Source organism: Bubalus bubalis, chromosome 5, assembly GCF_019923935.1.
Source record: "Bubalus bubalis isolate 160015118507 breed Murrah chromosome 5, NDDB_SH_1, whole genome shotgun sequence".
Lineage (NCBI taxonomy): Eukaryota > Metazoa > Chordata > Mammalia > Artiodactyla > Bovidae > Bubalus > Bubalus bubalis.
The window spans coordinates 121,511,366-121,648,434 of NC_059161.1; the positions used below are offsets into that span (position 1 = coordinate 121,511,366).

The 137,069-nt window shown below is 57.7% G+C and overlaps 5 protein-coding genes and 1 long non-coding RNA gene across 22 annotated transcripts in view; 3 read left to right on the plus strand and 3 right to left on the minus strand.

The window, feature by feature from the left end:
* Positions 1 to 16,041: 16,041 nt before the first annotated feature.
* On the plus strand, positions 16,042 to 82,689 carry DAGLA (diacylglycerol lipase alpha). Of its 3 annotated transcripts, none has more exons than XM_006040874.4 (20): positions 16,042 to 16,193; positions 53,758 to 53,896; positions 54,249 to 54,460; positions 55,981 to 56,082; positions 56,858 to 56,996; positions 60,131 to 60,218; positions 62,186 to 62,320; positions 62,866 to 62,943; positions 64,752 to 64,876; positions 70,658 to 70,811; positions 71,347 to 71,430; positions 71,544 to 71,621; positions 72,119 to 72,199; positions 73,532 to 73,674; positions 74,233 to 74,301; positions 74,643 to 74,715; positions 75,897 to 76,093; positions 76,779 to 76,908; positions 77,436 to 77,623; positions 79,226 to 82,689. In XM_006040874.4, exons 2-20 carry the CDS (start codon positions 53,802 to 53,804, stop codon positions 80,178 to 80,180), a joined length of 3,126 nt encoding a protein of 1,041 aa, XP_006040936.1. In that variant the 5' UTR covers positions 16,042 to 16,193; positions 53,758 to 53,801; the 3' UTR covers positions 80,181 to 82,689. The 3 variants fall into 3 exon arrangements, with proteins under 3 accessions (XP_006040936.1, XP_044799531.1, XP_006040937.1); XM_044943596.2 differs by lacking the exon at positions 16,042 to 16,193 and adding an exon at positions 47,660 to 51,319; XM_006040875.4 differs by lacking the exon at positions 16,042 to 16,193 and adding an exon at positions 51,343 to 52,655.
* Positions 21,912 to 29,444, minus strand: LOC123333809. Of its 3 annotated transcripts, none has more exons than XR_006551393.1 (4): positions 29,333 to 29,444; positions 27,221 to 27,410; positions 25,466 to 25,716; positions 21,912 to 22,048 (listed from the first exon to the last, which is right to left on the minus strand). It is a non-coding gene; the product is annotated as an uncharacterized LOC123333809 (long non-coding RNA). The 3 variants fall into 3 exon arrangements; XR_006551394.1 differs by lacking the exon at positions 29,333 to 29,444 and adding an exon at positions 28,304 to 28,436; XR_006551392.1 differs by lacking the exon at positions 29,333 to 29,444 and adding an exon at positions 28,006 to 28,199.
* Positions 82,690 to 88,566: 5,877 nt separating the features above from the next.
* Positions 88,567 to 121,165, plus strand: MYRF (myelin regulatory factor). Of its 12 annotated transcripts, none has more exons than XM_044943600.1 (27): positions 88,567 to 88,758; positions 101,702 to 101,789; positions 101,977 to 102,240; positions 104,643 to 104,704; positions 105,630 to 105,909; positions 106,949 to 107,199; positions 107,282 to 107,405; positions 109,346 to 109,541; positions 111,090 to 111,166; positions 111,349 to 111,459; positions 112,104 to 112,194; positions 112,553 to 112,753; positions 112,993 to 113,104; positions 113,582 to 113,691; positions 114,529 to 114,689; positions 114,762 to 114,834; positions 115,114 to 115,202; positions 115,500 to 115,568; positions 115,977 to 116,057; positions 116,196 to 116,284; positions 116,400 to 116,591; positions 116,830 to 117,081; positions 118,423 to 118,510; positions 118,741 to 118,815; positions 119,168 to 119,273; positions 120,768 to 120,842; positions 121,023 to 121,165. In XM_044943600.1, the coding sequence occupies exons 1-27, from the start codon at positions 88,713 to 88,715 to the stop codon at positions 121,101 to 121,103; spliced, it is 3,444 nt and encodes a 1,147-aa protein (XP_044799535.1). In that variant the 5' UTR covers positions 88,567 to 88,712; the 3' UTR covers positions 121,104 to 121,165. The 12 variants fall into 12 exon arrangements, with proteins under 12 accessions (XP_044799535.1, XP_044799536.1, XP_044799537.1 ...); XM_044943601.1 differs by having other exon boundaries at positions 116,199 to 116,284; XM_044943597.1 differs by having other exon boundaries at positions 88,568 to 88,758; positions 118,408 to 118,510.
* Positions 121,166 to 124,358: 3,193 nt separating this feature from the next.
* Positions 124,359 to 127,836, minus strand: TMEM258 (transmembrane protein 258). The gene is made up of 4 exons (XM_044943609.1): positions 127,813 to 127,836; positions 126,121 to 126,230; positions 124,978 to 125,114; positions 124,359 to 124,480 (listed from the first exon to the last, which is right to left on the minus strand). Exons 1-3 carry the CDS (start codon positions 127,819 to 127,821, stop codon positions 124,988 to 124,990), a joined length of 246 nt encoding a protein of 81 aa, XP_044799544.1. The 5' UTR covers positions 127,822 to 127,836; the 3' UTR covers positions 124,359 to 124,480; positions 124,978 to 124,987.
* A 497-nt stretch (positions 127,837 to 128,333) lies between these two features.
* Positions 128,334 to 133,204, plus strand: FEN1 (flap structure-specific endonuclease 1). The gene is made up of 2 exons (XM_006040878.3): positions 128,334 to 128,487; positions 131,325 to 133,204. Exon 2 carries the CDS (start codon positions 131,344 to 131,346, stop codon positions 132,484 to 132,486), a length of 1,143 nt encoding a protein of 380 aa, XP_006040940.1. The 5' UTR covers positions 128,334 to 128,487; positions 131,325 to 131,343; the 3' UTR covers positions 132,487 to 133,204.
* A 2,417-nt stretch (positions 133,205 to 135,621) lies between these two features.
* The window catches only part of FADS1 (fatty acid desaturase 1), a 14,123-nt gene continuing 12,675 nt past the window's right edge, over positions 135,622 to 137,069 (minus strand). For both annotated transcript variants that reach the window (XM_025286505.3, XM_025286506.3), the window contains exon 12: positions 135,622 to 137,069. This exon is cut by the window's right edge and continues 863 nt beyond it. The gene's annotated coding sequence lies outside the window, so the exon portion shown is untranslated.

Below are 137,069 nucleotides of genomic sequence, written 5' to 3' on the forward strand. Positions count from 1 at the left end.
CCCCAGTACAAAGAAGAAGGTCTCAAGCCACTTCATCTGGATCTTTCAAGGCAGGGCGACTGGAGGGAGGTAGAAGATTTGAAGCATCCCATGACACCCCCCATGCTTTGGTAACCTCCAAGTGGCCACACTGACTGACATCCAAGGGCTTCTGATCTCTTGGTTTCTGAATGCTTACATTTCAGTTTGACCTATTCCCACCCCATTTATTAATAGTTGTATTTTTGTGAAGTCACGAACTGAGAAAACATAACACAAAAGATGACTGTGAATACTGAAAAGCTTTCAGTCAATTCAAATGTTATTAACCACAATGGGATCCACATACATTTGAAAAACATTACCTATGCAGAAGCCAAATGCCTTCCAGCTACAAGGCTTGTGGAACCTACAGGCAATGCTGGGTTGATGGCACAGGTGGGAAATGAAAGCCATAATGTGTGTGTGCGTTAGTCACTCAGTCGTGTCCAAGTCTTTGCAATCCCATGGACTGTAGCTGGCTAGGCATCTCTGTCTGTGGAATTCTCCAGGCAAGAATAATGGAGTGGGTGGCCATTCCCTTCTTTGGGGGATTTTCCTGACCCAGGGATCGACCTGGGCCTCCTGCACTGCAGGCAGATTCTTTATGGTCTGAGCCACCAGGGAAGCCCAGAAGCCATAGTAGAGGCAGGCATTAGTCACATGATCCCCCAGGTCCCAGATCACCCCATAGGGCAGGGGCGCTTAGGGTCACCACAAGAGTCCTGACCCACGTCATCTGCTCCCTGCTGATACTATATGTCCCGAGGAAAGCCTTTGACTGGGTGGTCCTAATGCCATACTTTCTGGGATTCCTGGCCCCGGTTTCAATGTGTGTAGAAGGCTTCCTCACAACAACAAGGAATTCCCCCACACCAGCAGGGTGTCTGAGAATTCAGTTCAGTCCTGACACCATCTGCCTGGAGATGGCATCAGATTCCATAGGTTAAAGGTTCAGTTCATCCAGACTGCCCTCCCACTGCAGGTGCCAGGCGTAAACCCAGGTTGTTACCTGTGTTTATGACTGACCGACTGTAAATCAAAGTTTCCTCCTCGGGTGCAGTAAATTTGCTAGAGCAGCTCACAAAACTCAAGAAGCCACTTCAATCACCAGATTACGGGTTTATTACAGAGGATATTAAAGAACCCAACTCAACCACCAGATGAAGAGGGTGTGGTCTCGAACAAAGGACCCTCTGTCCTCAGGGAGTTTAGGGCTGGCCAGGAAGCACAATTGATGCTTTTGAACTGTGGTGTTGGAGAATACTCTTGAGAGTCCCTTGGACTGCAAGGAGATCAAACCAGTCAATCCTAAAGGAAATCAGTCCTGAATATTCATTGGAAGGACTGATGTTGAAGCTGACTCTCCAATACTTTGGCCACCTGCTGCAAAGAACTGACTCCTTGGAAAAGACCCTGATGCTGGGAAAGATTGAAGGCAGGAGGAGAAGGGGATGACAGAGGATGAGATGGTTGGATGGCATCACCGACTCGATGGACATGAGTTTGAGCAAGCTCCAGGAGTTGGTGATGGACAGGGAGGCCTGGTGTGCTGCGGTCAATGGGGTTGCAAAGAGTCGGACACAACTGAGCAACTGAACTGAACTGAGGTAGCACACGGAAGCATTCTGGTTCCCCTACATGTCAGTTCTCGGAACCCTCACGCCTTTTGTTTTTTAATGGAGGCTTTATTACTTAGGCATGATTGATTAATGCACTGGCCATTGGCGATTGATTCAACCTCCTTCTTCCCAACCTGGAAATCAGTCCCACTCCTGTATTCATGGTGGTTCCCCTGACAACAAGCCTCCATCCTTAGGTGCTATACAGAAGTCACATCATTAACATAAACCTAGTTGCTGTGGAAAGGGGTTTGTTGTGAATAAAAAAGGGCTCCCCAGGCAGCGCTGGTGGTAAAGAACCTGCCTGCCAATGCAGGAGAGGTAAGAGGCTCAGGTTTTATCCCTGGGTCAGGAAGATCCCTTGGAAGAGGGCTCAGCAACCCACACCAGTACTCTTGCCTGGAGAATCCCATGAACAAAGGAGCCGGGAGGGCTACAGTCCATAGGGTTGCAAAGAGTCAGACACAGCTGAAGAGACTTAAACACACGCACACACACACACACACATAACCAACCACTCATTTCATCTCTATGTCTCTGGAGAGATTTCACAAACCGAGTACAAGAGACCACATATCACTAAAAAAGATGCTCCCATTGATCATATTGCAAAGGAAATTCCAAGGGCTTGGGGAGCCGTGAGCCAAAAACCATGGACGGGAACCAAATACAGGAAAAATATATTTTAGTCATATGAATGACCAAGGGTATATTTCTTTTGAATTCACAGCACTGAATACTTATTATAGAATGATTCCATGGGGTGAAGCTTAGATGAACCCCCACCAGGGAGTTAACTGACCTTCTGTCCGGTCCACATAGAGGTGCCTTCAGACTAGGGGCCAGCCCAGGGCTATCAGCTCTGGCCAATGGAGTCATTACAGGAGGTGGGAAAGGAAACAAATTGGGTCACATTCCTAAATTTTAAAAAAGTGACTGGAAAGTCGATTAAAAGAGAAAGGAGAGACCATACCAAGTGTTAGCAAGGATGTGGAGCAACGGAAGCTCTCATACATGGTTGGCAGGACTGTAAATTGGTAGAGCCACTTTGTGAAACTGGAAGAACTGACCAAACCTAACATACATATATCCTATGACTCAGCAAATCTATCCCTAGGAAAGTATTCAACAGAAATGGGTGCACGCGTGTGCTCACCAAGACGTAGAGACAAATGTTCACAGCAGGACTCTATGCTCTGACTGCCAAGGGTCCAGGCTGAATCCCTGGTCAGGGAACTTGGACCGTACAAGCCATGTGGTATGGCCAAAACAAAACACCCCCACACACAAACAAAAAATAGAAGAAATAAAAACAAAGCAAGTAAGTGTTTCGGCAAAGCAAAATATAAAACAAGCAGAAACAAATGAGCAAATAAGTTTCCCACCAGAAAACAAGTGTTCGCATGGATGTGGAGAAACTGGAACCCCGGGGCATTACTGATGGGAGTATCAAACGTGCAGCTGCTATGGAGAACAGCATGACAGTTCCTCAAAAAGTCTAACGTAAAATTAGCATATGATCCAGCAAGCCTGTTTCTGGGTGTTAAAAACAAGGTAACAGGACCAAAATAAAGCTGTTCATGCTAAAGCCCATGTCACCAAGCTGAGGCTGAATGACAGTTTTGGCTCTCCCGGAAATGGAATCTTAAACCAGTCAATCAGGAATTGTCTGATCAGCGTTAGTTAGGTCATCTGCCTGACTGACCCCTGCCAAGCCCGGAAGGAAAGTAGTTTTGCAATAACCAACCCACTTTCTTTGCCTCGTGTAACTTGCTTGTTCCCATTCCCTTCTGCCCACAAGTCTTTCCTTCTGTTCAGCTCCTCGGAGCTCCTTTCCGTCTGCTAGATTGACTGCTGCCTGATTTGAATCCATTTTTTTCAATTCTTAAAAAATTTAACATGCCTCAGTTTATATCTTGACGTGAATACATACCCAAAATAATTGAAAGTGGGACTTGACCAATATTTTTGTACATCCACGTTCATAGCATTATTACTGCCAAAAGGTAGAAACAACTCAAATGCCCATTGATGGATGAAATGTGGTCTATATATATGACAATATATTATTTAGCCTTAAAAAGGAAGAAAATTCTGACATATGCTACAACATAGATGAACCTTGAAAATATTATGCTGAGCAAAATAAGCCAGACACAGAAGGAAAAATATTGCACGATGCCATTTATAGGAAGTACCTAGTACAGTCAAATTCATCCAGACAGAAAGTAGGAGAGAGGTTGGGAGGGGCTGGGGAGAGAGGGGAATGAGGAGTCCCTGTTGAATGGATATAGAGTTTCAGGATGTGAAAGTCGCTCAGTTGTGTCCGACTCTTCATGACCTCATAGGTTATACAGTCCATGGAATTCTCCAGGCCAGAATACTGCAGTGGGTAGACCCTCCCTTCTCCAGGGGATCTTCCCAACCCAAGGATTGAACCCAGGTCTCCCGCATTGCAGGCAGATTCTTTACCAGTTGAGCCACAAGGGAAGCCCAAGAATACTGGAGTCGGTAGCCTATCCCTTCTTCCCAACCTAGGAATCAAACCAGGGTCTCCTGTATTGCAGGCCAATTCTTTATCAACTGAACTATGAGGGAACAGAAAAATTCTGGAGACGGTTGCACAACAATGTGAATGTATTTACCACCACTGAACCATACACTTAGAAATGGCTTAAAGGGTTGTTGGAAAGGACCCTGATGCTGGGAAAGATTGAAGGCAAAAGGAGAAGGGGCGGCAGAGGATAAGATGGTTAGACAGCATCACTGACTCAATGGACATGAATCTGAACAAACTCCAGGAGATTATGAAGGACAGGGAAGCCTGGCATGCTGCAGTCCATAACGTCACAAAGTGTCCGACTCGACTTAGCGACTGAAGAACAGCAACAACAAATATTTCACCACCACACACACACACGTTTTTTTTAAACTACTAAGAAACAGATGTCTGAGAGCAAATGCCATCCCTGAGGTTTCTGGGGTTCATCCTGCCCACTGAAGTCTGTCAGGTTCTGTCTCCTCTGACATCTACCCTCTCAGGAAGACCCATTGCAAACCTGCCTCCAGTGCCCTGCAGTGCAAATGCTTGCTTACCTGCTTGACACGACTTCAAAAGTCAGGGAAAGCATCAAGGTCCTCCTGTATAGCACAGGGAACTATATTCAGCTTTTTTTGTTGTTGTTTTTCAGCCACTAAGTCGTGTCCGACTCCTTGCGACCCTACAGACTGCAGCACGCCAGGCTTCCCTGTCCTTCACTCTCTTCCGGAGTTTGCTCAGATTCATGTTCACTGAGTTGGTGATGCTATCTAGCCATCTCATCCTCCGCTGCCCCCTTTTCCTTTTGCCTTCAATCTGTCCCAGCATCACGGTATTTTCCCATGAGTTGGCCCTTTGCATCAGATATCCCATGATTAAACCATAATGGAAAAGACTATGAAAAAGAACATTATATGTATAAATCACTTTGCTGTGCAGTAGAAATTAACACAACGTTGTAAATCAACTATATTCCAATAAAATAAAATTTTTAAAAGGCAGGGAAGTCTCTGAAAGGAGCTCCGTCTCTTTGGAGCCCGTTGGGAAGCCATCATCATTCATGAAATTACCAAAAAGGCCACCTTCTGATTCACAGCTCAGGAAGGGACTGATGATGTCGATTTGTCCAATTAGGGGGTCAGCATTGAATTCCTGCTAACTGTGCTCATGTGCAGCTTAGAATGTCCCTGGGACCCCAGGGCAGAGGCTCTGGGAAAGCGCCTTGGCCGAGCACCTAACAGGAACTCAGCACCCTGCGAATCATCTTCACCACTGCCTGTCCAGGGCAATATTATTATTTTCTTAATCAGGAACCTGAGCCTCAATGAGGGTCTCGCATCCAGGAAAGGGGTGTGTGGGTTGGCTCTACTCGGCTCCAAATCCTGCTTGTGGATCTTCAAGCTGGGGGCTGCTCTAGGGAGAAGGAGGCTCTTTGAGCTTGGGGGCGGCTCAGTCTTTCTTCCAAGGTGAGAGGAGGTGGGGGGAGGGCAAGGTCCACCCTGCAAAACCTGTCTACACAGAAGTCTTTGCACACCTGGCCTCTTCACTGGAGTTTGTTTGGTAGAGGAGGCTTCAGCTAGAAGGACTTCCGGTGTTTTCTACAGAATACATGTCTGCTCCCACCTTTGCCTGCGTCTTCACCCACTGTCAGGGGCCCCATGACCCTTTCCAGAAGGGAAGCCTCCAGACAGGATATAGTGTGTGGGTGTATGCATATGTGTCTGTCTGTCTGTCCATAGAAGAGCTTGAAAGGAGAAGCTGATGACTCAGAACAGGGCTGAGAGGGGTGACTTGGGCAGGAGTAGATGTGGGGGCCCTCCTGAGTGGAAAGAGCCCCAGAATGGGAATAAGAGCCTTGAGTTTTAGTCCTCACTCAGCTTGCATCACGTTGTACAACCTGGGGGAGGTCCCTGCCCCTCTCTGTGCCTCTGTTTCCTTATCTGTACAAGGGCAGGGTAAGAATTCATAAATGCTAAGGGTTCATCCACCAGTGAACATAAATATTCATGGAGCCCCTCCTCCAGCCACCAACCAAGATCTGGGGACTGAGATGACAGACCTGTCCCCTGCCCTCCTGGAGCTGGTCTAGTGGGGAAGATAGACACAGAGAGACAAGTAAGCACATGCGCACTGTTTGCTCTGGGGGAGAAGAATGGAGGGGCGACAGATACCCACAGCGGACAGAGCCAACCCAGCCGCAAGGATGGGGTTCAAAGAATCAGCTCAGAGAATAACCTGCTTTCTGCCTGGCCTTGACCCTGGATCCCCAAGAGGCTCTCTGGTTGCTCCAGATCCCAGTAGGGGCACATGGATCCCAGAATAGGGGTGGGGTGGGGGTGGGGGTGGGGTGGGGGTGGGGGTCCCCACTCCTGCCTTCCTGTTGCCCCATGGGGTAACGGGAACTGTCATCATCTGAAAGGAGAACTCCTCAGAATCAACCGGAAAGGGCTGAGAGAAGCCCAGGGCAGAAGAGCCTGCCGCACGCTGCTTTGTAAAGGGCAGCGGCTGAGACTGCGGTGGTTCCCAAGGCTCTTCCAGGAGGCAAAAGCAGAACTAACACGCCCTCAGCATCTGAGGAGCAAGTGGGTCCTTAGTTACACAGTGGTTCTCAACCTCGGCTACCCGCTGGGGTCGCCTGGGGAGCTTTGAGAGCTCCCGATGCCTGAGTGCAATCCCCAGAGAGCCGCTGTCATTGGCCTGGGGTGCAGCCTGGGCAGATAATTCTAAGGTTCTGAGTTGAGAACCAGTGTCTGGCAGAAGGCCGGGGTCTGCTCCGAGGCTGAAGCCGGTGAGTTAAGGAAGCCAAAGAGGTCAGGTGGCCAGCTCTGCCCAGGGGACAAACAGGTTGTGTTTTCTAGAGAGCATGGGGACTCAGGTCCCTAGATAGGCCTGTTTGGTAGTGAAGCAGGGATTAAATGCTCCCCTGCCTCCGCCCTGCAGTCCTACTCCCCACCCATTGCCAGATAAAATACAGGATGCCCAGTTAAAATTGAATTTCAGATGAACAACAATAATTATTTAGTATAAGTATGTCTCGTATAACACTTGGGACGCACTTACACTAAAAAAAATTCTGTTGTTCATCTGAAATTCAAATTGAATCGGGCATCCTGTTTTTTAATTTGCTAAATCTGGCAACCCTACGCCACCCCACCAGCGAGCTGGGAGTCAAGAGCTCCAGTTTCAGATCCCAGCTCTGATTCTAACACGTTTTTTGGAGGGGGGGGGACTTGAGAAACTCACCACCCACCTTGGGGTCGCGGTCAGCTCCAGACTTATGTATAATACCCCTCCTTCCTCAGGGGCCAGGCCGACTGTTTCCAAGGCAGTAGGTATGAGTCACAGGTCCCTGGAAAGTCATCGAGCTGTCTTTAAAGGAATACAGGACCTTTCTCACTAAGAGATCAGCATTTCCCTCCTGTGGGTTTGATTCACATGAATGGTTTTCAAGAGTCTTCTTGCCCTGGGGATGCCGGTGAAATGAGACTGAAATTGAGGGTAGAATCTGGGGCTCTATGGTCTCTGGGGGGTGTGTTTCTGTCTCTCCTCCTGTCTCCTTTCTTCCTCTTCCATCCCCCTCTCCACACTTGCTCTGACATTCTCACTGTACTCAGACATCTCCCCATCCCTATCAAACAGAAGTTCATTCATTCAACAGGGAGCCATTAGCTGCTGTGGGCCTACTATGTGCCAGGCAGTGGAGCTGTGTGCTAAAGACATGAGAGTGACCCAATCCCTACCCAGAAGGAGCTTCTAGTCTGTGGATAGGGTGCTGCGTAAGGATGGGGGGCAAACTCAGCTACTTAAATAAATTGTTGTTCAGTCACCAAGTTGTGTAGGACTCTGTGAGTCCATGGAGTGCAGCACGCCAGGCTCCCCTGTCCTCCACTTAAATGAACATATCATAGTAAATCTTGACTTCTTGAGAAGTCTCTTAAGAGTTCCTTGGACAGCAAGGAGATCAAACCAGTCAATCCTAAAGGAAATCAACCCTGAATATTCATTGGAAGGACTGATGCTGAAGCAGAAACTCCAGTACTTTGACTACCTGATGCGAAGAGCCAAGTAATTGGAAAAGACCCCTGATGCTGGGAAAGATTGAGGGCAGGAGGAGAAGGGGATGACAGAGAATAAGATGGTTAGATGGCATCACTGACTCAGTGGACATGAGTTTGAGCAAACTCTGGTAAATAGTGAAGGACAGGAAAGCCTGGTGCACTGCAGTATGGGTTTGCAAAGAGTTGCCATGACTTAGAAGCTAAACAAGAAACCTTGAGAAGTGGCCTGAAGGAAAAAACCAGAGTGCTTGGAGAGCCCATCAGTAATTGGGAACTTGACCTCCTTCCCTTGAGGAAGCATCTTGAGCACTGATAGCTCAAGAGAGAGGGAGGGCCACCCTGGCAGAGGGAAGAGCACATGCAAGGGACACCTCTGAGGAACATCATGATAGGCTTGCCTGGCTGGAAGATGGACAGAAGAGCAGAGAGTGGCCCAAGATGTGGGCAGACATGTTGGCAGGGCCAGTCATGTTGGATGGTGGCATGAAGAAGAATCTGAGGGTCCATCCTATGATCGAGCAGTTCCACCAGTTCCACTCCTAAGTATCTACCTGTATTTTTTTTTTGGCAGGGGGACTTCATTGGCTCTTCATTGTGGTGCACAGGCTCTCTGTTGCAATGCTCAAGCTTTCTCCAGTTGTGGCTTGAAGGCTTCTCTTGTGGAGCACAGGCTCTAGAGCGTGGGCTCAGTAGTTGTGGGGAGTGGGCTTAGTTGCCCCAAGGTACATGGGATCTTAGTTCCCCCACCAGGGATCAAACCTGTGTTCCTTGCATTGGAAGGAGGGGTCTCAACCACTGGACCACCAGGGAAATCTCACATCTATCTGTATTAGCTTTCTATTGCTATAATAAACTGACACAAACTTGGTGGCTTAAAACAAATATTTATCTTATAGTTCTGAAGGTCAGAAGTCCAAAATGGGTCTCACTGGGCTAAAATCAAGGTATCAGCAAGCCTGTGTTCCTTCTAGAGGCTCTAGAAGGATAACCTGTTTCCTTGCCTTTCCCAGTTCCTTGGCTCATCTTCAAAGCCAGTAACGGCTGATCAAGTTTTTCTCTCACTGTCATCTCTCTGTTTCTCTCACCTAGCTTCCCTCTCCTACTTATAAGGAAGCTTTTGATTACATAGAGCCCACCCGGATAATCTAGGATAATCTCTCTATCTCAAGATCAGCTGATTAGAGACCTTAATTCCACCTACAACCTGAATTCCCTTTTGTATTATACTTGAGGGCTTCTCAGGTGGCACTAGCGGTAAGGATCCTGCCTGCCAATGCAGGAAACGTAAGAGATGCAGGCTCAATCCCTGGGCAAGGAAAGTTCTCTGGAGGAGGGCATGGCAACCCACTCCAGTGTTCTTGCCTGGAGAATCCAATGGACAGAGGAGCCTGGCAGGCTATGGTCTCAAAGAGTCGGACACAACTGAAGCGACTTAGCATGCAAACACACATTATACTTAAACATACAAGTTCTGCGGATTAGGACATGGACATCACTAGGGGTCATTATCCTGTCCACCCCCAACCCAAGAGAAAGAAGTGCAATATCCACTAAAGACTTTTACAAGAATGTAGCAGCCTTATCCACTAGAGTCCCTAACTGGAAAAAGCCACAAGGCAGAATAAACAAACAAATCATAGTATACTTATCTAATGAAATATTGTTGCATTGTGGTTGTTTAGTTGCTAAGTTGTATCCTACTCTTTTGCGACCCCATGGACTGTAGCCCACAGGGCTCCTCTGTTCAGAATACTCCCGTGGGTGGCCATTTTCTTTTCCAGGGCATCTTCCTGACCTAGGGATCACACTCGCATCTCCTGCATTGGCAAGTGGAGTCTTTACTGCTGAGCCACCAGGAAAACCCTAATGAAATATCACACAGCCATAAAAAACGGTGAACTACTGGTACACATAATAACATGGATGAATCTCACAGACATAATGTTTCTCAAAAGAAGCCAGACACAAAAGAGTCCCTGCTCTATGATTCCATCTGTAGGAAGTTCAGAAACAGACAAACCTAAGGTGTAGAGTCCCTTGGACTGCAAGGAGATCCAACCAGTCCATTCTAAAGGAAATCAGTCCTGGGTGTTCTTTGGAAGGAATGATGCTAAAGCTGAAACTCCAATACTTTGGCCACCTTCAAATCTTCATGCAAAGAGTTGACTCAATGGAAAAGACTCTGATGCTGGGAGGGATTGGGGGCAGGAGGAGAAGGGGATTACAGAGGATGAGATGGCTGGATGGCATCACCAACTCAATGGATGTGAGTTTGAGTGAGCTCTGGGAGTTGGTGATAGACAGGGAGGCCTGGCGTGCTGCAATTCATGGGGTTGCAAAGAGTCGGACACGACTGAGCGACTGAACTGAACTGAATTGTATGTAGACATACAATTAGTGTCTACATCGGGGGGTGGGGTAACTGACTTTTATGAGCACAAAGAACTGGAAATACTCTGTGTCTTAATCTGGGTGTGATCACAGGTATACACATACGGGGAAACTCATCATCTGTACACTTTACTGTATACCCAACAAAAATTGGGGTCTGTATTCTAAGAGCGATAAGAAACCACAGCAAGGCTTTAAGCAGTGACATGATGTAATCTGGTGTTCATTTATAGGAGGTTGCTTTATCTGTTGGGTGGAAAACTGGATGAGAAGTGGGAGCAGTTAGGAGCCTGTGGCAGTGGCCCTGAAGAGACATAAGTGTGGCCCGTACCTGGATGGTACTGGTAGAAATGGACAGAAGTGAGTAGTTGCAAAGATATTTAAGAGGGACAATAAACTGGATAAGATTTAGGACATAGTTGGATAGGTGGAGAGGTTGAAGAGTTGATGGACAGATAGGTGAATGGATAGATGGATGGATGGACTGATGAATTTGTGGATGAGTGGATGGATGGGTGGGTGAATGGAAGAGTGAGTGGGTGGGTAGGTAGGTAGGTGGGCAACGGACAGACTGGGTGGAAGAAGGTGAGTGGGTGAATGGGTGGGTGGGTGGATATGTGGGTGAAGAGGAGGTGAGAGAATAAGTGGGTGGTTGAGTGGGTAGATGGATGGATGAACACCCTCAAGAGGACTCTCTATGCTTGTTATTATTGTCCAGAAAGTGCAGATGAATCACACTAGTCAATAAGCATGCAGTCTTTCTCCTGAGACATCTGTGTTTATAATCCCATAGCTCCCTAGTGCCCCAAGGAGAAAAACTAGTTACTACAATGCCCGTTAGGGAGCAGACACTTACAAATAGGCTGGTTTAATGAGATGCAAGGATCCCCCAATCCTTTGGGCATTACAGTAAAAGTACTAGTGATACCCAAGTGAATGGAGGATGAGGTGGGAAGCGAAAACCTTTCCAGAACGACCCCCTTGGAAGCCATAGGTGCTTTCTCCCCATCAACACCACCACTAGACCACCAACACTCTCACCTCCTCCAGTATCTCCACCATTATCACTCCATCACCATACAGATGTGTCGAGACTCTGATTACAAATGCTGCTCACTCAGGTAAAAGGCATGGGTGGCAGGCTCCCTTTGGTGGGAGGGGACGACTTGCTTCTTGCACAAGACCTCAGCACATCCCAGTGGTAGCTGATTTTAATCTTTGTGGGTCCAGCCCCCCCTTCCAGGCTATCTGCCCCCATGACCCATTCCTATATCTCATAGTAGGAGGATCAAGAAGGCAGGACAGCAGCAATTTTTAATGGGGAAAAAGGCTGAAAATCCTGCCATGAGAAACTCTGGGTGATCCTGAGCTGGCTTAGGTGTCCCAAACCACAGTTCACATGCATTCATTCCCTAGACCTCAAAACTGGCTAATTTCTCTCCCTGTGGGAGTCTGACAGCTCAGCCTCCAGAGCTTTTCTCTCCCCTCCGCAGGTAGAGTTTGTGCTATTTGGGTAAACAACATTGCCCATGGTTGTCAGCTGTTTCCCTGGTGGTGGGACTAAGCCATTCCTTCCCATCCGCCCCACCATGGGTGCCAGGATTCTGGGTGGGAGCCAGCATCCTACAACACTCAGAGATGGGGGACCCAGCACAGGTGAGTGGGCAAGGATTTCACACTGACTCCTGGGAAAGTCACATTCACTATTTCACTCAGGACTTGGGCATCTGGGAACAAACTAAAGTCCCATGCCCAGAGCTGATTTCATGCCTTATCCTATACCCTGCATCCAAGCTAAAATGTAATCATTGGATCTCCAGCAGCCATGAGCAGATATTTTATACTTTAAAACGCTGCATGCTCTGAATTCCCACTTAAGCCTTAAGCCAGTAGGCCACATTGACTTTCCCTCCCTCGGGCTGTGAGGAAAGGCAATCACTCAGTCACTGGGACCATGGGGCAGTGCAGTCAGGGGGTTGGTGCCCAGCTCAGGAATGCTGCAGTTGTCTTTCTGCAGGCAGCTCTAACCCGACGCAATCACTGGCCGAGCCATCCCACCCTGCAGCTGCTGGGAGCCGAGAGTCTGAGGCAGGGCACAGCTGTGCCAGCTGTCGGAGACAGATTACTCTACGGAGCTGGGCCGTGACTCACATTCCAGTACAGGGGAAACACGCAAAACTTAGACACCGTCTTTGGGGTGCCAAAAATCATCTTGGTTTTGTCTTGCAAGATGTTCAGCTTGCAGAGTGTAGGGCAGACAGAGGAACGGGGCGGGGAGGAGGCGAGCGAGGGGAGTAGATCTGTCTGCAGTTGACTCTGCCTGTCACACACCCTCATCGCTCTAATAACAACACTCAGCATTTAATCAGCCCCTTTGCAGAAGCAGACGATGTCACGCTCATTAATTAGTTAATCCACATACCCCCCCCCCCCGGAAGGAGGAGCCATGTTATTATCCCCACTGGGACCCAGAGGGAAACTGAGGCCAGAGGGGGAATTTGGCACCGAGCTGAGGGAACACAGCCCAGCAGCTGGACCGGGACCAATCTATGGCTCGTCGCCCATCCTGAAGCCCTCAGTCTTGGCCTCCTCCCTGACTCCAGTCTGCTCACAGCTCTGGTGGCCATCTACAAGAACACCTGGCCAGACTCTGTCAGAACCGGGGCTGATGGCTTTCAGCAGGAAGGGCAGATGGGATGTTGGAGTGGAGAGGGAGCAGCCTGGTGGCTGGACCAGGTAAGGCCCCCAGGAAACATGTGCTCTGAACCAGACGTCTGGTAGGGTACGTTCCTTCCAAAGGGTCTCAGAACTAGGGATGGACGCGGTGATGAGAGTTTCACCAGCGTCAAAATGTCTGCTGCCTGCCTCCCATTAAGGCAATTCTTGAGTTTCAACTGTCTGGTGGTTTCAGAACTAAAGGGAGGGACATTTCCACCAGGGGCACATTAACAGTTTGCTGAATTGGAGACTGGGACTACCACTGGGCCACTTGGGGATCCTCATCTCACACACACACACAGACATACACACACACATAGGAGTGATATGGGTGGAACGCAGGGTCCCCATGGAGTACCTCCTACGCCCTCATGCCCTACGGTAAAGGCGGACATGCTTTACAGTCAGGATCACCAATAGCTCAGGGCCTCAAGGATGGACCCTGGAGCAGGAAATGGCAACCCATTCCAGTGTTCTTGCCTGGAGAATCCCATGGACAGAGGAGCCTGGTGGGCTACAGTCCATGGGGTCACAAAGAGCCGGACACGACTGAGCAACTCACACACACCTTCAAGGATGGAGGCTCGGTCAGTCCACCAGAAAAATGAGATGCTGGCAGGAGTTAGAGGAAAGAAGTCATAAACACCTTTTAGGAGTTTGCAAACAGTTGCAAAAATAAAGACTGCAGCCACTATCTTGTTGGTTATTGGAGTTGCTGAAGATCAAATAAATAACCCCTCCTGTTTTTCTTTTTAAACAGCAACGATCACCATTAAAACACATTTTTCATGTATTTCCTTTTCCTTTCCATCCGTATTTGGAACAGCAGTGCTTCTCAAATGGCAATGTGCATACATAACACTGAGGGATCATGCCAACCTGCTGAGATGTGGGGGCCTGAGATTCTGCATTTCTCACAAGCAACCCCCCAACGGTGCTGTTGCCACTCTGTGAGCATCAAGAATTCAGAGAACATGTTGGTGGTAGTTAAAAGTACCCATTAACTCAGTTGTTAGGTGCTCAGATGGGATCACCATAACCTTGAGGAGAAATGGACATGGACATCACCTTGAAGATCTTGAACTTGGATCTTGATTATGACATCAAGTCTGGAGGTAGCTGACCAGGGAATACTGGAACACAATATTGTTTGGTGAAGATGACTCTGAACGAATGGGAGGAGGTGTGTGTGTGTGTGTGTGTGTGTGTGTGTGTGCGTGCGCATACATGTGTGAATTTGTATACACTGTGCAGCTAAGGGGGTGGAATGCAGCTGCTACGATTGACCATGGCCCAAGCTGGACCAACAAAACTCTTTCTTTTGGGAATCTAGAACTTTGAACCAAGGGAACATTAAATTTGGCAGTTTTGATTCTGATTCATTGCAGTGATCTAGACAGAAGGTCCCTGAATTGCTATGCTACAATCAGTCCTTAAATCCTCCCTGATACCCTGCTCTTCTTGAGGCTGGGAAGGTCCATCTCTTTCTTGAGTCCCCTAAGGTATCCAATCCAGTATTTGTCCTCCCTGCCTCCATTTTTCTTTTTTTAAAGCAAACTGGAGTTTGCCTTCAAAATAACCATGGATAATACAGAACTCCTTCCAGAAGTAGCTCCCACATGCTTCAAGAGAGGAAGGCTGCCCTGGACTCAGTCTCACTTTAAAGCAAAAGTCCAGAAAATTTTCAGGAGGGTGGTCCACTTCAGTTCCCCTTCACATAGCTCCCACTTACACTGCTGTGGGTCACCCTGTTTCCTTGGGATGACAACAGGGCCCCCTACAACACTTTAGAGGCACTCCCCTCGCTGAAATATGCGGCTCCCCTCTTTGCTCTGAATTCTACTCCAGCTTTGAGACCCAGCTGGGTCCTCTTGGCCTCCAGACCCAACTCCCTCCCCCAGGGCTTGCTTAAAGGTCCGTCTAAGAGCTCCACCGCCCCGCAGTCTCCGCTGAGCTCTACACCGCAAGCACCCTGTACTCTGATGGTCTAGTACCCCTGAGATCCAACTCCTGGAGGGCTGGGCCTGGGATCTGCTCATCTTTGTGCCCACTCACTCCCCCAGCTTAGCACAAGGCACTCGGACAGTGGCGCTCCCTGCTCAAGGCTGGCTCTCAGGGAAGGTGTGTTGAGGGAATGAATGGATGCGTGTGAAGCAGAAGAGGAAGGGCAATTTTCTTCATTTGCCAGGAATTCAAAATTGACCAAGCGCCCTTTTGGAAGCCAGGAGCTATGCTGGGCCCCAGCAGGGTGGAGGGCGAGAGGACACAGATGGCGAAGATGTGCTCTGACCGCCCCCCATCCCCCTTACTCCAAGGAGCGCTCTGCACCCGGAGGAGGTGGAATCCAGCTCCCTCTTTCCTCCCCCCAAATGAACCAGTTCTCCAGTGATCCTACACGCTTTTTTTTCCCCCCTCTCCCACGCTAAACCCGGTCACGCGGGGCCTGCAGGAGGGGGACCCAGGCAGCTCCCTTCCCCGCATGCCGCGCGGCGGGTCGTGCCCCTCCCGGCCGCCCACGGAGCCCCAGCGGCGGCAGAAGCCCGGAGCCCACCGCCCCCACGCGCCGGGCCCCAGCCCGCGAAAGACTCCGCTCCCTCTGGCCTCGGCGCCACTCCCCTCCCTGGCACCAGAGGGCGCTGCCACCCCACGGCCGTCGCCATGGTCACCGCTGGCGGCGGAGTGGGGTTTACGTAAAGGACGCAGCGTCCCCCGGGGGGCGGAGGCGGCCTTCGCGCCGGCGCCGGCGCCCTGCGGAAGCGGCGTTAGTGAATCGGGGCCTTGGGGAGCCCAGGATGGAGGTGGCGGTCGCGGTGGTGGCGGCGGGCCGAGCCCTGAGGCGGGCTGGAGGTAAAGGGGGAAGCGGGCGCGGCGGGCCGGGCCCCGGGCTCCGGTGCGGTGAGAGCGGCGCGGCAGCTGGGCAGTGTCCAGGGCGCGCGATGGCCCGCCCGACGGGTCCGCAGGCGGAGGTGCGGCTGCCGCGCGCGCCCGTGACAGGTGTGGGATCCGTGGAGCCCGTGGCACCGATGTGGGAAGGGTGACACCCGTGGCGCGGGCGTGGGCAGCGTGGGTCTGGCCCGAGCAGCGTGGTTTTCCTGGCACGGGTGTCAGAAAGAGACTCACCCCCACCTTGGTGTGGTGGTGGCCGCCCAGGTGTGAGGCGGGTGCAGCCCTCTGTGCGGGCAGGTGATGGGCAGGGCAATTGGACTCGTGCTGGGGTGGCGGTGGCCAGCTGGTGGGCGCATGGTGGTGCCCCCGGCAGGGGTGTGAGGAAGTGCTCTCATTAGTAAGGTGTCCAATGGTTCTGGCCTTGAGATGGTCTGGAGTGATGGCACCCGGGGCTTGAAGAATTTGTGTCCTCAGCATGGCAGGAGTTGCTGGCCGTGACTGTGAGAAATGGCCCTGGCACAGCATAGTGCTGGGGCAGCCCGGCCCTACGAGGGGAGAATCCGTGGCCCTCAGACCCTGGTGGACGGGCAGGGTGAATGCCTGTCCTCCCACTCTGGGTATGATGAGCGGTATTGCTTCCGGCACAGAGATCCACCTTTAACGTCTGCTGGGCACACTGGGGGACTGAGAAATGCAGAAGTCTGGGAGAAGGTTGGTGTCCTTTATAATGGACATGGAAAAGAGATACCAGGAGATGCTTCTACTTTGAAGACCCTGATGGTGACCCAGACAGAGACCTCTCTAGGCGCTACCATCATCCTGGGCTCATGAATTCATCCAGCTTTGGGGAAGAGGGGAGGGGTGGGTGGTTCTCAGCTCTGCTCACTATCTCTGAACATGTGTCCTGAGACATTTGCAGGGCTGAGAGGTGGGCCATGTCGGTGGGCAGGGGGAGGCGTAGGGCTCCAGCCATCTGTGGTTCCGGGCCTTGCCTTTTCCTTGGGGTGATGGTGTCTGTGATGCTCCAAAGCCTTTGGGTCCAGAGGATCGTTTGGAGCATGTTTGAAAGATGAGTCTGCAGCCACCAGGAGTGTTGTTGGGGTTGCTTCTGCCCTCACCGATCCTTCAGGAAGCCCTGGGTGAGGGTCTCACTCAGCATCACATATGCCCTACTTCACAGAGGGGCAATTTAGAGACCCACCCCCACCCCACCCGCAGAGGAGTCTTAGGATGTGGGAAGAAATTGTTAGGTCTTTATGGATCTCTTGAGGAAGTGGAATCGCAGGAGAAGAATAAATGAGGCTGGGCCTTTAGGAGTCCAGAAAGACCAGGCTGAGGGTATAGGAGACTAGGGTGGGGCTGGCAACTCATTATCCCAAGTGGGTGCTTGGAGATGCTGCTGAGGTTCCTCAAAGCTGGAGTGTTGTCCGGTGCATTTGGAGCCAGAAGACTTGAATTCCAGTCTCGCTGGTGTGACCTTGAACAGGTGACTTTACCTCTCACAGCCACATCGGAAGGTGGTCATGGAGGATGAAAGATGGTGCCCACAGAAACCCTTTGTGAAGACCTGTCCAAGGGTCAGGGATTATCCTCAGGTGAAGAGACCGGGGCCGGAGGCCGAGGAGATGGAAGCGTGGAATGTGAATGGGGAGGAAGGGCCTGTCGTAGGGAATTAGAGGCCCTGAGCGTAAAGGCTCCTTGTGGGGAAAGTGGGATCTGTTGACATTGTGAGTCAGCTGCTGAGCTGGAACCGGGCCCCAGGTCTCCTGAGGACGGTCCGAGCGTGGCCGCAGCCACTGGAGAGCCCTGCAGGAGTGGGCTGAACAAAAGGAAGCCCTTCACCGGGGCTGCAGACACACCTGTGGCTGCGCAGGACTGGGAGGTGTCTGTGGCTGGCAGATCTGGGGTACCCGGGTGGGAGCAGGACGTGTGTGTTTTCTCTTGAGAATTTACTTTGGCTCCTGGTTCAGAGGATGCGAGTGGGCAGCAGCCACATCTGCGTTTTGGGGGGCCGTGGCCTTAAGAAAGCCAAGTGGGTCAGAGTCACCAGAGAGGAGACGGGGCAGGGTGGTCCTGTGACGGAGGTGGAGGCTGGATGGCAGGAGGCTGGGGCCCATGAGGGGTGCCGGGGGCAAGGAGAAGGGATGATGGACACCCTCAGAGCGGGCTTCTTGAGAGCAGACAGGTGTAGCAAGAATCCCCCAGGACCCGCTTCTGCCTGAAGGGCCGACCCAGGTGGAGAAGATGAGTGAGGGTGGCTGCCAGGGTCTTTACTTTCTGCCACTGGGGCCCAGTTACTAATAATGGGCTGCAGAGCCTGAATTACATCCCCCACGGCTCAAAAGCTTCACACTGGCAGGCCAGATTCCATGAACCCAGGCCCGTTTCTCCAGCGTTCCACAGGAGTATCTGCTGTAGCCAGCAACCCGTTTCACAAGCTTGGTCCCCGAGGCAGAAAGTTGTTGCCCAGTGTCCATGCTGCAGTGTCACGGCACGAGGGGCGGAGGAGGACACATCCTACCAGGCCCCGGATGGTGAGCTGACTTGTCCAGGCCAAGGACCGCGCCTTCCCAAGGGTCGCCACCAGGACACCGCCTGGTGCTTCCTCAGCCACTTGTTTCCAGGTCATCCTCGGGGTGCCCCCAACGGCCCCTTTCGCTGCCTCCCCAGGAGTTGCCAGCGCTTCATCTCCTGCTTGGAATGCTCTCCTAGTGAGAGTCCATTAAGAGGAAGCCTCAGGCCTCCCCGATGTGAATATTGAACGATCATGTCCTCTAAGCACACCCGCCACACCTCTGCCTATTCTGATTGGTGGCTCAGCCTTGTGGTTTGGGGATCCAGAAGCCCTTTGTAGCCACCCCTTGCCATCTGCCTGGGAGGCTGGGACTCTGCACAGAGGAGCTGGGTGGCAGGTGGGGGAGATAGGAGAAGCCAACGGGTGGACCCAGCCTCTGTTGGCCTGAGGCAGAGCAGGGCTGTCTTGCAAGTCCTCAGGTTTTGAGGCCACCAGGAGCCCCACCATTCACCACCACCCTTTGTCATAGTTTTGAGCAGAAGTCAGCTGCGGGGAGAGAACTGGTAACATAGGAGTGGCCATCGAGGGCTCTCTGGAGCCGAGGTTTTCTCCAACTCTGGTCCTTAGTCCTATTCCCATTTCTTTGTCCATGTTTCTCCAAAAGTTGCTTAACTCAGCTCCTGGCAACCTTTCCACCTCAGCTGTCTCATAAATCATTGTGCCCAGCTGCTCAGCTGCAGGGGTGCCAGGGGATCCGGCATCTCTGGACAGAGGCTTCTAGGCTACAGCTGAAGGCACAGACCCTCCCCACAGCCCCTCTCTTCAGGACCAGAGAGGGATCCCACTCAGGGTTTAATCACCTGTTGGCCAGTGCTCCATCTGAGTTCAGTTTCTCCCTGGAATTGCTTTGTCTTACACTCCAGTAGGGGCTTCTCGGGTGGCTCAGTTGGTCAAAAACCTGCCTGCATTGTGGGAGACTGGGGTTTGATCCCTGGGTCAGGAAGATCCCCTGGAGAAGGGAAGTGCAATCCACTCTAGTGTTCTTGCCTGGAGAATTCCATGGACAGAGGAGCCTGGAGAGCTACAGTCCATGGGGTCGCAAAGAGTCAGACATGACTGAGCAACTAACACACACACCCACACACTCAAGTGGACCAGGCATGTGGCACTGGGGAATTATCAATGAACATGCGGTCAGAGGACAATAAATCTTCTAGCGCCGTGGAGCCTTGGATGTTGTGGGATGTGGTTACATCCCAGCGGGCATGGCTGAAGGCTGTTTATCTTGTCCTTTTTCCTTTCTGATTCCGACTTTGGCTGCACGGGATCTCTCTGGTGGATGGGGCACTGGATGTGTTGGCGGGGAGGACTCAGGAAACTGTCTTCCCCGTGGGGTCCTCTGGGCTGCTGGGAGAGGGTTCCGCGGAGGTGATGTGGAGGGTAGTGGTGTGGCCACCGTCAAGGGCCAGGGGCAGGAGTACCCCGCTCCTCGGCAGGATCGTGGTGGAGACGGGCAGGGTTGGGGCTGTTCCCGCCAGGCAAGTGCACGTGTGCCAAGCCGCGTGTGCCCGTAAGCAAGTGTTTCTGTGGGAAGTGAGGGCTGAGCCGGAGGAGCGCCTGGTGGCGGGGGAGCCTGTGGGCTCCTGTGTCTGGCTGGCCTGGTGTCAGTGGGTGTGCGCGCTGGGGTGTTGCTGAGCCCCAAGAAGCAGGAGAGAACAGTGGGAGGCGGGGGGAGGGGTCGCCTTCCAGCTCGGGGAGGGGGAGCTTAACGTCTCGGTGTGATTCTTACAGGAGCAGCCTTTCTGCTTTCTCAGTATTCCTTAGAAGGAAGCCCAGGCTGGGGGGAGTGGTTCCAATGCCCATATGTGTTCGCATAATGCCTGCTTCCGCCTCCTCCCCAAGCCCCTGGGGAAGTCATCCAGGGACAGTCCACCCAGGTGACAGAAGAGAGCAGCACAGCCCATGGGCCTTAGGACTTGGGACTCTGGGGTCAAACAGACCCAAGTTCAAATCCTGGTGCCTCTCTACACCTCAGTTTCCCCATCTCTAAGATGGGGACAGTAGAACCTCCCACAGGGAGCAGGCATTGTAAGGACCGCATGCCTGGTGAGTGGAGAGATCCCAGTGGTGAGAAGCACACTCGGTAAGTGCTTCTGCTCCTGCATTCGGGATCTTTCCCACAAAACAAGCAGCTTCATCCTGATCTGCATATATTAGCACCAGGGGAGACACAATAGGTTATGTTCCTTTTCTTGATGAGGAGAAATTAGCTCCACCCTACCCTCGGCATGGATGGAATCTGGCTTATCTGTCAATAGAATCATACTCAAGATAACGTTGTGGGCCCTGGCGTATCTTCCCACTCCGATGGAGCTGATAGTTATTTCTTGAGCACCTTCTGAGGGCTGGAGGTCAGTGAGAGCTATGAAGATGAAGTGGACACGCATGCATGCATGCTCAGTCGTGTCTGACTCTTTGCGACCCCATGGACTGTAGCCCACCAGGCTCCTCTGTCCATGGGATCTCCTAGGCATGAATACTGGAGTGGGTTGCCATTTCCTACTCCAGGGGACCTTCCCCACCCAGGGACCAAACCCGCATCTCCTGCATCTCCTGCAATGGCAGACGGATTCTTTACCACTGAGCCACTGGAGAAGCCAAAGTGGCCATACCAGCACCTATAAGGTATGGAATCTGGTGTTTACAACCTATTGAGAAGCTATGAGATGGACCTAGAGGTCTCCACTGTAACATCAAGAGGTGGGTGCTACCGGAGGTCAAAGGAGAGAGAGCGACTCAAACCACGGAGATCAGGAGAGATTTAAGTGGCCGTGGCCTTTAACCTGGGCCAGCCAGGTGACTGTAGAGGAAACGGCAGCAACAGGGGATATGGCTGAGAAAGCGAGGGGCTGACCTTTTGTGGTCTGGCTTGACCGTGGGAGCAGGAAATGGAAGTGATAAAAGGTAGAGAAGTGAGTTGGGGCTGGATCCCCAAGAGCCACAGCCGTGAGGCAGAAGGTCCGGTCCTTGAACATGGCAGTCACCACAGTGTTCTGAGCGAGAGTGTGCCGGGAAGAGGTGTCGCTGCAGGTGCCAGGGACCCAGGGGCCGGGGAGCGAGAACCGGGAGGCTGGCACCCAGGCAGTGGCCGCCCTCGGGAGGCCGGGAAGGTGGAGGTCACGAGGTTTGTCACTTTGGTCAGTAAGAGGCAGGGCCTGGGGCAGAGCCTCTTCTGGGACTCAGATGCGGCTCCCACACTTGCCTTCCAGCTGCTTTGACTTGGTGGGGGGGAGGTTCCAGGCTGGGGGTGCAAACAGGAGGCTGTCAGGGATGCCCTGAAGGAGGCTGTGCTCCTTCATCCCCGAGCACCCACCAAGGGGGCTCTGGTTCCTCACACTTCTTGCCAGGTGTCTGATCATTTTCTCACCACATTACCCCTTGAAGTTTTGCCTGCCCCAGTTCAGCCCAGGAGGTTACTATTCTGGGAAGTTTCATCAGAAACCCTCTTGGCGTCTGAGAGCTCTCTGAGTTGGAGGCTGGGTGGGAGGAGAGCTGGGCTTAGCTTCACCTGCGTTTGGGGAGCTGCTCCTGAGGACCAGCTCCTCCACCTGGAGATGGCCGTGTTGCAGAGCCTGCAGGCCGGGATGGGAGGGTGGGCCGTGCCGTGTAAGGTAAGGCAGTTTGCTGCCCCAAAGAGGCCCCTTGTCCTTGCCTTTCCCGGAGCCATTTAATTAATTTATGATTGATGTTCCTGGACTTCCTTGAGGTTAATTTATTATTGATGTCTCTTCATTATATACAATCCGCCCTGCGCCTCCCAGCACGCGGCGGCTCCCTCTGGGCAGGCCTCACGTGGGGTGAGGTCGGTGAGGCCGCCCTCTGGCTCCCTGCCCCCACCCACCTTAGGGCCAGAGCCCCGCCCTCAGCTCTTGCCAGACCCTTTCAGGTTTGAGGGGTCGGGAGGCCTCAGGGCATCTGTCTCCAGGAGCCTTTGCTCAGCCACCAAATAACGGTAATAATAACAATAGTTTCCATTTTGTGAATGCTGGGAACTCAACCTGGGACAGCATATAGCACAGAGAGAACCCCACTTACTCCTTGTGATAAGTATCCCTCTACTTCCCCATCCCTCTCCACTTGTGCCTTATAGGAGGCTCAGAGAGGGTGAGTTACCTGCCCAAGGACACACAGCAAGTAGGTGGGAAGCCAGGGCTTGAGCCCAGGACCCTCCCCTCTCTTCCCTGAGCCCTGCCTCTCCTTCAGGTCCGCACAGTGCCCCCATCTACTGTGATGCCTTTCTTCCCCACCCCCCGGCCATTGCACACCAGGACTGTACTACGTGACGCGGTCAGGTGGCGGAGTACAGGCGCCCTTCTGAGTGTGTGTTGTTAAATGTTCATGGCTTGTTCCCCTCACTAATGCATGTTCTCACTGAAGACTAACAATGATGGCAAATAGCACTTACCGAACACGCCAGGCACCATGCTAAGCACTTTTCACGCATTAGCTCATTTAATCCCCATGACCACCCGAGAGGCAGGTGGTATTAACCCGTTTTATAGGTGAGATGTGGAAATGTGCTCTACGTGGGCGGCTGACAGAGGGCAGAGCCTCCTGGACTCCAGCAGTCTTGAGATACAGGGTGCTGGCCTCATGCTCCCGTAATTATCTCCTCTCTCCATCTCCCCTGGCCTGTTTATCTGATATCTGTGTATTTATCCAGCGGCCTCAAACCTTTTGCTTGTCTGGTTTGATATGTTGGCCTGTGTTGGGCGGGACCAGGAGCACCCATTCCAAGGGTCCCAAGATGGGTGATTTTAGGGAGATGGCAAAGCAGGTGGTGGGTGCCAGGCTTGGATCCTGCCTCTGGCTCTGCTGGGCAACTTCAGATGAGTCATTCAGCCTTTCCAAGCCTCAGTTGCCCCATTTGTATAACAGCAACAATGATATTTACTCTGTCTCCTTCTCTGGCTGTGCCCATGCTCAGAGGCAATGCTGGGTGGGAAAGACACTCTGCTGGTCAGGGGTTAGAATTGCTTGTGTGTGAGATTCAAAGCTTCAGGAGCTGGCATGAAGGCCAGGAATGCTTATGACTGGGCATGCATCCGGGCCAGGGATCTACACCCACACTCTGAGCTGCCCGCACAGACTAGTGAATTCTGTGGTTTACCAGCTGGAAGGCCTTGCTTGAGGACCCTCCTGGGCCAAGAGCTGGTCAGGAGGTCCCTCAAGGGGGCCAGGCCCCAGTCTGGTGTCCCAGATGGCTGACCAGTGTGCCTGGGTCCTTTGGAGGCCACCCCACCTGCCCTGGGGCCTTGGGTCATGTGGAAGTGCACGGGACCTGCCTGGAATTCGGACCTCACCACACATCTTGTCTGCCACTTGCCCGGGCAGCCTGACCAGGTCACTTCAGGCAGGTTCAGTGCAGACAGAGGATGGCTCACCATGCCACCCTGGGGTACCACCCCTCACCCCTCCAAGTATGCGGAAAGCCTGGTGGAGATGTGAGCCCCGCGTCTGCTCCAGAAGGTGGTGAGACCTTGAGCCTCCCGATGGCAGGCTTCCCAGGGTGTTGGCTAGAAACCCTCTGCTTTCTCATCAGCTTTACTCCGAGCATGTCTCGGAGTTGGAGTCTCAGCGCTGGACTGGGTCTGGGGGCAAGGTTGGGGGTGCTCCCCAGGGCCCCAGGAAGGAGGGCAGAGGCCTTAGACTGTGGCAGGGGCGAGGCCCACCTGGCATGGCCATTGGAAATCTGTGGCCGGGTTGCAGCGAGGTGACGGCTGGTTTCATTTCCCAAGTTTCCGCCCTCTGCAGGCGGGGATTACATCAGACTCTGCTTCAGAGGAGCTCTGCACTGCCCTGGGCCAGCTGCCCCGCTGCAGCTTCGGGCTGGCCCGGGTCCTCCCGGCAGCCCTGGGCCCAGCGGACCGTCCTGGCCTCTGCAGTCTCATCAGACATGCTGCCTCCTGGTTGGCACTGCCCACCTAGCCCGCTCGGCCCGGCCGAGCCTCCCAAGACCACACTGCCCCTCTCATTCTTCCAATCACCCAGCTCCGATTCATTCTCTCTTTAAAGTCAGTGTAACATAGGCCTGTGAACATGGACTTTAGCATAAAGCTCCATTCAAGTCCACTGCTATGTGGGCAAGCCCCTCAACTCTCAGAGCCTCAGTTTCCTCGTCTCTAAAGTGGGGTGGTGGTCTAGTGGAACACAGCACACCGGGCAGCTGTTGGGATCAAATGAGATGCCACCTCTTTGGACATTCCGCTCAATGCCAGGAGCACTGTAAATGTTACCTGCCGTCCACTCATCTGTCCCCCCAGGGGACCCCCCCAACTTTCGTGAGGCTGCATCTTGCAGCCAGGCAACCCTGGCGCTTCTCAGGGCTGGCAGTGGCTCGCCGGCCCTCTGGCATCCAACCCTGTTCCCACCCCAGCACTCTCCGAGGCGGCCCATCCCTCTTGGTTCCTCTCCTAGTTTGGTTTCCTTCCCTTTGGCGCCTCTTCCATCCGGCTGCCTTTTTTTCTTTTTTCTTTTTTTTCATCCACCTTTTCCTCCCCTGAGGTTTCTGGGAGAGGCCAGTCTTTCCTTAGAGAGTCTCTGACCCCTTTGTGCCAAGGGGCCATCCCCCTGCCCCTCCCCCTCCCCACGACTGTGGGAAGATGGACTGTGGGTGAGACTGTGCACCCCGAGCATGGGGGTCATGACTTGGACTCACAGCCAAGAACGCTGGCGACCTTGACAAGTCCAGAGTCCCATCCGGTCCTGTCCAGCCCTGGGAGCCTGTCGGTTGGGGCAGCCTCTCCCTGCGACTGGAGGAGGCCAGCCTGCGCGGCCACAGCAGTGCTTCCTGAGCCAGCAGACCCTGCTTCATCCTCCTGGGTTCCGGGCACTTGTGGAAGGAGAAGGGGAGTCAAGCCCGGTGTCCTGGAGCCAGAAAACCCAGCCACATCTGGAGTCTCTTTCCTCCTAGGAAGTCAAGGAATGTTTCTCAAGAGGTGGCTTCAGCCTCATACCTTTGAGAGAACTTGGTCTTCCGCCCGACACCGTCCCCGGGACCCAGGCCAGTCTGCAGAGCCAGGAACAGCTCTGCACTTGTAAAACTCCCACCCACCCGCTCTCAGGGACCCTGGTCAAGCAGCTACTGCAGGCCAAAGTTCCATGCCTGGAGCTGGGAGTAAGCAAAGTTACCACCGCTTCCTCAGAGAGTTCCCAGGTTAGGGCCGGATACATAAACAGACAATGTAACAACGGCAACAAAGAGCCAAGAGTCCTCTCCCTGCTGGGTACACCTTCCTCAGTGCTCTGTCTGCTGTTAACTCATTTAATGCGAAGAACAGACACAGCTCTGGTGCAGTGGGCGCTCACCCAGTTCTGTGCTGGGGCCATGCCCTGGGAGGGAGGCATGTGCGTTTGACAGCTGAGGGGCGGGTTGAGGATCTCAGCTTCCTTAGAGAATTAAAGAAACCTGCTCAAGGCCGTGTGTTTGTAGCTGGCCGGCTGGGGGACCCCCATTCATCTGACCCCTGCTCTCGGCGGGGTGGGAAGGGAGGTGTTCATTCTTGCTCCTCGACCTGGTATCGGGTTGGGGGACCCCTTGAGCCCCAGGAAGGACAGGTTCCTACAAAAGGAAGACCCCCAGAGCCACCCTATTGCTGAGAGAGCCTCCCGTCTCCTTTGTCACTGCCCACGTGTGGGCCCGTCCGCGGCTCAGACCCTGTGCCTTGGCAGGCCGCACGGGGGCTTCCACTCACTCCCACGCCCCCTGCCAGCCTTGCTGAGCTGCTGCAGATTGTTCTCCTTGTCGCCTGCCTGCTCCACCATGCGGTATAATAAATGGCTAACAGAGGGCCCCCATTCTCTGGGACCGCCTTCTCCATTTCTTGGCCCCTTCAGAGAACCTGATCCCCCCCTCCACCCCAGGTGAACCCTATTCAGCAGGCTTCCGGCGGTGGTAACTAAGCCGGGCGCCCAGCCCACCACCTGCTCAGTACTTTATAAAAGTTTAACCTTAATGGTGTAATGAACTCCCATCATAAAGCGGCTGGAGCAGTGCATCCTGAGATGTATAAATTACAGGTGCCTCTGAAGTTGTAATTGGAAATGGCAGCAAGGGGAAGGTTGAAAAGGGCCAGCCTTGTTGGGCTGAGCACAGATATTCTCTGCTGCCTTTCAAAAGGCACACAGAGCTGAGTCTGGCTGTGAAGAAAGAATGTCCTCAGACCAAACTGAGCTCCTGGTAGCTCCGCCCCAGTTCCCGCTTCCTGCCCCACCAACCCCCGACCGAGTCCACAGAGCCTGTAGGTTTCAGGAGGCGCAACCCCCACCCAGACCGGGGCCACCAACACAGTGGGCCCAGAGGGAAGGACGTGGGCGTGGACACAGCAGACAGCCCGCCCCCCAGCCCCGCCTGCATTTCCCGGGGAGCACTTCTGAGCAGTTGGGTTGACTCCCCTGGTCTCTGAGGTCTCACCTGTTGCCATGACTGTGGGGCTTGAACAGAAAACTGCAGGGGGTGTTGAGAGTTGGAGTGAGGAACCCAGGCTCTGGGGCTGGACCGTCCGGCTTCCTGTTGCAGCCCCTGCTGGTGGCACTTGGGAGACCTTAACAATGTCACGTAACCTCACAGCTGCAGAATCTTGGCAGTAAAATCAGGAATTGACCTGCATCAGAGGAATATCAGAAGGATGACACGGGATGACGGGGTTCAGGTCTCAGCAAAGTGCCGCTTTAGGGACTTCCCTGGTGGTCCGGTGGTTGGGACCCCACGCTTCCACTGCAGGGGTCACGGGTTCCATCCCCGGCTGGAGAACTAAGATCCCGCAGATTCCCTCTGAGGCCGGGTGGGGCCCAGACCTGCCCCCTGGGACGAGGCTCTCGGACCACACCTTGAGCGGCCGGGGCAATGTTCAGGCCCTCAGAAGTGCTCGCTCAGTGCCTGCTGTGATTGCCCTTCCAGGCATGGTGCCCAGTGCCTGCACTTGCCCACTACACTTGCTCACAGTGCCCACACCAGTTTAATTTGAGTGCTTCTGAATGTGGCCCATGAACCAGTGGCAACACCTGAAAACAGGTTAGAAAGGTCAGACTCTCAGGGCACCCTTCCCCACCCCCCACTAAATCAGAATCTCTGGAGGGGGGCCCAGGACTCTGCAGTTCGAGCAGTTCTGAGGTGCCTCCTCGGCTCACTCAGGGAAGAGAAGCATGGCTGGGCCTCATCCTCTCCAGGAGGGCATCTCTCAATGCCAGGAAGCTCACCCAGCCTCAGAATCGCCTGGGGTTGACCTTGATGGGCTCAGCTGTAGGCTCCTGGGCCCTACCTTGGACCACCAGCTTTCATAGTGCCTGGTGGGGCCTGGGAACCTGCATTTACCCACCTCATCTCTGCCTATTCAAGTTTGAGAGTCACTGGAAATCATTCCTTGTCTGAGAGTGGTGTAGAAGGACAAGACCCTTGTACCTACCTCCCCACACTTCACACAAGGCTCTGCCTCTGCTGGGGGAGAAAGGACGCTAGACAGGGGTCAGGAGCCCCCAGTAGCCAGCACCATCTCACCTGGGGCCTGGAGCAGCCCATCCTTGGGTCCAGCTGTGGGGCTTTTCTCACAGTGAGAAGGGGAAACAGCCTAATGGCCACCAGTAGGAAACTGGTTGAATAGACTCACATACTGCATGCACGTGGACTGCTGTACAATAATGAGGGAAGATTGGGCTAGAAAAATGTTTAATGAGGAGAAATATTCACCTTCTCTGGCTCAGTAAAAAAAAAAAAAATGTGGCAGGTACGGAATGATCCTGTATTTGAACAGGCAAGAACGACTACACAGATCTTAATAGTTAATAATTGTCCTGGAGGGATCCTGGATGATTTCTGTTTTTTGTTTGTTTCTGTTTTCTATGGAGAACATGTACTTTGTGATAAGAAGGAAAAAGAAGGATAGGTAATCATGTCTGGTCCAGGGTCCTTAGGCCACAGGCGCCAGTAGCAGCCCGGGACCCCCAGAACAGTGTCTCTCTTGCTCAGCCTGCCCCACTGGAGTGTCCTTCACCATGGTCTCTTCCCTTCCCCTTCAGGCTGTGCCCAGTGTTCCCCAGTCCTTCCCACTGTTTCTCCCACTTTTTCACTTCCTCCTGTCTTTAAGTCTTCCTCTGATGATGGGAGGGCACCTCCTCCTCTTTACACAGGAAGAATGAGTGGGGAGGAGACAGCCAAGCAATGGGAGGCCCCCGCCCCCTGGCTTGCGAGCCTCGGGGGACAGACTTCAGTTTTCATCAGGGCATAATCTAGGAAAAGCCTGAGCCTAAATTCCAGAGTCTAGTCACCTAGGATGTGCTCAAGAAGTAACGGTTGAATGAGTCTTGGAATGAAGCCAGGGACGGCACAAGGGCCCACAGCTGTGTCACCTCAGGTAGATCAGCGTACCTCTCTGGGCCTATTAGAATCTTCACCACTAAGATTCAGGGACTCTTGAACTCTGATTTCCCTGGGCCCTTCCAGCTCTCATCTCTGGTGAGTCACATACCTTCCCACTCTCGCTCCTTTCCCTGGTTTGCAAGCAGTTTGTGCTGTCCAGGAAAATCTCACCTGTCCGTTCTGGCTGCCCAGTGAGACTTGTGCAGAAGCAGCTGCTCGGGGCAGGGCCCTCAAGGCGAGGGTGAAGGGAGGAACAGGAAAGAGGGAGACCTGTGGTGCTGGGAAAGCCACCAGTAGTCGAGGGCTTGAGAGTATCCGAGCGTTCCTGGATCTGATACTGGCCTCCCACGAGCCCTCCTCCATCACCTTTGCCCTGCCCGTGGTTCGATGTCATTTTTCATCTCCTGCCCAGAGCTGCCTTTATCCCAGTGCCTCTTGCCTGGCTTTGCAGCTGAGACTCTGTTTCCATCAGGCCCGAGCAGCCCCAAGTCTCTACCTTGTGAGCTGCTGTTTTCCAGTGAGCGCCTCAGTGGGGAGAGAGGGTGGGAGAAATCCATTCAAGCCGTTTGCTTTAAAGACATTTCAGCAAACTCATGGGATTTGTGGTCACATCTCTTCAGTGCTCTTTGAAAGAAATGGATGGGTTTCTGGGTCTCTCCCTTCACCAGCTTCCCTGCCTGGCAGCAACCCAGAGGCCCGAGTTGGGAGCTAGCCCTGATGCTCAGCCCAGAGCACCTCCAGGGCAGAGGTGAGGGTGGCAGGCTGAATGCTGAGGCTGTGTTTGCCCCCCAGGGGTTCTGGGAGGCTAGTGTGTATGGGCACAGGAGGAGGGGGAGGACAAGAGTGACAAGTGCCTACCCCCTCTTTCGGCCTGGTGGTGAACTCCTACTCAGCTATCAGCACCCGACTCGAAGCCTTCTCTGTCTTGCCTTGGGCTAAGCAGCTGTCCTCGCTGTGGGGTCCCTGGCATTAGAGCCCTGTATTCACTGATCCACGTGTGGGTGTCCTCATCATTCTGCACCATGAGCTCCTCAGGGTTGGGGCTTGTCACCTTCGCGTTCACAGCCCCTAGGCTCCTTCTTAAGATCCCATTGAGTGCATCGGCTGGGGCGGGGCAGGGGCAGTGTCTGCTTTCCCACCCCTGGTCTGAGAGCCCACCTGAGGCAGAGGGTTGAGCATGCTCAGAACATCTCCCTGCCCTCACCTGTGTCCAGAAGGTGGTCCTCCCTGGGCAGGTGTCAGGCTGGGAGGGAATGGAATAACGGAGTGGGCGGGGTCGACAGTGAGGCACCCGCTAGGCAGGATCTTGCTCAATGGGGCCCCCCCACCTGGCACCCTCAGGCGGCCGGCAGCAGTGAGGTGGCCGCTAACCGGTCTGGCGGGTTTGTGGGGACCTGGCTGGGTTTCTTGAGGGACAGGACGTCCTGCTGGGAGCAGGCTTTGTGCCTGTCCTCTCTGGCCTCCCTGCTCAGGCTGCTGGCCTTGCTGTTCGCTTTGCTTTGCCTCATTTTTCCTGGACAGAGCCTTGACCCTGCCCTTCCTGGAGACCAGGACAGCTTGTGATGGGGGTGCCCAGGCAGGAGACCGGCCAGGGCCCCCCAGGGACGAGGGAGAGATACTGAGGATACCAGGAACGCGCTCTGGAGATACCGAGACCCCTGGAAGCAGAATACCCAGAGGCTGGGGTGATGGGCTCTGGGCTGGAACTGGCAGTGGCTGTGGCGACCCTGCTCCCGCCTCCTTCCTGACTGAGGCACCAAGGATGAGCGACCAGAGCCCTGAAGAGGCTGCAGAGCACGGCCCAGGCCCAGAGCTCCCACAAAGCTTTTCTGAGCAGTCACTCCTCCCTGCCCCGCAGCCAGGCTCCCATCTCAGGGAACAGGGCTTGGGGGTGGGGAGCCCTTGGGGTGTTCCTCTCGCCCTGCGCTGGGAGGGGCTGGGCGCCCTGCTCCGGAGGTGTCAGCGGAACTGTCACCCAGCGGTGAGTGCGGGTGCTGGGATTCCCCTGGCTGACTCACTCACCCCGGCCTGCCTGTGCCTCAGCCCAGGCGGGAGCCATTCGTGAAGGTGTTGCTCACTCGGAGGGTGTCCCGGGAACCAGGGGAGCTGGGGCCGAGGGGCCCCGGGCTGCTGGGGCAGATTTGCCCACGGAGTCCTCAGGCCTCCCCAGACCCCAGCACCCAGCTGCCTCTCCCCACCCAACCCCGACATCTCGGTCAAGCACAGGGCTCCCACTTTCCAACACAAGAGGAACCTTGAGGCCTCGGGGGTCCTGAGCTGGGGCCTGGCTGCTCCCTGCCTCCCTGAAAGATTCCCCCCAAGGGTGATGAAATGCCTTCCCTCTGGAGAACAGAGAAGCCATTGATTCCCTTGATCCGCCCAGGCACTTCAGAGCCAGGGCGACCCAGTGGGGACTGAGAGGCAGGAAGTGGGGCCAGGGCGGTGACCCAGCCCGGGGGCCAAGAGCCCCTGGAGAAGGAGAGAAAACTGCAGGCTGCCCCCCAGAAGAGTTCACACAAGCCGGTGCGCGATCTCTGGGCCCACAGATGCCCCGCGGAGCCCATCTTCAGACCCTCTGGCCACCGACTGCCCGTGCTGCCCTCCAGAGAGCAGGCAGCGGGATGGAGGTGTTGCAATCATGGCATGGGGGTGGGGGGTTGCTGGGGGAGGACCAAGCAGGCAGAAATGTGGAGCGCGCGGCTGGAGATCAGGCCTGTGGGGGCGGCTGCAGCAGGCTGCGTGGGGTGAGCCCGGCTGGGGATGGGATGGGAGGCACAGTTCTGGGTGATTGCCCCAGAAATCCTGCCTTCCGGGTGCCGAAGGGAGGCGAGGGGGCTGTCCCCTGACCTCTCCAGGCTAGAATGGCAGGGGCCGGCAGCCCCCCAACCCCCCCACCACCCCTCCAGGGGCCGGGCTGCCCAGGGCTGAGTGAGGTCCACGGAGGGGCATTCAGAGCCCTGGCACAGTTCAGTCTAGGCGGGCAGGCTTCTCCGCAGCCCACCTGCAGAAACCACCCTCCTGGTCTGGTGAGAGAGGTCGCGGGTGTGGTTGGCCGGGTGCCACGGGGCAGCTCCAGTGTCTCTGGTGAGCGGGCCACCCAGCACCCCTGCAAACATGCCCAGCCTTTTTGGCCACATGAATCCCTCTGTGAGCAGGCTCTGGGCAGGGCGACCCAGGGGGAGGCCTAGAGCAGGCCTGGGGGCACAGCCAGGAAGACAGGCCTCTCTTCCCTGGATCTCAGCTCAGCGCCCTTCCCCCCCACTCCCCTGCCCCCCTGCTGCAGCCTGGGGCACAGAGGATAAGGGAGGCCTGGTCCAAACCGGGATGGGCCCTCGAGGCAGGGCCAGCCCCTTAGCCCTCCGAGGGCTGCTTTCTTTAAAGGCCAGAGGACAGCCCTGCCCAGCAGCCTGCTGAGGCCCCAGGAGCCAGGTCCCAGGCCAGGGTTCATGTCCCCAACCTCCCACTGACCTCAGGTGGCCTGGGGCAGGTCTCTGCATCCTTAACACTTGCTTCCCTTGCTGAAATGCGGGTGTGTGACTCTGTGGCCCAGAAGGTTCCTTCTCACCCAGATGTTCTCCTGTTGCTCACTGTGCCCTCCAGCTTAGAGAATAAAGGAGGACCCGAGGACCGTCTCCTAATGGGCATCGGTGGCCAGGTGCCCCACACCCTGGGGCAGAGCACAGGTGCTCTCCTGGACTCTCCATGTCTCCTCCCTCCTCCCTGGGGTGACAGCTGAAATGAGACTGTGGCCGCGAGCTCCCAGTACAAGGCCTTCCAGCAGGTCATCCGGCTCTCACTGAACAGTAGTTGGTGTTGTTACCTTTGTAATCATGATGTCTGCGATGTTATTATCACCGTGATGGAGTTGTCCTCTCAGAGCCTGTGGGGGGCTCCCTGGAAGAGATGGCTCACGTCCTGGGCTGGCATCGTCTCTCCCCCACCCCCTGGCCCAGCCTGCTTGAGAAGCAAGAGGTCAGACGGGGCCAGCTGGAAGGTCTGTGTGGTGGGAGGGGGCCTGGCCCCTCTCGGGCTTGGCTGAGCCCGTCGGCGCCCATCTGCGGAGGGGCGGCCGCCCTCCGAGAGTTGGCTGGGAGACCTCCGAGCCGAGGAGTGCATGTTCTCCAAACATCTTGTTCACAGCAGATGGCAGCCACGACTCCCTTTCTCCCTACAGTTCCGGCTGCACTTCCCTTCCCTGTGCTCGCCCTCCTGTTAACTTTGCTTTCTGCTTTGGGAGACAGGGAGGCAGCCTGCAGCCCCCAAAGCCGCCTCTGACTGTGGGGAAGCTTGGTGCACAGGGAGCAGATGGTGTCCAAGCAGAAGAATCCTCAAGCCCCCATCAGCTTTGTGAGGGAAGTGTCTTGCCTAGGTTCCCCACGCTGCCTGAGTCTCTTTGGCCAAAAAGGCCACCGGCGAGATCTTGGAAGAACAAGGGCCTGGGCCCGGATTGATGTTTCTTGAGCAGCTGCAAGGCACCAGGCACAGTCTGGGTGCTGAGGACACAGGCAGAAGATGCAGTCCTGCCCTCTATGAGCTCCCAGCTTGGTGGGGAACCAGGGTACCTGGGACAGGAATGGAGGGGCACCAGTCGGATCTGCCTCAGAGTTGGCAGGCTTTTGCAGGCTTCACAGAGGAGGGTGTGTTTAGGCTTAGCCCTGGTAGGTTGAGGAGTTCACGGGAGCATAGGATAGAAAAGGCATCCTATGCCATGAGAATGGCCTGTGCAAAGGCACAGAGGCATGACAAACTCTGATGCTGCAGAGCACTCAACCATGGTGAGTAATAGAGCAGATGAAAGCCAGCTTGTTTCGCCAGCGTGTGCTCTTCAACCCCAGAGTAGGGTCTGTGAGGAGGAGCAGACAGTGACCCTCTGGCTGCTTGTGGGGTGGGGCCAACCTGAAGCAGAAGCACTGCATGGGGGCAGTGGGGCCCTCGGCAGCTGGAAGGAATTCTGGGATCTGACTCATGGTTGCCCTGAGTTTGGGGCCAGCAGGAGCATCTCCTGCTGTGGAGCATCCCCTGCTGGTAGAGCACCTTCTTCGGGTGGAGGACCTCATTCTGGTGGAGCACCTCCTACTGCTGGAGCACCTTCTGCTAGTGGAGCAGCCCCTGCTGGTAGAGCACCTCCTTCTGGCGAAGCACTCCTGCTGGTGGAGCATCCCCCTACTGGTAGAGTGCATCCTGCCTCAGCTGGTGGAGCATCTCTTGCTGGTGGAGCAACCCCTGCTGGTAGAGCTGTTGTCAGAAGTCTCTCCCAGAGGCTGAGACAAGGGGGCCATGAACTAGCATGCCCCCAGAGGGTGTGGTGCCCAGACTTCCATAGGTGCTGCCCCTCATTCTGTGACCTGCCCCGGCTTTCCCCCACATCCATGTAGCACTGGACATAGCCTCCATGAATCAAGACCCTAGTCTATGCCAAACCGTGCTAAGTGCTCCCACATAGGCCTCCTCCCATTTAACCTTCACAAGAGCGGTGCATATGAGCATTGCCCCATTCTCCACTGGGACGCCAGATCCACTGAGACTTGTTCAGAGTCACCCAGTCAGGAACTGGCCAAGGTCCAGGCCCAGGTCAGCCTGACTCCCTGGCAGCCTCCTGCTTGGGGACGTACCCTGTCCCCTGGAGAAGGCTTGGTGTGCAGGGTGGGGTTGGGGTGGCCCTCAGTGTTTGCTTTCCCAGCCCTGCTTTTGCCGTGCCGGCAGCACCTGGCTGACTGTTTGCCCAAGGATCTGCCCTCCAGGAAAGTGGGTGGGACTTGGGGGGGGGCGGTGGCGGATGAGTGGGCCACTGCTTCTGGCATCTAGCTTTTCCGTGTAACCAAGAAGGGCTGCACAGCCCGTAAGCACCACACCCTGCAGTCCGACGCTGCCCCAGCAGTGCCTGGCCTCGCCCGCCCACAGCATGTGACTTCGCACTGCTGGGCCCGGCATGCCTGGCGTGCCAGGGCAGCGGCGGCGGCGGCAGCTGGATGGTCAGCAAGGAGCAGGAGAGGTCCCCAGAGCCCTTGAGTCAGGGCAGCAGCGTGGAGGCGAGGCCTGGCATCAATGGGGCTTTTGTGCGGCCAGGGGCAGAGGAGCATATGGCCTAAGCTGGGAGCATCCCACCGGACACCTCTGTCCCTTCTTTTCCTGGGGCAGCTGCGCCTGTCCACGGCCTTGCTTTCCCTCCCAGCGAGGAGACTCTGCCTTGATTCAGGCCTGCCCTGCTCTGGCCTCACCTCCTTTCAGATAAATCAGAACCAGAAACTTCCCTGGTCCTGGGCCTGGGCCCGGCCCACCACCCCCCGCCCCACCTCTCCTCCTGAGAGTGGCATTCACCGACGGGAATGTGTTGGTGGCTCCCTGAAGTCACAGGTTGGATCTTTGGGACCAAGGGGAACAGATTAGGTAAACAGAAGCTGGGAGGGTCTGGCGTCCCAGTGGAGAAGTAGCCGTTTCTCCCCTGAAGCTGGGACCCTAGGGAGAGGCCTAAATGAGCTGGACAGGGAGCCGGCACCCCGCTCCCTGAAGTCCTGCCTGTGGCTCGGGTCCTGGGAGAATGAGGGATCTTGCCCCACCACGGGGTGCCCACCTTGCTTTGCACTGTGGCCTTTAGCAAGCCCACTGCTGTGGCCCGTGGTCACTCCACCCCTTGGTGCCTGCCAGACAAGCCGTGAGGACCAGCAGGCTGTCACCAAGTGGCTGGACTGCACCCACTGTGGGCAAAGAACTCTCTACACAATGGGCAGCCAGGAGCGCGTCCTAGCTCAAGTTGGGGATGGTCTTCCCAGGTGGGCGCGGCTGTGTGCTGGGTCCGGTCACTCCCATACTGGCCCTGGGCGAGCTGGCTGTGTGTGCTGGGGCCAGGGAGGCAGCCTGGTGTCTCCACCACCACCTCTTATCTGGGGATCAGGACCGACGTGGAAGAGGGGAGTGCTAGTCCTCTGAGGTTGTGATTTAAGTCACAGAGGCTGCCAGGCCCTGCTCAGCCTTCTCTCCTGCTGCTGGTCCATGTTGGTTTCTGCCTGGGGATGGACACAGGGTCTGCAAGCTCGAGTGGCGTTGCAGACAGCCCCATCCTCAGGCCTTTCATCTATGACTCAACTTCCCCAGCAGAAGGATGCTCCCTAACGTACATCATTTTCACACGGTCTCTTGCCAAGCCCTCGACTGTCACCTCCATGGGAACACTGTGAGGCTGGTACCCTGGCAGTCCCTGTTTGCAGGCTGTACTTTAACCAGCATCACTCAGATCTTATGTCCCCCTCTCCCTTTTATAGGAATCAGAGCCCCGAGAGGATGCAACTTGCCCACAGGTAGTAGAAGCCTGGGTTCTCTGACAGTGAACCCCATGCGTCTGCCCCTTCTGCCCCTGACCTAAACCAAAGTGCTAATAAATGAGCCCACTGATACATAATCCATCCCACTTTGGATCCCTCTGGCTTTTTTTCTCTGAGGAGCTCCAAACACTTCCCAGATGTGATCTCATGTGTCCTCCCAAGGCCCAGAAGAGTGGAGAGGACACCAGATGCCAAGGGTGGGAGGGCTGCACAGAGCCAGCCACAGGGCCAAGACCCAGCCTGCGCGCCGTCCAGACCCGGTTTGGCTCTCTGCGTCTAGCAGGGGGACACTGGGGCGTGTCTCCCGCTGGGCCTGCCCTCGGCCTCCGGTCTCAGTCTCCCAATTGTGCAGGATGAGGGGGGATGCTGGGAGAATCCCGATGCGGCCCCACGGGGGCGGGGGTGTCAAAGCCCAGGGTTCTGTCTTAAAGGGAAGTAATCATATTGTGAGGCTTTTTATAGTGCTTTCCTTCTAAGAAGCCTCCGCTCTGTCTTGTTTGTTCTCGCATTCCTAGGAAGTTGGCAGAGAGCAGATGAGGGTCACAGGGAGGAGGCGGAATGAGGATCTGCAGGGCAGGCCCTTTCCCTGGTCATCTCTGGTCTCCCCTGCTCCCAGGCCCCCGCCCAGGAGGCAGCCACTGTTCCTGTGGCCATTGTCTGGAGAGGCAAGAGGCTTCGAGGCTCCGCAGTCATGGGCAAGTCACCGATGGCCTGGGTTTTGGCATTGGTTCTGATTGATCTAAAACACTGGGCCTAGAATGGTCATTCCCGGCCCATCTCCCGCCCAGGGCAGCCATGCAGTGGTATCAATATTTCAGCATCTTTCCTCAGCAAAGCAGAGGCTGAAGGCCCTTGGCAGGTGAACATTCAGGGGGAATAAAAAAGTGAGTCCTGGGAAAACGGGAGATCCTATGCATTGTGTGCTGAGTCGTGTCTGACTGTCTGTGACCATGTGGACTGTAGCCTGCTGGGCTCTGTCCATGAAATTCTCCAGGCAATAATACTGGAGTGGGTTGCCATTTCCTTCTCCAGGGGATCTTCCCAACCCTGGGATCAAACCTGTGTCTCTTGTGTCTCCTGCATTGGGAAGGGGTTCTTTATCAGCTGTACTACCTGCTGCTGCTGCTGCTAAGTCGCTTCAGTCGTGTCCAACTCTGTGCAACCCCATAGACAGCCTCCTACCAGGCTCCTCTGTCCCTGGGATTCTCCAGGCAAGAACACTGGAGTGGGTTGCCATTTCCTTCTGCAATGCATAAAAGTGAAAAGTGAAAGTGAAGTCGCTTGCTCAGTCGTGTCCAACTCTCAGCGACTTCATGGACTACAGCCTACCAGGCCCCTCCGTCCATGGGATTTTCCAGGCAAGAGGACTGGAGTGGGGTGCCATTGCTGTACCACCTGGGAAGCCCCAAATGGGAGATCACTGAGGCTCTGAGAGGGGAGTCATTCTCCAGGCATTCCCTTTCCTCCAGGCCCGAGCTGGGACTCAAGGCACATGGCCAGTGGGTAGAATGGGAAGAGCCCGTGGTGGAAATCAGGAGCCTGGGTTCTGGGCTCCACTCTGCACTGGATTCCCCAAGGCTGTGCTTAGATGTGCCACCTGCCAGGCCCTTTGCTGAGGGCTGGGGACACACCAGGGAAGGAGACAGACAAGGCCCCTGCCCAGGAGCCACATCCTGGTGGGGAGACTTAGACCGTAATGTGCGTGCTAAGTCACTTCAGTCATGTTCCGACTGTGTGACCCTAAGGACTGCAGCCCGCCAGGCTCCTCTGTCCATGGTATTCTCCAGGCAAGAATATCGGAGTGGGTTGCCGCTTAGATAGTAAACACGTCAACACAGGAATAAACCAGAGAGGGTTAGATGGTGGAAAGTGCTGAGAGGGAAATAAAATGGTAATGTGATGGAGAGGGCCTTCGGGCTGCCCTGAGGCTGGGCAGAAAGGCGGGAGGAGGGATGCGTGAGCTGGGATCGGAATGATGGGGTGGGCGGGGGTGGGGGGTGGGGGGGGTGGTGGCGCGTCCAGGAGACAGGACACGCCTGGCTGTCTGAGGGACAGAGAGAAAGCCCACGTGCCTGGGGCATGGTGAGCAAGGGCAGCGTGGAGGTGAGGGCAGGGCGGCCGGCAGAGGAAGGAGAGTGTTTTCCACGTGTGATGAGCTCTGCACAGAGACTGGAAATGGGGTGTGGGGGCGGGGGGAGGCTGGTTGACTGGCAGAGACATCCTCTCTCCAAGCCTGTTTCCCTGCTTTAGTGAAGCACACACCCCGTCCCCCGTGCGGTGGCATTTGTGGTCGGAGCCAGTGGCCGGAAGAGTTAGGAGATGAGCACGGAAGGAGGAATGCCTCTAGCCTCAGGCTCATTATGGGGGTCTCTCGGCTGTGGGAGTGGAGCCCAGGGACCACCCCTGAGTGGGTGCCTGCTGGACAAACACCCTGGCCTGCCGCACCCCCTGAGGGCAGGACTGGACAGAAGAGCTGAGACTGGGGAGTGGGTTCCCCCAGGAGTGGGTGGAGCCAGGCGTGGTCCATCCTCCCCTGCCTGCAGGAAGAGACTGGGCAGGAAGTGCTCCAGGCAGGCAGCCCCGGGTGGTGGCTCAAGGCTCTGAGGGCTGATGCAGTGTCGGCCCCTCGGCCTGTCCAGGGGCACCATCATCGGGCCGGGGCATCCTTGGCAGCACCCAGCCTGTCGGTCACCGCCATCTGCTGCATCTATGGTCCCCCACCCCTCTCCCCCATCACCAGCCTTGGCCTGGAGCTTCCCACCCAGCTCCAGGATGAAGCTGGCTCACAAGACCCCAGGAGCCTCTCCAGCGTGTCCCTCCCCTCTGCTCCCATCTGGCTGGTTCTGGTCTTCGCTCCATGTTCCAGGCTCCATCCCCTCCACCGCCCGCCTGCACATGGACCTGCTGCCCTCTCCATGTGGCCACGTTACTCTGCCTTATCCTTCAGATCTCAGCTCTTGCTCCCAATTCTTAAGGCAGCTGCCCCTCAGATCTTTGCTGGGGCTCCGATGAGGACCCCTCTTCTGAGCACAAGTCGTAGAATTTTTCACAATCGTATGTGAAGATTAGCTTCCAGCCTGTCTTTCCTTTCTGGCCTGTCGGATCCTTGAGGGCTGGCTCCACCTGGGCCTTTACTTACTGCCGTGGCCCCTTGGCACGTAGTGGGCTCTCTGATTGTGTGTTGGAGGGTGGAGGATGGCTGTGTGCGGGAAATTAATATTTAGGTTCCTGTGTTCACACCCTGGGGCCCCACCCCTGGGGCTGATCCTGGCTTCCTCTCCTCTTAGGTCCCAGCGCTGCCCTGAGCCAGGGAGTCTGGAATCAAACTGGCCACATCTGGAGGTTGGGGGGGACCTCGAAACAGCCAGGTCTGGGGCCACGCTGTGTCCTCTGCTCCCAGCCCTGGGGTTTGGGGCCTGGGCCTGCCTGGGGTCCCTTGAGGGGGACGGGCTCATTCAGATGCCTGCCACCGACTGGACGGAGGACAGTCACAGTCGAGTCTGTCCAGGGTGGTTTCCGGGCCACAGCAGGTTTGTAGGCTAGGTGGCGTTGCCGAGGAACCGTGGATTGAGGGAGGGGCGGGGGGCCTGGAACAAATGGCCTTGGGGCTTTTGCCCTTGGGCTTTAGGGTGGAGGCTGCAGTGGGTGGTCTCGGGCCTCCCACCTGTCTCCTCTGCAGACTGGGCAGGTCTTCAGTCTCGGGGGACCTGGCATCCCTGGCGCTTGCTGTCAAGTGGTAGAAAGAATGGTGGTGGGAGACTGGGGGTGGGAAGCCGCAGCCCTCGTCCCCCTCACTGCTGGGGTCTCCCCAGCCCCGGTCGGGGCTGTGCTCACTGTGGGGGTGGGCTCTCAGGCTGCAAGGACATTCTGGTCAGGCTGCCGCATCTGATGCTGGCGGGGAGGGGCGCCCAGGAGGCCCCAGAGCCCACAATTCTAGGTCACCTCCTGCACCATCGGAGGCAGGAGCCATATTTATAGCAGCCAGCGGCCACCGAGGGTGGGGCAGTCAGCAGGCGCCGTGACGCAGGCCACCTCCTCCGGTCCCCTAGCTCTCACCGACTCCCCCACCACCACCCCCGACTCCAGAGGCTTCCTGGGCGAGCAGCGAAGGGCTGGGCCTGCTGAGGAAACAGGCCTGGTCACCCTCCTCCCCGAGCCCCGGCGGGACACAGTGCCACTCTCCGCCTAGCAGGAGCCTCGGCCCCAGTCGGTCTGGCCCAGGTCTGTCTCCTGGGCCCCAGGTGGGCATCCCATTATAGCACTCAGTGCCCGGCCCTGCCAGCCTGTCTCCGTGGTGCCATCAGCTCTGGTTGAAAGGTCTGGGCCCTGGAGTCACCGGCAGCTTTGCCAACCTCCCTGGGGCTGCCAGGTGCGTCCCTGCTGGTGGCGGGCAGTTAATGGGGCCACGGGTGCCTGCCCCAGGTTGACGGGGCGGAGACCCCGCCAAATGCCTGTCACCTCCCTGCCGCGACCTTGCAAAATGGCCATGGAGTGCCACTGGGGGCAGGAACGGTGGGCAGCGGTGCTGTGTGCAGTCACCAGGGCTGTTCCTCCTTCCACACCCAGGCTCCACCTCCTTCCACCCCAGGGAGCAGGCCTGGAAGCCGAAGCCCCAGGAGTGACAGTGTGATGAGCCTGGGGCCCCAGGCCCTGAGGGTGAGTCCTCTGGGGAGAAAAGTGACACCCTACTCTGGAGCCCAGGTTGGGCCCTGCTCTCTCCCAGGCCTCACATGCCCAGATACAGAGCTGGCCCTTGGGTCCCGCCCAGGCCTGAGGAGGCAGAAGGCTGACCTCTATTTGGGGCCTGATGGAGTCACTCCCATTGTGGAGGCCAGTGCCCCCCGCTACCATTTCCAGTCTATGTTGCCCTGAGCCACTGGGCCCATCCCCTAGCCCGGGGGGAGAAGAAGGGGGAGGCCAGGATTACCTTTTGGGGGGCCTCCAGTGTAACAGACAAGGTGAGGCAGGAGGGCCCGGAGCCTACAGGATGGTGGGCTGCAACTTCACTGATCAGCTGTGGGCTGACCAACCAGGACTGAGGCTTAAGGCCGACTATATGGGCCCCAGGTTTCGCCAGGGAGGACCCTGAGAAGTGAGCGGGTGTCCGGAGAGAAGGAAGCACCAGGCAGGGGGCACTCCACTGATGAGCAGGAGAGGGACATGGGTGCAGGGAACGGGCTTGCCCAACAGCAGGGCTGGAGGGTCTGGTTGGTGCAGAGCTCGATAGCTAATGATTGGGCGTTGTCATCTTATTTGAGAGGAATTTAGGGGCTTCCTTGGTGGCTCAGTGGTAAAGAATCTGCCTGCAATGCAGGAGATGTGGCCTTGCTCCCTGGGTGGGAAAGATCCAGGAGAAGGAAATGGCAACCCACTCCAGTATTCTTGCCTGGAAAGTCCCATCTACAGAGGAGCCTGGCAGGTTATAGTCCACTGGGTCCAAAGAGTCAGACACAACTTAGCAACTAAACAGTAACAACAAGGGGGAATTTAGGAGTCTTAATGCACTTGTGAGGAGGGGGTTGATTTAGTTAAAACTGTAAACAGATGTGTGTGTGTGTAGCCAATGCTACCCAGCATCCCCCGTATGCAGGACCCAGCTCTCAGCACTTCACAACTTGGAACCCGCTTTGTCATCTCCCACGGGGGAGCCACTGTCATTGCCAGCCCCGCTTTACCGAGGAGGAGAAAGCAGTGGTTGATTCGTCCTGATGTTGAAGGTCATGGCTCGGTGCACACCTGAGTGGACAGAGACACTGGAACACAAGGCAGGTCTACGCTATTCTCCACCCAGTGGCCTTCGGAGCCCCCAGCCCTCCCTGGAGACCTGGGGTCACGTGCTTGGGCCTGGCTTTGCTGTGCCCAAGGAGGTGTGACGGGGCCGGGGGGAGTCTCCAAGCACCTGGGTGGGCCACCGTTTCTTTCGGCTCCTTGTGGTGCAGGCCAGGCAGACACGAGTGATGGTTGAATTAGCCTAGACCCCTGGGTGGAGGCCCCAGGCTCTCTCCTGAACCCAAACAGCAAGTAGAACTCTAAAAGCCAAGGCCAGAGTGGACCTACCTGAGAGGTCAGGCTGTTTCGAGGGGGTTCTCAAATGTTTTTAAGCCCTGAGACCATTTAGCTCAAACACAATGTCACAAGGAGCCCCAGTGGGTAAAAAAGCTAGGAGCCACTCTGACCAGCATAGCCTGCAAGCCCCAGCCTGCCGTGACCCCCTCCCCTCATCTGGGGGTGCCTGAGAAACCCACTTCAGAGAGCGCTGCCATCCACTCGCTGGGCACAGGCGAGGAGGGCAGAGGGGCTGGGCCTGGGCCGAGGCCCCGGGGCCCATGAAAGCAGCACCTGCCACCTCCAGCGATGCTCCTGTGGTACAGGGGGACTCTGCAGACCTCGTCCCCTGGGAGAGAGCTTGTGTTACGCAGTCACTCGATCCCTGCCCACTTCTGCGATGCCCAGGGAATGGTTGACGTGAAACTTGATAGCCGAGCACAGGGCTGTGCCCTAGATGGCCGTGCTGCCCGGGGAGGTGGCCCCCCTCTGCGGATCCTCCATAGCCCATGCAGCCCCCACCCCCGGAGTCGGGAGCCCCCCAGTACAGGCTGCAGAGGCAGGCGCAATAGGACCGTGGTGGCACAGGGTATGCGGGGTGTGAGGGCGGGGTTCCTGGCAGGAAGGTGTCAGGCGAGGTGTGCCCACTTAGCAGACTCATTAACGACCTTGCTAGGGGGCTCCTCATGAAGAGGAGGGTGCGAAATCCTCTCGGAGGTGTCGCCAGCACCTAAAACAGGGAGTCTCTTCTCAGAAGCTCTGGGAAGCCCGGCCAGAGTGCTGCAGATGAACTGCCTGGTGGGGTTCCCAGCGACTGGTGCTCGCCAGAGAGCAGAGGCCCTGGGGGAGGGGAGGGGCCGGGGGGTCCACAGGGGGCACTGCTAGCAGGACGCTGGAGTGGGCACATTGGCATGAGCGGTGGGCCTCTGCCCCTCGGGGCATCCAGAGTCTGGGCTGGGAAGGGGCCTACAGGGGACGCACTGAACCTCTGAGACAGACAGATGACAGGGCATCTGCAGGAGCACGGAGTGGCCTTGGGCCAGAGCTCCCCCGTCCGAGCTGAGCCGTGGGATGGTGATTCTCATCTCCGTGGCTCATCCGGGGTTAAGGAGGCAGGGCCGGTGAGGCCTCAGCCAGGGCAGGTGGGACTCCTGCCATCCCTGCCCAAGAAGGTGGGTCAGGGCATCCTGTAGGCTGGCACGGGTGAGGGCAGGCATGGGTCAGCCTGGTGCCCAGGGGTGGGGAGCAGGGCCTTTCTGTGCCGGAAGCCTGACTTGCTCGCAGAGATCAGTGGCCCTGCCACAGCTTGGGCGGTGAGGGACTTGGGCCATGAGGATGAGGTCTAAGCACTCTCAGGAGAAGATGATGGATAAATAATGATGGTGGCAACGAACACTTGCCAGGCGCTGAGTGCTTTCGATGCGTTATTTCATGTACTCCTCACGACTCCCGGTGAAGCGGGGAGTCCTTCGTTGTCCTCTCCTGCAGATGAAAAAACAGGGGCTCAGAGAAATGGAGGTCACAGACGCCTAGCAGTAACAGAACCAAGATGCAAACTCAGGGCTGTCCCACCTCAGGGCTGGAGGGAAGCCAGCGGTGGGCTCCTTGGAGGAGCCCTTACCCTCCAGGTGTTCGCATTTGAGACTGCGGGTCCCAGGGGAAGGGGGACGTGGCACTACCACAGGGGCAGCGCAGGAAAGACTCTGCCTAAATAGAAGCAAACCTGGGATGGGCGCCTGCCTGCATGCACAGACAGGCGGGAGGAACTGGCCAGGGGCTGGCAGACCAGAGCCCAGCCTCTCTGGGCCGCCCCAGGGAACCTCAGCCCTGGGGCCCAGAATGAGTGTGGGACAAAGGCCATTCCTAGTTTCAAGAACAGAAACCGTCTCCAGGGAAGAATGGAGAAACAAAACCTGGACTGGCCAGAGGGGACTCTCTTCTGCTCTCCAAAACAAGTCCATTCTGGCTCGGGACAAAGCTGGAAGAGAGGACCAGGGAAGACTGCAGGGTGGAAGGAGGGCCCGGCCTGACTGCCATGCCCCGGGTAAGGAGGGGTGGAGGGGTGAGGGGGAGCACATCCTGCTACCTCTCGGGGCAGCGGCCCCCCCAACTCATCCCCCAGCAGCCAGCTTCCCTCCCAGAACAACTAGCAGGAAACGAAAGGCCTCAGTTGATTCCCAGGGAGTTGGCTGGTGTCAGTGACAGGGCCTGTGGCAGATGGCAAATTCTGCTTGTTGTAGACGAGTGGAAAATAATTAGCGTGAGAATGAGAAGCTGGAACCTCTGTACTAAACAGAGCCCTGATGAGGACTCATCGGGAGGGGCCAAGGGCACAGACTGGAAGCTCACGGCCCGGCTCTCACTAGCTGAGTGACCTTGGGCAAGGGACCTAACTTCTCTGGGCCCGTTTCTTCATCTGTAAAATGGGGTTGACAATAACACATAGCTCATAGGGTTGCTGCTGCTGCTGCTGCTGCTAAGTCACTTCAGTCATGTCCGACTCTGTGCATCCCCATGGACAGCAGCCCACCAAGCTCCCCTGTCCCTGGGATTCTCCAGGCAAGAACCCTGGAGTGGGTTGCCATTTCCTTCTCCAATGCATGAAAGTGAAAAGTGAAAGGGAAGTCGCTCAGTCCTGTCCGACTCTTCGCGACCCCATGGACTGCAGCCTACCAGGCTCCTCCGTCCATGGGATTTTCCAGGCAAGAGTACTGGAGTGGGGTGCCATCGCTTTCTCCGCACAGGGTTGCTAGAAAGATGAAATTAAAGTAGGCGATACCTATGAACTGCTCACTACTGTACCTGGCATGTAGGAAACGCTATGTAAGAATTTTTTTTTTTTAATAACTGGTGGTAGAATAATGGCTGGCGCCATCTCCAGGCCCAGCCCAGCAACTGTAGGTGTGGCCCCCAGTAAGTGGGGCTGCTTCTTTTCATCCTCTTCCCTGAACTCTGTGCCCAAGCCCCAGAGTGCTGGTTTGTGAGGCACCACGGATGCTCGTGGGCTTCCCTGGTGGCTCAGATGGTAAAGAATCTGCCTGCAATGCAGAAGACCCAGGTTCGATCCCTAGGCCAGGAAGATCCCCTAGAGAAGGAAATGGCAACCCACTCCCGTATTCTTGCCTGGAAAATTCCACGAACAGAGGAGCCTGGTAGGCTACAGTCCATGGGGTTGCAAAGTCGGACACGACTGAGTGAGTAACACATGGATGCTCGTGGGTGTGGAGAGGACACCGCAGGGAGGTCGGGCTTCAAAGCCTGACTTGGCCCCTCGCTCAGTAGGCCCCTCGGAACCTCAGTTTCCCCATCTGTGACATGAAAACAGTCCTGCCTACCCACAGGCTCCTAGTGAGGGGAGTAGGAGGCACCTCCCCGGGTCCTTCAAGGCTGCCCTGGTTGTGGGGGGTGGCGGTGCAGGAAAGGTGCTCATGAGCCTGAGACCCTGGTTGGGGGGCGGTGCGGCGTGGGGTGGGAGTAGAGACAGCAGCGTCCCCGCCACTGCCCCGCCGCAGGCCTCACCAGGCACCAGTTTCGTCCAAGGGCCTGGGCGTGTGAGGACCCATTTCTTGCCGAAATCCGTCCCCAGCCCTGGGCAGGCTCGCCTCTGCCTTCTGCTCCGGCACAGCTGACGTGTGAAAAGCAACAGCTTTCGGGCCCCGGACTCCGGTTGCGCACACCCGGGCCCAGTCGGGCGGCCCGCTCAGGCGTGTTCACTCTCTGTTGCCTCCCTCGCTGCCCTCCCCCGCCCCTCGCCTCTTGGAGCCAGCTTCTGCGGGACCCTCACACCTGGGAGGCAGAGGGACTCCAAGGGCAAGCAGGAATCAGACCGAGGGGCAGAGACATTGTTTCCTTTGAAGTAACTCCAGGAGGCTGCTTTGAAATCCCAGCCCTGCAGCCTGATGAGGCTGGAGTAAGGGGACACACAAAGTTTCTAGCTCTGGGCCCACCCACCTGCAGGCAGCCCGTGGAGCAGCCTCTCCTCGGCCTCAGTTCTCGTCTGGGAATGGGGTGGATGCTCACAGTCTCTCCCTAGTGGTGGGACCAGGAGTCTGGAGCCAGAGGAAGACCCAGAGAGTGGGTTGTGGTCCCCAAGGCCCTGGCGCCTCCCTCCACCAGGTGGGGGAACATGAGTAGCCCGCTCCCAGGGTTCAGAAACGCATTTAATTGGATCCTGCTCCTCTGAAGTGGCGGTTAAGACACGGGCTGTGGAACTAGGCTATGTGACCCGGGGCAAATCACTTCATCTGTAAAATACGGTAATAGCAGTGCCTCCAATGAGGACTGAGTGAGTTATGTGCACAGAGGGCTTAGAGGAGGCCCAAGACTCGATAGGCAACTGACAAATGCTGGAGGGCGCAGAAGGGCTGAGTCCCCAACTCGCGCTGGGCGGAGCTCTCCTCCATCACCCGGAACCGCCCCGCAACCTCGGGAGATGATTGGTTACTGCGTGCCGCGCCCCTCCCTCTGCGGGTGCTCCCTGTTTAAGTCTCACAAGCCAGAGGGAGGTTAACGAGCTCCCCAACAAGCCACACAGCTGAGCAGTAGTGGCCGTGCCAGGATTCCACCACCCCTGGAGCCCGTGCCCTGGACAGAGATAAAGAGGGCAGGAGGCGTCTGCCAGCACACATAGGCCAGAGGGCGGCCCCTGGTGAGCCTGCCCCAGCTGGGACTGAGCCTCTGGGGGCCAGCACTCGCCCTGCAGGCTGCCCGGGGGCCCAACCTCCCTTAGGTCAGTCCTCCAAGTCAGATGACCACCCTTCAAGACTAGTCAAGCTCCAGCAGCCAACACAGACAGACCCAGAGGGCCTAGGAGGCAGCAGGTCCCTTTCACCGTTCTGGGAGCATCTTCTCTAAGCCCTGTCGCGTGGGGGCATCCCATTCATTATGGGAATGGGAGTCCTGGGCCCTCCCCTCAGAGCCCCGAGGAATACAACACCTCACAGAGTGCTGAAAGAGAACTTGCATGCATGTGCGTGCTCAGTCGTGTCCAACTCTTTGTGACCCCATGGACTGTAGCCCACCAGGCTCCTCTGTCCGTGAAATTTTCCAGGCAAGAATACTGGAGCCGGTTGCCATGCCCTTCTCCAGGGGATCTTCCTGACCCAGGGATCAAACCCACGTCTTCTGCATCACCTGCATTGGCAGGTGGATTCTTTACCACTATGCCACCTGGGAAGCCCTAAAGAGTGCATACAGACTCCCCAATTTCCCTTTTCACTTTGGCCACCAGGTAGCATGGAGGCTAATACTAGTTTTACATGCAGCTCCTATGATGGGCTTTATGTCTTGTACATGTACGATGATTTCCCCAGTCTTCTATTTTAATTTACTTAGTTTTTGTTCTCAAGTTTGTTTTTAAATTTATATTCCACCTTTTCATTGTTTGGGGATTCCTATATAGGCACATGCAGCCTTGGATGCAAATAAATGTTAACAAATACAAAATCATCAGCCTCCTCTTAGTCCAGGCTCCTCATTCTTCAGGAGAGGTAACTGAGGTCTGGAGGGGCGGTGACTTTCTGTCCTGGGGATGTTGCCCTTGGTCTGGGACTGGCAGCTCCGTAATGTGGCTGGACCTGGCCCGGTCACCAGCCTCAACCAGCAGGCTGTTCAGGACCCAGGGAAGGTGGGCTCGGGGCTAAGTTCTCCTCCTCTCCTTTGCCAGCTGAGCTGCAGAGCCGCGGGGACCCCACCCGCCGGGCAGTGGAGAGCTAGCCACCGATGTGTCTGCTTGAAACTGCTCAAGTGACTGATGCCTTCTTGCGGGTTGATCTCCAGCAAGGGAGCTCATGTGGATTTTGCCGCTTCTGAGAGGGTTCTGTATCCAGAATGTGAGAGAGGATCTCAGCCCAGGCTCCCTGGGGCAACACTCTACTAATGGAAGCGGCTCTCAGGAGTTGGAGAATGCGTGTGCTGTGTGGCAGGGAAGGGCCGGGCTGGCTCGGAGACTCTGGCTGCATGTCCAGCTCCTGCTGGGAGGGACATAATGGGAAAGCTGGGAGCCTCTGGTGCCTTCCTGAACTTGCTTCCTCACCCATAAATGGGGGCCCCAGGACTGTTTCCAGGATCTCTTCTAAGCCTGACATTCCTGCAGTGGGTGTGGGCTTTGGATGGCAGGAGGAAGGACCCAAGTCTCTTGCCTGCCCAGCCTCCTGCTCCTCAGAAGGTGTGGGGCAGGGTCTCTGAGCCTCAGCCTCCTCATTTTCAATGAAAATATTAGCAGAAGAGCCACATTCGCTGAGCATCTGTGACAGGTGCTGGCTTAAGTGTATGTGACTCATTTAACCGGTAGTTGCTGTTCTTAGCCCCATTTTAGAAATAAGGAATCATGGCACAGAGAGGTTAAGTAACTTGTCCACCATCGCACAGCCATGACGTGCAGAGCCAGGACCCAGACCCATGTGCAGTGAGAGCGAGGCTGTCACCCTGCATCGCTGCTGTGAGGATGGCAGGCTATTCGTCTGGGACTCAAAACGTGGAAGGTGCTCAGTTGATACCAGATGTATCCTAGTGGCCTGGACCTGGCTGTCATCCCTTCCTTCAGGCTCAACTTCCAGCCCATCCTTGGGCCCAGATGCCCAAGGCCACCTCTGCCAGGCAGGAAATCTCATGGGCTGACCTAGAGGCTGCTGGACGGGCCTCCCACAGCACATCATCCTGTCCCCTGTGGTTGAGCCTGACTCTGGTGCCCTGGCCCCACTGCAGGCTAGCGAGGTGATGTCTCACCTCCCACCAGCTCGAGCTGGAATTCTCCTTGCCTTCATCCTTCCCCTGGGAGCTCTCAGCACCCCATCAGCTGGGACCCACTGCTGAGGGGCACTTCTCCCTGAAGCCTGCTCCCAGGGCCCAGCCCAAGGGGACCTTTGGATCAGGGGATGTGCTCTAAATAGCAGCCCCCCAAAGCCCATGGCAGGGCAGGGGACCCTGTTAGGTCTCATGTCAGCTCAGTCCAGCCCTTTCTGATCAGCTGGAGCCAATCAGGGGCATCCAGCAACACCTGCCCAGACCCTGGCACCTGTCACAGGTCACCCTGCCAGGAAGCCCCCGTAAGCCCTGTTGATACGATCCCCCACCCACCCGTGAGTGGAGCCTGGGCTCTGCCAGGACCCGTGCAGACCTCTGAGACCTTGTCCCAGCCCGCTCTCACCGCAGCCCTCTGGGGGACCGGGGTTGTCCCCCTTTTGCAGCTGGAGAAACTGAAGCCCTAGAATAGTTAAGACAGCCAGAGGAGAGGGTGGTTCTCTGAGAGCGATCGGGGTGGGGGTGCTGGGGAGGGACCTTTCCTCCAAAGTGAAGGATTTGAGCCAAGAGGGGCAGGAGTCATGTCTCCTACCCTTATGGCAGCTGCTTCAGGAGGATGGAGCAGTGGTTTGGAGGGGCCGGGGCTGCCCAGGGGGAGAGGAGCTGTGTTCATACTCCAGGGGCAAGAGAAGCGGGGGTGTGATGTGAAGGAGAGCAGTGCTGCCTGGCCCACCCCCACCCCCACCCCCCGGGACTCTCCATTGAGCAGGACTGGGATGGGCAACAAGGAATCAGCAAGTGTAAGCCAGTGTACCCAGGGTATTGAGATGAGGGGTTCCCATAAGGGAGCGCAGCCTGTTCTGCATGAGAAGGGGTGGGGGGTGCTGTCAGGGAGGGTTTCAAAGAGGGCTGCTTTCCGTTGGCTTACAAAGATGAGTAGGATTTTGCCTGCCAGAGGAACTAGGATAAACAAAGCACAGATTCCAATGAGGTGTTTTTAAGGGAGCAGCAAGTTTGGGGGTTGGGAAAGGAGGGTGAGGGAGTGTGAGGGGGCACTGGAGTGCCTCCCCAGCCAGAAGGCGGCCCTGTGCCTGTCTGTGCCTCGGATCCCTAGGGGTTGGGGAGTGACTTCCTGCTCCAGGACTCAGAGAGGGCAAGGCCCCTGCCCAAGGCTGCACAGCCTGCCTGCCAGCTGCTGCGGCCCTTAGGTGCTGCCTGATAGGCTTGGACTTTATCCTGCAGACCCCTGGAGCCATGGACGGTATTTAAAGTAGGGATCAGCCTGTGCATTTTAGAAAAACAGTTTTGCATTTTTAGAAAGAGGAACTCTGAGGATGGTTCATACTTAAATCAAAGGCCTGAATCCCCATCAAGGAAACTGGGCTTTGTGAGTGGAGGAAGAAGGGGCCTCGGAGCGCCACTCAGGTCATTCCACCCACGTGTGGGGAGCGTCCTGGGCATTCACACCTGCCTGGGTGGTAGGGGAGGGGGGGTTGTCCAGCCAGGGGCATGGGAGGCACCCAGCAATGCTTCTGTTCTGCCGCCACTGAAGGGGGCACCTCCCCTCCCCTGAAAGTGCCGCTGGTCTGGATGCCCCCTGCCCCATTGAGGCCCCTGTGCCCTGGGGGAGGAGAGCCAGAGGAGATGCTTTGCGGCCTCCTCAGACCAGGAAGTAGCCTCTGCCCTCCCCCATCCTGAGACATTTCCTCCAGATGAAATCACATCCCCAGCAGGGGAACAGGCCCCCATTGTGAAGGGCTGGGGTCTCGAGAGAAAGGGCGTCTTTCAGGCCCTTAAAAATAGCAGTCCTGAGATTTATGAATCCGCATGGAGTAGTGGGGCCCATCCTTACCACCACCCCCCCAGCAGCAGCACAGGCCCTGTCATCAACACACCCCCACCATGACCTGGTGGTGACCAGCTGGAGAATCCGCTAGCCTGGGCAGGGGAGGCACAGCTCGTCCACCCGGTTCACACGCTCTCTGGCTAAGACCGCCGCTGGCTTCATTCAGCGCTGCCAAGGCCTCTTGTATGGTCCGCAGGTCCTTAGCAGGTGGGGACCATCAACATTTTACAGATGGGGAAACTGAGGCACAACTAGTAAGTCATACCGTGAGTGGGTGATGGAGCCGGGGTTGGGAGCCAGGCAGTGCTGGACCTGGGATTCTGCAGTGGCGAGCTGGCCCGGGAGGTTGCGGGGTGTGGCCCCCAGACCTGTTACCGGGCACCCCAGCGCGGTCAGCCCGCAGCCGCCCTGCCATGTGACCTAGGTGGGACTGGCACTGACCATGGCCGTCAGCTGGACGCCCCCCTCCTCGTCAAGCTCGGGGGCAGAGGCTGCCACTGGTCGTATCACTACAGGGGTCTTGACAGATCTTCAGCCCCCTCTGCAGGGGTGCCAGGCTCCCCGCCCCGCCCCCTTCTACCTGAGAGCCAGGAAGGTGGGGCCGCGTGTGAGGTTATTAGGTGATAACGTGTGAGTTGAAGGAGTTTTAGCCATTCTAGACTCTAAGAGGTGAAGGGCTGGGAGAGGAGGCGGTTGGGAAGGGTTCACTGGGTGTACCCCTGAAAGCGAGATGTCCTGGGCTCCTGGCAGGGCAGCTGGTGCCCGCCAGCCTCTCTGGGACAGCCCTCCCCTTCCTCTGCTGGGGTCTGGCCTGCTGAGAGCAGCTGCTGCACCTGCTGGGACCTCGCAGTGGTTCCACGTGTGTGAGGGACCCACCAAGCCCAGCCCCACGCGGCTCCTCACCCTCCAGGGGCCACCTGGCGTCGGGGAGGGGCTGGCGGCTGCCATCCCAGCTGTTGGCAGCTCGGTCCTCCCCAGCCCGCTGCTGCCGACAGCGTCCTTGCCCCTCCCACCCGGCCCGTCCGGCCCTTCCAACCGAAGCCGGTGGCGGTCAGCCCCTCGTCACCGACAGGCGACTGGAAGCCCCGGCCTCCTGCGGTCCCAGACCCCCGCCCCCGGACGCCCCGCCACGCAGCTCCGGGTTCTCCATCCTTCTCCCGCTTCCCAGAATCCGCGCTCCGACTCCTCCTTGGAGAGAGTGGGATGATGTCACTTCCTGAGGGTGGGGGGAGGAGTAGGCACGACCCCGGCAGGCTAGCACGCCCGCCCGCCCGCCCGCCGGGCCGCCACCTCGCTGGGAGCAGCCTGGCAGCGGCCGGATGAAGCGGCTGCACCCGGGAGAGGGCGACGGAGACTGGCCGGGCCGGATGTGCTGGGCCGGCCACCTGGCCCCACACCCCCCGGCCCACCCTGAGAGCCGTGCCCACCGGCCAGGGAGACTTGGCCACTTGCCGAGTGATGCTGGTCTCCACGGACGCTCTTCTTCCCTGGAGCCTTCACCGGGGAGAGGAGGACTTGCCGCCCACCAGGGACCAGGTGCCATGTAAGCCTCTGCCAGCCTGGGGGCAGCAGCCCACCAGCGCCCAGCCTCCAGTTGCTGGGGTTTCTCTGTTGAGTTGAGTGCGGGGCTACCCTGAGCCCCTCCCTGGTGTCTACCCACTGGCCCCCTGTGGGGATCCAGTGGCCCGAGCCACTGCCCTGGTTCCTGGGGCTCTTGGGGGGGGGCGGACTCCTGGTCCCTTCTCCCCAAGCTTCCCTGCGGCTAATTTGAATTCAGCTACTTCAGAGAGTTGGGATCCGGGCAGTAGAGACTGCATGGCTCAGGGGGAGCGTGGAGGGTGGAAGGCGGCTGCCAGGAGGATGAGATACCCCCAGGGCTTGCCCACTGCCCTTCTAGCAGAGATGCTGGGCACCCCAGCCACATTCCTGACACCTCTCCCCCACCCTGCCCCGTCTCAACCAGGTCCTTCCCTACCAAGGGGCGTCGCTGTGGTTGGGGATTCTGTCTGATGGGTACAAAATCAGGTCATAGAGTGTCCTCCCAGCATTCCAGCAAAGCACAAAACGGAAGACCTCATCCAACAGATATTTACTGAGCACCTACTATGTGCTGGGTGCTCCCATCCTCCGTGTGTGCCAGCCCCACGCGTGTGCTCACCCCCCACCTTCCCCAGCGCCTTCAGCCTTCCACCTCCCTGGCTCAGCTCATGCCGGGAGACAGGCTCAGGCTTGGGCTGGGAAATCCCAACCCCATGCCAAGGACTGCAGGCACTGGATATGTGGGTGGGGGGTCCCCTGATCCCATGGAGGAGGGTAGGAATAAGCCCAGGTCTTTAGTGGAGCTAAGCAGTTCCTGTTAGGGCAACCCCAGGCTGAACCAATCTCAAGGGGTCTGTGCCACACTTGGGGACAGGCAAGTCCTCGGGGGTTAGACTGAAGCCAGTGTCTGGCTACTGCAGTTTTTGATACTGGCGCCAGGGGGATGGATATGGTGGGAGGTGGGTCCTGCCCAGGGATGGGACTGAAGCTCTGGGGATGTTGGACTGGGAGGATGTCCCTGTTGCTGGGCCTGCCTGGCAAGAACCATGGTGGCCCTGGATGCGGCCGCAGCCCGGGCAGCCTGGGGGTCCTCTGCTCTGTTTCAGGAGGTGAGCGTCAGGCCCGCTGAGCCTCCGCAGAGCTGCCAGCCATGCCCGGGATCGTGGTGTTCCGGCGGCGCTGGTCTGTGGGCAGCGATGACCTCGTCCTGCCAGCCATCTTCCTCTTCCTGCTGCATACCACCTGGTGAGTCTTGGGGCCATGCACAGGCCGGCAGGGTGGTGGGGGGTGGTGCGTCCTAGGCCTGGGGGAGGCCTTCTGACCCACTGTCCTGACCCTGTCCCAGGAGTCAGTGCTGAAACATCCACCCCCTTTAGGGCAATACCTGCACGGAGCCCAGAGACCCTGCCTGGCCACTCTAGGAGCTGACCTAGCTTTGGGCTCCCTGCTCCCACTGCCTTGTCCCTGGGTGCCTGTATCCTCAGACGGCCCCGCTGCCTGGTGGACGGTGGTCCCCTGCCCAGATCAGTGAAGCCCTCCACCCTGGAGTCCAGGCTGGGTGGGGCCACCTAGCCCTCTCCTGTGCGCATTCCCCCAGGTTTGTGATCCTGTCCGTGGTGCTCTTCGGCCTGGTCTACAACCCGGACGAGGCCTGCTCCCTGAACCTGGTGGACCACGGCCGCGGCTACCTGGGCATTTTGCTGAGCTGCATGATCGCCGAGATGGCCATCATCTGGCTGAGCATGCGTGGCGGCATCCTCTACACAGAGCCCCGCGAATCCATGCAGTACGTGCTCTACGTGCGCCTGGGTAAGGGCCACCCACCGTGGGCGGGGGGCTACTCCGGCTCTCCCCCCCAACCCCCCTCCTGTGTCCAACATTCATTCAGCCAGCAGCGAACAGGCAGACTCCCTGCCCCCACTTGTGGACCAGGGGTGGGCAGACTGCAGCCTGAGGGCCAAATCCTGCCCACTGTCTGTTTTTTTTAAAATAAAGTTTTATTGGAACCCAGCCACACTCACTCATTTAGTACTTACCGCCTCTGGCTGCTTCTGCACAACCATGGCAGAGCTGAATCGTTGTGATGGAGAGTATGACCCACAAAGTCTAAAATATTTATTCTCTGGCCCTTTACGGAAAAAGCTTGCCAACCCCTGTTCTGTCTAGGCTGGGTGTGTCTCTTCAGCTGCTTTGTGATCCTTCCCCAAACAGCCCCTCCTCCCCATCCTGGGGAGGCCCCTCAGGAGCCTGGACCAGCTCCCTGAGGACCCACCTGTCTCCTCCTCCTGGACTCGGGTTCAGCTGCCTACCCTGGTCACTCTTGCTGGACACTCTTGTGCTCCTGTGGCCTCAGCTTAGCCTTCTTCCTGTGTTAACTCAGGGAGGAGCCCTTTGTTGGTCTCATTTTGCAGATGAAGAATCTGGGAACCAGGGAGGTTAATTAGCTCCCTTAAGGTCACACAGCTAACAAATATGCAAGTGTCAGAGATTTGAACTCAGGTTGTCAGACTCCAAAGCCTGGACTCTTGGCTGCCACATGGGGCTGCCTGTGAAGCTGGGGCTTCCAGTGCTGTCCCCGGGGTGGGTGGGGGGTGGCATCTGTTCTCCTCCCTGCTCCCCACACCCAACCCCATGTCAGCCCTGGGCTCAGCCCTGGACAGGGTGCCTTGGGCAGCTGGTTCGCCCCTTTCCTCTTTTTGCCTCAAGTGCTAGAGGCCGCCTCCCCGGGAACAGCCATTTCCATGAAATGAACACCCTGTCCCCCAGTTCCCACAGCCCTGAACCATGGACCTCATCACTCTCATTTTACAGTGGAGGAAATGGAGGCTCAGAGATTAGGTAACTTGCCTAAGATACAGTATTAGTCGCTTAGTTGTGTCCGACTCTTTGCAACCCCCTGGAATGTAGTCTGTCAGGCTCCTCTGTCCATGGGATTCTCCAGGCAAGAATACTGGAGTGGGTTGCCATTTCCTCCTTCAGGAGATCTTCCCAACCCAGGGATCAAACCTAGGTCTCCTGCATTGCAGGCGGATTCTTTACCATTGAGCCACCAGGGAAGCCCCACATCTGATTCCAAAGGTCACAGATACACTTCTAATTCCTGAAAGAGCAGGGAAATGCCTCTTCATCATCTGCCTTTGCAGTCACCTTCTCAAAGAGGTGTCAGGGCCTGAGGGCACGCAAACCAGAGCAGGGGATAGGACGGCCACACTCCCTGGGCCTCTGCATCTCAAGGCCTGAGGGGGGTGGTGGGTGGTTTGCTGCTGAGGAGCCGGGCCCAGGTTCCAGGGCCTCCCCGTCCTTCAGCCGGGACCCTGCTCTGCTTGCAGCCATCCTGGTGATCGAGTTCATCTATGCCATCGTGGGCATCGTCTGGCTCACCCAGTACTACACCTCCTGCAACGACCTCACTGCCAAGAACGTCACGCTCGGTATGTCGGTCGGGCCTGGGGTGGCGGGGCCAGGCCAGGTTAGAGAGGGCAGTCCCAGGGTGGAGGGGACACAGCATCCTTAACCCTGGGTTGGGGGCTTCCCCGATGGCTCAGTGGTAAAAGAATCCACCTGCCACTGCAGAAGACAAGGGTTCAATCCCTGGGTCAGGAGGATCTCTTGGAGAAGGAAATGGCAACCCACTCCATTATTTTTGCCTGGGAAATCCCATGGACAGAGGAGCCTGGCTATAGTCCATGGGGTCTCAAAGAGTCAGACGTGACTGAGTGACTGAGCACTCATACAACCCTAAGGTGGAGGGGACACGGCCAGCCTAACTCTAACCCTGAGATCGGGGGTCAGGGGCCAGGTTAAAGGGTAGTAAGCTAGATACCTTGAGGAGGAAACAGTTTCTGTGAGCTTGGCTGATGGATTGGCTGGGCGAGGCTGTAGCCTTCATCCTGAGGTCCACTGTCCCCGCCTTGGGGGGCCCTGGTCTGGGGGTACACAGCAGCAGGCACAGAGCTGACCAGGGCTCTGGAAACCCACATAGCCGTCTGCAATGTGCCAAGGATGGGCCTGGCGGGGGGGGGAGGGGGTGGTCACAGCTCAGCCAAGGGATGGCCATGTAGCTGGAGGCTGGAGCTGGGGCCTTTGGAGTCTGACTGTAGGGCCCCAGAAGCATTTTGAGGTAGGGAGGCCCCAGCGCCCCTTTCTTCAGAGTCAGAGAGGTGTCCCCAGTGCCATGCCCCTTGGTTTCCCACCGCTCCTCCACAGGGATGGTCGTCTGCAACTGGGTGGTCATCCTGAGCGTGTGCATCACGGTCCTCTGCGTCTTCGACCCCACGGGCCGCACCTTCGTCAAGCTGAGGGCCACCAAGAGGCGGCAGCGCAACCTGCGGACCTACAACCTGCGGTCAGTGGCCAGGCGGGGGTGGGACTCGCTGACCCCGGGCAGGCAGAGGCCGGCCCCGGGCCTCCCTCACTGCATCTCCACCTGCGTGAGCCCCAGGTGCTGGCCCAAGGCTTCCTGGTCTGTAAAGTGGGAACGCGATCATTCCTGCCTCGTGCAGCTGCTGGGATGTTTATCAGAGTGATGAACACTGGCGCTCACGGGAGCTTCGTGCTCGGATCATCCTCAGGACTAAAAACACGAGAGTAATAATAGGAAGCACTTGGACAAGTGAGCCCAGAAGTGCACGTATTAACGTATAGTAACTCCCTGAGGTCGATGTTGGTGTCATCCCCATAATACAGAGGAGGAAACGGGGGCACAGAGAGGTTATGTGACTTGCCTGAGGTAGCGCAGCTGGCCAACAGTGGAGCTGGGTCAAGCTCAGTCAGTCTGGCCTTAGAGCCCTGGCTCTTAACCACTAGGCGAGGCTGCCCTAGGATTAAGGGGGCTGCAGGAGGTTAACCAAGGCAGGCTTCTTGCCGGGGGGAATGTTTTGCAGTGTTTTGGAGAAGGAGGGAGGCAGAGAAAATGAGGCAGGGCGTCCAGGACGGTCACAGAGTTCCTGTTTATTGAAAGAAAAAGAGCAGAAGGGCTCTCAGGGTAGGCCCCAGTGGCTCCTGCTCATTGAGCTTCTGTCCGGGGTTAGGCCCTGCACTTCCACCAGCAGTCCTTTTCATCCTTTGGCCAACTCTGATGTGGCTGTGAGACCCATTCTACAGATGAGCGGTCCGAGTCCCAGGGAGGGCAGGCCACGTGCCCTGGGTCAGGTTGGTGGGAGAGTGGAGCTGCCACTCCACCCCCAGCCCAGGGCAGCAGGGGTGGGAGCCCTCACCCAGGGGAGCGGGCTGCCTGGGCCCCCACCCCACCTTCCCACGCCCCTCCGTCCAGCCCCCCTGGGCCCTCCACGTCAGCTGGGCCCTGCAACCAGAGCCACACCCACGCCTGGACTGGCCACCTCCCAGCCCCAAATGCCAGGTTTGGGAGCCAAGGCCCCAGAGCCCGTTGTTCCTCCCGGTGGCGCAGCTGGCCACCACCGCCTGTCCCATTTTGCTCATTCCGAGCACGTGCCCCCACCTGACCTGGTTTCTGGGCTCCTGGGGCCCTAGGAGGGGGGCAGGGAAATTCCCCTCCCCTACTCTGGATAATTGCCTTTGGGGCCCAGGGCAGCCAATGCCTTTAAGGTGGAGGTGGTTGGTGGTAGCTGTCATCTGAATTAGTAAGTCTTCTAGCAGTTCTGGGCCCTGTGCGGGTTGTAAAAGGCCTCAAGCTCCTAGACCCCCACCTGTTGCGGATTCTCCAGTTCTTGGATGGGCTGGAGAGGGCAGCCCAGTCCATGGCTGGGTTACTGTGACCACCTCTCCGGCTCTTCCCCCTGGCCCCCTCGCTCTGCTCTTAGACCAACAGAAAGTTTTTCTTAACAAGGACGTTTTTCAAGCCTGCTGACCCTTCATCTGCTTCCAGGTTTGGCTTTGTGCACAAGCCGTGCTGATCCACACCGGTGGGTTATTTTAGTTTCTGGGAGTTAGGGAGCTGCTCAAGTCCTGGGCCCTTTCTCCTTCCAGCGAAATCTGGTAGGGTTTGGGATGGGTTCTTCTCACCACTGCTCCTTGGGAGCCTGACCTTGGATCTCTGCTGGAGTGTCTGCCTTCCTTTCGCTTTAGTGAGCCCCAGGGCAGAGGTGTGCCGGGTCCATGAACTTTCGGTCCAGACAGAGTGTCCCTCCTGGTATCTTGGTCTCTGTAGCCCAACAGATGTATTAGGCCAAACATGTCATTGGCTCCATCTGTCCCCTGGTGGGCATAAAGTGTACTGCAGTAGAGTATACAGGACTTAATCTGCCAGAGGGAAGGGAGGAAATTGTCTTTGAATGTTTGACAGCCAGTTTGGTTAGAAAGAGTTAAAGAACGCGATGCTCTGGGTACTCAGCTTAGCCGACATGCTGTCCCTTCATCCAGCCCCCAGTAGAGGGGGGACGTTGGCTTAGGATATGAGGCTGCCCAAGTCCCTTAGAGCTGACAGGTTCCAGAAACAGCAAGTCCCTTGCCCTGTTTCCTAACCCCCTCCTGTCGCCCTGATGGCCCTGTGGCTTCCCCTGTCCTTGTGGCCCGTAGCGCCATGGCACCAGGATTGGGAGCAGGAAGCGGCTGTTAGCTGCAGAGAGGAGGCGGAGGCAGCGACCGCCTGGCCTGTCACTGCTGATGGATGCTAAGTGCCTTGCAGGCATCCAGGGTCATTCAGAGCCTGCCCCTCCTGACCACCCAGCACCAGGCTCTGAAAGGGCTGGCGGGCAGGGCGCATGTCACGAAAGCCAGCCAGCCCCTCTTGCTCAGTCTGGAAATGTACATTTTTAATGTTGGATCTGTGATCTTTATGCTCAAAACACACACCGACCTCTGGACACTCAGCGTTGGAAGGGTCTCTGTGGATAACTGGCCAATTAATCACTCTTGCTTTGAGTGCAGACTCCTGGGTGTCCTGCCTCCCCATCAGAGCAGCCATACCCACTGGGGCCGGGGGTGGAGGTCGGGGAATGGAGAGGAGCCAGCCATGCAGATGAAGGGCAGGGCCCTCTCCCCTGTAATATAATGGATCTAAGGCGCTGCAGCATGCTGAACCTCATTCAGCCCCTTAAGCTTCCCCAAGTACAGAGATGAGAGAAATTCTTTCTGAGAGGGGAACAGGTCTGGCCAGCAGGTCTGCTCCCAACGTGGAATAAATCGGCAGGGAGGCCCAGCACCCTGCCGCCATCTCCCAGGGCCCTTGGTTGGAGCCTTTGGCGTGGGCTTCCGGGTGGCCCCCAGTTCGGGCTCCCAGCTCCGAAGCCCCCGGGTGTGCTGGTGTCCCTGTGTCAGAAGCTGGAAGCACAGGCCCCGGCCTCGGCCAGCAGGAGCCCCTCAGGGAGAGCCCTGCAGGCTGACAGCTCGCTGGCCCCGTGGCTTTGACCCGGCCCAGGCCTGTTGTCCCCCCAGACCCTCCTGCCGGGGAGCCCTTTGCCGGGGCCCTGAGAACAGGCTGCCCTGTTTCTGTAATGTCTGGGCCCAGCTCTTCTGGTCCAGCCCTCTGACCTCACACATACCAACTCTCCCCCACTGCAGGCACCGCTTAGAAGAAGGTCAGGCCACCAGCTGGTCACGCCGGCTCAAAGTGTTCCTCTGCTGCACTCGGACGAAGGACTCCCAGTCAGTAAGTACTGGGAAGTTGCCGCCCTGGGGCTCGGGTCCTTGGCTCTGCCGGGTGGGGCGCAGGACAGGAGGTGACAGCCTGCTCCTCAGAGGACCTGTTGTCATTCACCGCCCGACTCCCTCCTGCATGTGAAACAGCCCTTCCCTTCCTTTGTCAGGGGACAGAAAAATGGGAAGACCTTTTATTAACCCCCTTGGAACTTAGAGATGAGTCTAGGAGAAGAGGTACTCAAGTATCAGGGCGACCTGAAGACAAAGAAAAGCCAGCAGCATCTCACCAGCTGCGAGGGCTTCCCTGGTGGCTCAGCAGTAAAGAATCTGCCTGCCAATGCAGGGGACATGGGTTCGATCCCTGGGTTGGGAAGATCCCCTGAGGAGGGTATGGCAACCCACTCCAGTATTCTTGCCTGGAGAATCCCATGGACAGGGGAGCCTGGTGGGGTACAGTCCATGGGGTCGCCAAACAGACTAAACCACAACCAGCTGCAAGTCCTTCTGTAAGATCAGCTGCCATGCGGTCAGTGCGGCCCTGGCCGTGCACTGTCAGCCCTCTGCACCCACTAGGGCGCTGCAGAAGGAAGGTGGGTCAGCAGTGGGTGGCCCCCGGGTGGGGGAGGGGAGGCAGGGCCCTGGGGAGCCCTCCGTGGAGCCCCGCCCCCTCCAATGCTGGCAGGGTCCTTAGGGATCATCTAGCCCCACCCCTCATTTTGCAGATCAGGCAACTGAGGCCCAGAGAGGTGGAGTGACTTGCTCAGCGTCCCACAGCTAGGTAGTGGCAGAGCCAGTGAGGTCAGGAGACCACTCCTGCCTGAGCCAGACAGCCAGTGCCCTCCATGGAAGCCACCGGAAAAGCCTCCAGTGGCTCCTACCCACCCGCAGCCCCTGCTGAGCCATAGAGTGAGTAATCAAGTGTAAGAAAGCCCCTCCCACCCCCGGAGGTTCCCTGGTGGGTGGGAAGCACCCCCACGGGGCTCTCTGGGGGGTCTCATCGAGGGCACATCCACCCCTCCTGGCAGGCAGATTGGGGGCTGGTGTTGGACCCTGGGGAAAAGGCAGGGGGTTCCCCAGAAGCTGGGTCCCACCAGATACTGATGGTGATCAGGTCAGGTCAGGTCAGGTCCCGCCCAGAGTTTTGATCGGCTCACGCTATGTTGCTCAAACATTTGCACTGGATGCCAGGATTTAAAAATCGGGGGCGTTTGTGTCGAGTTCAGTATTTCTAGATTCGGCCCTTGCATTAGGCTCTTGAGTTTGCAGCCCTTGATTTTTCTTCTCTCACAAGTGCCAGACACTCAGGGGCGAAACCCAGCAGGAGAAAGCCGGTTGCCATGAATCTGTTCCCACCACAGCCTCTCTTGACAGGTTAGGGAAGAGGTTCCAGGGTCCCACTTGTCGGGAGGCAGAGAGGACTCTGCACAGGGCTAGCAGGGTTGCCTCTGTCTGCACGACCTCCTCCCAACCCCCGGCCCCAAGCACGGGTGTCCTGAGGACAGAGCTTGCAGGGCAGCTGGGGGCCAGGCGCCCTGCATCACACACCCCTTCTCCAGGCACATGGTGGGGGTCCCTGCGCCTCCAGATGTGGGCAGGAAGGGGAGGGGGCCTGAGACCCTGGGCTCCAAAGGGCCCTTGGCGGGGCCATTCAGGGTCACAGCTGAGGGAGGTGGGAAGAAACAGCATGGGAGAAAAGCAGCCAGGAGCTCAGTTTTGGCTCCTCTGCTGGAGAGAAGGGCGGAAGGAGAAACAGGCCGGGCCTGCAGGCCTTGGTTCCTAGTCCTGGAGCAGGAAATGGCTCGGGGGTGTCAGGCCAGTGCCTGAGTGCCAAAGGAGTGCCAAGGACAGGAGGGGGGGTGGGGGAGCGGGGCCAGAGAAGGGTCCCTGTGGACGCCCATCCCCGGACATTCATGCCCGGCCTCTGTCCTCTCTCCTGCTCCCTGCCACCGCCCCCCGCCGCCTCCCTGGACCATGTAGGACGCCTACTCAGAAATCGCCTACCTCTTTGCCGAGTTTTTCCGAGACCTGGACATTGTGCCGTCGGACATCATCGCCGGCCTGGTGCTGCTCCGGCAGCGGCAGCGGGCTAAGCGCAATGCCGTGCTGGACGAGGTGAGCCCACGCGCGGGTCACGTCCCCACACTGCCCTCCACCGAGGCCGTCCCTGCCGCCCCCAGGTTCCACGCTCCCCTCCCTTCCCCAGCTCACCCTCAGCAAGCCGCCCAGGGCCCCTGCTCGAGCTGCTTCCCTCTGCAGGGCCCAGAGGCTGTCTCCACCCATCTATCATCTAATCACAGGGGCCCCATGACCCACCCAGCTCTGTGCTTGGGCATCCGCGCTTGCCTCATCACCCGCCCCCCTGCAACTCGCCAGTCCTAGCTGGGGTCTCTGCACATCTCATATAAATTATGTTTTCTCCTGGCCTGGGCCGGCTCCCTTGCCCGGCATGGATGGTTTGGGTGGAAGGGTAACAACTGGAAATATGAGGAGACCTCGGATTTGGAAAGCGGGCCAGGTCGTGGAAGAGCTAGGAACCACACACCTCTTTGGGCTCTCAGGGCCTTGGGAGGCAGACAGAGCGCAGAGCCGGGGCCTGGACCCCTTTCTCGGCCGTGCGGCTGGGCCCGGGCAGCCACCCTCACGTGCCTGTCTTCCAGGCCAACAACGACATCCTGGCCTTCCTGTCTGGCATGCCGGTGACCAGAAACACCAAGTACCTCGACCTCAAGAACTCGGTGAGTCAGGACCACCCCCAGCGCGCGCTGGTCCCTCTCTCCTTCTGCTGGGCTTACCCGAGCAGACCACCTGCCCGCGGCCCTTGAGGCGCTGGCTGCACCTGCTCCGCTGTGGGTCCCGCCTCAGTTCTCCAAGCAGCCCCCTTCCTCCCAAACACACTCTGACCTGCCACCTCCACATTGCTCTGGTTCTACAGGCAAACCCCTTGAATCTGCTCCACTGAGCTCAGAATGTTTGGCCCTGGCCTCCTGAGATTGTCAAGTACTTCCAGGGGCTGAGCTGCTGTTATTCTTGCCACGGTTGTTATTGTTATAAAAGGCAGCAAGACATAGCACTTGGTTTCCAAGGGTTTTTTTTTTGAGTAGCAGGAGCTCTTCTTAAGCGCCTTTAGTAGAAAATCTGGCGTTGTGTCCCAGTGAAGGAGGGGCTGGTCCTAGGCTAGGGGAGACCCTCACCCAGGGCTGGAACTGCAGCCAGAGAGCAGACCCTGCTCTGGGAGCAAACAGATTTAATGTGTGGCTCCCCACCGGGGGCTGTGACCTTGAGCGAGTCCCTGACCCCACTGAGACTATTCCTGCAGCGGAAGCGGTGCTGGGCCTGCCTTCCACCCAGAGCCCTGGTGGGGAGGAGATGAGTGAACACTGGTGCCCATCAGGACAGCATTAGAAAGGATTCGGCCTTCACATCTGACTCCCCTGGAAACGCCGGTTCTCCATCGCGCCACAACCGCCTTCCCCCGCCGGCCCCACCCCGCTCTGCAAAGCGGGCAGGCGTTTGCATCCCTTCTCCAAACAGCCCATCCATAGCAGGCCCCCCGGGTGCCCGTCCCTGCCTCCCTCGGGGATGCCCGCCCGGCTCGCTCTCCCCTGCGGAGGAGCGGGGCGGGGGTGGAGCCTCCGAGCCCCCAGGTGCTAGCGCCCCGCCCTCCGGCGTGAGCCAGAGGTTAATTTCCTCCTCCGGCGCCTTCCTGAAGAGCAGACCGAGCGGCCCGGGACGGTTTCACCCCTCTGGGCCCTGATTAAGGTGCTGCTTATTTCACTTCACGAGATGACTAATCACCGTCTTTAACTTTTACAAGGTGACTAATTCCCTCTTAGTGCAGGAGTCCCCCAGCGCCTGGGGCGCCCGGGACTGGGGAGAAGCGGCTTCCTTGAGACACGTGTGCCTCCGGCCTGCCTCCCTGAGCAGTCTGGCTGATAACAGCAGCCACCGGCCTCAGACACCGGCTTTCAAACCGGCGCCTTTCTCAGAACGGTCCCAACTGCCCCAGACGCCCTTGAGTCAAGCCAGGGTCTCCCTTAGTGCGGAGCAGGGCCGGGATGATTGGTCTGGCCCCCAGCGTGTCTGCATCTCCAGGGCCAGCCCTGCTGCTCCTGGCCTGGGCATCCTGCTCCAGAGGGGAGGGTCCAGGCCTCTCGGGGTTCAATTGCCCTTCCCGGGGACTGATGGCCAAGGTGGGTGATTGTGGCGCTCACCTCCCCCTCTCTTCCCTTCTTGGGAAACCGGCAAGGAAATCGATCCAGTGCTCTGAGTGTTTTTCTGTCCCCAAATCATTAATTCTGAGATTGGAGCAACAGGACAGGTCTCGGGAGGTTTCGTGCCCTGGTTGCATGCAGATAATTAGGGAAATGGAATTATCATCTGGAGGCGCATTCCCTCCTCCATGCAGGGTGGGGGTGGCCGTGGTCTGCAGCCTGTGGGGAGGGCAGCTCCCACCTCCATCGCTTCCATGGAGGGGAGCCCGTGGGCGCCGAGGCTACAGGCAGGAAGGGCAGGAAGTGACCCTCCTCTGCCTCTTCTCTTCCAGCACGAGATGCTCCGCTATAAGGAGGTCTGTTATTACATGCTCTTCGCCCTGGCTGCCTATGGCTGGCCCATGTACCTGATGCGGAAACCCGCCTGTGGCCTCTGCCAGCTGGCCCGGTCCTGCTCGTGAGTACCCCGGCCCCTCCTGGATCCCGCCTGTGGCGAGTGCAGAAGGGCTGAGGTCACAATGCCGGGCCAGCCCATGGTGGGGCGGGGCCTGCCACCGTGCCCCCTGCGGCCCACGCTGCTGCTCCTCTGCACCATCTCTGGGCCAGGACCTTTCTGATTCTGCGTTATCCTGGCTGGGGTTTTGGAATCACACTTTGTGGGTTGAACCCATACTTTGTCACTTTCAGAGTCAGGCAAGTCAGCACACCTCTGCAAGCCTCAGTTTTCTTATCTGTGAAATGGGGATGATAACACATACCTCCCGGAGCTGTTCTGAGAGACTGAAATGAACCCAGCATCTGGCTGGCATGCCACTTCCTTCCCCCTACCCCCCATCTCCCTCCCCACCCCTCTTGACCACTCCCCTCTACCCATACCCTCCCTTCCCCCAACTCCCCTCCTATGCTCTGCCTTTCTGGAAGAAAGGCCTTTCTGGGTAGAGGCCCAATCCAAAGAAGCCTCTGGAAAGGCAGCAAGAAGGCCCTTTGTGAACGGCTCCAATCCTCTTCACAAGGAATTGGCAAGACCTCAGCTGGGTGCCGCCCTCGGCCAACTGCGGGGGGCAGCCGGAGTGGACTCTGCCTTCCTAAGTGGGCCAGAGGAGAGCTCAGCTCCGTGAGGGCCCCTCCCCTTCTCTGGCATCTCCACCTTCTGCCCAAGCCTGGCAGAAGGAGGATGGTTGCCCGGGTTCCCTGTTTCAGACAGGCTGGCATATTGGGCGGGCAGCTTCTGTCCACCACACCCCTTCCCTCGGGACCCATGGCAGCCACCCCCTCCTTCAGTGTCCTTTCCCCAGAAAGCCGGGGGGCTCTCTGGGTTGTCGTCACCATCCCCCAGTGACTGATAGAGCCGACCAGGGCACCCCACGCCTCTCCCTGTCTCTGCCAGCCCACAGACAGCATCCTTGGAGCTCCTGCGGCCACTGAGAGGTCCTTGGAATGAGCCCGGCTCCAGGGGTCCTGAGACCTGGGCTCCCACAGCCCTGCTCCATTACTCACTGGCAGGGCAGGGATGTCATTTGCACAGGCAGGCCTCTCCTGCCGGCAGGATCTTTCAGAAGCCGGGACGGGGGGGCGGTGTCCCTGGCGGTCTGGGCATCTGAGGAGCTCTGCCAACAGGGGCAAGGCTGCATTCATATCAGCTTGTCAGAGCTGCGAGAAGAGGCAGCAGAAAGACCTCAGACCTGGGAGGGCCCAGCTGGGTCCCTGCTGAGAAGAGCCAGGTGCTGGAAGGTGGAGAAGAGGTGGGCCTGAACTCCCAGCCTATAGCCCAGAGGGTCAGACTCCCTTCTCCGAGCCCAGCCTGTCCGCAGCAACCCAGGTTCCCAGCACGGGCTAGATGAAGGACTGCCCACCTGCCTCAGGCCGAGGCCTGTCATCTGGAGTGGTTTTCCCATCCCATACAGAGCATGGCAAGCCAGGCCTGCCTATGCCCTCCCCCAACCCTGGGGACACCCCCATTCAGCCCCAGCCCTGCCCTGGACGTGTGGTGGTTGGTCTCCTGTGGGCAGGAGAGGCCCTGACAAAGGCCAAGCAACTGCTCAGGGCTCCCACGGCCTCTGAGCCCCTCAGCACCCAGCCTCCTCTAGGCGGGAGTGCTGGCCTCAAAGGTGCCATAGGCCCTTCCCTCCCAGGCTGCTGGCCGTGCCACTCTCGTGGTTCCCCAGGCCCCCAGATCACTGACTCGGGGCTGCCCTCTCCCTGGTGCGTACTGTGTGCGTACTTTCTGCATCTTGGGCCTCTGATCTCACCCCAACCTTGTGAAGTAGCTTTTGGCACCTGTCCCCCCAGGGCATCGCAGTCAGAAAAGGCTACCAGAGCAAGGATTCCAGCCAGGGTCTCTGTCTCCCCAGGCCATGCTGTGGCAGTCACGTGCTCAGTGCTGGAGGGCCAGGCTGAGGTTGGAGAGGGGTGATAGCTGCCTGAAAATGAGAGCCTGGCCCACAGACCCAGAGCTGTGTCCACTTGGACCAGCAGTGGCAGGGGAGACGGGAGGGGTCTCCCGGACTAAATGGAGGTGGTTGCCCACCCCAGGCCCAGTCTCTTCCATGACGTGGCTTGACCCTGGGTTTTCCCATGGAAGCCTCTTTCCGTTGGGAGGTCTGCATTAGTCCCTCAGGGGCTGCTGCAGAAAAGACAGACCTCTCCGTATCACCTAAATCTAGGATTCTTAGTAAAATCTTAGCCAAAAATCAGGAAAGCAGACGGTGGCTGCAGCCATGAAATCAAAAACACTTGCTTCTTGGAAGAAAAGCTATAACAAACCTAGACAGCATATTAAAAAGTAGAGACATTACTTTGCCAACAAAGTTCCATCTAGTCAAAGCTATGGTTTTTCCAGTAGTCATGTATGGATGTGAGCGTTGGACCATAAAAAAGGCTGAGCGCTGAAGAATTGATGCTTTTGAACTGTGGTGTTGGAGAAGACTCTGGAGAGTCCCTTGGGCTGCAAGGAGATCAAACCAGTCAATCCTAAAGGAAATCAACCCTGACTATTCAGTGGAAGGACTGATGCTAAAGCTCCAATACTTTGGCCACCTGATACAAAGAGCCAATTCATTAGAGAAGACCTTGATGCTGGGCAAGATTGAAGGCAGGAGAAGTGGACGACAGAGGATGAGATGGTTGGATGGCATCACCAACTTGATGGACATGAGTTTGAGCAAGTTCCAGGAGATGGTGAAGGACAGGGAAGCCTGGCATGCTGCAGTCCATGGGGTCGCAACGAGTCAGACGCAACTGAGCGACTGAACAGCAACAGGAAAGCAGGCAGATTTGGGTCACATGCTTTCTGGGTCCCTGAGCCCCATATGTTGGGCGCTAGCTCCCTCTGGTGGCGCAAGGAGTAACTGCACCCAGACTGGGTGCCCTGCTCAGCAGCTCACCCATTCATTTTTGGGGAGCCTACTGTGTTGTGGGCAATGCCAAAGAATGTTCAAACTACCCCACTATTGCATTTATTTCACATGCTACCAAGGTAATGCTCAAAATCATTCAAACTAGGTTTCAACAGTGTGTAAACTGAGAAATTCCAGATGTACAAGCTGGATTTGGAAAGGGCAGAGGAACCAGAGATCAAATTGCCAACATCTTATGGATCATAGAAAAAGCAAGAGAATCCCCCCCAACATTTACTTCTGCTTCATTGACTACACTAAAGCCTTTGATTATGTGGATCACAACAAACTGTGGAAAATTCTTCAAGAGATGGGAATACCAAACCACCCTACCTGCCTCCTAAGAAACCTGTATGCAGGTCAAGAAGCAACAGTTAGAACCAGACATGGAACAATGGACTGGTTCCAGATTGGGAAAGGAGTATGTCAAGGCTGTATATTGTCACCCTGTTTATTTAACTTATATGCTGAGTACATCATGCAAAATGCCGGGCTGGATGAAGTGCAAGCTGGAATCAAGATTGCCAGGAGAAATATCAGTAACCTCAGATATGCAAATGATACCACCCTTATGGCAGAAAGCAAAGAGGAACTAAAGAGCCTATTGATGAAGGTTAAAGAGGAGGGTGGAAAAGCTGGCTTAAAACTCAACATTCAAAAAACTAAGATCATGGCATCTGGTTCCATCACTTCATGGCAAATAGATGGGGGAAAAATGGAAATAGTAACAAACTTTATTTTCTTCGGCTCCAAAATCACTACGGACTGTGACTGCAGCCATGAAATTAAAAGGCACTTGCTCCTTAGAAAAAAAGCTATACAAACCTAGGAAGAGTAGTACAAAGCAGAGATATCACTTTGCCGACAAAGGTCCATAGCTTTGACTATGGTTTTTCCGGTGGTCATGTATGGATGTGAGAGTTTGACCGTAAAGAAGGCTGAGTGCCGAAGAACTGATGCTTTTCAACTGTGGTGTTGGAGAAGACTCCTGAGAGTCCCATGGACTGCAAGGAGATCAAACTAGTCACTCCTAAAGGAAATCAGCTCTGTATATTCATTGGAAGGCCTGCTGCTGAAGCTGAAGCTCCGATACTTTGGCTACCTGGTGCGAAGAGCTGACTCATTGGAAAACACTCTGATGCTGGGAAAGACTGAGGAGGGTAGGAGGAGAAAGGGGCAACAGAGGGTGAGATGGTTGGATGGGATCATCGACTCAATGGACATGAGTTTGAGCAAACTCCGAGAGATTGTGAAAGACAGGGAAGCCTGGTGTGCTGTAGTTCATGGGCTCGAAAAGAGTCAGACACGACTGAATGACTGAGCAACAACTGTGTTTTTGGTGCTGGGGAAGCACAGACATGAAATGCAGAGCTTTGGAGTACAGGAGTATTTTGGAGAAAATTGAGCTGACTGTGTGGTCAAACTGGGGAACACCGGGCAGGAGCTAGCTGTCATATGAGGTGGCCCCAAGAAGATCTCACAGCAGTATAAACTGCGCAGAGGCCTCAAGAAGTGAGGGATCCGGCCACATAGTATCCAGGAGGAGAATGTTCCAGGCAGAGGGAACAGCAGTGCAGAGATGCTGAGGCAGGAATGTATCCCCAGTGCCTCCAAGAGGAATGGGAGGCAACAGGCCAGAGAACGGATCCAGATGGAGCTGGGCCCTTGGTGCTTGCTTGGACTCTGGTGTTTACACTGGGCAGGAAGGGCAGCATTGGAAGGTGTCGAGTGCAGTGATGTGGCTCATCTTATATCTTTTTAAAAAAATAATTTTATTTATTTATTTTTGGCTGTGCTGGATTTTAGTTGCTGCACGGGCTTTTCTGTAGCTGTAAAGAGTGGGGGCTACTCTTCCTTGCCGTATGCAGCTTCTCCCTGCAGTGGCTTCTCTTGTTGCAGAGCATGGGCTCCAGAGTTGCAATTCCCGGGCTCTAGAGCACAGGCTCAATAGTTGCGGCTCATGGGCTTAGTTGGTCCAACGCATGTGGAATCTTCCCAGACCAGGGATCGAACCCATGTCTCCTGCATTGGCAGGCAGATTCTTTACCACTGAGCCACCAGGGATGCCGCCTCATCTTTTATCATAAAAGGTCACTGGCTGAGAACATAAGGAGCGGCTATGAGTGAGGAGGACCAGTCAGGAGCCCCTGTGACACTCTGAGGCAGGGAGGCAGGGATAAGGTGGCTTGGAGCGGGGCAGGGGGGTGGGAGGCAAGAAACGGAAAGCATTTGGCATCTGGATGTGAACTTGAAGGCACAGCTGATGGATGTGCTGACTGATGATATGGGATATGAGGTGGGTTGAGGACCCGCTGGCTCTAAGCGTGGGCTGAACGCTCAGGGGTGGGTGTGGGGGACTGTTGAAGCACAGGGGGCTAGGCCCTTGGGATCTGGGGCTGAGGGGACTGCAATCCTGGGGGACATCTGGGAGGAGGGTTTTCATAGGCGGTTGAATGCGAGCAGTTCTGGGGGGCTTTTTGGCACTCAGGTGGTATTTAAAGCCCAAGAGTGGGTGAGGCCTCAGGAGCTCATGTCATTAGAAAGAAGAGGAGGTCTGGGGCTGACCTCTGGTCTCAGTGAGAAGACACGGGTGAGGAGAAGCCGTCCAGGAGAGTGGGTGCCTCCCGCCGAATTGAGAGAGTAAAAGGGGATGGGAGAGACCCCCGGGTCACGTGTTGTCAAGAGGCCGAATAAGGCGAGGACGGGGGAATGGGCTGGAGAGCTTTGCAAGGGAGGCTTTCAGAGAGGGCGTGGGGCTGGCTGCAAGAACAGGTTCCTGAGAGGATGGGGAGACCGCGGCTCCATCGGGGGCCCGGGCTCTGAGCCCTCTGCCACCCGCCCAGGTGCTGCTTGTGCCCCGCCCGGCCCCGGTTCGCCCCCGGAGTCACCATCGAGGAAGACAACTGCTGTGGCTGCAACGCCATCGCCATTCGCCGCCACTTCCTGGACGAGAACATGACCGCGGTGGACATCGTCTACACCTCCTGCCATGACGCGGTGAGGGTCCGGGCGGGCTGGTGCGCAGACTCCCCGCAGCCTGGGTCCTGCACAGGCTGCAGGGGGCAGGCGGGGCGGGGGCCCCCTCGGTGGCAGGAGCCCTTGGCCTGGCTGGCATGGCTCGCCTAGGTGGGCAAACCAGAGCTGGGCCGCCTCCTTCTCCCCACATCCTGGCCTGTGCCCACTCTGGAGCTAGGACGTGGATCCCAGCCCTGCACCTGCTGTTGGGGCTTCCTGGCTCCAGCCTTTGGGGGAAGGAATTGAGGGACATGGAGAGGCACTGGAGAGGGGAGAGGGCAGCCTCTGGGACTAGGCAGGCAGGACGTGGTACTCAGGGCGCCTGAGTCAGCGGAGTTGGGAGGGCAGGGCAGGCTGGTGCTGGGCTGGGAGGGACCTACTGTGACCCCAGGCCTCAGGGGCTCAGGGACCAGTGGAGCCAGAGTCTCGGGCCCCGAAGGGGACCTGCTCCCGTCACTTCCCCGCGTCCAGCCCCAGCACAGGGGCCACTGAGGCTCACAAGCTGCCCTTCTGCCAGGTCTATGAAACCCCCTTCTACGTGGCAGTGGACCACGACAAGAAGAAGGTGGTGATCAGTATCCGGGGAACCCTGTCCCCCAAGGTACGCCACCCAGTGGCCCCGCCCAACCCCGGCCCCCTCACAGCCCCAGGGGGGCGCCCACCTTCTTCTCCCTGTTCTCAGTCCCACGCCTCACCGTCCTCCCTGCCCCCCAGGACGCCCTGACAGACTTGACCGGTGACGCCGAGCGCCTCCCCGTGGAGGGCCACCATGGCACCTGGCTGGGACACAAGGTACCCCCCACTGCCGCTCTTGTGGGCCCCCAGTGGCCCCCAGGTTTCTCCTCTCTGCTGCAAGCAGGCACGTCTGGCCCGTGGTTGGGGCAGGGGCTCCTCTGGAGTCGCTCCTCTCACCAAGAGAAAGATGGTCAGAGTGTGTGGATCAGTCTGGAAGGTCCACTGCCCCCCACCTGCCAGGACCCCCACAGCCCTGCACAGCCCAGACCCTGTCCCACAAGAGAGAGCTCAAGGAGGCAACAGAGAAGGGATCTCACTGGTTCCTCTTAGACCCACAATCCCTCTGAGCCTCAGTTTTCTCATCTGTGAAATGGAAATGATGTGACCAAGTATCCACCAGCACCCCCAGCCCCCCGCCAGGTTGTCCTGAGGAACCAAGGGGGACGCAGGCGGGACAGGGTTGCTGAGCTTCCCATCACTGGTCTCACTGGTCCCTCACGGGTCCCCGTGCCTCCCCATGATAGTGACACCCACCTCTGTTCCTCCTCACCCAGGGGATGGTCCTCTCGGCCGAGTACATCAAGAAGAAGCTGGAGCAGGAGATGGTCCTGTCCCAGGCCTTTGGGCGAGACCTGGTGAGGGGTTTTTCATGCCACAAGCCCTCCCGCAAGGCGACAGGCTGGGGACAGAATGGGTGAATGATGGCGCCCTCCCCACCCCACCCCCACAAGCCGGACTTGGACACTCTCCTTCCATCCCAGGCCCCCAGCCCTCTCCTCGCTGCTCAGTCCCTCCCACCCGCTCTGGCCCTTTCCTCTGTGGTACCAGCTCCTCTTGGACACCTCTGCTCAGCCCCATCCGCATTATGGTGCCGGACACCCGAGGCACAAAGGTGGCTCAGGTCCTGGGCTTCTGAGATGCTGAGCAGCAAGAACACAGAATGTGATTGCAGAGCAGATAGAAGGGGCACTGCTGTGGTTGGGTTGATCTGAGCCCAGCCCACTGCCCACCCTTCCCTGTGCAGGCAGGCGGCTCCCGAGGGGCTCCTAATTGTCCTTCCCAAAGCCAAGCTGTCCCTGGGCTCAGGAGACCCGGTGCAGCTGTTGGGGCCCGGGGATGGGAGCAGGTGACCACATGGCCATCAGATCAGATCAGTCGCTCAGTCGTGTCCGACTCTTTGCAACCCCATGAATCACAGCACGCCAGGCCTCCCTGTCCATCACCAACTCCTGGAGTTCACTGAGACTCACATCCATCGAGTCAGTGATGCCATCCAGCCATCTCATCCTCCGTCGTCCCCTCCTCCTCTTGCCCCCAATCCCTCCCAGCATCAGAGTCTTTTCCAATGAGTCAGCTCTTCGCATGAGGTGGCCAAAGTACTGGAGTTTCAGCTTTAGTATCATTCCTTCCAAAGAAATCCCATGGCCATAATAGAGCATAATCACTCATACAAAGGTCTGTCCCGGGTGCAGGCTTCCCTGGTGGCTCAGCGGTAAAGGATCCACCTGCCAATGAACCCAGGTTCAATCCCTGGGTCAGGAAAATCCCCTGGAGAAGGAAATGGCTACCCACTCCAGTATTCTTGCCTAAGAAACCCCATGGACAGAGGAGCCTGGTGGGCTACAGTCCATGGGGTTGCAAAGAGTCAGACACAGCTTAACTGACTGAACGACAGCAACAATCCCATGTATAGACGCAATGTCTTGGAGGGAGTTAGCCTCTCCTGGAAAATCAGGAAGGGCTTCTCCAAGGAGAAGGCTTCTCCTCTGTGCAAGGTTTTGAAGGATGAGTAGGAGTTTGTTAAATAGTCTCTCTAAGAAGTTGCTCCATGGGTGTCTAGCTTGGCTCTTCCTCTGCCCAACACAGCACAGAGGTGATCCCAGCACTCTGGGAAGTGCCCTCTGCCTCCCTGGGGTCAGCTTGGCAGGCAGCAGGGCAGGGCTCTCAGGGCTGCTCTCCGTCCCCAGGGCCGCGGAACCAAACACTACGGCCTGATTGTGGTCGGCCACTCCCTGGGCGCGGGCACCGCCGCCATCCTCTCCTTCCTCCTGAGACCCCAGTACCCAACCCTCAAGTGCTTTGCCTACTCGCCCCCAGGGGGCCTGCTGAGGTAAGCGGTCCAGGGGGCGCTTGGCTGGGGCTGGTGGGGCCAAGGGTGGGCGGTGGGGGGTGCAGGTTTGGGCTGGGGGCTACACTGGGCAGGCTGGTATCTGGTCATCAGGGAACCTGGGGATGGCCTGCAGCATGGAAGCGGGCGCTCTGTCAAATGCCAGGCCCACCCTGGGATCCAGCCCCAGCAAAGCCTTGCTGACAGGGTAGGCGGGGCAGGGACCCCAGCCCTACTCCCCACGGGGGTCTTTTTTCTTAATTTCTTTATTTGGCTGTGCCAGGTCTTAGCTGTGGCACTGGAGGTCTTTGCTCTTCCTTGCGGCCTGCGAGATCTTTTAGTTGCCGCATGTCGGATCTAGTTCCCTGACCAGGGATCGAACCCAGGCCCCCCTGCCTTGGGAGCGTGGAGCCCTAGCCACTGGACCACCAGGGAAGTCTCCCCCCAGAGGGTCTCGAGTCAAGAAACTGGCTCCAGGAATGCTGGAGCAGACCCCCCCCCACCCCGGGGAACACACCGCACCCCTCCGCTGCCTTAGCGCCCCCTTGGCTTCCGTTGCAGCGAGGACGCCATGGAGTACTCCAAGGACTTTGTGACCGCTGTGGTTCTGGGCAAAGACCTTGTTCCCAGGCAAGTTGCTCCCTCTCTCCATGGCCTGGGCTGCGCTGTCCTCCCCTCGGGCCCTTACCCAGGTGGCCCGTCTTTCTCGTTGAGATTCCCACCTCCTCGAGGGACCCCAGAACCCCCGCCACTCGTGTCCAGGGTGAGAGGACAAGGTGGGCCCAGCCTGCTCCGCCCCCTTCCTGGCCCCGCTTCCTGGATGGGCCCTGCTGAGCTGCAGGCCCTCCTCCGCCCGCCCCGTGACCCTGATGGACCGGTCTCCTTGATCCTGGGGCTGCAGCTGCCCCTCACCCCCACCCCCCCATCCCTGGCCGGCCCTGGCTGATGTTCTGTCTTGCTCCCTCCCCCAGGATCGGCCTCTCCCAGCTGGAAGGCTTCCGCAGACAGCTCCTGGATGTCCTGCAGCGAAGCACCAAGCCCAAAGTGAGCTCGCTCCCCTCTCTCCCGCCTGGGCACCCAGGGCTCTAGTCTCCCCGACCTCCTCCTGGCCACCCCCCCTCAGCACAAAGCACAGGAGGCCCCCGCTGCGGCAGGCCAGACTGGGGTGTGATTGGTGTCTTGGGGACCTCAGGCTCATAGACTCTCAGCATCTCCGCGCTGCCCCCAGCTGCCCCCTGCCTGTCCTTGTGCAGATGCGGAAACTGAGCCCCACAGTGGGCAAGGGGCTCGCTTTTGCTCACACAGCCAGTTGTAACATAGTCAGGACTGGAGCTGAGGACTCCTGAGTCCTAGCCCCTGGGCCCAGAGCCACCTATACAGTCAGGCCAAAGCAGTCCCGAGGTTTAGTGGTCCCGTGTGACCGGAAGTCCTCCTCCAAAGCCCACCGCGATCCCCCAGGCTCAGGGAGGCTGGAGTTCACCCGCAGAGAGGACCTGGAGGCGGTGGGTTCTGCTTTTGCCTGCAGCTGAGAGGAGAGGGCCAGCCCTTCCTAACCCCCACTCAGGCCCATGTAGGGCAGGACACTGGGGGCTTCTCCTGTAGCAAGCTGGCATTCAATGTGCTAAACCAAAGGTGGGCAGGCTGTGGCCAGGCACCCCAAGGCAGGCAGGCAGGCCCTCACTCCACTCACCTTCTCAGCCCAGGTGGTACCATTCCCAGCCTTGGTGCCCAGGACCCTCTGGCAGGCAGGGCGCTGGGCCAGGTCCCAGGTGCTAGGGTGGGCAGGCAGCAGAGCCTTAGGAGGAGCCTGCTTCCAGGATGTGGAGCTGCCCCTCCCAGGCACTCGTCTGGCCCAGGAGGCAGTGTGGGGGACCCGACGCTGACCTGGCCGAGTGGGTGCAGCTGGCCTGAGATTCAGGGTCTGTTCTGCCTCTGACTTGCAGCTTAGAGCAAGTCCCCTTCCTTCGCTGGGCCTGTTTCCCGTCGCTCCACAAGGGGTTGACTGGTCTTGCAGCCCCAAAATTCAGCCATCCCATGCCAGCTGTCCCTGGCACCTTTTGGCCATCGTGGCCACCAAGCAATCTAGCCTCTGCCTCTTCAGTGGGTGCTGCCCTTCCCCTGCCCCCTCCCAGCTCCCCCGTCACCTGTAAACCCTCCTTCTGAGCACTTCCCCAGCTGGCCGGCGCTGCTCAGCCCTGACCCCGCCTCTCCCCTTGTCCCCACAGTGGCGAATCATTGTGGGGGCCACCAAATGCATCCCCAAGTCAGAGCTGCCCGAGGAGGTGGAGGTGACCACCCTGGCCAGCACACGGCTCTGGACTCATCCCAGCGACCTGACCATCGCCCTGTCAGCCAGCACTCCCCTCTACCCACCTGGCCGCATCATCCACGTGGTCCACAATCACCCAGCGGAGCAGTGCTGGTAGGTGCTGCCTGTGACCCAGGCCACTGGGAGGCGGCAGCGGCCGGGGCAGGGGGGCAAGGGATGGGCAGTGATGGGCCAGGGCCCCCACCATGGGGCTGCCCCAGCCTTGGGCCCTGGACATGGAATGACCGGCCAGCCCATGCCCCCAGCATCAGCTCTTCCCTGGTGTTCCCCCAGGACAGCTGTCCCCACTTGCATCCATTTAAAAGCAGATGCCCTGGAGGGTAACCCTAAGGTCCTGGCTGGCCCACACCTCAGCTGTCAGTTGGCATCACTGCTGGGATCAGCTGGCAGTCAGCTGGTGGGGGCAGGAGAGAGAAGAGGAAGGGGGGCATCAGAGAGACTTCTCCCACCTCGCTCCCCCCACTCCACTCTCTCAGAGGGCTGGGCTGTGAGCTGGGACCCTGCCCCAGGGGTGGAGCAGGAATGGCTGAGACCACAACTGATCAAAGACTCTGTGAGGGTCAGGACTGAGGCCCCAGGTCAGCCTCTCTGGCTCCGTTTGGCAAAGACGTTCCTGGCGCGGGTGGGGAGCGAGGAGCCCAGGGACACAGCCCGGCTGGCCCAGCCAGGCAAGGGGTCTCCAAATCCACCCAGGGCTGAGAGCAGGGCCAGGGTCTGGGGGCCAAGGCCAGGCTGCCTCCTGTGCCCCCTGCTTCCCTCTGGCCCCTGTACCCCTCAGCTGCTGTGAGCAGGAGGAGCCCACGTACTTCGCCATCTGGGGCGACAACAAGGCCTTCAACGAGGTGATCATCTCACCGGCCATGCTGCACGAGCACCTCCCCTACGTGGTCATGGAGGGGCTCAACAAGGTGAGCTGCGGCCCACCCCCACCCCCCGCTGGCCGGGTCCGTCCCCACATCACAAACAAGGGGGTGACAACACTCAGAAGCGCGCACCCCCTGGACACCCAGTGGGCCAGGGAGCCCCTTCGTGTCCTGGCCCCCACACCCGGCTCTGTCTACACCACCGTGTGGTCCTGGGGTGGGAGGGTCTAGAAGATTCGTGAGGACCCGTCCCTGAAGCAGGCTGGGCTCAGAAACCCCAAAGCCACCTGGCGCTGGGTGGACACACAGCCAAGCAGAGGCCGCCTTGGCCATCTCCCGGCCATGGAACGGCCGACCACAGGGATGCTCCAATCTGGCCCATTTGTGGGGCGAAGCTACATCATAGGGCCCATCCCTGGCCTTCCTGGAGGAGCGGGGAACTGGTAGGAAGGAGAGTGGGCCCAGCTGACCCCATGAAGGTCTGCTGGGCCTGAGAGGCCTGGCCTGCCACCCTGCATCCACACATGATTGTCACCCCTCGGTCACTGCCCGCTTCCCCGTCCCATCCCCAGGTGCTGGAGAACTACAACAAGGGGAAGACTGCCCTGCTGTCCGCTGCAAAGGTCATGGTGAGCCCCACAGAGGTGGACCTGACCCCTGAGCTCATCTTCCAGCAGCAGCCGCTGCCCACGGGGCCACCCGTGCCTGCCGGCCTGGCCCTGGAGCTGCCCGCTGCAGACCACCGAAACAGCAGCGTCAGGTCAGTGCTGTCCCCCACCCCAGAGAGTGTGTGCAGGGGCCCCAAGTGTGCCTTCAGAGCGTGAATGCTTGTGGACCTTCGTATACACACCCTGGGCCCTCGTATGTTCACACAGCTCTGTCCGTGTGCATAGGAAGGATTGCCCCCTGTTTGGGGTCGCTCCTGCTCTGCCCCCCTACTGCCCCTCAGCCTGCCACCACGGAAGCCCACATGGGCCAGTGGGTGTCTAGGGATGCATACACTCCCGGTCACAAACACAGATTCACTCATTAGCCATTTAGACCCAAACAGGTGGATACCCGTGCGCTTACACAGAAACACACACATTTGTCGTTGTTCAGTCACTCAGTCGTGTCCAACTCTTTGTGACTCCCTGGGCTGCAGCACGCCAGGCTTCCCTGTCCTTTACCACCTCCTGGAGTTTGCTCAAACTCGTGTCCATTGAGTCAGTGATGCCATCCGACCATCTCATCTTCTGTCGTCCCCTTCTCCTGCCTTGAATCTTTCCCAGCATCAGGGTCTTTTTCAGTGAGTCTGCTCTTTGTATCATGTATTAAAACTTACATGTGTATATACTTGTGTTCACAGATAGTAGCTCTGCGTGTACAAAGCTGCATACAGACGGACTCACATATAGGACACATCAAGACAGCTGACACACTTCTATGTACACAGGGCTACACTTGCACAGGCAGCCATGCGTGTAAATGAGGGATGCACTATGCCCAGACCCAGCCACTCAGATACCTGGACTGGCTAATACGCAACTGCCTGGTATGCACGCTGCTGCACATACACGGGGTGTATGCACACACACCCCGCTTTCATGCACACTCTTTGGGGGCTCTGAGGCAGTAGCTCTTGAGGCGGGTGGGGCTCCTCCTTCCTCTCTGGGACCCTTCCTTCCCAGGTCCTGGGTCCAGGTGACAAATCTGGCTCCAAGGCTGTTGAGAAGGGTGCTGGCAGCTCCCCGGCCCTTGATGGGCACACCTGGACCTCTCTCCCTGCCGCTGACCGGATGGGGGAGCCAGTGTCTGTGCAGCCACAGAAACCGCTGCCTCCCCATCCCTGGTCCTTCAGTCACTCCCTGCAGGCCTGTGTGTGGAGCCCGGGGCTCCAGGGCCCCATCCAGCAAAGGGCTACACCCCCTGGGAGAGGTAGGAGGGACCCCAGGGTGAGGAAGGAAGTGACAGCAGCTCGGAAGGGACCCCCTCTGGGTGCTGGCTTGGAGGGTGCTGGAGCCGGTGGATGCGGCTCTCAGCTGTGCAGCCTCCCTCCCTGCCTTCCCTCCTTCCTTCTCTCTCCTTCATCTCTGCCTCCAGGGACCTGGGGCAGCCAGTCTCTCTGGGCCTCAGTCTCCTGGTCGGTACAATGAGACTGGCACCAGTGCCCCTCCACCACCACCGCTGCCCTGCTCGGCCCTGCATCCACCCTCCTGTCTTCTATCTTGGGGTCTCCCGAGCTGGTTTTAAAAACGAGAGTTCCCTGTCCCCAGACCGTTCAACTACCTTCCCCTCCTCCCCTCCCCAAGTTCCCTCCAGAGGAGCTGGGGGTGGGTCTCCCCGCCCCTCTGAGTCTCACCCTTCCCTGCCCCCACTGCAGGAGCAAGTCCCAATCTGAGATGAGCCTGGAGGGCTTCTCCGAGGGGCGGCTGCTCTCCCCCGTGGCCGCGGCCTCAGCTGCCCGCCAGGACCCGGTAGAGCTGCTGCTGCTGTCTACCCAGGAGCGGCTGGCGGCTGAGCTGCAGGCGCGGCGGGCGCCGCTGGCCACCATGGAGAGTCTGTCGGACACGGAGTCTCTGTACAGCTTCGACTCGCGCCGCTCCTCTGGCTTCCGCAGCATCCGCGGCTCGCCTAGCCTCCACGCCGTGCTGGAGCGCGACGAGGGCCACCTCTTCTACATCGACCCGGCCATCCCCGAGGAGAACCCATCCCTGAGTTCGCGCACCGAGCTGCTGGCAGCTGACAGCCTGTCCAAGCACTCGCAGGACACGCAGCCCCTGGAGGCCGCCCTGGGCAGTGGGGGCGTCACCCCCGAGCGGCCCCCCAGCGCGGCGGCCAATGAGGAGCCGGAGGAAGGGGGCGGAGGGGCAGCCCCCCGCAGCGGAGAGCTGGCGCTGCAGGAGGGGCGCCTGGGGGACTCGCCCAGCCCTCAGGTGCTGGAGTTCGCCGAGTTCATCGACAGCCTCTTCAACTTGGACAGCAAGAGCAGTTCCTTCCAGGACCTCTACTGCATGGTGGTGCCCGAGAGCCCCACCAGCGACTACGCGGAGGGCCCCAAGTCCCCCAGCCAGCAGGAGATCCTGCTCCGAGCCCAGTTCGAGCCCAATCTGGTGCCCAAGCCCCCACGGCTCTTCGCTGGCTCAGCCGACCCCTCCTCGGGCATCTCGCTGTCACCCTCCTTCCCACTCAGCTCCTCCGGTGAGCTCATGGACCTGACTCCCACGGGCCTCAGCAGCCAGGAGTGCCTGGCAGTGGACAAGGTCCGGACTTCTACCCCGGCTGGCCGCGGGGCCAGCCCCACCAAGCAGGACGACCTGGTCATCTCGGCACGCTAGCAGCACCCAGGAGTGGCTACCGACCGTGGCCCGGGCAGAGCAGGTGGCTCCTTCAGGCTCCTGGTGGCTGCCCCTCGGGCCGGGCAGCTTTGGGGAGAGGCCCCTCCCAGGCCAGTGTCGCCTCAGGCGTTGAGCACTGCTGCTGAGCTGAGGGGTCCGCCTCCCTACCTCAGCTTAGGACCCCCCTGGAGCCAAGGCAGCTGGGATCTGGGCCCTCCAGATAGGGAATGACAGGGAGGGCCGTGGAGCAGGGAGGAGGCTGCAGGGACAGCCTGCCAAAGCGGGGGGCAGGGCCGCACTCTGCCCTCCCAGCCTGACTACCCTCCAACAGGGGCATCCTGGCACCCCCTATTCCAGGACAGGCTATGAGTATGCTGACTCCCCATCACTGCCCTCTGGCTGCTCTCCCAGGGCCGAGATGGAGAGCGGCCCCCTCCCCACATATTCTCATCTGTGGTCCAGGCTGGCATCTGCCCTGGCCACCCCGAGATCTGGTGCCTGCTGGCCAGCCCCATGGGGGTAAACCCCCCCCCCACCAAGGTGGCCCGCAGTGCCGTGTATGTTTACAGAAGCTGCTGGGCTGGGCTCAGGATGTGTCCTGGGCTTACAAGCCCCCCTCGCCCTTGCAATCGTGTGTTCAGCTGCCCCTTTTTAAGCAGGCAGGGGCCAGCCTCCACAGGGTTCAAGGCAGTCATGGGGCCTGGAGGTGGCCCATCCATCTCTGCTTGATGTCCCTCATGGTGATCCCTCTGTCGATGGGTCCTGGGTACCCAGGCCTGCCCGCCCCGCCAGCCCATTCCTTCCTGGTCTGCCTTCTACCCCCAGGATCCTGGCCACTCAAAGGGTGGAGGGCACAGGTATGACAAGCCCTGGCTGCAGAGCCAGTGCCCTGGGCAGAAGGAAGGCCCCACCAACCTCCCACCCCTTTTAATCACCTCCCCTAGCCTCGGCACCCCAGGCCCTGGGATCTGAAACCAAACAAGCCTCCGCTCCCCGCAGCTCCCACTCCTTGCCCCCCGCCCTGGGTTCTGTCCTGGGAGCTGGGCTCTCTCCTCTCCCACCTGCCATGTCCTGTTGTCAGGAAGTGGGGCCAAGAGTAGGGTATTGTGGGACCTGGCTAGAGACCCGGGAGGGCCAGGGGCTTAGCCTGAGGCCTGCACAGCCTCCACTGGAGGGGCTCCTTCCCTGCTAGGTTGGGGAAGCATGGGGGATGGGGTGGAGACCCTGCATGTCCCTGGAGGCCCAGCAGGGGGGTGGTGCATGCTGGGGTGAGGGCATGTGTGTGCATGTGCATGAGTGTGCACTGTCCCTGAGGACAGGGTCGGGGGTGGCTGGGGCGCCCTCCCCACCCTCCCCGCCCTGCCTGCTGCCCCCCACCCCGGCCTGCCGAAACAACAGGCAGTGAACACGAGAGGCGCCATGCAGCGGGGGCCACGGGACGAGCTCAGCTTCTGACACATCATCCCTCTCGTCTCGCCGGCCACTCCAACCCCTGGTTTGGAAGACAGGCATGTGCCGAGGCGTTGACCGCCTGCTTGTGCCTTCATCTCCTCAGAGGCATGGTCCCCCCTATTCTGGGCCCACCCACGGCCTCCCTGGGTCGCCTAGGGCTTCCCTCACCAAGACCCCCATCTCACGATCACTGGTATCTGGGACCCCTGCCCACCCTGCCACGTGGGGACAGAGACCTGGGAGCTGGGCCTCCCTCACCCTCTGTGACTCCCACCCTCATCAATCTCCTTCACCCATCATCAATCTCCTGCCCCTGCTGACTGCCCCCCGACCCCCCCTGCACAGAAGCAAGATGGAATCAGTGGCTCTTAGAGTTCTAAAAAAAAAAAAAAGACAAATCATAAATCAGAGTAAAGTTCCAACTAGCACCCTAGCCAATAGCAGGGGGGCTTGGGATCTGGCCTTTTAATTCCTCCTCCACCAGGATGGGCCTGGGACTTCTGAGGGGGCGTGGTGCCCACCCATGCCCAGGACTGAGCCATCAGGGACAAGCTCCCCACCCCCAAGGCTGCAGCCGCACAGGGTTGCAGGCTTGGGGCTGGGGCAGGCTCGGACTCAGCCCTGGACGCCTCTGGGTCAGCCCACCCCTCCCCACCTCGCCCCTGGAGGATGGGCCTGCTGCGTGTGTCTCCCTTCCTCCACACACCACACTCGGGGGGGTCTGAGCCACCCCCCTCAGCCCAGCTCGGCTCAGACCGACCCCCACTCTGTCCCCCAGACCCGCAGCACAAGGTCTCCTGGACGGCACCGGCCCGTCCTCCCAGGGGCCTGGGCGACCTCCATATGCAATCAGTAGTGAGAGCTGGGCCCCACAGACACTCATGCACTGTTCGTGCCATCCTCCCATGACTTTTTTTGTACCTAATGTATGAAAGATCCAAACTAATATTGCTGTAAAAAAGAGACAAATTAATATAGCTTATTCTATAAATATATCTGTATATAAAGGTTTCTGTATATTGTATAGAGCTGTGTATAAACTGGATGTAGAAGCACACTGGCTGCCTGGAGTGACCTCTCTTCCCCGCAGGTTGGGTGGGGTGGGTCTCAGTGGCAGTGTGGCGGGAGGGGACCCACCCCACCCCCGAGGTCGGCTGTCACCACTGTCAATGCCCTGGTCCAGGACCTCCCTTGGACTCGCAGTGAGAGACCAGAAAACCCTTGAAGCCCCGTTTGAATGGGGGCAGCTCCTTGTTGGGCCCTGCCTGTGTCAGACACGTGCCAGGAGATCTGTCTGACCTCATTAGGGCCCTTTCTTTCCCCTGAGGGGTCTGGGACCCAGAAAGGGTAAGGAAACGGCCCAAGACCAGAGAGGATGGGGAACCAGGCAGGTCTGACAGTGCCTGCCCTTCCCCCCACCCTGACTGCTGGAAGCCAGGGGTAGGGGGTGGCTGGTTGGTGAGAGCACTGAAACTCCCGATCTGGGTAGCACTGGAATGCAGGGGCCACTGGAAGTCTTTGCTGAGGGCTTCCCTGTGAAAGTGTCTAGTCGCTCAGTCATGTCTGATTCTGTGATGCCATGGACTGTAGCCTGCCAGGCTCCCCTGTCCATGGGATTCTCCAAGCAAGTGGGTAGCCATTCCCTTCTCCTGAGGATCTTCCTGACCCAGGGATCAAACCCGGGTCTCCCACATTGCAGGCAAGTTCTTTACTGTCTGAGCCACCAGGGAAGCCTGTCTTGGCATCACTCAGACCGGAACTCGGGGTCTACCATCATGGAGACCTCCTAGCCTACCCTCCCTAGGGAGGGTGCAAAAGACCTAGTCAGGCCCAGGGACCCCCTTCCAGCCTGGCCCCAGGCCAGTGAGGCCTGAGGAGCGGCTGCAAGGCCAGGGTGGGCAGGCGGCCAGGCCTCCTGCAAGCCCAGGTCTGCCTCCTCCACACAGCAGATGGCGCTGTTCCTCCAGCCAGTCCGAGGGGACCTACACCAGTGCCGCCCAAACGCTGACCCAGCCAAGGTCTAACCAGACCTGGACCTTCCCCTCCCAACACTGCCCACCCTCCCAGCTCTGAGTGCAGACTGAGGTGTTGGGGAGAGTGACAGAGTGGTTCTGTCTTCCCCCAGGCCTCTTCGAACAGAGGAAACTGAGGCTACATAAAGGTGGAAAATTTCTCGAGGGCACTCAGGCCCAGGGGCAGATCTAGGACTAAAATCCAGGCCTTCCCAGCCCTGCCTCCACACTCGCCTAATAGTTTTCAGAGGTTCTTCACACCTTGTGGTCTCATTTGGCTTGCAAATTATTCTATCAGGAGAACAGAAACAGAAGCTGAGGATCAGAGAGGTTCTGTGACTTGCCTGAGGTCACACAGCCAGAGTGTGGAACGGGGAGAGGCTCTCATGAGGAGTGATGGGGGAGGGACTGGAGCAGCGCCTTGCCTCCCAGACCCCACTCGGCCACCCGGATGGCCTGTCCCGTCTCAGCTGGGAGGGAAGCGGGAGAGAGGTGACCCTGCTTGCTTGCAAGGGACCCCTCGCTTGCTGACTCCCTGGGTTCATGCTCACCACTCTTTGGGCCCTCCTCTCTTCCTCTGCAAAGTGGGCAGGTGCCAAGGACTGTGTGAGTCCACAGGAGGCCCGGAGTCTTGCAGGCTGCAGTAGGGAGGGTTCCGTCCACAGCGCTCCACCCTTCCCTGGGCCAGCCTCCAGCCCGTTACTCATTAACCCTCATGTCCCTGCCTCCCTTTCCCCAGGGTTGCCTGCTGAGTGGCTGCCTCTTCCTGACCCAACCGCCCCCTCAAGGGCCAGCGCTGGGCTCTGGGAACTGACCTGGAGTCAGAGAAAGCCGCATTTATCAATCACCTCCCTGGTACTTTACCTACACCATGAGGTGGGAATAATGGGTTGACTCAGAGATGAAGGTACAGAGGACAGGCCTTGCAGAATGGCTGAGCCAGCCCCAGGGACAGCTATGTCTGCCGGGCCAGCACAGAAATCTCGGTCCCTCACTCGTGTGGCGTGGTGAGGAGAGGGTACTGGCAGGGACTTCTCTCCACGGATGGGTTCCCTCAAGGTCCTGCTTACGCAAGGCTCTCTGGGGCTCCCTCACCAGCCTCAACCTCCTTCATTATGGAGTTGGAGGGTGGCAGCCTTGACTCTTCACTGAGCCCTGGAGTCAGGGGCCTTTCAGCCACCCTACTCCCCCAGCGCAGAGACGAAGATCCCAGGGGACCACTGCTCCCTCACTCAGTGGTTTAGTGGGGTCAGGGGAGACAGCAGGGCGAGAACCCCCTGAGCAAGGCCAGCTCCCATGAGATGAACAGGAAGCCCCATCCCACTGCATGCATCTTCAAGGCCGAGACCCAACAACCCAGCCTGAGGACTTGGGTGCTGGGGACAAAATACGCATAGCTCCACCCACCCACTGCCAGGGCAAGGCATCGTTCACAGATGGGGACCGCCTTCTAACGGTAGACTTTTTGGGAACCACGTGGGATGTGGCAGGAAGACCTGCGGATGGGGGAGGCTTGTAAAGAAGCTGATTTTCCAGGCGGTCCTGGGCAACTCCTAAAATAAATTCATTTTAAAAAATCACTCGGCGTAGGCGGGTGTCTACTTTGTCCGCGGGGTGGGCCTGACCCGGGTGGGGGAGGGGGCAGAGCAGAGAATAACAATTGTCTTAAGGGAGGCTGCAGAGGGGGAAAAACCTCTGGGGTGTATCAGCTGGAAAAGAATAGGCGTCTCAGTGTGGCCCTCTCCCTCCCTCAGTCGGGCCCCTGTGGGGGGAGCGCCGGTCAGCTCACACAGCTGGGGCCTCCAGCAAAATCCATTTCTATATATCTAAGAGCAACAGCTCCGAGAGCGGCCCCCGGGGGACAAAACCTCATTGTGAGGCGCCCGCCGGCCTGGGCACCCCCTCCCCCAGCCCCAGAACTGTCGTGGCATTGACCCTCCTCGGCGGGCCACCACGGGCCTGCTGACTGGGCCACATCTGGGGCTCAGGCCCCGGCTGTCCCCCCACCCCCACCAAGGCTGGCCGCTGGGGAGGAGGAGGAGGGTAGCTTGTGTGAGAACCGCTTTGCTGGCTCTCACTGCCACCTCCACCCGGTAGCCCAGCTCGCCCCCCACCCCGCACTGTCCTCTGAGGGGCCACCGGTGGGCTGCCTAGACCGGCATCTTGACTTGCCAGTGAGTCCTCCCACCACCCCCTCCTTGGCCTCTGTTTCAGTTTTGTCATCTGTCAATCAATGCAGAGGAAACAAAGCCTGAATAGTCACTGCAAGGACTGATGCTGAGGCTGAAGCTCCAATACAGTGGCCACCCAATGCAACGAACTGACTTCCTGGAAAAGCCCCGGATGTTGGGAAAGATAGAAGGCAGGAGGAGAAGTGGGTGACAGGGGTGAGATGGTTGGATGGCGTCATCGACTCAATGGACATGAGTTTGAGCAAGCTCTGGAAAAGTGAAAGACAGGGAAGCCTGGCGTGCTGCAGTCCATGGGGTCCTAGAGAGTAGAACACGACTTAGCGACTGAACAAGAAGAAGAGTGGGGTAGATTTTTTTCCAGCCCCCGTGCTGTGTCTGAGGACCCAGGGAGGCTGTGAGCGGAGCCACTCTGTAGTGAGATGATTCTCTGGGTCCCGGATTCCAGAACTCCCTGCTTCCGAGGTTTCAGAGTTCTAAGATTCTGCAGTTTGAAGACGCCACCCTAGTCATTCATTCATCACATCTATTAATATTTTGAGCACCTACTGTGTGCCAAGTAGCATTCTTGGTGCTGAACTTAGAGCACTGACCAAGCCAGAAAAAAACCCTTACCCTCATAGAGCTTTCATTCTTGAGCAAGGAGAAGAATCATAACAAAGAGTAGATACAAATCTTTTTCATGGTGAGAAAGAAAGGCTAGGTAGGGGGAACTGGGTTTCCCAGGTGGTCCTAGTGGTAAAGAACCTGCCTGCCAATGCAGGGGACTTTAAGAGATGCGGATTCGATCCCTGGCTTGGGAAGATCCCCTGAAAGGGGGCATGGCAACCCACTCCAGTATTCTTGCCTGGAGAATCCCATGGACAGAGGAGCCTGTGGGCTACAGTCCATGGAGTTGCAAAGAGCTGGACACAATTGAGCAACTTAGCACTCGTGCACACAGGGGGAATTGCTTTCAATAGGATGGCCAGTGAGGTGGTGAGTGAGCTGAGACTGACTACGCCCAAGGAACCAGCTCAGGGGAACCAACGTTGCAGACAGATGGAACAGCATGTGCCAAGGCCCCGTGGCAGGTGTGAGTCTGGCATGTTTGAGTGATGGCAAAGAGGACTTGTGGTGCCTGTGACTTGGCAATGGAGAGCGAAGTAGGAGATGAGGCCAGCATTACAGGCTGGAGCAGGTCATACTCGGCCTTGGAAACCAGGGCAGGAGTTTAGATGTTTTTGTTTTTTTAATTTTATCGGAGTATGATTTACAATGTTGTGTTGGTTTCTGCTGTATAGCAAAGTGAATCAGTTATACTTATGTGTGTGTGCTAAGTCATTTTAGTCATGTCTGACTCTTTGCGACCCTATGGACCGTAGCCCACCAGGATGCTCTGTCCATGGGATTCTCCAGGCAAGAATACTGGAGTGGGTTGCCATTTCCTCTTCCAGGGGATCTTCCCGACTCAGGGATCGAACCCATGTCTCTTAAGTCTCCTGCGTTGACAGGCGGGTTCTTTATCACTAGCACCAACAAGGAAGCCTATCAGTTATACAGACACATATATAATGCCATTTGCAGCAGCATGGATGGACCTAGATATTGTTTTGAGTGCAAAGGGAAACCCCAGGTTTTAGGAAAGAAGTGACACGATCTGATTTACGTTTTAAAAAGAGTGATTTGGGTGACTACCCTAGCGGTCCAGTGTTTAAGACTGTGTTTTCCAGAGCAGGGGTACAGGGTTGGGGGGGTTCCATCCCTAGCTGGGGAACTAAGATCCCACATGCTGTGTGGCATGGCCAAAGAATAAATAAATAAATAATAAAAATAGATAAGTAAAAAGAGTGATAGAAGGGTTATAGAGGAGATCAGTGGGGAGAGAGGCTGTGCTGTTTGGCAGGAAAGAAATGAGAGGCGCTCGCAGAGATGGAGACAGAGAGAGAAGGCTGGTGGATTCACTCAGGACCCTCCTGGATGACGGAAGGGACAGTTTCCCAGGTCAGCCAGGACCTGGCTCTGATGTTGCCTTTGACCCTAATCCCTTTGAAACCGTTAGACCTGGACCGTTCAATACCACAACTACACATAGCTATTTAAATTTGAACTAATTAAAATTAACTAAAAATTGAGAAGTCAGATTCCCAGTCTCAACAGCCACTTTTCAAGTGCTCGGCAGCCAGATGCGGCTGGCAGCGACCCTGATGGAAGACAGAGAGGGAATCCGCCATCACTGCAAGGTTGTACAGGACAGACTTCCTCAGACGGTACCGAACTTCACTGAGCCTCAGTGTTCGCATCTGTAAAATCACATAGTAGTCTCTCTTTGGTAGGGTACCTGAGAGGACGAACTCAGAGATAATCCCCGTAGAGCACTCAGGGTGGGCCTGGCCTCTAACGAACATTTGAGAAATGCAAGTTATTGCCGAGATGGGCAGTGGGTCAACAGAGGAAACGGGGGTTATCCCTGAGGTTTGGTTCTGAACATCTGAGATTGAGAAGCCAGCTGTCTGCTCTTACCCCAGGGGCAGGAGAGGACTGCGGGGGTCCTGGCCTCCCGCAGCACAGGGGTCTGGCGGCGCAGTGACCCCCCCCCCCAACTCGATTAGGAGCCCCCCACCCCGCGCCGAGCGCCCCCTGGAGGAGCCGCGCGCATCCTGCCCGGCGCGGGTCTGCGGCGGGCCGGCAGGGGGCGCGGAGCGCGGCCGGCGGGCGGGGCGCGTGCGGGCGGGCAGGGGCCGGGCCAGGGCCGCGCTGGGGGCGAACGAGGCGGCGGGCCGGGCGGGACCGCAGCGGGAGCCGAGCCGGGACTGTCGCGCTGGCCGCGCCGGCGATGCCGCGCCCCCGGGCCGGGCTGTAGCGGGGCCGGGGCGGAGTGCGCGGCGGGCAGGCCGGACATGGAGGTGGTGGACGAGACGGAGGCGCTGCAGCGCTTCTTCGAAGGTGAGGGACCGCGCGGGGCCGGCGGGGACGACGACCCTCTCGCGCTGGGAGCCCCCAGCCCGGTCTGCCTGGGGACTGGGACCTCGGACTGTGCTTTCGCCAGGCCGGGACCCCGCCAGAATGCCTGCTCCGGGCGGGGGCCCTCCTCCATCTCCTGCAGGTTAATACCCACCTCTGCTGAACTTGGGCTCCCCCTCCCTGTTCCTCCCCCCCCCCACCCCCCCACTCCCGACACAACTTCCTTGGAGCTGCGTCCCATCCCTACTCAGCCTTCCTTCACGCCTTCCAGGACCCGCAGTCCCCTCTGAATTCTGACACTTCCCGACCCCGGGGACCGTCTCTGTGCTTCGCTGGAACCCCCCTCTAGGCTGGAGTCCCCAGCACGCCTTCTGGGGGCCTTCCATGCCTCTTAGGCTAGCACCCCAGCGTGCCTCCCAGAGACTGGGACCCCCGCCTAAGGACCCAGACGCCCTGCCTTTGCTTTCAGGTTGGCATCCTGCTCCCGCTGCCCCTAGCCTGACTCCTAGGAGCTGGGACCTGCCCCACGGTGCTTCCTGGAGCCTAGGACCCCCATCAAGATGGGGAGACCCCCTTCAGGACCGTCACCCACCTTCTCCAAGGCTGCCCCCTCCCCCACAGCTGAACTTCCCCTGGAAGCAGCTACCCCTCCCTTACCAGGGTCTGGGGTACCCCTCCCCGGCATTCCTCTGTGGGTGGGATTCCCCCCCCACCACCACCTCCAGTGCTCTCCTTGGGCTGGAACCTTCTTGAAGTTGGCATCACCCCCCCTTCCCACCGCCCCCACCACATTAGCTACCTCCTCCCTCTGAGACCTCTCGCTGCCTCCTGCCAACCCCCCAAGGGTCCTCTGGGCTATGTCTCACACCTGTCCCTGGAGCTCTGCCCCCTCAGACGGTGCCCCTGTCCCAGGAACGACCTCTTCTCCTCACCTTGACCCTACAGGACCCTCGCCAGGGCTGGGATCTACGCACACCCGACCGTGTTTTCTTCTGCCCTCTCCCCGCTCCTGAGCAGTGGTTTTGGGGGCGCTGCACCTTCATCTCGCCAGCTTCTCTCCCCTTTTCCTGAGTAGCCTCCGCCCCTCCTCCAAGCTGTCCCCCTCCCCGGTGCTGAGTTCAGGAGGGAAGGGACAGCGTGGGGGAGGGGGACAGGCACAGGCTGACACCCCCCAGCTTCTCAGACCCTTGCTGGAACATCTAGCCAGACCTTCTGGGTGCTTTTGTGTCCCTCTCCACCCACCTCGGTAGCCCACCCTCTGCCCCTACCCGCTGCCCAGTCCCTGAGCCCATACCCTGCACCTCAGTGCTTTCAGAATGCAAAATTCGATGATCCAGAACCTTCCATCAGTGTGAACCTAACCCTGGCGAGTTGCGGGTGGCCCACAGGGCACACAGGGCAGGGAATTAGGGCCCAGGTTTCAAGCCCAGCGCCCAGATCCCTTTGGAGTCCTGTGAGGGAGCAAGGAAGGCCTTTCTTTGACTCAGTTTCTCCCTGTGACTTCCGGGGTGTGAGGGTGGGAGCCTTTGTCCACTCTGCTTGCTGCCCCCCAGCCAGAAGTCACAGACAGGGAGAAAGTTTGCTAAACAACCCAGGTAAGGGCATCCCCAAGCCTCAGGCCTCCCCACTGCAGTTTTTGGGACCCCCAGCAGCCCCAGATCCAAGAAGTCAGGTTGGGACTAGGTTGAGTGGTTGATCCTGAGTGGATTGGCCATTTGAGGGTCCTGACATTTCCCCATCGGTCCCAGGGGCTCTGGTTCTCCCCTGCTCCTGCTAATCCTTTAGGAGCCTTGAGGGGCTTTATGGAGACCCTGGGGAGGTAGGAAGGGGACACTTGTCCTTGCTTGGGGGCTGCTCTTTTGGGGGTGCCCTGAGCGTGCCAGACGTCCCGATGACTCACAAGCCAGACCCCCTTACTTCCTGCAGATATCCCCGCACCTCCTCCCCCAGGACCCTGGGCCCGGGCAGAGGGGTGGGCCTGGCTGGCCCAGGCTCCCTGTCTCCGCAGCCAAACTTTCCCTCCTGGCCGTGGGTGGGGAGTGGGGGTGGGGGCTGACGCCACGGCTCAGCCATGCGGCTGGCCTGGCTGGCCTGGCGGGGAGGCTGTGCTGCTCCCTCCAGAGAGATAAGAGGAGACTCAAGAATGTCTGTGGAGGGAGCCAGGGGCTGGAAAAGTGCTCCCAGAGCCTGCGATGGGGGGAAGGTGGGGCAGGCGCTGAGGGCTGGGGTCTCCCAGGCAGCTTGGGTGGGGAAGGCCTGGCCGGGAATCTGGTGGGCAATGGCACATGGGGGACTCAGTGTGGGTGTTAGGGAGCCCCTGGGGGGTGGGGGGTGCTGGCGAGTGTGCTCATGAGTGGAAGTGTGGAAGCGGGGGCAGCAGTGCTGTTGTGCGCATGGTGTATGTGTTGTTCCAGGGAGAGGGAAGAGACGCGGTACGTATGTCCCTCGGGGCTGGGGGACGCCTGAGCTCTCATCCCAGGTCCTGCTTGGCTGTGGTCACCCCCCAGGACAGTGCGTACATAGGCGCAGGGTCTGTGCTTTCAGCTCTGGGCTTGGAGATGGGAGAGGGCTTGACTGAAGGGGGCAAGGTGTGCCCAGGCCCCTTGTGTGACAAGGCCCCCTCTCCAGGCACATCAGGCATGTGTCCTGGGTCCTGCCCGCACAGGGTGGGGGGGCCAGGCTGTACCCGGCCCCAGGGTGAGGGGCTGGAGGCTAAGGCGCTTTGAGCCTCAGGTGGGAGGCTGGGACAGGGCGGCCCCCTCGAGGCTGGTACAGCCGGGCCCCCGTGACTGCCTTGCTAATCCCCTAGAGGGAGGCTACAGCCGCCCAGACCCGCGGGCACAGGGCCTGCAGAGAGCGGACCCTCCAGGCACGATGCACTGGCTCCCAGCAGGTAACCGGGACGCAGTGGCAGGTGTCCTCCTAATCACGTTGACTGGCTGGGGCCTGGGGCTCCCAGAGCTGGTCAGGGCCAGGGCCAGGTGGCGGCAGAGGATCCCTAATAGGGTCTTAGAGGTTGTGGGGTGGGCTCGGTCGCTGAGAGCTGTGTGGCCCTCTCTGGACCCCTTTTCCTCACCTGCAAGATAAGAGTGGGCAGCAGAGAAGATCTTGATGCTGCCCTGGGCTCTGATGAGCCTTCTCCTCCAGCCCTGGGGAAGAGGGATGTTTTAGAAGGCGGAGGGTGCTGGCCCCTGGCTTCAGGGACACATGGGGTGTGAGTGAACAGCGGCCAGCCCTCAGAAAGCCGGTGGGGATGGAGGAAGCGACTGAACGGAGCTGGGCTGCCAGCATGTGCTGGAGAGGCCACCCAGAGGTTGGGGTGCCTCCCCTGGCCTCTAGAGCCCTGTTAGGATTGGAGGTGGGAGCCTGGTTTTCACTCCTTCCAAACCTGATGGGTAGCTTGGGCTGGTGACTTCCCTTCTCTGGCTTCATGTCCCCTACCTGTCTGGGGTAGGCAGGTAGGCTGGACCAGAGCAGGGGCTTCCAGGATGATTCTTTTCAGCCACCAAACAAAGGCAAGCTCCTGACCTCACGATAGGACATATACACTGGACACGGGGGGAGGGGGCGCTGGGCTCCTCACCGATCCCAGAACACCAGATCCTGGCTTTGACCCTTCCTCAGCTCTGGGATGGGGAAGTGGAGGGATGGCATTGGCCCGCTTTCCCCAGAGTCCAAGACTGTGGCTCCAAGAGAAGGGGGTCAGTCCGGGTGAACCAGGGCTGATACCCAGGCCTCAGCACGCCCCGTCGCCAGGGCCTTGGGGAGGGAGGGTGGCCTTCCTATGGGGACCAGCCCCTCTGCCTGCAGATGAGGCCCCCGGGGAGCCCACCTGACCACTCATGGAAGAGGATGCCCACCCTGGACGGGAGTCTGGGGCTGAGATGCGCTGTGTGACCAGGCACTGTGCCTGAGTCCACCTGCCTGCAGTGTGCCCTGGGGAGTCGGTGGGTAGGGGAGACCACCAGACCCCTGACTCTCAAGGGGATGAGATGGGGTGCCTCCTGGGTCCACACAGAGCCACTCTGGAGGACTTCTGTCCCAGCCCCACCTCCCTAGGTCCTGACCCCAGCTGGAAGGGAAGTGGTAGGTAGCAGGGGCGGCGGGGGGAGGGGGGCGACTGACTCATCCCCCTGTTCCCAGCACCCAGCGTAGGGCCGCACAGGGTGGGGGGAGGGCAGGAGATGGAAGCAACAATGACCATGTGAACAGAGGCAGGGTCAGGGGGCCTGGTTCAGCACAAAGGAGCGGAGCAGGCTGCTTCCAGCCTACCAACTCCAGGGCTTCTCCTGAGTCTGAGGGCCTGGGCAGAGGGGCCCCGGGGGTCTTAGGCAGAGCCAAGCAGGGTGTTGGGGGGAAAGATAGGCTGCTCTGGGCAGAACGGCCCCCTCCTGGGGAACTGGCCCCCGCTCTCTGATTCCTCGCAGGACTGGGGGCCCTGGCAGCAGAGGCCGCTGGGTAACTGCCCAGCGGGGGCTGCTGATTGGCTGCTGCCCTTGGACTTTGCCCGCTCGATAAGGATGGAGAGAAGAAATCATTAACTGAATTATTAACCGGGGCTGGCCCCGCCCTACCCAGGCTGTCTGCCCTTTTTCTCCCACCTTCTTCCTTTTCACCTAGCCCTCCTCTGGGTCTCAGTTTCCCCCGCAGCCTGGGTGTGTGTATGGAGAGGCATCCTCTCCCGTCTTGGTCTCCAGCCCCAGCTGCCAGCATGTTGGGCAGCCCCTTGAGCCCATGTGGGTCTCTGCATTCATTGAGGTGGGCTGTGGGTCTGTCCTTAGCCTTCTCCTGGTCCTGTCCCTAAACCTCTTTGTGCCTCCACCTTCCCTTCTGTAGAATGGCAACACAGCTGTAGGCATCATACCTGCCTCTCAGGGTTTCCGTGGAGATTAGATAAACGGGGTCTGGGACGGTAACTGGTGGGGTGCCTGCAGCCTGGACTGTGATTGCTCTCCCTTGGGAGGCTCACACCAGGTACTATGCTCCCCGCTTTATCGGTCCAAGGATAGGTCAGTACCCCCAGCGTCAGGCTGGGGCCTGTGGCTGGCGCTGTGTGTCTTGGGAAAGCCCCTCACCCTCTCTGGGCTGCTCATTCCAGGGCCGAAGGGAAGCTGTGTGGAGCACCCGGTACTCAGAGGCCGCTCCATGGCCCTGCCTGGCCCTGATGCCACTCCTGGTTCCCGGTGCCTCCAGCGGGGCCTGCCCCACCCTCCAGCTCAGAGATGAGGAACTCAGGCTGGTGGCTGGGGGAAGGGGCTTGACCATCCTTTGTTTTTGCCAGCCGCACCCAGGCCGGAGGTTTAGGTGTGTGTTGTCTCTCGGGGGCCCTGTGGAAGTGCGGCTGGGGTCCCCTCACTTCTGAGAGGGGGCTGCTGAGGCAGGAGGAGGAGGCGATGGGGCAGGCTCACTCAGGGCAGCCGTGGTGGCAAAGCTGGGTGGCATCCCGTCTCCTGACCTGCAGCCCATCACAGCTGGGTGCCAGCTTGGAGTGGGGCGGGAGGGGGCCTCTTGTCTGTGTGCTGGGGGGCCTGACCCTTCACGTGCGACTGTGCTGGGTGACTGTTGTCCAGCCCCTGGACCTTTCTGGACCTCAGACCCCTCACTCAGATGGTCAGGGTTGTGTGATAGAAGCAGTGAGACCCCAAGACTGTTGAGGCTGGAGGAAGGAAGGAAGGGAAAACCCTGGGTCGAGGGGCAATTGGCTCCTAAGCAGCCCCTGGCCTGGACCATGGACAGTGGGCTTCAGGGCTTCCTGGCCTCTCCCTGCCTACTTGCTCATCGGTGGGAAAGGTTTTCCTCCATCTGACCTAGATCCCTCCAGCCCCACTAATGCACAACCACAGCCTCTGTCTCTCTGAGGAGCTTGGGGACCCACCCCCCTCACTCCCCTCTTCATCACCTCAGTCCCCCGTGCTCCCTTCTCCCCACCATGGTTCTTCTCCTGGGGTCTGTGGTCTTGGAGGGAGGGGGGAGCTGGGAGCTCCTCTCTGAGCAGCCCAAAGAGGGTGAGGGGCTTTCCCAAGATACACATCCCCTGCTTTGCTAACTGGGAGTGGGCTGCCTTTGGTGACAGAGTTGGACTGGCTTACACCGAGTTCGCTCAGCTGGACTGGCTTCACCTGGACCTGATGGGGAGGTGTGCTGGCCTGGGCCTGCCTTGGGTCAGCGAGCACTGCAGACACGCGTGCGTGCTCACTCAGTCGTGTCCAACTGTTTGCGATCCTATCGACTGTAGCCCGCCGGGCTCCTCTGTCCGTGGGATTTTCCCGGCACAAAGACTGGAGTGGGTTGCCATTTCCTCCTTGAGAGAATCTTCCCGACCCAGGGATTAAGCCCACATCTCCTGAGTCTCCTTCACTGCAGGCAGATTCTTTACCTACTGAGCCACCGGGGAATCACTGTGGGCACGAGTGTACAAATGTGAGGTGTGTTGAGATGTGAACATGCCGCAGGGCCTTTGCACTGGCTCCCCACTGCCTGGAATGTTCTTCTCAGTTGTCCGTGTGGCTCACCTCCTCCCTGTCTTTGCTCTGTGAAGCCTTCCCTGATATCCTGCTTAAAATGACAACTCCTTCTCACTCTTCTAGCACCCCAGCCTCATCTCCCTGCCTTAGTGTCTCCATAGCATTTGTCACATTCTAAAATGCTGTGGGTTTGACCCATCTATCTTGTCACCTGACTCTGCATCCGGAATGTCAGCTCCATGTAGACAGGAGGTTTGTGTTTGTTTTGTCTTTTTTTTTAAGGAAAGTACAATTTATATGTACAACCAGTAAACCTGATACAGAAGAGGGGACTAGGACAGGCCAGGAGTGGGTGTGAAGAGACTGGGAGAGGGGCAGCCAGAAAGTGAAGGGGAGCCAAGAGGAAGTGAGGGGTTCCTTGTGCAAACTGCCACCCTCCCCAAGCCCTCCTGGGGAAGAGGGTGTGCACATGTCTCCCCAGCTTGCCCTTCGCTATTTTGCTCTGGTCCCAAAGGAAAGGTCGTCCCCTGACTGGGCCCCCACCTGGCCACAAATGGGACGAGGCAGGAGGTTTTGTCTGCTCACTGCTTCATCTCTGGAGCCTACCATCATGACTGAAACATAGATGCTCAGTAAATAATTGTGTGAAGATATGGGTGAGCACACTTGGACCATGCTGTGTGTGTGCACATGCGTGTGTCAGTGTTTGGCGTGTGTGCCTCTGCACAGGTGTATGTTTGGATGTACATGATCGTGTGTGTGCTAGTGGATACATGCCTGGGAGTGTGCTCTTGTGTCACGTGCATGTGGGGCATGCTGGTGTGTGAACACAAATGGGCCTGGGTGACCCTGGTAAGCCCACCCTGAGCTGCAAGGAGCCTATTTTACCTCTGCGGGGAGGGGTCTTCCTCAGCCTGCCTGGCCTGGTCGCTGTGGGAGATGGTTGGGGGTCGTAGAGCAAAGTGGAAATCCCTAGGGACCAATGCGGGTTCCCTAAGAAGGGGCCACAGCTGCTGGGCCCAGCTCTGTTGAACCTGGCTTGGGAGCATCTTGGGGCTGAGAGTTCAGCCTTGTGTAGATCTGAGGACAGGATGGCAGCTGTGTGGGAACCCAAGGAGGACACAGCTATACCCCAGAGGGGGCTAAAGATTTCAGGTCCCCTGGAGTAGAAGGGTCTCTGCAAACAGGATGCAGGACTCGACTGTATTTTTGGCAAGAAGTTGAGAGGGAACAAAGACAACCATGGATCAGATTTAAGGATCTGCTGGCAATGACTCCAAAGCCACATCCTTGTCATTCAGCCCCAGGCTAACTGGGGATTTGATGCTGAGATGCAGAGGGTCACTTGCAGAATCAAGCATTTGACCTGAAGGCATTTTGGGTGAGAAGGCTCTGGTCACAATTTGAAGCCTGAATTAGTTATCATATATTAATCATAGGTCATATTAATAAAGATAGAAAGTCCAGACCAAGGAAGGTGAGAGCCCATGTGCCCTGTCCCAGTGGGAACTAGTTTGGCACATGTCGATCAGCTCAGTCAATATTGGGAGATGAAACCACAGCACGGAGGGCCCTCTGTGACTGGGGTGATTGCGGAAGGACTGGCAGGGCAGGCAGACAGTCACAGAAGTCCTACCCACTGGAGTGGGGATGGCTAGAGCCAGGTCCTGGAGACTGGACTATGCCACGGGTGTGCCAGAATAACAACATGGCACCAGTTGTGCCTGGGCAGGAAAGGAGATGGGAGTCCCAAGGTTGATGGAGACAGGATAGTTAACACTAACTGAGGAATGGCCTCCTGGGGTGAGGAGCTCTCCCACCATCTCATTGAAGACTCACGACCACCCCATGATGCAGGAATCTCCTGCACTTGAAGGAAGCTAAGGCCAGAGAGGTCAGGCCACTTACTGAGGGTCACGCAGCAATGAAGGAAGGGCCCACATTACCAACCAGGTCTCTGTGACCCCAGGGGTCCATTTAGGGCATTGTGGGAGTGCCAAGGTGGGCAGTCTTCTGACCATTGCTACCCTGGTCAGCCCTCGTCTGGAGGCAGGATCCCTGGGGTGGACAGTCGACAATGGGAGGATAGACCTGTGCCCTGATTGCCCCGGGTTCCGATCAGCTCTGCCCGGACGGCATCCTTAGGCCCTGGCCTGCCCTGCCCACAGCCACGTGGCCGACGGGATTTCCGCCATGTTTGGGGCATGAATTGACAAGTGCCCCATTGACGGGTGGGGGGGAGGGTGTGGACAGGGCACAAGCCTCCCACTGTGCCGTGTCCCCACCCTCCCCCGTTCCCCGGGACAATGCCCGAGACTCAGCCAGCGGCCACAGCTGGTGGTGAGGGGGCGTGAGCATGAGTGGGGAGGAAGGGAAGGGTCCAGGGTGGAGGACCACCTGGGCCCCTACCCGCCCTCAGCCCGCACCTGGCTTGTGTCCCCTGGGTTCCCCTTCTGCCCAGCTGGGTGGCCTTAGAGGGAGGAGGAGAGAGGAGGGCAGGGGCTTCCTTCCCACAGCCCCCATCCCTGTCTCCCTGGGAAGGAGCAGTGTCTGGCTCCTGTTAAAGGCAGGTAATAAAGGGCCTAATTAATGAGGAGCAGCTGGGGTGCATAGCTCAGCGAGGCAGGGGCGGTGCCTGGAGGGGCCCTGTCTAGCCCTGGACCCTAACTGCAGCATAGCCGGGCGGAGGTCCCCAGACCCAGGCAGGCCTGGTTCCAGTGCCCTGCTTGCCGCTCTGCTCATTCATCCCATGAACATTTATTGTGTGCCTATGGTATACTTAGATGCTAATGCCACAGAGGGCAGATGGAGAGGACTCAGCCCAGCTGCTATACCTGCAAAGCAGTGGAAAGGCATTTATCCTTTCTGAGCCGCAGTGTCCTCATCTGTGAAACAGGGAACAAGAAAACCACCTACCCCATAGGATTGTTATAAGAATTATACATGAGTTATATATGGTCCAGTGCTCAAGACCCCATGCTTCCAACGCAGGGGGCATGGGATCGATCCCTAGTCGAGGAACTAAGATCCCACATGGCGTGCAGCCCCCCAAAAAGCTGTATTAAGTGTGTGACAGAATGACCACTCGGTGAATGGGGGCTGTGGGTGGGCAGAGGACTAACTCTGCCCCTTAGGGCATGTGAGCAAAGAGCCTGATGAGAAAGTAGAAAGGAGGCTGCCACTCAAGGAATTAGGAGAGTCAGACACGATCTCTGGGAGGAACTTACACTTAAGGCAAAACCTAACGAGTGATGAGGAATGGGAACAGCATGGGGGACAGAGGATGAGATGGCTGGATGGCATCACCAACTTAGTGGACGTGACTTTGAGTAAACTCCAGAAGTTGGTGATGGACAGGGAGGCCTGGTGTGCTGCAGTCCATGGGGTTGCAAAGAGTCGGACACAACTGAGCGACTGAACTGAACTGAGGGAACAGCACGTGCCAAGGCCCCAAAGAGCAAGTGGGGCTTTTTGTCCCAGGAGGGAGCGAGGCTGGGGCTGGACCTTGGAGAGTTGCAGGGAGGGACACTGGGGCAGGAGCAGCCGTGGGGGCAGGCAGGGGGCCCAGCTGCCAGGCCTTGCACTAGGGTTCTGGGTGCCCCGAGCAATGGCAAGTTGGAGGGTCTGGGGAGAGGGAGGGCAAGGATGCTGGTTTGTGACCTGGTGGTGCCACCTTCAGGCTGTGGGACCTTGGGCAGCCTCCACACCTCCCAGGGAGGTCTTGAGGATCAGCAGAAGATCTCTTAGCTTCCTGCCTGACAGGTGTCTGCTGCCGGCTCAGAGATTTCCAGGGTTCTTTTGGGAGCGGTGGGGAAGGGGGCACCTTCAAGAGTGTGCCCTAGGCACCCTGCCTTTCTCCTGAGTTCCTGGGGGCCTCTGCTCCAGCCTCAGGAGTCCCTGGGCTGGAAAGTTGGGTTAGAGATCTCCAGTGTGGTTCACGGACAGACTGGGGGCATTTGCTTAGTGGCTGGACCTTTTAGGATGGGTGGTGTGGGGAGAGGGCCAGACAGGCCTCGACGACTCCCAGAGAAAGTGTATATTTGGTGTCAGTGTCCCTCAGGAGGACTACCAAGCCCCCAAACCTCATACTTCTCTCCCACCCGTTGGCCCACCCCCACCCTGCCCCAGTGGCTCACCCTTCCCGCCTGCATCCTCCCGTCCGCCCGGCCCCTGGCACCGGAGGGCCTCTCCTCCCCCCAACCACATCTGGTTCTTGTTAGGGTCTCCCAAGATGCCTCTGTCTGAGCCCCCCCACCAATCCCTGGGGTGGGGGGAGGTGGGCAGGAGGATTAGGGGTGATTAGGAGTGCTCCTAGCCAGGGGAGGAGGGGGGGGAGGGGAGGAGGGGGCCTGGCCTGTTATAAATAGCAACACCATGACTCCATCACCCCATCATTCACTGTGGATTCCAAGTTCAGTCTCAAAAACCTGCAGCTTCAGCGGCCAAGGTGGGCGTGACGCTCCAGTGCCTCCTCCCTCCCCATTCCCTCTGCCCGATCCTGCCTCCCTCGGGACCATCCCCCCATGCGGGGGGTCGCCCAGGATGGCCGGGAAGCCTCTGCAACCACCAACCAAACCTTCCCTCTTGGAGTCAGGCCCGCACCCTTGGCCTCTCCTTGCGCTGTTGCCTTGGGCAAGAGACTTGGCTTCTCTGGACAAAGGGAATGAGGCTAATAACAAACACCAGGTCTTCAGGGGCGATTGGGAGGTAAACCCATTAAGTGCTTAGAAGGGCGCTGGGGCCTGGTGGGCACTCAGTGGGAGCCCCTGTCAATATCATCATCATCATGTCATTGTCACCGTTATAGGTTGGGAGGATGAAGCGTCTCACTGCACGGGAAGGGCCTGTAGGTTGCCTTGCATAGAATAAACTCCTATGATTATTAATGTATTAGGCTCTAAAAGTGCCTGGCACACAGCAGGCACTCAATAAATGGGACCTTCAGTTAACTGGGAAGGACGGAGTCAGGGCCAGAGTGTGACTGGAGTCCTAGGATCTCGGCCTGCAGCCTGGTCACTCCCAGCTTGAGAAGCTCCCCTTGCCCCGGGCGGCCACTGGCGATGCTTGGTGGGTGTCCCTTGTTCCCTGCCGGGTGAGCCCAGGCAGGAGGGCCTGTCCCAGGCAGCGCGTGACTCCTAGGAGGGCTTAGCCACTCATTAATCACCTAAGCGGGGCTCAGCATTCTTGAAATGCCGGCTGGGGCCAGGGAGAGGCCTGGGCCGGGGGTTCCTGGGGACCCCAGGGCTCTGGGTGCTGGGGAGTGAGGACAGCCGCTGTTTGCTGAGCACCCACTATGTGCCGGGCCCCTTATACACCTTAATTTGTTTCATCCTCAGAACAACCCTATAAAGTGTTAGCTGTTCGTGTCCCCATTTTACTGAGGAGCTTGAGGCTCAGAGAGGGTGAGTGAGCTGCCCAAGGTCACACAGCACGCAGTAGGTGATCTAGGATTTATTACTGGACCTGAGATCTGTTCCCAGGGTTCACCAGGGGAGGGAACATGAGGTACAGTCCCCTGACTCAAGGCCTAGGGGCCTGTGGGAGGGGTGCCTCCTGCCTCAGTGGGGCCAGCCAGCCCAGGCTAACAGGGTGGGGGGGCCAGCCTCCATTATCGCGGTTGACGCATCTCCCACGTCAGCCCCCTTATCACCCCGCCCTCCAACTCTCCCTACAAGGTGACCCCGGGAGGGGGGATCAGGGGAGGGCATCTCCTCCCCTGCTGATGCCTGAGAGCACGGGGGCGCCTTTTCTGAGAGTCCGCCCCTTGGTGGGGCCAGGCCAGGCCAGGGGGAGGGCCCGGGGCCCCTGCTGTTCCCTGCTGAACCTTTCTGAGGCTGTTTCCTCCTCTGGGCTCAGCACCCTCGCCCTCATTATGAGGGTGGTAGGCACACACACTGAGGGGGAGCTGGTCGCTCCTGACTCCGACCCCAACTCCCTCTCCACCTGCAGCTGGGCCCGGGGTGCAGGAATCTCCCCCAACCCCATGCGCCACCCCCGCCCCCCCACCCAGGATGTGTGGTCCAGCCCAGCCAGGCCCGATGCTCCTGGCTGCCCGCAGCTGGGCCGTCTGGAACCGCTGCCTGGAGGACAGGGCAGGACAGAGTCAGCGAGTCTGGGCCCAAGTCCGTGAGGGTGAGCACCTCATTTGCTGCTCATGGCACCCCATAAGATGGGGACACGTTCACCCCATCTTATAGACAAGACGAAGGGACTTGCTCGTTTTACACATCTGGGAGAGGGGATGGAGGGGCAGGAGCCAGTGGGTCCGTCCAGATGCAGACTGTGGGCCCCTCCCCTCCTGGGGGAGTCCAGGGGGCCTTGTGGGCTGGGGACAGCAGTGTCCCTGCCTGCTGGAGGGGCGGCAGTTGGTGACTGTGAAGGGCTCTCTCTCCACGTGGACACAGGTAGGGGGCGGTGGGTGCTGGGTCTCTGCCCTGGCTCACATCCACTCCTCCCCGCAGGCCACGACATCAACGGCGCCCTGGAGCCTTCCAACATAGACACGAGCATCCTGGAGGAGTACATCAGCAAGGAGGACGCCTCTGACCTGTGAGTGGCCCCGCCCCCAGCCCCTCGGGCCTCACCTGGGAGGCGTGACAACGCCCCGCCTCCGAAAGCCGCTCCTCCCCCTCCCCCAGCCTCCGAGCCCTCTGCGGGGTCCACGCTGCCCCGCGGGTGGGGCCCCGGGAGGGGCTGGGGGCCCCCGCTGGCGCTGAGCTTCCTCCCTTCTCCGCAGCTGCTTCCCTGACATCTCTGCTCCAGCCAGTGCGGCCTCCTACCCCCATGGGCAGCCAGCGATCCCCGGCTCCAGCGGGGTCCACCACCTGAGCCCCCCGGGGGGCGGACCCTCCCCGGGGCGCCACGGGGCCCTCCCACCCCCGAGCTACAGCGCCCCGCTCAACTGCAACAACAACAACGGCATGGGTGTTGCTCCCAAGCCCTTCCTGGGGGGTTCTGGGCCCCCCATCAAGGCAGAGCCCAAGGCTCCCTATGCCCCCGGGTGAGTGAGGGCAAGGAGTGTGGTGGTCGGGTTAGGATGCAGGGGCCCCGGGCCAGGCAAGGCGTGGGCACAGTGACAGTGGGCCTGGGGCTGAGGCTGGGCAGTGGGGAGCGGGCTGCCCTGTGGGTAGCAAGGTGGTGGTGGTGGGCGGGGGCTCCAGGGCTAGGCCGAGGAGGCTTTGTGCTGAGGCAGTGGGCAGCTGAAGATTCCGAGCAGGGGAGTGATGAGGGCTGATGTAAGTTCTAGAAAAGGCTCCACCCTGAGCTCTGTGGAGAGTTGGAGGGGCTGAGACCAGCAGGACTGTTTGCATTCAGGGGCACTTCCACCTGCAGGCAGGCACCCCAGGCACCCAAACCCCTCACGGCGCTGTTTTCCGTGGCCCCAGGGAGTTGGCCGATGGTGCAGGTGTGGGACCTGAAGTCAGTGCAGCTGTGGGGACAAGCCAGCCTCCCCCTTCCAGGTCCCCCCTGCACCGCTCCTCTCCAAGGAGCCCACGTCCCCGCCTGACCCAGGGGCTCAGCCTGGGCCCAGCTGTGACCTGAGGTTCTAGGCGGCCACCCGCCTAGCCCACGTAGAGGCAGGAAGCATGGGTTTGCCAAGCCCTGCAGAGGTGCTCAGAGAAAGTTCTGGGTCCACCCCCAGGCTGAGGCAGGGGGCAGGGGACCCCGTCTCTGAGCAGAAGGATAGTGGGGTGCTGGGAGCATGACACCCATCAGACAGCCAGGCTCCAGCTCCAGCTCCACTATTCCCAACCTTCTGGGATTGCAGGCGGATTCTTTACCAGCTGAGCCACCAGGGAAGCCCATTCTTCCGGGTACTGACCCGCAACCTCGGTTAGGGCCTCAGCAGCTGCAGCTGTAAAGGGAGCCCCAAATGCTTCTGCCCCATCATGTGACTGTGAGAATCGGGGGAGGAAGCCCAGAGGAAGTACTGGGGGACAGTGGCCATGTCCTGGCTTATAGCGGGGAGGCCAGGCAGGGGTGAGCCGTAGCGGTAGAAGGCAGCTGGCTGCTTCAGGCTGAGACGCTGTCCTAAAGCTGTGCGGACCCTGAAGGGTAGGGAGGGAAGAGAACTACCACCACCTAACGAGTGTCTGCTGGGTGCCTGCTGCAGTACCCCAGGCCTCTATGTGAGCTCATCAACTGCCCCAATAGCCAGCTCCTGGGGACCCCAAAACCAGCCAGCCTGTGCATAGAGCCCCGTCTCCCTCACAGCAGGATTCAGATGGCGCACTGAAGCCATTTCCCAGGGAGAGAAAGCGCGTGTCCAGAGCCACACAGACACTCCATGGGCCCCGGGTGGCTCCCACTGCCCCACCCCTGCCAGGCCCTGTTCTAGGTAGAAAACAAGGCAGGCCCGCCTCTCCTGCAGTGGGTCTAGTTGAGGAGGGAGTTAGTAATCAGTAAATCAGCAACTCGAGCGCTGTGAGTTAGGAGGAAGAAGGCAAGTCCTATGGATTTGGCATGTGAGTTTGCAGGGGCTAGAAGGAGAGAAGGGCCTTTACACGAGATCACTGTCAGGGCAGTGCAGGCTGCAGGGGGGGAGATGGAGCTGGAGAGGCCCCGGTCCGCCCGCCGGGCCGCGAGGCCCACAGCAAGGACCGGGTCCCCATCACTTCTTCCTGTCATCCTCACTCACGGGTCCTGCGGGAGCTGGTGAGGGGTTGGCTTGTCCAGAGGAGCTTGGGGACCCTCAGTTAGCCCAGGGCCGTGTCTGCAGTGACTAGGCTGCCTCAGACACTGCCTGGGCCTGGTGGTGGGCAGTCTTCCCAGATGTGGGGGCCACGATGGCCAGAGAGCCAGCCCCCTGCAAGTGGCCACCGCCTTCCTGTTCAGGCGAGCACAGGGTTCATGTAGGACGTGCTGACCTCTCAGAGGCGAGTCTGTTCTTTCTCGCCCGAACCACTGATAACACAAAACCTATGAGTGCAGGCCTGGCAAGCTGGCTCCCTGCCCAGCCCACACCTGCCCATGGCAGGGCAGCCCCTCCGGTGACCCACTGACGTTTCCCAGGCCCAGCCCCCTAGGGCCCCCTAGAGTTTCCAGGAAGTGGGGCTTCAGTGGGTGCAGGAAGAAAAAAGCTGGCCTGGCCTTTGGCTCTGAGGAGGGAGTCCCTGAATCCCTGAACCAGCCTCAGGGACACAGCGGACAGGCCCCCCTAGTGCCCTGTAGGTCTGAGGGGATGCAGGGTGGGAGCCCAAGGCCCCCCACCTGCAACTCAGCCCCAGGCCCTGCCGGGCACCCCAAGGGGGCTGGTAAAGAGAAATGCCTGTAACGGGGGAGGGGGGAGACCTCAAGGCCTCCAGCCCCTGGGTCTGTGGGACCCTGCCCCGCAGAAGAGCTGCCCGGCTGGGAGGCAGGGGTCCCATGGCCCAGCCAACAGCCCTTCCCTCTTCTCCACAGCACCCTGCCAGACTCTCCCCCAGACTCGGGCTCCGAGGCCTACTCCCCCCAGCAGGTGAATGGTGAGTCCAGCGGGCACCGCCCTCCCCCTCTGGGGTTTGGGCAAGTGGTTGGGGCAGCCTTATCGGGAGGGAGGGAGCGAGCCGGGGGTGGGGGTGGGGGGCCAGCGGCCGCCCAACAGGCCCAGATTATCGCTGGTCAAATACTCCCCGGCGCTGGCTATTGTTTCCCTGTGGGCGGGTGGGGAGCCGGCCGGCCTCTGAGCAAGTGTCCCTGCCGGTGATGCCACCCGCCTGCCCGCCTGCGCCATCATGGACGCACCCTTCGGCGGTGAGTGGATGGCTGGGGGAAGCAGCCTGGGTGCAGCTGGCTGGGCCTGCCGCGCCTCGGGGGGTGCTCAGGGGTGCCGTGGCCCCCAGGTGGCCAAGAGCAGAAGGATGGCAGGCAGCCGTCTCCCTACGGCCCAGAGAGGGGTCAAGAGTTCTGTTTATCTTACCAGAAACATCTCTGGAATGCCTCCTGGGGAACAAAGGGAGCTGGGGCTTCCCCCCCTCAGGCTGGGGGGCTGGCCCCTGGGAACCCGGTAGAGGGGCTGCCGGAGGGAGGAGGGCCCCCCCCGACCGCCGTAGGACTGCACTGGGGGTCCCAGGAGACTCCTTCCTGAAGTCCAAAGGAGGAGCAGGCCTGCGAGGGGCTTGGGAGAGAGCCTTGGGACGCGGGTCCTCCCCAGGGAGCTGGGCCAGGCTCGGCCCAGGGAAGGAGCGGGCTCAGATGGGGTGAAAGGCTGCCTACCCCCTGGACAGGGTCTGGCCTCCCCGCCCAGGCCTGCAGTGGGATTGGGCTGCCCAGCCTCCTCCCATGTGGGATGAGTGGGAGGGCAGCCCCCAGGCTGGGCTCAGGAGGGGGTGGGTATGAGGAGACCCTGCTCCAGGGAGAGCTGGTGCCTGGAAACCTAATGTCCACCCCCACTCCCCTTCTCTCCCACAGACCCCCATCTCCTGCGCACCATTACCCCCGAGACCCTGTGCCATGTGGGGGTGCCCTCCCGCCTGGAGCACCCGCCCCCACCTCCAGCCCACCTGCCAGGCCCCCCACCGCCCCCGCCGCCCCCACCGCACTACCCCGTCCTGCAGCGGGACCTGTACATGAAGGCTGAGCCTCCGATGCCCCCCTATGCCGCCATGGGGCAGGGGCTGGTGCCCACCGACCTCCACCATGGCCAGCAGTCCCAGATGCTCCACCAGCTGCTCCAGCAACACGGAGCTGAGTAAGAGCTGGGCAGCCTCCTCGGGGGTGGGGAGATGGGCTGGTGGGGGCAGGGGGTTTTGCTCAGGGCAGCACCTACAGGACAGAGACAGAGGTAGGTGCAGGGATGAACCCAGGAAGGGCAGAAGGCTCTGACCCCCCAGAGATGGGGATCAGTGAATGTATATGTATATGCCTAGCAAAGCCTAGGGTATTTACAGCCAAGGCCAAATGCTCACCATTAACTTATTTGATGAGCATGGCCATCCCTGTTGCCCAGATAGGAAAACTGAGGCTTGGTTGGGGCAGGGGGGATGCTTGCCAGGTCACGAAGGTAGGAAGGGGCAGAGCCACAGCCTGAACTCGGGCCGGTGCTCTTACCCACATAGCAGTGACTTTCTAACCACCACGGAGTCCTCAGTTTTCTGAGGAGGTTCTAGGTGTAGACCCAGAACTACTTCCGCTCTGACTCCAGCTGCAGAATTATCTTTTTATCAGTTTTGACATTTGAGATTCCGTGAAAGATTTCATTCAAGCAAAGATTCCACTGGCAAAGCTTTTTGTAAACCAGAAGGGGAAGGGGTGCTGCGTAGCCCCCCCAAATCGTCAGCCCCTTTTCCAGGAAACTCTCCCAGCCTTGGTGGTCCAAGCCCTCTGGCTTGTTTCTGGAGGCTGCTCTCCAAAGAGCCCTCACTATAACGGGTGATGCTGAGAATGACCCCACAGGGAAGGGACAGACTCATTCATTCCACCAACGATTCTGAGCACTTGGTGCACCAGGCCAGTTGCCGGGGGTGATGGGGACACATGGGCGAGTCAGGTGTGGCCCTGCCCTCCTGGATTCCACAGCCTGGGGGGCAGGGAGGAGGGACAGACACAGAATGATAGCACAGCATGATGGGAGAGCACAGAGGAGGTAAAGACGCAGGCTTCCTGCAGGAGGTGTCCATTGGGCTGGGTGTATCCTGCTGGAACAGGGCAGAGAGGGGAGCCAGGGTACTGCCCAGTGGGACAGGTCAGAGGGGGCACTGGTCCCCATGATGCACACCTGTATCCCCCAGGCTCCCCCCACATCCCTCCAAGAAGAGGAAGCACTCGGAATCACCTCCCAACACCCTCAACGCCCAGATGCTGAACGGAATGATCAAACAGGAGCCTGGGACTGTGACGGCCCTGCCCCCGCACCCAGCGCGAGCCCCTTCCCCACCCTGGCCTCCCCAGGGCCCGCTCTCACCCGGGCCTGGCTCCCTGCCCCTCAGCATCGCCCGGGTCCAGACGCCCCCTTGGCATCCACCAGGTGCCCCCTCACCAGGTACACGGCTGGCCTGCTCAGGCTTTTGAGTTGGGGGCGTGGGGCCTGGGGCTCAGGGACAATGGCCATTCCATCTCTCCAGGTCTCCTGCAGGACAGTGACAGCCTCAGCGGCTCCTACCTAGACCCCAACTACCAGTCCATCAAGTGGCAACCGCATCAGCAGAACAAATGGGCGACACTGTACGACGCTAACTACAAGGAGCTGTGAGTGCTTTGTGCCCCTTCCCTCAGTAAACAATCTGCCTGCCAATGCAGGAGACCCGGGTTCCATCCCTGGATTGGGAAGATCCCCTGGAGAAGGAAATGACAACTCACTCTGGTATCCTTGCCTAGAAAATCCCATGGACAGAGGAGCCTCGCGGGCTACCAACCATGGGGTTGCAAAAGAGTTGGACACGACTTAGCAACTAAACCACCACCACCACCACCACCAACCACCCCTCCTGGTCATGCTGTCTGGGCAACCCCAGCCCTGGCTTCAGGATCCTAGAGCAGGGCTGGAAGCACCCTAGGAACAAGATAGTCCCCTTTCACAGAAGAGCAGATGGGCTCAGGGGAGAGCTAGGACTGCCACTCAGGGCTCCTGATTCCTGAGCCGGCCCGAGGCCTCCTTAAGAAGGTGGTGTCGGCCAAGGAGGGGCCAGTGGGGGTGAGTCTGGCAGCAGTGGGTGGAGAAGGGTATTTTCTGGCTCCTCCTCCCCGTCCCCCCTCCTCCTGCATTCCAGGAAGGTAGCCGGAAGCTGAGTGTCAGGGAGGCCCTTCCAGCAAGCCCCCTCCCTGCAGGGGAGGGACCAGTGGGTGGGGGAGGACTGGTCAGAGGCTGCTCCAGCATTCCTAGCTCTGCTCCAGCACCCACCCATGCAGATTCAGCTTCCTGGGACCCGGCCAGGAGCACTCTGGGACCACTCCCCTCACTCCCACGGAAGGCCAACAAGGGGTGAGAGCATGGCTCACCATCAGCTCACTTTGGACCTTCCTGGGACTGGACTGGGCAGGGTGTCTGGGACTTGCCTTCTCACAGCTAGTCCAGCCTCCTGGAGTTGGGGGTCCCTGGCTTTGTGGGGTTGTTAGCGTGAAGCCCTCAGGGCTGGGGCAAGGAGCTGTCCAACCGATGTAGTGGCTAAAGGATCCTTTGAGACCCTATCTGAGTGGCGGGGAGAGGTCTTTGGATGTCCAGCCCTATGGCCTGGTGAAGACGCCCCCCCATTCCTACGGCCATGCTTCTCAGGTCAGCCCTGCCACCCCAAATCCCAAGGCCAGGAAGTTGACACCTGAGGTCCACCCCAGTGTGGTCCAGGCACTTTCTGGGTGTTTCCTGGGTGGTCAGGCAAATGAGTGGAGCCCAGGGAGGGAGATGCAGTGAGCTCTGTGTCTTCCCGTAGATGTTAGCCGGGCCCAAAGGCCTCACCAAGTTTGGAAACATTCTCCCTGCCCAGCTTCCTCCAGGCAGGCCTGGGCATCAGGGGCACTGCTTGTGCCTGGGGACCTGGGGGAAGGCGGGCCACCAGTCTCCCTGTGTCCTACCCGCTGGAGATCCCCTGAAGAGCCCAGACCTAGAACACCTTCCCAGCAACAGATGGGTAAACTGAGGCTGAGTCCAGGCTGCCCAGAGAGCCCCCTCCCCACCGGGCAGGAGTCAGGATGAGGATGTCTGGGGGCTTGAGCAAGCTGGTGGGCAGGGGATGGGCCCATGCAGAGCCGGCGCCTGGTTCCACCGTTTCCATGGCAACCAGCTGTCAGGCACAGTGAGGCTCCACAGACGCATCCCCTCTCACCCTGTCTCCCTGGAGGGAGGGGGCCTTCGGGCAGCTTTCTGGGAAGAAGCCAAGTGTGGTGAGGGGCTGTCAGGCCCCCTCGTCAGGAGCTCACTCCCGTCCTAGGGTCTTGCCCAGCCTCCCCCATCACCGGGGCGCAGTGGTCCCAGGCACGTAAGAGAGGAATATTGGCCGAGGTATTGTCACACCAGAGCTCAGATCCTCCTGGGGGGCTCAGTTTCCATATCTGAGAAGTGGGAGCAATCCCGAGAGAGGTTTGAGGATGGGGGCACCAGGTAGGAAATTGGCTTGGGGACACAGGCCACAGACGGGACAGGCAAGGCAGGCCCCGCTGGGGGCCCTCGGTCGAGTGTCCTCGCCTACCCCCAGGCCCATGCTCACCTACCGCGTGGACGCTGACAAGGGCTTCAACTTTTCGGTGGGCGACGACGCCTTCGTGTGCCAGAAGAAGAACCACTTCCAGGTGACGGCGTACATCGGCATGCTGGGCGAGCCCAAGTACGTCAAGACGCCCGAAGGCCTCAAGCCCCTGGACTGCTTCTACCTGAAGCTGCACGGAGTGAAGGCAGGTCTGGGGCTCAGCAGTGAGGGTGGGCAGGAGGCCGGGGGAGCCGAACGAGCCCGGGGCCAGGTGAGTGTGTCCTGAGGAGACTCCTGGGGGCTGAGTCCAGCCCCCCTCCCCACCTGAACCCCCATGCCCGCCCCTTAAGGGTCATGCCCCCAGCCCTCTGCTCAGTTCCGCTTCCCGTTTCCTTCTCTACCCTGTGACCCCAAGTCTGTGCACCCAGCCAGGACCCCGCTCCTGACCCTGCTGTCAGCTGCCTCACTATAGCACCCCAAAATGAGTTCCCTGCAAACTCGCCCTCCCCAGGCTCTCCTCTCCGGGAATGGGGCTCCGGGGCCCTGGTTACCCAAGCCATGAATCTGGGACCTGCTTGCCCACCTCTCACCGCGCACTAGGCCCTGCTCTCTCTCCTGGAACTTTCCACAACCTGGTCCCCTCCTCTCCTCCCCGCACCTCTGCCCAAACCAGGCCGGCTCCCTCCTTATCTGACCACCCACAGCCGGACTCCTGTTCCACTTGAGACACAGGTGGGCCCAACATTCCCCATTCAAGGCCCCCAGGACCCCGTCTCCCCCATCCACCCCAGCACGGCCCTGACTGCTAGGCTGAGCCAGCAGAGGCTTTCGGGACCCCCATCCTCACCCTGGCCCTGGTTTGCTGTGCCCAGTCACAGCCCCTGCCTCCCCCCAGGCGGCTCCTCTGGGACGCCCTCTGAACCCCACTGCCTGCCTCCTCCCCTGGCTGACCACTCCTTGACCTTCACCGTTCACTCTGCTGCCTCCTCGGGGACACCTGCCCTGAGGCCCATTTTGACTTGAGGCCCCTCCCTGTCCAGCACCTCCACGGTGGTGGTGGTTGATTTTGAGCCCACGAGTTCCCTGATGGCCTGGCCGCATGTGTCTCCTTCCGTGTCATGAGTGGGGCCTGGCATTGCCGTGGCTCAGCTGGTGCTCTGGAGGGCTTGAGAGGCCTGGGAGTGGGATGGATTCTGGGGAGTGTGGTTTTGGGTGTGACTGGGTGTTTGTGAATGGGCTTCCCGGGTCACTCAGCAGTGAAAAGTCTGCAGGGCAGGAGACAGGGGTTTGACCCCTGGGTCGGAAAGATCCCCTGGAGAAGGGAATGGCTACCCACTTGCCTGGAGAAGCCCGTGGACAGAGTAGCCTGCTGGACTACAGTCCTTGGGGTTGCAAAGAGTCAGACAGGGCGGAAGCGACTTAGCGTGCACGCATGGGTGTTTGTGGAGGCTGATTTGGGATGTGTACTTGGAGATGGGTGGAGTGCATGGGTGTGAATTGGTGGCCAGTGAAGTTGCCTGTGTGTGTGTGCTCACGTGTGTGCACATAGGTGGGAGAGTGGTGTGGGTGTGGGCTCATGGGGGGTGCGGCGGTATAGGAGAATGCACAGGAGTCTGTGGGCAGAGGGGAGGGTGGCCTCAGTTTCCTCAGGAGCTCCCACTTCGCTGGGCCTGGGCTGAGAGGCTGAGGAGGGCAGGACCAGGTGGGGAGACCCTGGGCCCTGAAGTGCCCTTGGCCTCTGCTCCTCCCCCAGCTGGAGGCCCTGAACCAGTCCATCAACATCGAGCAGTCGCAGTCGGACCGAAGCAAGCGGCCCTTCAACCCCGTCTCGTGAGTGTCTGAGCCATGGCGGGGGAGGTCCCCAGGAGGGCTCCCCTGGCAGGAGCCAAGGAGGGCCAAAGGCACCCACAACGTGCCCCTCCCACACATTCCTGACCCCGGGGCCCCTCCATGGCCTGGCTCTCCGCAGCCCCTCTTCCCTGGCCCCTGAGTACCCTGCCCCTCCTCTGCAGGGTCAATCTGCCCCCCGAACAGGTCACGAAAGTGACTGTGGGGAGGCTGCACTTCAGCGAGACCACTGCCAACAACATGCGCAAGAAGGGCAAGCCCAACCCCGACCAGAGGTGAGCGGGCTGTGTCCCTTCCCCGGAGCCCCTCCATTTCTGAACACCAGGGGCTGGAGGGTGTCTCCCCGACTCCACCCCCACCCCCGCCCGCGCCCGCCCGTAGCATGCCAGGAACGGAGTCCCAGAGATTGACCCACTTCCCAGATGAGGGACCTGGGTTTCAGAGCCCTTCACCACTTACCGATAGGAGAGCGGAAGCTGGCTTCCTATCTGTTTCCGCCCCCTAGTGGACACTCAGGTTCCTTCTCTGCAGTGCGTGCTTAGTCGCTTCAGTCGTGTCTGACTCTGTGCGACTCCTTGGACTGTAGCCCCCACCTCCCACCCCAGGCTCCTCTGTCCATGGGGATTCTCCAGGCAAGAATACTGGAGTGGGTTGCCATTCCCTCCTCCAGGGGGTCTTCCCGACCCAGAGATCGAACCTACATCTCTCTGTCTCCTGAATGGACAGGCGGGTTCTTTACCACTAAAGCCACCTGGGAAGCCCCTCCTCTGTCTGGTGGGGTGGTCATGCTCTCCTCCCGGGTGCCGGGAGCCTGGGGGAGATGACCAAATGCACTGTACATCTGACCCAGGAAGGCTGGTGGAGGTGGGAGGGGAATGGGGCGGGACCCTGGGCACCTCTGAGACCCTCTTATGTCCAGGTACTTCATGCTGGTGGTGGCCCTCCAGGCCCACGCACAAAATCAGAACTACACACTGGCCGCCCAGATCTCAGAGCGCATCATCGTCCGGGTGAGGGCCACCCCCCCACAAGGGGCTGAGAGTCCTCCCTAGACCTGGGAGAAACAGCACCCAGGAGAAATACAGGGTCTTCAGGGGTCAAGAGCTGGAGTGCTGATCCTGTGTGTCCCTGGGCAAGGTTCCCACCCTCTCAGGGCCAGTATCTCCTTCACAATAAAGTGTGGAGGTGGCCAGGACCCGGTTGGTGGCTTTTCTGAAAGTTGCAGCCATGGGAGGACAGTTTAAGTTGGGCATAGGGGTGTGAGGAGCTCCGGCTGGAGCTGGAGGGGTGGCTGTGGGGTTTCCCCCTTTCCCAGGGCGCTGCGCGTCCCCCAACCCCCAGGACTGATCCAGCCCCAACTCCTGCCAGGCCTCCAATCCAGGCCAGTTTGAGAGTGATAGCGAGGTGCTGTGGCAGCGGGCGCAGGTGCCGGACACGGTCTTCCACCATGGCCGTGTAGGCATCAACACGGACCGGCCCGATGAGGCGCTGGTGGTGCACGGCAACGTCAAGGTCATGGGCTCGCTCATGCACCCCTCGGACCTGCGGGCCAAGGAGCATGTGCAGGAGGTGGGGGCAGGGCCGAGGGCGGGGACTCCCTGAGCGGGGAGGAGCCGATGGCAGGGGCGGGGCTATCTTATGGGCGGGGCTCCTAGGGGCGGGGCTCCAGGGAAAGGCCTTGGAGGAGGTTGGCCCTGGGTCTCTGGATCCCGCCACACTGGTGGTAGCAGGGTCTACTCCCTCCACACTCCTGCCACCGGAAGGGCCCAGGAGGGGAGGGGTTAAGTTGGGCCCTGGTTCCCGCGCAGGTGGACACCACCGAGCAGCTGAAGAGGATTTCGCGCATGCGGCTGGTGCACTACAGGTACAAGCCGGAGTTTGCCGCCACTGCCGGCATCGAAGCCGCTGCGCCAGAAACGGGTAAAGATCTAGGGGCTGGGATCCGGCATCTGGTAACCCCGCCCCTGTCCCTGTCCTCTGGAAACTCTACTTCCAAGAACCCCTTCCCTCGACTCCTGGAACCCCGCCCCTGGGAATCCTGGCCCTCTGGGAGACCTGTCCTTTTGCCCTGAGCCCCTGCACTTTGACACTGGAAGTCTGGCATTTGTGGTCCCGGGATCCCCGCTCCTCTGTTCCCTGCATGAATCTGGCCTTTATTCTCCTGGATCTCTGTCCCCTTTCCCTTGTGGTCCTTACTTCCGAGAATCTGCCCCTACCCGCACCTACCCCTTCGAACCCCACACCTTGATCCCTGGAACTGCCACCCTGCTCCAGGGCTCCCTGGATCTTAGATCTCTAGCCCCCAGAATTTCACCCTCACCAGTCCCAGTCCCTGCCTACATTATGGTGCTGTGGGCAGACCTTCCTCCAACACACACTTGGCTTGTCCCTCCCCAGGTGTCATCGCTCAGGAGGTGAAGGAGATCCTGCCCGAGGCCGTGAAGGACACAGGAGATGTGGTCTTTGCCAATGGGAAAACCATAGAGAACTTCCTGGTGGTGAACAAGGTCTGTGGGTGGGGGAACTGGAAGGAGCCCAAGAGGCAGAAGGGTGGACCAGCTGGAGGGCATTCAGCACCGCCCCCATAGAGACAGGGCACTGAAGTGCAGAGTTGGAGCATCCCCTCACTCCAGTCTTCCCTCATGCTGCTTCTAGAGCCCCCTCCCCACCCTACAGGGAGAGGTGGAGGTGGGAGATGAGGACTTGGCCAGTCTGTGGCTGTGTGATCAAGGGCAAGAGGAACCTCATGAGAGTCATCTTCCTCTCCTGCAAAAGGAAGGGAACAATCATTACAGCTGAGAACTTCTCATGTTGTTTTGTTGTTCAGTGGCTCAGTCATGTCCGACTCTTTGTGACCCATGGACTGCAGCACGTCAGGCTTCCCTGTCCTTCACCATCTCCCAGAGTTTGCTCAAACTCATGTCCATTGAGTCGGTGATGCAATCCAGCCATCTCATCCTCTGTCATAGGGTCATGGCAAAGTTTTAACACATGGTTTGTTGAGGATGATGTTTGTAACTTTCCTGGCATGAGGCTGGGTGCCAGTGAGCATGTCCTAGGTCTTGGCCTCTGCTGAAGTCTTAGACACTGTGTCCATCAAAGGGGGAGATGGAGGCGAGAGGCTCTGAGGACCATGGGTTCTGACCATGGGTGGGGAAAGGTGCACAGGTGGGATGGTGTTCAGAGGCAGGAACAGGGAGCTGGGGGAGCTGAGGCTGGACGAGAGGTGAGGCTGGCCTGGGTGGGGCTTCGAGGGCTCCCTCCTGCTCCCCCCCCCATGGGCCCGTGGCCTGGGCCCCCCAGGGGCTGACTGTGCCCTCGACACTGGCCATTTCCTGCGGCAGGAGCGCATCTTCATGGAGAACGTGGGTGCCGTGAAGGAGCTGTGCAAGCTGACGGACAACCTGGAGACGCGCATCGACGAGCTGGAGCGCTGGAGCCACAAGCTGGCCAAGCTGCGGCGTCTTGACAGCCTCAAGTCCACCGGCAGCTCGGGCGCCGTCAGGTGGGGGCGCGGGCTGGGGGAGGGCCTGACCCCCTTCCCAGGGGCACCTCTGACCTGGTCCTCTTGCTGCAGCCATGCAGGGAGCCAGTTCAGCCGGGCAGGCAGCATCCCCCACAAGAAGAGACCCCCCAAGGTGGCCAGCAAGGTGAGGGTGGGCAGGATGGGGGGCAGGCTGGACTGGGGCCTCCCCATCCTCATGGAGTCTTTCCAGCTGGTGCCTCTCCCAGCTCACTGATTAGAAGCACTTCCTCGCCCCTCCCCTCCCGACCCTCTAGCTCTCCCAGCTCCTGGTTCCTCCTCCCTCTCCCTGTGCCTGCTGGGGAGATGAGTAGCCTTTGTCCCCCACCTCCAGCAGAGCCCACGGTGGGCAAGACCACAGGCTCCCTAAGTCTGGGCCTTCGTCCCCTTTTCTCTTGGTCCTCAGTCATCATCTGTGGTCCCAGACCAGGCCTGCATTAGCCAGCGCTTCCTGCAGGGAACCATCGTGGCCCTGGTGGTGGTCATGGCCTTCAGGTGACTGGTCCTCCAGACTCTGGGGGTGGCTGGCTTGGGGCATCGGGCTGCCTGCAGGCCTGGGCTTGGGGGAGCAGGAGGCCATGGCCTGGGAGATGAAGTGGCTGAGCTCTTGGGGAAGGAGCGGGGGGCTGCCTTATCCTGTCTCCTCCTCCCCCCGAGACTGGGGAGACCCACATACAGCCATCCCTTTGAGAGCCTGTCCCCTGGGACCAAAAACCACAGGCCCCCATGCTGGGGAGAGGGCGCTGGTCCGTGGCTCTGGCTCTAACAACGGCCCTTTCCTGCGGCCCCCAGTGTGGTGTCCATGTCCACATTGTACGTGCTGAGCCTGCGCGCCGAAGAGGATCTGCTGGAAAGTGATGGGTATGTCCCTGGAGGCCTGGCTACCAGCTGTCACCAGGCCAGGTGGGGCTGGGCTGGGCGGCCAGGGTCAGAGGAGCCCTGGAAAATGTCTCCTGTAAAGGGGGCTCCACCTCAAGATCTGACCCCACCGGGGGTTTGTCGGGGGGGGCGGTGGGGGGTCAGAACGTCCCCTGGTTTGGCGGGGGAAGCAGCTGCTTCGCTGTCCTGCTGAAGCTGGTATTGCTTCTCCAGGTAGCTGGGTCTCCGTGGGGCCCAGGTCAGAGCAGGGGGTGGGGGAAGGAGGGCCAGGGTGGGGCCTTGGGCTCTTCTGCCCACTGTCACCCTCAGCCCTTGGGCCATCTCTGACCGTGTCTTCTCTCTCTCTCCTCCCCTTGCCTGCGCCCCTGTTTCCTCTCTGCCACCCCTTAGCTCTTTTGCCGTGTCTACTTCCTGTCTTCTGGCCCTGCTCCGGCCCCAGCACCCTGGGGGGAGCAAGGCCATGTGCCCATGGTACGTGTCTGGACCAAGCCCTCTCTCTGCTGCCTCCTTTCTGCCTTCCCTGTCCACCTCCTCACGTCCTTCCCGCTTCTCTGCAACTCCTAGCCCAGGCTCGCCCAGCCCCTCTGAGCTCAGCCCACCCTTCCCCAGCAGGTCCAGCCAGAGCTTTGGGACCACTCAGCTCCGACAGTCCCCCGTGACCACTGGGGTGCTGGGCCCACAGCCCTCTCTGCTGCTGGGTGCGTGCTGGGGGTGGGTTTGGAGTGGGTAGGTTGGGGAGTGGTGGATGTGTCCTGGGTGGGGAGCTGTGCTGACCCCTCCGGCTCATACAGCCTCTGGTTGTATGGTCCTCAGGTACCACTGGCCCGACCAGCTCAGCCCCAGCTCCGGCGCTCCGCACCTTGGACCTGTGCTCTACCCACCCCTGCCCGGTCATTTGCTGCTCCTCGCCCAGCCCCACCCCCTCCACCGACCCTAGTCTGGGCCCCAGCCTTAATCCCAGTCGTGGTCTCAGCCCTAGTCCCAGCCCCCCCACCAACCGCTCAGGTATGGCTCGCCTGGGGCCCAGGGTTTGGCTTGAGGGGTTTTTACATGAGGCCTAAGAAAGGCCCCAAGGACCCATTAGTGGGAGGGTTTGATCTCCTGGAGCCCAAATAAGGTTCTGGAAAAACATTGAGACCAAGAGACAGAGGGGAGTGACCTGGAGTCCCGTGGGGCCCTCGAGACAGCTGGATAGGAGGCTGCCCACGCCCTCCTCTCAGCCTGGGCCTGTCTCTCTCCACAGGCCCCAGCCAGATGGCCCTGCTGCCAGTCACCAACATCAGAGCCAAGTCCTGGGGCCTGTCAGCCAATGGCATCGGCTACTTCAAGCATCCAAAGAGCTCGAACCCCGTGGCCAGCCCTGTGGTCCCCTTCCCTGGGGGCCAGGGCAAAGCCAAGAATGGCCCCAGCCTTGGTCTCCATGGCCGGGGCCGCCGAGCGGTTCCCGAGCCTGGCCTGAGCCCTGCTCAGCCCACTCAGGCCTGGGGCCAGCCAGGTACCTGCCCTACCCTCTGCCCACTTCAGCCCAGCCTTGCAGGGCTCACTGGCCAGGGCCCATTTCAGCCCATCACCAGACTCCCTGGGTGCAGAGTTGTTGGTCCACATTCACTGAACGTGACTGAGTCCCAGGAATCAGGCCAGGCTGATTCTGTAGCCTTGTATCGATGGCCTTGGTTAATCCTCAGAACACTCCCGTGAGAACAGAATCGTCCCCATTGTTCACACGAGGAGATGGAAACTTGGGTGAAGTGACTTCCTAGGATCATATAGTCTGTTAGTGGCAGAGATGGAATTTGATCCCATGTCTGCCTGGCTCCTTCTGTGTCACCCTGCCAGGGCAAGGAGGGTGCTGTGGTCCCCCCAGTTTTCCAAACCTCAAACTTTTGATTTTAACAAAGCTAGAGAACCCTTTACTGTATTCATTTTCAAACTGGGTGTCTCCGAACTTCCCCCACCCTCCACCCCAGGCTGCCTAGGAGGTTAAGGGGAGGCTGAGAACCTTCCTGGTTTCAACCAGGCACCTCTGGCTCTAGGTACTGGGCCTCTTCATCAACTTTCATTTGATGGGTTTTGTGGCCTAAAGGAAAAAAAAAAAAAGCTTTGAAACTGCTTTGCTGAGATTGAAGTTCAAAGTGATGGGGAAACCCCACGAGGTAGATGCTCACTAGGCACCATTTCCTGGGTTCCTGCTCTGTGGCTGGCTCTGTACAGGGCACCCGGGGGTGATGGAGGCAGATGAGCCATGCCCCCGAGGGCTCACAGACACGAACAGCAGTGTGGCAAGGCTTCCCTCACCTGTCCTGAGGGGACACAGAGGCAGCTTGGCGACTGGGGAGGGCACGGAATCTGGACTGAGGTGGGGATTCATCAGGGGAGGTGTCCCTGAAGGAGGTGACATGGAAGTTGAGTCCCTGAAGGACAGCGGGGCCCTGATTTGTGTGTGTGAATACTCCTACCATGGCTGATTTCAAGCTACCAACTTGACATCCCTGAGCCCTGAACTGGGGAGAAATGTGTGCAGTCAGGAGCAGAGTCCTAAAGAGTGGGCTCCTGAACGCTCCTGGCAGGGGGTGTGGATAACCCATCCCTGCTCCTGGGTGTTCTGGGTCTGTCAAGGAGGCAGACCTTGGGCTCATGGAAACTGGAGAGTCCTGGGGCTGCTGGGGAAGGTAGTGGTGTGACCTCAGTCTAAGTGGGAGCTGGAAAGAATAATCTAAAAGTTATTCATGCTAAAGTGTGAATGACTGATCCAAGCCAAGCAAGGGAAGATTTGACTCCTCATTTGCGTCCTGACTTGTCACTCTCCTTCCTGCCCCAACAGCCTCTCTCCTTGCAGACCCAGTGCCATCCCTGACCTCCATCCAGGTGCTGGAGAATTCGATGCCCATTACTTCCCAGTACTGCGCTTCAGAGGATGCCTGCAGGTGGGTTTGGCTGCCTCCCTATACGCCCCCAGGACAGGTTCCCTTGGGTGACATGAGGCCAGGGGAGAGGATCTTGCTCCCCTCAGGGAGGAAGTTCCCTCACAAGGCGGGGCAGCCCCTTCCAGGCCCTCGAAGGGCTCCCCTCTAGTCTGGGGGCTGAGGAATTGATGGGCGTTAGGGGTGGGGTGGCAGGGTGCCCTTGGGTTGAGGAGCCAGCTTGGCCCTTTCAGGCCTGGAAACGTCACCTACCACATCCCTGTCAGCAGCAGCACCCCCCTGCACCTCCGCCTGACCCTGCAGATGAAGTGAGTGCCGGCCTGGGGGATGGGGGCGTGGTGGTCCGGCGACCTGGGGGAGGTTGGGGGGAGCTGAGGGGGCTGCTGGCTCTCCTGCCCGCTCCGTGCTTCACTGGCTGTGTGACCCAGCAGTCTCCGGGCCTCAGTTCCTCATCTGTGAAATGGGCTGTGAAGAGTGTGTGGGACAGGGAAGGGGCTTGTAGCCATCAAGGGCCTGGACAGATGTGCCTCGTTGACTGGCCGAGAGGATTCAGTGGCCGGTTTCTGTGGGGAGAGGGAGGCCGAGTGGAGGGCTGGCTGGGAGGGGCCTGGGGTGGAGGAGCTCGGAACCCCAATTCCCCACTGACTGGGCCTTCCCCAGCTCCTCGTCCCCCGTGTCCGTGGTGCTGTGCAGCCTGATGTCAAAGGAGGAGCCGTGTGAAGAGGGGGGCTTTCTACAGAGCCTTCACACCCACCAGGACACCCAGGTAAGGGGCGACTGGGAACCCATGGGCCAGCCAGGCCAGAGCTTCCTCTCCCCGGCACAACTGAGCCCCCAAGTAGGTGAGGAGCGGGAGCCAGGGTTAGAGCAGAGGCGTCTCCACAAGGGACCCTTTAGGGCCTGGGCCTCTGTGCCCCAGGGAGGGGGTGTGTACGCACCCCTCCATGGCAAGTGTCTCCCGGCCCTGCCCTGCCCAAGGCCTAGCCTGAGGTGAGCACAATGGAGGAGACAGAGGGCGTCCTGGGAGCCCGGCAGGGAGAGCTGACCTTGTCGGGTTGCAGGGTCAGGGTGCCTGCCTGCAGGTCATGCTTGATTAAGACGAGACCTGAAGGACGATGTGGGATCAGCCGGGGGAAGGAAAGGGGACAGCGTCCCAGGAGTCAGGGAACAGCATGTACAGTGGCTGGGCCACCAGGGAGGGCATGGTGTGCCGGCAGAGTTGGAAGCACGGCGAGGATCATGCCTCAGAGGAGCCAGGAAGGAGGCTGGAACTCAGGCTTGGGCGGGGGCGGTGACTCAGTCCCATCTGTGACTTTGGAAGGTCTTGGGCTGCGTGGAGGGGGCTGCCTCATGGTCTGGGAACCAGGCGGCTGGGACCCAGTCACTGTCCAGCTCCTCTCTGGCCACATGACGCTCAGCACAAGTTAAGGCAGTTTCTCCTCACCGACTTGTGTGTTTATTCAATCAATATTTCTTGGGGCGTCCCCTGTCCCCGGCCCTGGGCTGGGCCCAGCTGAGGGGAGCCAGAGATGGGGCAGAAACAGACGTCGCCTTCGAAGAACGCAGTCCCTCGCCAACAAGAAAAGAGGTGCAGAAGTAGCTGGCGTAGAGGATGGAGTGCTGAGAGCCCTAAAGAGGCTCAGGCCCCAGGGCCTGGCAGACAGGGGAGAGCAGAGATGGGTGAGCCCCAGCTCAGCCACATGTCGCCATGCGAGTTTAGGCAGATAACTCAGCAGTGTCCTCATCTGTAAGCAGCACCTCCTCAGCGGCGTGTAGCCAGGACGAGCTTAGTGAGACACTCCCATGGGCCCGGAGCACCGTGGTGAGAGGGGAGGCAGTGAGACAAGAGGCCGAGGGGCCCTCAGTGCCGGGCAGAGCATGCAGATGGTGGCCCCTACTGCTCCCCAAAGCAGAACTTGTGCCCTCCAGCCTCTCCTGATTTCTGCTTCTCACCTCTTGTGGCTCAGTTGGTAAACAATCTGCCTGCAATGTGAAAGACCTGGGTTTGATCCCTGGGTTGGGAAGATCCCCTGGAGAAGGGAAAGGCTTCCCATTCTAATATTCTGGCCTGGAGGATTCCTTGGACTGTATAGTCCATGGGGTCACAGAGTCGGACACGACTGAGTGACTTGCACTTTCCTTTGTAAAACCTGCTACAGAGCCCGGGGCTGTGATGGTCATGGCGAGGAATGCAGGTTGGGACCGGGTGGGGGTGGGGGGCTGTGCCGCTGTCCTGACCCCTCTTCCCCTCCCTCCCCAGGGCACCTCCCACCAGTGGCCAGTAACCATCCTGTCCTTCCGCAGATTCACCTACCACTTCCGGGTGGCATTGCTGGTGAGCAGGGCTCCCCACCTCCCGGAGACATTCAATGTGGGGCTTGGGGGAGAAGTGGGCGGGGGGCGTTGAAAAGCACACGGTGGGACCCGGGGCAGAGTCAGGTGATGACGTCAGCAGGGGGCCTGCCTCCTGCCTGACTCGAGCCACTTCACTGGTTCCCCCTGCCCTTCCACCCAGGGTCAGGCCAACTGCAGCGCGGAGGCCCCGGTCCAGCCGGCCACGGACTACTACTTCCACTTCTACCGCCTGTGTGACTGAGCTGCCCTCTGGAGGCAGTGCCACACCAGGGCCCGGGGTTTCCCGGGCGCCCCTGCCACACTGGATGCAATGGTGTTACACTGGAGCCCGCCGCTGGCACTTCTTTGGAGACTGAGCCGGCCTGGCCCTCCCTGCACCTGGTGAAACTGGAAGTCCTCACACTGGAGCTGCTGTTCCCGCTGGCGGCACCCCCACACCACGGACGGAGCTGGAGAGAGACCTGCTGAGCCAATTCACGTCTATGCAGACATGGCCGATGCAGGCCTGGCGATGTCAGTGCCCAGAGGTGGGGGAAGCTGTGACTCTGTCCAGAGCCCACCTTCCCTGCCTCCCCTTCTGCCACTGGGAGCCGTCCCTTTTTGGGGAGAGGACCTGTCTGCCTTTGGTACTGCCGGGGACTTGGCACGAGCCCTCAGAAACCTGGCCGAGTCAAGAGTTGGTGGAGGGCGGACAGCCCTCTCTCAAAGCTTCTCCCTGGGGAGGGTTAGGGAGCAGACGTTTTAGGGTTTGACTGTTACTGGACTCGGACTTCTAAGCTTTAAGCGTGGCCCAGGAGGTCTCTTCTCCTGGAAGAGCTTGGCTCCAAGAGCTCCCAGGGCAGCTGAAGCCAGCCCTGGATGGGCTGGCAATTGACCATGTGCCTTCTATACACTCAGTGCCTGGCTGAACCAGGGGTGGGGCCAGTGGGCCAGGTAAGCCTTGGATCCTAGAACCTGGAGTATCCCAAAGGGAAGTTCCCTGTGCAGCCACACAGCCTGGGCTCCAGGGAGCTTCCACTGGTCTCTGAGCAGAGGAGCAGGAATCCATGCAAAGCAGCAGGCTGGTCTTGGCTGGTGGATGAGTGGATGCAAATAGCTTTTGCTGTTATTAATGAAGTAATTACTAAAATGCACTTAAACCAGGGCAGGAGAAGAATGGAGATGGAGAGTCCCGAGTGGACCAGAGCTCTGGCGGTCTCTTGAAAGGCAGGGCCCTGGCTCTGATCCGTCCCTGGGAGCCTCGAGACACCCTCCCCACTCTGACCAACAGGACGGGCCTCTGCCCTGCCTCCTGTCTGCTGGTGGCCTCACCTTCCCAGGTCAAGGGCCCCATGCTGGGCTCGGCCAGCCAGGCTGGTGGCCCTGTGCTCGGCAGTAGGCCCCAGTTCTGCCCATCCTCTCTGGAGCAGAGCAGTGGGTTTGGGTTACTGAAGCCTTATCTCAAGTGCCAACGTTAACCTTTCTTAGTGGGTATCTAGAGCCTTCTGAGGCCACAGCCAGGCTCATGGAAGGAGTGGAAATCACTGCGCAGTGTCTGCCGAGGGTTCAGAAATGTGGACAGAACTGCCGTCCTCGCCTGGTGATGTTCTGCTGCCTCTTTGGGAGCCAGGCCTTGCCCCTCCTGCCTCTCGTTCTCAGCTTTGAGTGGGAGCCTTTCAGGGGAGACCTGAATCCTAAAGAAGCCTAGGAACCATGGACCCCGTTCCACTATGGATATCAAGCACTTGTCCACACTGGCAAGATGGGGGGTAGCCAGGATACCTCACCTCCCAGCCCCTCCACAGTGGGATTCCACGCCCTTCGTCTGACATAGGAATTAGACAGTTCCCCACACCACTGCTTCCCCGGTAGCTCAGTTGGTAAAGAATCCGCCTGCAATGCAGGAGACCCCCTGTTCGATTCCTGGGTCAGGAAGGTCCGCTGGAAAAGGGATAGCTACCCACTCCGGTATTCTTGGGCTTCCCAGGTGGCTCAGCTAGTAAAGAATCCATCTGCAATGTGGGAGACCTGGGTTCAATCCCTGGGTTTGGAAGATCCCCTTGAAAAGGGAATGGCTACCCACCCACTCCAGGATTTTGGCCTGGAGAATTCCTTGGACTGTATAGTCCATGGGATCAGAGTCGGACATGACTGAGCAACTTTCAGTTCACCACACCACACAGGTGGCTGAGCCTTACTTAGCACTACTGTTCTTCTCCCCACTGCAGGAACCCTCCATAAATGCCATAAACCTGCCGAGCCTTGCCCCTTATGACAGGATTCTGGGGCTTCCTCAGTGGGGCTGCAGGTTTCTTGGACCACAGTCCCTTAACTGGAGTTAAAGTACTTAAACTGGAAAGTGACCCTCCACTGCCCCCTGGAGCCACCTGGACACAGCATTGCCCTAATCTGGTTAGCAGCTGGCTGTTTCCATGCCTGGGGAAGGGGTCCTTTGTGTGGAGGCTGGGGCCAAGTGGGGCTCCAAGCTGCTCAAGGGTGGGGGGGTGGGGGGGGGTCAACCTTGGACCAAAGTTGCCTTAAGCCCAGGGAGGCAAAAGGGTTTCAGGAAAGGCCAGTGGGCCACCTGCTGGAGGCTGACAGCTGCCCAGCGGGTGCTGCTGACTGGGTGTCTTGGCTGTATCCCCTACCCATGGTCCAGCAACCCACCCCTCCCTTCCTCTCTCCCGTTTGGCATTTACTCCGGTAGCCATTGGGCTAATCTCCCCAAGCTTCAAGCTGTATATAGGGCCTCTGAATGCACAAGCACCCCCGTCCACATTACAGCCTCCAAGAAAGCCTGCATGTGCATAGCGCACCCCCTCCCTCCAACATAACTGTCCCCCACCATCCTTCCCCTGAGCTCTGACTCGTATTTATCGTACCAACTCTGACTCGAGCGGGCAGAGGGAAGTGGCCCCAGGCTGCTTGCTTCCTGTCCCCTGTTCTTTTCTGAAATAAATATACGTATATAAATAAATGTATAAATACTGCTTTGTATCTGAGCTTGCTTCCTGTCTTCTTGAAATTGTTCCGGGGCGGGATGGGGGTGGGGGGAGGATGGGGTCATCTGTGGGGCTGGGGCCATGTAGAGCCCAGAGCCTGATAGATGCTCTGTACCCCATTATCCCTCGTAGCTTCAGGCCTGGGAATAGGACGCATTAGCCCCTCCCCCTAGTCACACCCCACGGATCTACTGCTGCCCAGCCTGGGTTAGAAGGCGCCACCTTAGGGACAAGCTGAGCCTTTCAAGGGTCCCTGGCTACACTGAGAGGAGGGGACTGACCCTGGGACAGACTTAACTGGTGTGGGTTCCTAAGGAAGTTTACTCTAGAAGCCGCAGAAGAGGGCAGGCTCAGTCCCTTCCTGTCCACAGGAAGCCCTCAATTCTAAGGATAAGACAGTCCCCACATTCCCCTCCTAGGCAGAGCGCAGGGCTTCCCAGCCACAGGAACTATCTGGGAGGCAGCAGAGACACAGGAAGGGGAGGGACTGGGGAACCATGGGTCCCAGCACCAGACAGGATGTCACATCTGCCTTTATTGTAGCAACAGGTGGGACACTTCCAGCCACAGTAAAAAAAAAAAAAAAAAAAAATTAATTTACAAAAGCAGGGATTCAGTGAAGCTGCCCGGTTGGAACCTGAAAGAGAAGGGTATCAGAATGAGAGCAGGGACCCATCTTTCCATCAGCTTCCCTCACAGAGCCCCTCCACTAAGTGACTAAACATCAGTCAAAATTTATCTTCAATGACTGAGAACGCTGAAACCGACTAAAATGGAACTCCTGGCAGCAAGTCCTGGATCCTGGCCCCCCGCCTGGCCACTTGCTGATGGCTCCCCAGCCACTGTGCGTGATGTGTAAGAACAGAGATGGAACCACATGAAGCCTGTGCCCACAGCCCAAGGCAGTACATTCCAGCACCAGACCCACGTCAGACAATGTGGAGACCTCAGATCTGACACAGGTCCCACTCGGCTCAGATTCCCATCAGGGGACAGGGAAATAAGCCCATGTGTCTGGTGTCCCTCTCCTTTCTGCTCAGTCTGTCTCCATTAGCCAAGGGGTCACGCAGGCCCGAGGACCCCGATGTGGGGGTGTGGAGGTTTCTCCAGCATCCCACCCTGTCACCGCTCTTACCTTAGGAGCTCATATGTAGATGCCGACCCAGAGCAGCAGGAAGAGGACTCCAAAGCCCATGAAGAGGGAGGCCACCAGGGAGATAAGGAGCTCTTTGTAGATATCCCGGGTGTACTTGGTGGATGTGACCTCATAACTGGCAGGGTGATTAAGGAGAAGCAAAGGGGTGGACTATGCAGGGCAGGGAACCCAGTCAAGGCATCTCTGGGAGAAAGGCATGGGCTGAGAGCTTTCCAGGAGGCTGGTCTGGCTCTGTGCAGCTGGGCAGAGGGGTCCAAGAGATGACCTAGACCCTGGCGCTCCTACTGTTGGGGCCCGGTTCAGGAAAGCAGGAGAGACTCCACCTTGAAGCCTGTCATCCATCTTAAAGACAGGATATGAACCCTGCCCAGGAAGTGAGGAAACCACTGCTAGTGTGAACCAGGTCTGGAGACTTCCCTCCCCACGGACGGCAAACGGAGATTACACTAAGGTCAGGCGACCCCTGTTAGATTAACCATGGAGACATCCCCCCTTGATGTATAATTACTGTCCCCCCCACCACCACCAATCTTAATTGTCTGTTCTCCTAGCACCTACTTATTGTAAAACTCAATCATGTACAACAAAGGGATTGCTAACATGTAACCAGTCAAGTAGTGGGGGGTATATAGCTGGGCCTCTCAGAAACATCAGGGTCCTTGTTGGGAACCGATTCCCCTTGGACCCGCTGGAGTAATAAGCTGTGTTCCACTGTCGAGTGTCCTCCAAGGTGTGCTTTGCAACTCTGATTCCACAAGACCCTTCCACCACCCAAGGTCACACAGCTAACGAGCAGCAAAGCTGGGACTAGCCCTCTGATCTCAACACCTGAGTATATCGCTTCTTGTAACACTTTTCAACTTCAGGTCCCTGTGCCCAGCTTTCAGTCCAGCCAGACCGTCTGCTTACTATGAAACCTGAAGAGCAAACTGAGCTCACCAGAACTTGGAAAATAAGGCCACAGCCTGACTTGGAATGTCAATGGCCCCTAGCCCTTCAATTTCTGACTGTCCTGCTTCATGCCAGAACAAAAGTGGCTGGGTGCATGTACCCAGTGTAGTTCCTCCCTCCAGGTCCCACATCACTAACTCTGGCCCACTGGCTGCTCAATCAAAGGATACACGAAGAACCAGGCGGTGAAGAACATGCCAATGGCCAGCAGCACGACGGTCAGGTGGGGAAAGACAGCCGGGTTCACGGGGCTGGTGTATCTGCTCATGGCCTCAAGTTCCTAGGGGAAGGCATGAGATCAGAGCCACTGAAGAATCACAAGACTTCAACCTGGGAGGATACGGGGTGATCGGAGCCTCATGCTGCTGTGACTGCAAGAAGCTTATTTCAGCCTGGGAGACAGGGACATCCTTCCTGGTTCCTTTGACAGAACCACTGTTAAATGATACCTTTTGGGAATGACAACGATTATGATGACATCTTAAACTAAGGTGGTACTTTGTCTTTCCAGTAGGAGATGAGAAGGGCAGCTAAGAGTCAGAGGCTGAGACACACAAGGGGACTGATTAGCTACAGATCAATAGTCCTTAACATTTTTTGGTTTTGGCTGCACCATGCAGTTTGTGGGATTTTAGTTTCCTGACCAGGGAATCGAACCTGCGTTCCCTGCATTGAAAGCGCAGAGTCTTAACCACTAGACTGTGGGGGAAGTCTGGTCCTCAACATTGTCTGAGGCCACTGATCATCATGGGAAAAAACAAAACAAAACATGATGAAAGGTCTGGACTCTTTGCCTGGGACAAATGACACACAAGAAAAAGTGTGCGGGAGGGGTGAGTCCCTTCACTGTTCACCTGAAACTATCATAACATTTTTCTTTAATTGGTTATACCCCAATACAAAATAAAGTGCTTTTTTTTTTTTAAAGAAAAAGTTTGCTTATGGTTTTAGGAGCTTTATGGACCCATGTCTGAGCTTGGTAGACACCAAGCTCAGAATCCGCACTGAAAGGCAGACTCTGAACTGGTACCCAGGCCTCAACTTCTAATTCTCTATTCTTCCCACTACACAATTAAGGAATCTTGGGATCTGCAAACAAAAGACATAAGTCAAAATTCTGACTCTACTAAATACCATGAATCTCAGTAAGTGATTATAATATCTCTCTCAAAAGGTTGATGTATGATTTAAGACAAACGTCATAACATCTAACTCACTGCCTGGCATAGAGTAGTTGCTCAATAGGTGTTTGTTTCCTTCCCAAGGTTATAGGGAAGATCATGAGCTAATGCTTGTGAAAGAGGGCTGTAAAAGTAAAGTTCCGTACAAATGTTAATTTCCATTGTCACCCACCAGCCAATGTTTAAATCCAGAACATAACAACTCTAGACAAGTAAACTGAGCCCATTGTTCTAAGAGACACTGGAATTCAAATCAGTAAACATTTATGCCCACCCCCCACCCCCACCCCCCGCCCCCATAAACGATAAAGACAATCGCTGCCATTGACTTGAGCCTCCAATTGCAGGCCCCGTGTTTGGCACTGGGAATACAAAGATGAATAGACATCATCCCAGGGCTGGAGGCACGTCAGATGGTGGTCACTAGGAGGCGTGGCAGATAACAAAGAAGTCCATGACACGTGACAAGAGGGCTGTACACAGGTTGTGGGGGGCTCCCAGGATAGAGGGGGCAAGTGCCCGAGACAGTTGGAAGTGCTTCACCAAGAAGGTGACTTTTTGCCCAGGGCTGGGTAGTATGAGTACGAGTTTCGCAGCAGGGAGAAACTTGTCCGATAGAGGTAACAGTTTGACCACAGGTAACAGAGCTAAATGCTGGAAGGTATTAAAAAACGCACTCACATTCCTCATCCTTATAAATCGCGAGATCAGAAGCCCAGTGCGATCAAAACCTTACCTAAGGAGTCGGCCCCTTCCCCGCCCCTCAGTCCAAATCGAAGGATCCAGGGTCCTCCCGCCCTCTAGACCTCGGGCACCTGACGCTCTGTGAGAGAAACTGGCACAGGACGGACCCCGGGGGTCCCCAGAGCCTTGTCCTGAACTTCCCTCAACCTTCTCACCATTTTGCCGGGCACAGGATAATCCGCCACTCCGCTACAGGAAGAACACGTCGGCAGGAGCAGGCGCGCTGTTCAACCGGAAGGGGAAATGCAGTCACGCGGTTGGCATTGTGGGGCTTGTAGTCCCGTGGTTTCGGGTATGGTGGGATCTGGGGCCTTCGGGAGCCCGGGGTGGAGTAGGAGCAAGCAGTGGAGAAGGGTAGGGTCAGGTCGCAGAGCAGGTCCGTCCGCCCTGGCGGGACTGATTGCCGTGAAAGAAGCTGGCCGAGGGCGCTGGGGCCTGTACTACACTTCCCAGGAGGCTTCGCGCCGCGGCAGGTCACGTGACGGGAGCGCGGGCTTTGGAAGGCGGTGAAGCGAGAGGGTACCAGAGACCGGTGCTGAAGAGGTTTCGGGGCAGAGGCGGGAGTCGGGCTGAGTTCTGTTCTGGGCCACCCGGGAGCATCCCAGAGGCCAGGTGAGACCCTTGGGAAGCGTCTCTGAGAGCGTCGGGCCCGTTTTGCGCCGGCTGTTGGGGAAGGCAGGGGGCTGCCGTGCGCTGGGCGGAGCGAGCGCGGGATTCAGACGGGCCCGCCACTTTGCAGCTGTGAGTCCCGGGCCAGTCCCTTAATCTCTGAGCCTCTTTCTTCATTTGTAGAAAGAGGATAACTCCCACCTCATGAGGTCGCTGTGCATTGTGACTGAGCTCCTGGAGGAGATACGTTTTTGACCTGCACTTGTTCATATCGCTTTCCTCCCTGCCAGTCTTATCCCAGCCTTTGTCTTAGGTTCCCTCATTCTAGCAAAGCTTGAGGCACGAACCAAAGGATCGAGTGGGTTCTGCTGGGGGAACGTTTATGAACACCTAATGTTTGTCAGAGGTTTTCATTTGATATCTCAATTAACCCTGGCAGTAATTCTGCAAGGCAAGCGTGGTTATCATCTTACTTGGTAGATGAGAAAACCAATCCTGAATGGCTTAGTAATGTCACACGCTTGGAGAAGGCAATGGCACCCCACTCCAGTATTCTTGCCTGGAAAATCCCATGGACGGAGGAGCCTGGTAGGCTGCAGTCCATGAGGTCGCTAAGAGTCGAACACGACTGAGCAACTTCACTTTGACTTTTCACTTCAATGCATTGGAAAAGGAAATGGCAACCCACTCCAGTATTCTTGCCTGAAGAATCCCAGGTACGGGGGAGCCTGGTGGGTTGCCGTCTATGGGATCGCACAGAGTCGGACATGACTGAAGCGACTTAGCAGCAGCAGCAGCAGCAGCGATGTCACACGCTAAGTGACTTAGTGATCACTGTTACCCAGGTGGTAAATAATGGTGCCTAGATTCAAGGCCACTGCCATTCACAGAGGAACTAAGATGAGATAGACATTGAAGAAAAGGGCTGCAGAATGGTGGGAGGAGGGTACAGCTGAGCAGAGTGAGACAAGGCAGTCTTATCCCAGCCTTTGTCTTAGGTTCCCAGACTGTAAAGGTAAGTTAGTGTGTTGGACACACCACCAATGGGTACATGATGACTTTAAGAGGCACCCCCCAAATCCTTTTTTAAAAAATATTTATTGGCGGCTGTGGCGCATGTGGGATTTTAGTTCCCCAACCAGGAATCAAACCTGTGCCCTCTGCATTGGGAGCACAAAGTTTTAACGATTGGACTTCCAGGGAAGTTCCTTCGAATCCTTTTGAATATTTATGCGTTTAACATGTAGTAAAATATAACTGATAAAGCACAGGTATTATTGCTTAAGATGAATTCTCTTTTCCAATTTAGTTTTTAGAAAATGGTGTTCATATAAAGAAAATTTTAAGTGAATGAAAGTATAGGTTTTCATGGGAAGTTGCACAGAATTGTGAGGGTGGTTTAAGCCTGACTGAAGTTCGGAAGATACTGTCCTAGGAGATATTTTGTTAAGGAGTCAGAACCACAGAACTGTGGTACTGGGCTAAGTGACTGTAACGTCTCTGGATCAGGACTCAGGGTGGAGAAGGAGCTGTGGAGTTCACATTTCAGACTTAGTGGTGGAGAAAAAATACCAAGGGAAAGACTTAAAACATCATGACAGAAGTAGAAACTCTTTGAAGTGCTGAGCAGATGCCAAAGAGAGATTAGAGAAGTGTTATGAAAACCACATTACCCTCACACAGATGTTATTCCTGCCAGTTCTTCAAAGCTGCTGTGTTGCCCAGAGAAACAGAACAAACAGGATCTAGAATATGGATATATGGGAAGACTGACTTTAAGGAATTGGTTCAGGTGATTGTAGGTGTTGGAAAGTTGAAAATTGTAGGTCACGTCCACAGGCTGGAGACTCAGGTAGGAGTTGATGATTGGTCTTGAGGCAGGATTTCTTTGTGAAACCCATTTTTGTGCTTACGGCCTTTTGGCTGATTTGATGAGGCCCTCCCACACTGTGGACTTCCCTGCTGGATCAGATGATAAAGAATCTGCCTGCGATGCGGGAGCCCCAGGCTTGATCCCTTGGTCAGGAAGATCCCCTCTTGCCTGGAGAATTCCGTGGACACAGGAGTCTGGTGTTGCAAAGAGTCAGACATGACAGCGTGACTAACATTTTCACTTTGCCTCAATGTGGAATGAAGTCTCCTTTTCTTAAAGTCAACTGATATAGATGTTAACCACATCCACAAAATACTTGCACAGCAACACCTGCATTAATGTTTGATTAAATAATTGGATATTGTGGCCTTGACAAATTGACATAGAACTAACCCTCAGAGCTGCTGAGAGGAGGTGAGCTGGAGGAGTGAGTTGGGAATAAAGATCCAAAGGAGGAACGGATGTGTTGTTCATGAATTGGCAAGAAGAGAGGTACTCCTAAGTTTGTTTACCACTTTAGACATTTGGTTGCCTTTTTATCTGTCTTGTCTCACCTTTGTGTAACCAGGATTTGTGTGTCGTTCAGGAGGCAATTCTGCCATCATGGTCCCTGGGCTCCTCAAGCTGGCCCTGGCCTCCTCCTCTGGCCTTGCTGTAGCCCTTTTTGCATGCTAGCCCTGTTTCTGCCTTAGCCACAAAACTTTTAAGTTCCTCAAGGACTTGAACGTCTTATCTTATCCTCTCAGCATGTGGTTTAGTTCTTGATACTCAGGAATTCTTAGTATTAACTGAGTGGACTCCTGTTAATTGAGTAGACTTTCTTGCTGTACATTTCTTGATGACTTGGTGTCCTTTTGTTGTGCTAAATTTGTTTAGCCGAAGGCATGACGTTGATGACACAGCGCCCCTGGTAACCCTCCTGCATCCTTTAAGTACCTCCTTGTCATACCCACCTTTTCTTTTTTAGTTGTCCCTCCTGTATTGCTATGGGAATTCAAGGACTGGCCAAACTGATTGCTGATGTGGCCCCCAGTGCCATCCGGGAGAATGACATCAAGAGCTACTTTGGCCGCAAGGTGGCCATTGATGCCTCCATGAGCATTTATCAGTTCCTGATAGCTGTTCGCCAAGGAGGGGACGTGCTGCAGAACGAGGAGGGGGAGACCACCAGCCACCTGATGGGCATGTTCTACCGCACCATCCGCATGATGGAGAATGGCATCAAGCCCGTGTACGTCTTTGATGGCAAGCCACCGCAGCTCAAGTCCGGGGAGCTGGCCAAACGCAGCGAGCGGCGGGCTGAGGCCGAGAAGCAGCTGCAGCAGGCTCAGGCCGCCGGGGCCGAGGCGGAGGTGGAAAAGTTTACCAAGCGGCTGGTGAAGGTCACCAAGCAACACAACGACGAGTGCAAGCATCTCCTGAGCCTCATGGGCATCCCGTACCTCGACGCGCCCAGTGAGGCAGAGGCTAGCTGTGCGGCCCTGGTGAAGGCCGGCAAAGTCTACGCCGCGGCCACAGAGGACATGGATTGCCTGACGTTCGGCAGCCCGGTGCTCATGCGGCACCTGACTGCCAGTGAGGCCAAGAAGCTGCCCATCCAGGAGTTCCACCTGAGCCGGATCCTGCAGGAGCTGGGCCTCAACCAGGAGCAGTTTGTGGATCTGTGCATCCTGCTGGGCAGTGACTACTGTGAGAGCATCCGGGGCATCGGGCCCAAGCGGGCCGTGGACCTCATCCAGAAGCACAAGAGCATCGAGGAGATTGTGCGGCGGCTGGACCCCAACAAGTACCCCGTGCCGGAAAACTGGCTCCACAAGGAGGCCCAGCAGCTCTTCCTGGAGCCTGAGGTGCTGGACCCGGAGTCTGTGGAGCTCAAGTGGAGCGAGCCCAATGAAGAAGAGCTCGTCAAGTTCATGTGTGGGGAGAAGCAGTTCTCCGAGGAGCGAATCCGCAGTGGGGTCAGGCGGCTGAGCAAGAGCCGCCAGGGCAGCACTCAGGGCCGCCTGGATGATTTCTTTAAGGTGACCGGCTCCCTCTCTTCCGCCAAGCGCAAGGAGCCAGAGCCCAAGGGAGCCGCTAAGAAGAAGGCAAAGACTGGGGCAGCAGGGAAGTTCAAAAGAGGAAAATAAATGGGTTTCCCTTCACGATACCTCTGTGACCCCAGGATGTTTGCCGCTACCTGCTAGAGCTGGCACTGGAGAAACCTTCATGGGGGTGGGGAGGGGCTTTCATTGCTTCCCTGGCACCACCCTGCTCAATAGTGCTTTTCCCATTGTTACTTGATCTCATGGCAGGAACGCCACAGAGGTACGTCATTGTCTTCTTTTTTAGCTCAGGAAAGTATGTCAGGCTTAAGCCGCCTCTCAGGCAATTTAATGGACACTGAATCTATTGTTACATGAAAGCAACAAGTTTTGAAGAAGAGAGGGAGATAAATGGTGGAGATGAAAGAGTGGGGATGATTTCCTGCCTGGCCAACCTGGTGGCTAGTGGGAGGTGACCGTGGAACCAGACTGCTGCTCTCTCTGGCTCAGCCTTGACCCGCCCCAAAGAGTAGCCATCAGGCAGATGCATTGTCTTAAACAGATGGGAAGAGCTGCTGAGAAGTAAGATAGGCAGAGAGCCGGAGTCCCTGGAGTTGGCAACAAGGGTTTGATTACCAGCTTTGTATCCTGGGGTGGGTAGAAACTTGAACTTGCTATGAAATTTCATAGGCATAAGGTGGTGGAGTGGTTCTCACGGCCTTCCTGAAGCATTTGAGTTGAAACTTTGGGATAAGATGCTGTTTTCGTGTGCTGTTTTTTTAAGGTATGAGAAGAAAAGATTCAATAAAAGTATAAAAAGTAACCAGAATGTCCTGTTCTTTGAGAACATTTGAAGACACCTCAAGTGCCCCAGACTTCAGGCAATATAAAATGTTCTTTTCACTCCAAGGTAACATGTTAGAATTACACATTATTAACAGCTGATTTGAGAGTGGCCAGAAGATGGCACCATGCTCCACAGGATGGCCAAGGCAGCATTGGAGGTCCTTTAGCCATGAAGCCTGGTTTACCTTGCTGGGAAAGGAGTTTTAATAAATTGAATGAATTTCTAGTTTTGCACCTACTGTGTGAGATAAAGGAGCTCCTTTGAGAAATCCTCACAATTTAGATCAACTACATCATAGCATCCAGGCATTTACTTTACCAGTTTATAAATCATGAAAGCTGTTATTCAAAAATCACTTATTTCCTCCATGACTTAAATTTCAGGTTACTCTTCTTCATAGAGTTGGAATGTTGTGGTTTCTTTTTTTTTTTTTTTCACCAACATAACTTTTATGAATAAAACATACCCTCAGTAAAACAACATTGTAATTCAGTTATACTTGAATAAAAAATTTTAAAAACAGTAACACAACATTGTAATTATACTTAAGTAAAAAGTGAATCAAAAAATATATCTGGATAGGTGTGATGTGATATCTATTGTGATTTTGATTTGCACTTCTCTGCCATCTATGGGGTTACACAGAGTCAGACACGACTGAAGTGACTTAGCAGCAGCAGCAGCATGATTAGTGAGGTTGAGAACATTTTCATTTATCACTTCACCATTTTTACTTAATTTTGGGGAGATGTCTGTTCAGTTATTTGGTCCATTATTGAACTGGATTATTAGCCCTTTTTTGGAACTTGATTTATAGTTATTTCTTAGTTCTTTTTCAGTCATATGGTTTTAAAATTTTCCCATTTTGTTATGACTGTTGAAGAGACTTCTTTCCTATTGTGGAGTCTTAGAACCTTGGTGAAGATGATTGTGTCAGTATGTATGAGTTTATCTGAGGGCTCTATTCTGGCTCATAGGTCTATCTGCCTGTTTCTATGCCAATACCATACTGTTTGGATTGTTGTGCCTGTGTAATATATTTGAAATCAATAAGTGAAGCCTCCATCTTACTGTCGAGATCGTTTTGGCCCTTTGGGGTCCTTTGTGTTTTTATATGCATTTTTCAAAACTTTTTATTGGCATACAGTTGCTTTTCAGTGTTGTGTTAGTCTCTTGCTACACAGCAGAGTGAATCAGTGATGTGTTGGTGTATATCCTTTTAAAGACCAGTGGTGGTCAGATATTTTAAGAGTAAAGTATCTTTCAAGTGAAATCTTACGTGAAATGTAAGACTGTAAGAGCTCTGGTTGAAGCAGGAATGAGATACAGTCTCCCCAGGAACATCCCACAACCAGGGGCCTCTAAACCACTAGTGTAGACAGAAAGTTCTGTCCTTAGGGCAGGGATCTTAGTCTGATTCTAGCAGTTGACAGACCAGTTTTCCAGATTGAACCAAGCCACAAAACTTGAGTTCCGTTTTTCTTTTTGACTCTGCTGCATAGCATGCGGGATGTTAGTTCCTGACCTGGGATTGAACCCTGCAGTGGAAGTCCGGAGTCAGCCCACACTAATAGTGATGGGGGCCCAGAAGTGGGAAGACTCGGGAATTACTGCCTTGACGCAGTAGCCCCAGTTAAGGGCCTGTCTTCTTGGGTGGCAGGTAGAGTGCTTTGTCTTCGGAATTACCTGGTCTTTTCTAGAAGTTTATTAACCACTGCAGGGAGAATTAGTCCTTCACATTTTATTTAGCACATTCTAATATTCTTGATCGGAGAGGAGAGCTATTCTAGTAGGGCACTGGTTGAAAGGGCATTGCTTTGCAGTCCAACTCTGAGTCAGCAAAAAGCAGTCTTATGGAGATCACCTACACTGAGATTAGATATGAGTTTAAAAGGGTGAGGTCATTGCCTCATGATAGGAGATGATGCACTGAGCCCTGAAACCACTTAGTGTTTGCAGGCCGTCTACACTGAGCACTGAAACCGTTTAGTGTATGCAGGCTGTCTACACTGAGTGCCGAACCCCCTTAGTGTATGCAGGCTGTCTACACTGAGCACTGAACCCACTTAGTGTATGCAGGCCGTTTACACTGAGCACTGAACCCACTTAGTATAGGCAGGCCATCTACACTGAGTGCTGAAACCGCTTAGTGTACACAGGCAGTCTAGCATTTAAACACTTGAGTGTCATGGGAAGGGGTTGGCCTTCTTGCCACAGTTCATCCGAACCTTGGTGTTTTTCAGAGGGGTCTGACAATCCTCCCTGTACCCCAAGGGGGCTCATGTTCTAGACAGTTAGAGCTGTAGCGGTAGGTAGTAATCTGAAGCAGAGGAACAGGCAGCCCTATCAACAGGTACAGGAAAGCATCATGGATTATAAATGAAGAGCCTTTGTTTGGTCAAATTAACTTTTATTTCTCAGTTTGATTTCATCGGCACATGGTAACAACACTGGTACACACAAAAAGGATACTGACAACAGGGTCTACTTAAAAGGCCTGTGGCAGAGTGGTAGGAAGAGGAAAGTAACAAGACAGCCTAGAAGTTGGAGTTGTTAAAAAGTGAGTTCAAATGTTAGTGCTGCCACATCTATGACCAGAGAGGCAATGTATCCTCTCTCATCCTGTTTTCTCCTGTCATGGTGTGGATCCTGTCATTGTGAGATCTCTCATGTTATCTTGCAGCTCTGAGCTTTTTGTTACTCGTCTGTCCCTTTGTGGCCATGTGAGACCACACTGGGCCAGAATAAGGGGAGAAGGCCACAGTGGTTGAAGTGCTTTGAGGACCTGGACTTGGCTCAGTAAGACCCACTAGCTTTGCTCAGATTGGGCAGCCTGGGCCCAAAGCCAGGTGGCCTAATAGGCTAGGTTTAGAACCTATTCTAGAGTGAAGAGCCAGTGAAAGCAGACTCTCCAATCTGCTTCTCAGTTGTTCTGCCCCAATGGAAAAGATCTAAAATCTGTAACCTGGTTTCCTGTGTGTGTGTGTGTGTGTGTATGTAAAAGTCTATTTTAAGTAACTGCAAACCCTGTTAGGTGGTGCCTCTAACCCCACCCCAACATGCCCTAGGCCCTTCATCGCCCTGATTATCACTCTCATCTCTTCGCCATTCTCTTCCTAAACTAAATACGAATGCTCCCAGGTCTCTGCTTTTTTCTTCTAGTTTAAGGTTCTCTTTCCAGTGTCCAGAATACTCAGTATGCTTAGAGAAGATGCTGTTGAACAGGTGAATTGATATCACCTGAACTGAAAGGCTGTGGGGGTGGGGATGTGAATGCTGATAACCTGTGGGGCACAGTCCCGGCATTCCCTCTCTAGAGATGGGTTAAACTGTTTTCAATCTTTTTTGGGGGGGGGGGGGGGGGGGGGAAACGGGATTAAAAAATTGTATTTCAGTGTTAGACTGATACACTTTTAAGAGATTCTCCTAAATTCCTACCTGGTCTCCAGCAGAGAGAGACACTTGAACATAGTTGCCAGAGTAAGGATTCTAAAGGACAGCCATGATGGTCAGACTTCTGTTTTTTATCTTCCTATTTCTGATAAGAACTAAGTCATTTTGAGCAATGCCCCTGCTCAAAAGTGATGCTGTAACATAATTTGTTATAGAAAATCTCTTAGAGCCATTATGTTCTTTGTGACTGAACTCTTGTGTTTTCATCACGATTAGTGATTCCAGTCTCTCCCCCGGCCTGGTCACTTGTGCTCACTTGACTGCTATTTTTACTAAATTTGGAATTACAAGTAGGGGAGTACAGGGAAACCACTGGGAGCCCCAGTTTGTTTCTATGGAGAAGACTGAGTGCCCCACGTGCCCAACTTGCTTATGGAGCAAGAAGTAG

Excerpts from the sequence above, each read along its gene's own strand:
- DAGLA (XM_006040874.4), top strand. The coding sequence starts at position 53,802 with ATGCCCGGGATCGTGGTGTTCCGGCGGCGCTGGTCTGTGGGCAGCGAT. Across the intron at positions 71,431-71,543 it reads GGGGAACCCTGTCCCCCAAG|GACGCCCTGACAGACTTGAC; the intron begins GTACGCCACCCA and ends CCTGCCCCCCAG. Across the intron at positions 76,909-77,435 it reads TCATGGAGGGGCTCAACAAG|GTGCTGGAGAACTACAACAA; the intron begins GTGAGCTGCGGC and ends TCCCATCCCCAG.
- MYRF (XM_044943597.1), top strand. The coding sequence starts at position 88,713 with ATGGAGGTGGTGGACGAGACGGAGGCGCTGCAGCGCTTCTTCGAAG. Across the intron at positions 113,692-114,528 it reads ACTTCCTGGTGGTGAACAAG|GAGCGCATCTTCATGGAGAA; the intron begins GTCTGTGGGTGG and ends TTCCTGCGGCAG. Across the intron at positions 116,285-116,399 it reads ACAGCCCTCTCTGCTGCTGG|GTACCACTGGCCCGACCAGC; the intron begins GTGCGTGCTGGG and ends TATGGTCCTCAG.
- TMEM258 (XM_044943609.1), bottom strand. Across the intron at positions 125,115-126,120 it reads TTCACCGCCTGGTTCTTCGT|TTATGAGGTCACATCCACCA; the intron begins GTATCCTTTGAT and ends TCACCCTGCCAG.
- FEN1 (XM_006040878.3), top strand. The coding sequence starts at position 131,344 with ATGGGAATTCAAGGACTGGCCAAACTGATTGCTGATGTGGCCCCCAGT.